At 37.9% G+C, this 141,803-nt stretch overlaps 15 protein-coding genes and 1 long non-coding RNA gene across 22 annotated transcripts in view; 7 read left to right on the top strand and 9 right to left on the bottom strand.

Annotated features, from left to right (window-relative positions):
• The window catches only part of LOC116194780 (O-acyltransferase WSD1-like), a 1,823-nt gene extending 1,251 nt beyond the window's left edge, over nt 1-572 (bottom strand). Inside the window, exon 1 of the mRNA XM_031523665.1 lies at nt 1-572. This exon is cut by the window's left edge and continues 1,251 nt beyond it. Within this exon, the coding sequence (XP_031379525.1) occupies nt 1-542 (542 nt within the window). The 5' untranslated portion in view covers nt 543-572.
• A 2,275-nt stretch (nt 573-2,847) lies between these two features.
• On the bottom strand, nt 2,848-5,243 carry LOC116197643. Its single transcript, XR_004155073.1, has 3 exons — nt 5,153-5,243; nt 4,831-4,982; nt 2,848-3,615 (listed from the first exon to the last, which is right to left on the bottom strand). It is a non-coding gene; the product is annotated as an uncharacterized LOC116197643 (long non-coding RNA).
• A 9,275-nt stretch (nt 5,244-14,518) lies between these two features.
• Nucleotides 14,519-16,443, bottom strand: LOC116194652 (myb-related protein 306-like). Its single transcript, XM_031523512.1, has 3 exons — nt 16,058-16,443; nt 15,740-15,869; nt 14,519-15,519 (listed from the first exon to the last, which is right to left on the bottom strand). The coding sequence occupies exons 1-3, from the start codon at nt 16,188-16,190 to the stop codon at nt 14,763-14,765; spliced, it is 1,020 nt and encodes a 339-aa protein (XP_031379372.1). The 5' UTR covers nt 16,191-16,443; the 3' UTR covers nt 14,519-14,762.
• A 14,308-nt stretch (nt 16,444-30,751) lies between these two features.
• On the top strand, nt 30,752-34,267 carry LOC116196671. Its single transcript, XM_031526528.1, has 5 exons — nt 30,752-31,379; nt 31,467-32,629; nt 32,931-33,350; nt 33,436-33,671; nt 33,845-34,267. Exons 1-5 carry the CDS (start codon nt 31,219-31,221, stop codon nt 34,112-34,114), a joined length of 2,250 nt encoding a protein of 749 aa, XP_031382388.1. The 5' UTR covers nt 30,752-31,218; the 3' UTR covers nt 34,115-34,267.
• Nucleotides 34,268-35,681: 1,414 nt separating this feature from the next.
• On the top strand, nt 35,682-37,335 carry LOC116198049 (60S ribosomal protein L34). The gene is made up of 4 exons (XM_031528360.1): nt 35,682-35,842; nt 35,920-35,999; nt 36,791-36,900; nt 36,997-37,335. Exons 1-4 carry the CDS (start codon nt 35,764-35,766, stop codon nt 37,088-37,090), a joined length of 363 nt encoding a protein of 120 aa, XP_031384220.1. The 5' UTR covers nt 35,682-35,763; the 3' UTR covers nt 37,091-37,335.
• Nucleotides 37,336-37,643: 308 nt separating this feature from the next.
• LOC116198048 (protein FEZ) lies at nt 37,644-39,668 on the bottom strand. The gene is made up of 3 exons (XM_031528359.1): nt 39,133-39,668; nt 38,714-39,021; nt 37,644-38,625 (listed from the first exon to the last, which is right to left on the bottom strand). The coding sequence occupies exons 1-3, from the start codon at nt 39,314-39,316 to the stop codon at nt 37,918-37,920; spliced, it is 1,200 nt and encodes a 399-aa protein (XP_031384219.1). The 5' UTR covers nt 39,317-39,668; the 3' UTR covers nt 37,644-37,917.
• Nucleotides 39,669-44,476: 4,808 nt separating this feature from the next.
• Nucleotides 44,477-48,759, bottom strand: LOC116194210 (protease Do-like 8, chloroplastic). 2 transcript variants are annotated; one of them, XM_031522967.1, is made up of 13 exons: nt 48,491-48,759; nt 48,238-48,374; nt 47,770-47,870; nt 47,524-47,622; nt 47,274-47,340; nt 46,722-46,797; nt 46,535-46,601; nt 46,184-46,401; nt 45,997-46,064; nt 45,687-45,766; nt 45,496-45,582; nt 45,273-45,380; nt 44,477-44,875 (listed from the first exon to the last, which is right to left on the bottom strand). In XM_031522967.1, the coding sequence occupies exons 1-13, from the start codon at nt 48,676-48,678 to the stop codon at nt 44,750-44,752; spliced, it is 1,422 nt and encodes a 473-aa protein (XP_031378827.1). In that variant the 5' UTR covers nt 48,679-48,759; the 3' UTR covers nt 44,477-44,749. The 2 variants fall into 2 exon arrangements, with proteins under 2 accessions (XP_031378827.1, XP_031378828.1); XM_031522968.1 differs by having other exon boundaries at nt 47,770-47,852.
• Nucleotides 48,760-48,972: 213 nt separating this feature from the next.
• Nucleotides 48,973-53,073, top strand: LOC116194209 (DExH-box ATP-dependent RNA helicase DExH18, mitochondrial). 4 transcript variants are annotated; one of them, XM_031522966.1, is made up of 5 exons: nt 48,973-50,841; nt 51,048-51,545; nt 51,771-52,018; nt 52,315-52,381; nt 52,555-53,073. In XM_031522966.1, the coding sequence occupies exons 1-4, from the start codon at nt 49,273-49,275 to the stop codon at nt 52,370-52,372; spliced, it is 2,373 nt and encodes a 790-aa protein (XP_031378826.1). In that variant the 5' UTR covers nt 48,973-49,272; the 3' UTR covers nt 52,373-52,381; nt 52,555-53,073. The 4 variants fall into 4 exon arrangements, with proteins under 4 accessions (XP_031378826.1, XP_031378824.1, XP_031378825.1 ...); XM_031522964.1 differs by having other exon boundaries at nt 52,545-53,073; XM_031522965.1 differs by having other exon boundaries at nt 52,494-53,073.
• Nucleotides 52,570-59,166, bottom strand: LOC116194208. Of its 2 annotated transcripts, none has more exons than XM_031522961.1 (14): nt 58,860-59,166; nt 57,948-58,453; nt 57,686-57,752; nt 56,785-57,186; nt 56,282-56,412; nt 56,098-56,206; nt 55,858-56,003; nt 55,664-55,737; nt 55,426-55,540; nt 55,137-55,264; nt 53,937-55,000; nt 53,605-53,841; nt 53,363-53,471; nt 52,570-52,704 (listed from the first exon to the last, which is right to left on the bottom strand). In XM_031522961.1, exons 1-13 carry the CDS (start codon nt 58,866-58,868, stop codon nt 53,463-53,465), a joined length of 2,997 nt encoding a protein of 998 aa, XP_031378821.1. In that variant the 5' UTR covers nt 58,869-59,166; the 3' UTR covers nt 52,570-52,704; nt 53,363-53,462. The 2 variants fall into 2 exon arrangements, with proteins under 2 accessions (XP_031378821.1, XP_031378820.1); XM_031522960.1 differs by having other exon boundaries at nt 53,561-53,841; nt 58,860-59,165.
• A 3,220-nt stretch (nt 59,167-62,386) lies between these two features.
• LOC116197943 (40S ribosomal protein S9-2-like) lies at nt 62,387-64,105 on the top strand. The gene is made up of 3 exons (XM_031528225.1): nt 62,387-62,536; nt 63,212-63,593; nt 63,690-64,105. Exons 1-3 carry the CDS (start codon nt 62,509-62,511, stop codon nt 63,871-63,873), a joined length of 594 nt encoding a protein of 197 aa, XP_031384085.1. The 5' UTR covers nt 62,387-62,508; the 3' UTR covers nt 63,874-64,105.
• A 2,881-nt stretch (nt 64,106-66,986) lies between these two features.
• Nucleotides 66,987-68,284, top strand: LOC116194205. Of its 2 annotated transcripts, none has more exons than XM_031522958.1 (2): nt 66,987-67,601; nt 68,006-68,284. In XM_031522958.1, exon 1 carries the CDS (start codon nt 67,116-67,118, stop codon nt 67,578-67,580), a length of 465 nt encoding a protein of 154 aa, XP_031378818.1. In that variant the 5' UTR covers nt 66,987-67,115; the 3' UTR covers nt 67,581-67,601; nt 68,006-68,284. The 2 variants fall into 2 exon arrangements, with proteins under 2 accessions (XP_031378818.1, XP_031378817.1); XM_031522957.1 differs by having other exon boundaries at nt 66,993-67,601; nt 68,009-68,284.
• Nucleotides 68,285-86,002: 17,718 nt separating this feature from the next.
• Nucleotides 86,003-87,300, top strand: LOC116194993 (transcription factor PRE5-like). The gene is made up of 2 exons (XM_031523937.1): nt 86,003-86,479; nt 86,895-87,300. The coding sequence occupies exons 1-2, from the start codon at nt 86,348-86,350 to the stop codon at nt 87,048-87,050; spliced, it is 288 nt and encodes a 95-aa protein (XP_031379797.1). The 5' UTR covers nt 86,003-86,347; the 3' UTR covers nt 87,051-87,300.
• Nucleotides 87,301-91,486: 4,186 nt separating this feature from the next.
• Nucleotides 91,487-93,369, bottom strand: LOC116197799 (uncharacterized protein At3g28850-like). The gene has a single exon (XM_031528048.1). The coding sequence runs from the start codon at nt 92,771-92,773 to the stop codon at nt 91,625-91,627; it is 1,149 nt and encodes a 382-aa protein (XP_031383908.1). The 5' UTR covers nt 92,774-93,369; the 3' UTR covers nt 91,487-91,624.
• Nucleotides 93,370-104,889: 11,520 nt separating this feature from the next.
• LOC116198193 (homeobox-leucine zipper protein ATHB-20) lies at nt 104,890-107,258 on the top strand. Its single transcript, XM_031528547.1, has 3 exons — nt 104,890-105,383; nt 105,970-106,370; nt 106,711-107,258. Exons 1-3 carry the CDS (start codon nt 105,242-105,244, stop codon nt 107,068-107,070), a joined length of 903 nt encoding a protein of 300 aa, XP_031384407.1. The 5' UTR covers nt 104,890-105,241; the 3' UTR covers nt 107,071-107,258.
• Nucleotides 107,259-115,660: 8,402 nt separating this feature from the next.
• On the bottom strand, nt 115,661-117,937 carry LOC116194147 (probable WRKY transcription factor 72). The gene is made up of 4 exons (XM_031522882.1): nt 117,746-117,937; nt 116,948-117,475; nt 116,705-116,818; nt 115,661-116,593 (listed from the first exon to the last, which is right to left on the bottom strand). The coding sequence occupies exons 1-4, from the start codon at nt 117,830-117,832 to the stop codon at nt 115,919-115,921; spliced, it is 1,404 nt and encodes a 467-aa protein (XP_031378742.1). The 5' UTR covers nt 117,833-117,937; the 3' UTR covers nt 115,661-115,918.
• Nucleotides 117,938-121,638: 3,701 nt separating this feature from the next.
• Nucleotides 121,639-125,638, bottom strand: LOC116196906 (plant cysteine oxidase 2-like). The gene is made up of 5 exons (XM_031526846.1): nt 125,003-125,638; nt 123,822-123,940; nt 123,514-123,673; nt 122,656-122,874; nt 121,639-122,257 (listed from the first exon to the last, which is right to left on the bottom strand). The coding sequence occupies exons 1-5, from the start codon at nt 125,229-125,231 to the stop codon at nt 122,133-122,135; spliced, it is 852 nt and encodes a 283-aa protein (XP_031382706.1). The 5' UTR covers nt 125,232-125,638; the 3' UTR covers nt 121,639-122,132.
• Between the last annotated feature and the right edge of the window lie 16,165 nt (nt 125,639-141,803).

Here is a 141,803-nt window from a genome sequence, read left to right as displayed (position 1 = left end):
TTGTCTGCCTTCCGGCACAATGCCAAGAGCATCGACAGAAGCGAGGTCCCATCTCCCAGTGAATGATGAATCCTCAAGATCATAGAATTGTGGGCCCTGAGGACATGGATTTCCCACAAGGGCTTATCGAGGATCAGCCCCGAGGAAGTCGCAAAATCCGCAAGGTACTCGTTGACTGCGGCCTCATCATCTTCCGAACCGGCAACCCGTTCATTGACTATGACAAAGTGACGATTGATATCAATCTCAGTCCTCCTCCAGCGCTCGACTCCATGGCGGTCACGAACCAATAGGCTGCAAAACCTCGGGTGCTTCACCATGATGGAGTCCTTTATCGAGGCCTTCACGGCTTCTACGTCAATAGGGTGTTTCATTCCCAGGGCACAGTGGACCACGTGGGCGAACTCCTCCTGGAAGAGCAGCCGACCAATTGGCGTCAGCGGCTCATCGTCGGAGCGAACTTCCGAGGAGCCCGTCATCAGTTCCTTCGTCTGTGAAAACTCTATAGAAGGTTTATTTCTTCGACCATCGTTCATAATCATAAGTCTCTTATATAATGGTTTGTACTGTTCGAATATGGGCTCTTGAAACTGGCACATTTTACTTCAAGATTTCCGTGGGCCCTGTAACTCTTTGTCCTCCAATCACCGTTTCGTCCACACCGTTAACTCGTTAAACATTTTGTACTATGGAACCGAAATATGGTGTTTGATCATTGCAATGGAGAAAATTTCTCGTGGCTTAAAAGAAGCCAATTTTCTAATTCGGGGACCATTTTGGATATTTACGTAAAATATAAATTCACTCCTAAATTTCACATGGCTCGTTCTTGTCCTGTCCATTGGTTACAGTACCCCGAAACAATTCATTTTCATTGTACCCGTGAAAGACCAAGTGGAACTTAACTACATGGCATGGCGTTCACGAGGAAACTATAAAGTTAACTGATATGACCGTACCATTACTTCACAAATCTCAATTAAATTATTCATAGCTCCGTCCATAACTGACATGATGAGCCATGAATCAAATGATTTATGAATATCATGGTATATATATAAAAAAATTAATGACATGATACAAAGAATTTTTTTTATCAAAGAAATTAAGGGTTCGTTTGTTTTTAGAGTTAAAATATTTTCTCGTTCACCCCACTTTATTTTTTATCCAATTCAATGACATAATCTTTGATTTTTTTTAATCTTAACTATCATTCAATTTAAATTTTAATACTAAATTTTTTAAATTATTTATTACTTTTTTACAATTCAACTGCATAATTATTACTTTTTTATCTTCTTCCTCGATTTCATTATTACAACTTCACTTAAATATATATATATATATATATATACATATAAATACTTTTTTACAAATATATTTATTTGTCTTTTACCTATTTTAATGAGAATTGAGTTAAATTTTAAAATTTAACTCTATTGTAAAACCAACCTTAATATTCACTTTTCTTCGACCCTGACATGATGAATACAGTATTTCCTTCTGTTTTTGGCTTGGAATGGGAGTGCACAGTTTTAAAGAGAGGGTACTTTATGCTATGAAAGATATCTGACTGAGAAGAGGAGAGGACATGAGCTATAGGGTAGTAGTACATTTAACAGGGGATAGGGGCACATGAACATCGAACGCAAAGGCCGTACTTAGGTCCGATTGACTTAACACTGCTATTACGTATTAAAATTGATCAATGCATATGCTCTCTAAATAAATTGAATACCACTGCCAAAGCTAACTCACACACCCACATACAGAAATTGTTGCTATGTGCCCACCCATGGAATCGTATTAATAGGGAAAATCTGTATATGACAAATGTTCTAAATTGCAATATTCGGAAAATTAATCAATTACGAAAATCCAATTATAATGCAATACCTAGGACAAGTTGTTTGTATTGAGAAATTGGGAGGGATAGGGAGGGGCGGGGAGGGACGAGTTATACCATCCCATATTTTGGTATTTATTTTGGAATGAGGAGAAAATGGTTAGGAGGGATCAGTTATCCCTCTGAACCTCACAAAAGTTCAGTGGATTAATGAAGGATAAGAATGTGAAAAAGACTTTTATTCACTCCTCTATGCTCATCTTGTAAAAATATAAGGGCAAAAAAGTATTTTCATTTAAATATCTCATCTCTATTTCGCCATATTAAAGTTTCTATCCAAATATCTGGCGGGATAATAAATGCCCTCCCTTCAATTCCCTTCCCTACCCCGCTACTAAAAATATCGGGATAACAAATCCCTCGGAAACTTTATCGAGGGATTTCCGATGGATTTTTTCTTTGGTAATTACCGAGAAAAAAATCCCTCCATAATCCCTTGGTAAAATAATAATAAAAAAAAGTAAATTATTGAGGGATTACAGAGGGATCCTCCCCTAGGTAATTTCGGTAATTTTAGTAGTGGTCCTCCTTATCCTTCGCTTCCCATCCCCTCCATCCGTCTATATTCAGACAAGCTTCTAGGGCTAATCCTAACTCGATTTCTTTCTTCACTTGCTATCGAATGATCGACTTGATTGTTAACATAAGATTTAATAACTTCTTACACTTCTTTTAATAGTTACAAGAACGTATCCCCATGCATCAAGTCATTATTCTATTCATAGACAAACGACTGGTGAGACCCCTTAAGATCAAACCCTAATTGGCTACCTAACGTGATTAGATTATTCGTAACCTTCTCAGTAATTAATCCAGTTTTCCAACATGAATTAACCAGAGAAATTAACTGTTGATCCGGCAATCATAGAATAAACACAATATTAATCAATCGATAAGCAAGAAAGCAAAATAACGAATTATAATAAGACCTTGAGTTTCATTGACCCCTAGGCAAAATGGAAATAGCTCATGACAATCATGTTTATCATCCAAGAAAATATAGAAGACATGATCTAATAGTGAAAGAACAACCTCTTCGGGTTTGACTTAGTGATAAGAGGGAGCTTAGTATCCCCCGTCTCAGGTTTGAAAGGCTATAATTTCAGTCGGTTTAACCTGTCCTGTGTACTTGTGGTGGGTGGACACCGGTCTATGAGAATTAGTGGGGCGAAATTCAGACAATCCATGTCATGAAAAAAAAAAATGAAAGAATAAAAGAAAATCCGGAAGAAACTCGACAGGTCTCGGGCATGAGTCGTCTTCGATCTTCTCCAAGTCTCCACCACGACTCACATGTTCTTCCTCTTGGTTCCTTGGTCTGTCGACTCCCCCCAAGAGTCACACGTTCTTCTCTCCTTTTCCCCTCCATTACATGTTTTCTCATCTAAAAAGTCCAAAGGAAATTCCTCATATCCCTTTCAGATCCCGAAAATCCGGGTTTCCTAATATTTGAAATTCAATTTCCTAAATTAAAACAAAAGTAAACCCTAAAAATATATTGTCTTCCAGGTTCAGCCTTAAAAAATATTCCGTTACAGAATATCTTCCATTAAATGCATTCACCCTCCGAAGTATATAATTGAATTCTCCAACTGTGCTACTGCATATTTTGAAATGTGCTCCACGGCACATGTTACTGAGGCTTCCTTCCATCTTGTTCAAACAATCTCGAGCCTCGATCACGATCCTAAGCTTCTCCAAACTTGCCCCTAGAAATACCAAACTTGATATCAATAGCCAATATTCAAGGAAAAATCTCAAAAACCAACTCAAAACGACCAAAAAGTAAATGACTCTACTGAAACCGAGCTTAAACTAAACAAAACAGAAACTAACCTAAAATAAAACTCACTCGACGCAACATTTGAATCTTGTCCAAAATATGATTGTTTAACTCAGTTTCCACCAAGTTATTAATATAGTACTGAGTGTCGTCAATCGCACATCCAAATATTGAAAAGAAATTTCTGATTATATAATATGATTGGACTCATCATCTTATTAGTTGAAACTTTTTGGTTCTACAGGACCCCAACTACTTATACGCTTGGACAATTTTCATATAGCTTTCTGCCACTTTATATTATTATTATTATAATAAACAATTAAGTGAGATCCATATCAATATTATGTTGCCAGAAGCCCCCAATTTTTTAGCTTTTAATTTTTTTTTTATATATTATCTTTCTATTTTCAAAATTTGCCATAATCGTTTTTATATTTTTATTTACCGTCCTTCATGAGCTTTTTTAGTTTTTTTTCTTCTTCACATTCCTCAATTACTTTTTTCCCCATCTGCCATGGTTTTTTTTTCACAACAACTTTGAGAAAAACAAATCATATTTATTCTACCCAAAAAAGCGTACTATGTTTAACTTGTAAATAAATAAGTTAAGTTAATTATTTTAATTTATTTATTCTTTGACAATATTAATGAAAAATTTTGCCGAATGAGGAGCACTAGATCATTGATTGAGATGATGAGTAAGGACCACCAGAATGAGAGACTAAACAAGAAAAAAAAAATTTATTTTACTTCTTTTATTGTATATATAATATATAGGCTTGAATACAATTTTGAGAAGTTCTAGTGTAACTATACAAGTTATGTGGATACCAAGTTCAAAAGTAAATTATCTACATAACGTATTGCTTCTATATGGATTATACTTCGAATCGAAATCCGTTATGAATAATTGCTTAAAATTCACTATATCATATTTTCTGTGTTATAGTACATAATATCTTGGAAATTGAATTAAAATTGTGATTTTTAACTCTCGGCCAAAAATATTCTTTTTGGCCCGCAGCATTGACGAAGGCAACTTACTTGGTTATTATTGAAAATGCATAGATACGTATGTGCATGTCGATGTTTCTTATGTTAATGCAATTCTGTATGATCTGGTATAACTGACACATACATATGGTTTCTTCAGATCCTTTCACGGATGGGGATCGATCCGATTGACGCCCAGTGGAGCTTGAGAAACTTTTGAGATAGTTCTGTTCTCCGGCTCGGTTGTCTCAGTTTTTGGGTTGTACACGGTCAAGACACAATAGAGATACAAGAAACCTGGGATGGACACATCATTTAGATCGGGAGGATGAGGTCCTTGGAGGGACAATGAGAACATAAACCTTTCTATTTGGAGGGGCGAATAACACTAATTTCATGAAGATTTGAAGGACGATACACAAATGTCTTTAGAACATTAAAATTTTAGAGGGAAGATGACTTCTCACCTCAATCCTCTTCGATCCATCCCCGGAACAAAGAAACTCCTTGCATCTCGGCCAAACGCAACCATGCAGTTTGATAACCACAACCTGCGGGATTGATCTTTGCACTGATGGATGAGCGACAACTTTTCACAATAAGGATGAAAAGATCAGTGGTGGAAATACTAAGATCGTGACTCTCTTTTAAAGTAATTTTTCTTTTATAAGTAATTATAATAGAAAACCATTTTTTTTCTTGGCTTTAGGGTGAGTTAGGGAGTGCAGTGCTTCTTTCAAAACGACGTTTCGTCCTTATAAGTGGTTAAGAAGTCGAAAATACCCTTTATTCTTAATTAAATATGATGCAATCTAAAATAAAATATAGTAGTTGAAGGACAATATTATCCATTTAGTATTACTCTTCCCATCTCTCTTTCTCTCACCTGGCCGCTTGCTCTTATTTTGCTCTCTTCTCAACCTCCTAATCTCACGTCCCGTATGAATATTGTTTCTTTTTCAAATTCGATCTTTAATTCTTACTTTTTTTTTATCTTAACCTTAATTTTTTTCTTTCTCAACCAAATTAATTCATCCATGAACATATTAAAAAAAATCGTTATAGTTGAAGCACGGTTTGCACGGGTTAGGCCGTGCTATTCCTAATTAGCCACTGTCAAGTCTCAACACATGGAGGCAAGTTCTAATTTTCTACCCAAATTGGCACGTGAGAACAACCCAGCAACTTCCGTTGGATGTTGCCATGTAGTGACATGTTGCTTCTTCGTGTTCTGGACTTCAGTTCTGCTCCATGGCCATTTTACTGGGCTGGGCCTCACTTTAATTTAACCGACCCCGTTATCTCTTCTTGAGCTCATTGCTAACCATTGGGCCCACCAAGGTAAAAGAATTATTGAACTAATTGGGCCGACTCAAAGTATGCAAATATATGGGCCGTCCATCTAATTGCTGGAGTTACATTGGGCGGATTATATATTTATATTTTTTTCTTGAACATTTTTGGTCATACTCAGTAAAGGCTCCGGGTTTTAACATAACTATATAGTCGAGTTGTGCAACGGTCTGGCTACCTAATTCTCGAACGAGTGTGCGGGTCATTATCAGGACCAACTCAATATAAGTCGCATGCAGTAGGAAATCTGATCTGAGTTTCTGATGATTCAGCTCCGAAGACAGGAGTTTGCAGGAACCAATCTCAACATCATAATGTAAATGTTCAGTTTCTACAAACTCATACATTTCGATCGTGTACGTGACAGGCATAGTCTCAAGGTGTGGCGAGATGAGGACTGCGGTAATTAAATCGACAGGGCCACATGGAAGCACGACCATAAACTATAAAGCTTTCCATCGTAGAAGTGGCAGGGGGAAATTGGCAAGTTGGTCTTGACAATTTGGGTTAATTTACGTACACGATATTTGGTCAGCAGGACAAATAATTTGCTTAATTAGTACTATGATTACCGCACTGGTCCCCAATTCAGAAATGACGTGATAGAATCTCATTCCCAATTGATAATATACATAATTTCCTCAGATTTCATATTGAGGTTACCCAAAATCTTCCCCAAGTTATCATGATAAAAGTCGGAAACGATGTACATTAATTGTATATATATGTTTTTGGTCGTGACAAGACAATTAAAAGTATGTGGCTTGATATCCATCAAATATCAGCTTAAACTTTTTAAATGAAATGAGTCTTAAGTCAATTTGAGTCCAATGAAAATTCAATATGAGTTCATACATGCTCGGATCTATTTCCATTTAAAACCTTGAGCTTGTAGGATGTAAACAGGTCCAACCCCTTGTAAACCGATTGGATATTTAAGATGTTATGAAAGCTAGACCTAGACCCCACGCCAACGTGCTAATTATACAACACTTCGCATCTACGCTCTCACGCGATGCATCACTCTATGCGTTACTGCGCTTACTAGCGTGCTGACTTTGAGTCTTGTCCGATCACATCCCAGCTCATCCCAGCTATGAATTCATACTGTACGTGAGGGTGAGTGTCAAAGATCCTTAGATCTCACATTGAAAATATACAAAGATAATCCTGGATTTATAAGAAGGTTAAGTTTCACGTCCTATCAGTTTGAGTTTTTAAGTGAAAATGAGTCCAGGTCACGTATAAGCTCAATGGAAATTTAATATGGTATCAAAGCTCAAGTTACGTGTATGCGCGCCTGTGCGCACCCACACCACGCCAAGTCCAATATATTTGAGTGCAGTCAAAAATGCGTCTTGTGTAAGTTCTCTTTCGTCCGACATGGAAGATGAGTACAGCTCAAGGTCCGTTGTTGATGGCGAATGTTTAAGGGCACATGACAAAGTGTAAACGGAAATATACCATAGGTTGCATGTGAGGGCGACTGTTGAGAATTATTAATCCCACATAGAAAAAATGAAAGAATATATATGGGTTTATATGAGGTTTAGGAACCACCATTTATCAGCTTGAGTTTTTCAGTGAAAATTGACCAATTTCCGTATAAGCCCCATAGAAATTCAATATGGTATAAAAGTCCAGGTTATGCATATGCGTGCTCACGCGCGTGTGCGCACCCACACCACGTCAAATTCTATTATGTCTGAGTGTTGCCAGGAGTGCGCCTCGTGTAATTCCTCCCTCGCCCGAGCATCACGTGTGGACTGGTGTTGAGAATATTAATCTCACATGAAAAATATGAACGAGTATCCATTGATTTATATGTGACTTGAGATCCACCACTCATCAACTTGATTTTTTAAGTGGAAATTGATCCAAGGCCATTTAAATCTAATGGAAACTCAATAGAAAGTGAAGTTTTTGTTTTGCAATTTTACAACGGCTGCTCTATGTTATGTTTTCGATTATCTTTTTCTATGGATATGAAAGAGGTTCATGCACTTAAAATAAGAGAGTGAAAAAAAAAATATAGTGGCGTCAGAATTCTGACTAATGAGAATCAAGTGAAATATGTATCACTATATTATATTATTTTTTCACAGATTTCTTGTATTTTTCTGGAACTTCTAATGCAAGGATAATCACTAGATATATGATTATATGTCAAAATTGCTTTGAGTTAGATTTCCGGTAATTATATGTCATATTATAAAATAAGAAATGACCCATTGGAATTTTTTACACTGATGGGTTCCGGTCTGGCAACCCGATCTCGAACCCAATGGGCTACTCGCCCTCGGCATGGGCCGCAAGGTCCATAAATCTGTCCATCTAGTGAACTTAGCTGGTAGTTCCTCATGAGGAAAAGATATATTTGCTACTATAATATATCGATATTGAGATCCCGTAAGTGTGCTGGAAATCTACATATTTTCTAATAACTCGGAGAATATCTCTCCGCATGCCTCTCCTATATAAGAAAATCATAGGTTTGTGATTTACAATTAATGTACTTTTATTCCTTGAATATGATCTTTGACTTAAGTATCGAATGGGAAAATTGAGGAACATCCTCAATGTCCCTTTACACTAGTTTGGAGCAGAGTTCGTTCATGTGGATCGTAGGCATGAAGACCATCAAGACCTGAGATCCTGATCCCAATTCCATTAGACACGAAACTAAAAGTAATCAAAAAGATGTAAAGCAATAAATGCACGTCTCGCTTGTTAATTAAAGGGTTTTAGATTCGATACTTGTTATGAGATTATCCTTATCCTTTTATTAGCTATTAGAATTTCTATTTCATTAAGCAGATAAAAAAAATCATACATCATTCTCATGTACCCTTTCGTAAAATTGAAAGAGAGATCCGAAAAAATGATATATGTACGATAACCAAATCTCCTCTTTGTAAGTGTAAAGATGTTTGCCAAATCTAAAGGACTGGTCGATATTTTTGTATATGCAAATCTATATATATATATATAAATTTAGCCTACTTCTGTACATGCAACGAGAGTTTTCCACATAAACGTATCGGATTTACGAAATTCTTTCCTTCGTGCCCTCAGCTCGTGATTAGTCATATCTTCAAGTCTCCCCATTAATATAAACTAAGACTATTTTTATTTTATTTTTCTGAATTTTCATAATATATTTACAATTTATTATTTGTTCCATAGAAAAATTTTATATTTTTTAAGAGGTACTAATTAATGTAAAATGTCTCGCAACGTGCAACTTTTACCCAATATTTTTTATTTATTTCTAATATTTTATATTATAAAATTATAATATCAGTAAATGTCACACCGCATACGGATTACATGACTAGTTAATTATTATTTTTGGCCCATAAAATATCTCAAGTAAGCAAGGCTGCATTTTGTCACAGACTCACATGGGCAAAACTTAATTCATCATCATAATAAAGCAATGCATTTATATGGGGTCAGTTGACCCCACTTTCACTTACGTAGATCCACCTCTGAAAATTGGACTTGCCAATGGAGAGGTCAAGTTGAGATGCCTTCGACCTTTTTCCACCGCGCTTGTTGTGAGAGTGGCTGCTGCTAGCACACCATGAACTGACCCCTTTCTGATTTAATTTATTTTACCCTCGTTTGGGAGGGCGAGAATTTTGGGGAAGAGTGTTATATTTCGAGATTTCTTCGTTCAAATCAGATTGTTTTTTTTTTGTTGCAATTGAAGATTAAGAAGGAAAAAATATTTTTTATCAAGCTGAAAAATCTTCCGTTCTAATGGAAAAATTACGGGACCTAAAATCTTCCCTTTTGGATCCTCTCTCTCCTTGAAAATTTCCATACAAATTGGAATGAGTATAAATAAATAAATAATTTACATCGTATCTAATAATATTAATATTTCAGAGCAACCGATTATAATCACCTCCACTTCTCACAATATGTGCATAAATTATGAAAATCTATATATATATATAAACAAAACACGAGCCGAATTCTCATACCTCCACATCATCAAAAATAAAAAACGGAGCTCACTTACGTTGCCACATCATCGATTTACATTAAGAAAATTATTATATTGTTATAAAAGAAGGAAATCACTTATACTAAGGAATTTTTAATATTTTTATTAAGGAAATTTAATTAATTAATTAATTAATTATTAAATATATAAATTGTATATATAAGGCACAACGAAATACATATAATGATTTAAAATATGACATAAGGAATATGGAATATATACAATGGAACAAAATATGCAATAGAATATATAGATTATATATATTCATCTCTCAATATTTACATTATAATAGAGTATAACTCAATAAGGGTATTATAATAATTTTCAATTATATAATATAAAAGATGTAGTTGTCGCTATAAAATATATATATATATATATATATGGCATATATGTATAGTTGCTACTTCAATTAAACATATATAGATTATAATGGATAGTATATCTAGATTAAATATATTAAATATATCATTTTCATTTTTTGATAATTCAATGTGTATATATAGTCATCTGCCTAGCCAAGTATCGGTTAAAGGATAACAATATTCTATATATAATTTCAAATCTATTTTTTACTTTCTTATCCAAATTATTAGTTTTCATGGTTGACTTTTGATTCGTAGATAAAATTTTTTAATGCAAATTTCAAGTTAATTGCTTTGATATTTTGATTGTTCTAATAATCTTCTAAAAAATTTTCTTTTTCTTGATTGAAATATGATTTGTTGAATGAACTTTATTCGAGATTGACTGTTTCGATATTAATTATTTTAATAGAATCTCTATTCGAGTTCCATTGTGGATGTTACTTCTGCAACGGTAAGACTTTTCTAATTTATATGCCTTGAATATTTCTTTTTTATTCTTATTTCATAATTTAATAGAAATATTTTCTCCATTAACTTTCAGTAGTTTTATTTATTTATTCTTATTCTTTGGTGGGATTTTAATTTGTAGAATGAATTTTTTAAACTAATTTCTTTTTCAAATTAATTTTTTCAATATTGATTGTTTTAATAAAATATTTATTCCAATTTTAATTAACAATACAAATAAGTTATAAACTTCATGTTTTCTACCGTTAAATTCCTTAGTAATCGTCCGCGCAACGTGCGGGTCTTCATCTAGTTATCATTGAAATCAATTAAATTATTTTTTATCTGGTTACATGAGTGAATCATCATTATAATAACCTTTGTTAAGGATCCAGGCAACGGGAAGAACAGAATGTGGCATTTCTATATATGATTTTACAGTTTGAAGACCAGTGTAAACAGTCAAAATCAGACGATCCCAGTCATTTCTTTTCCTTTGTGGGTAAAAAGGTATGCTAAAACGTTTCAAACCAATGATATATTATCGTTAATTAATGTTATCTTATATATATGTGTGTGTGTATGGCAGGTGGCACATCGCATGTGGATTACATAATATCCTTGTATATAATATTCATATTATATAAGTTTAAATTTGATGTCCAAATTGATGAAATTGAGATAATTGATGTTTTTACGGTGAGATCGCGGGTATTCTTAATTTATTGATTGAGATTAATTTCGTTTCGGTGCGATCCGTGTTACAATGTGCTTTCAATCAGTTTTAATACCCAACAATACATTAAAGTATATTCGGTAAGAGCTCCATTAAGTCACATTCTCGGGAATGGAGAGTAATCCATTCTGCAAGGGAAAACTATGAAAATGAGTCAAGTTCCATTTATATAAGCATCGTGAAACAATTTTTTTGTGACAATAAAAGGTATTTATTCTGATTTCTTCTTGCAATTCTATAGTTCGTTATATTTGATGGATATTGAATTATGGCCCTACCTAAGAAGATAGTTATACACACACACACACACACACACACACACACACATTGTTTTCGTTCCATAACAGCATTGAAGAAAACTGAATTGATTCCTCTTCCTTTTAGAAAGTTAATAGGTAAATAGATTATTTATTTATATATATGTATGTATATATATATATATACACACACACAAAACAAGTATTGCCCGAAAGAAAGTAGGATTTGATCTCTCCCTAATGATAGCTTCAGTGTAAGTGTATGATATTGCTAACACATGAATTCATTGTTTAAGTTTTTTGGCTAATTTATGTTTAATTAAGGATCTCCTTATCGACTTTTTATAGGTTGTGGTGGAGCAAGTTCAATGATCTAAGTGTTTGAGTAGATCTCTCGTAAAGTCAATTTTGGTCTCATTTTCACCCTCCAAATTGCTGTAACTCCCGTTTACCCTGAAAAATTGCCATAACATTTCATATCAAATTAATTATAACAACTAAATTTAGAATACATTAGTAATTATATTACATAACTATCAACCCACTTAGTACAATGTGCTTAGTACAACCCACTTAGTTCCTATTTTCTCCTAAATTAACCCACTTAGTACAATGTGCTCAGTATCAACCCACTTAGTTCCTATTTTCTCCTAAATTAACCCACTTAGTACAATGTTCTTAGTATCAACCACTTAGTTCCTATTTTCTCCTAAAGTAACCCACTTAGTACAATGTACCTAGTACAACCCACTTAATATAATTCTAAATTATATTAAGTAACTATCAACCCACTTAGTACAACCCACTTAGTTCCTATTTTCTCCTCAACTTTTCGATTGCAAAGGAAGATCATAAATTTTATATAACAAAATAAAAATTGTAATACTTAATGGTCTTATTATGAGAATCGAACGTGTAACATATTAATTGAAAGACTAATTAGCCTCTTGTACATAAATGTTTTAGTTTCCACCCTCCCTCCGTCTTTTAAAAAAAAATAATCTTTAGATTGCTTAATTTGGCAAATTTTCGGTTTAGTAAATTTTGAGTGCGTAGCATGTATGAAGTTCGAGTAGAGATGATAACCAGCGCATGTTTCTCGTATTAAGAAACGAACCGTTGCCGTCCGGACACATCGTGCAATCCTCTGGTTGTCACCAGCTTCTCCCCTCCCCGTTTCTGTACATGCAACTAGAGTTTTCCACATAAACGTATCGGATTTACGAAATTCTTTCCTTCGTGCCCTCAGCTCGTGATTAGTCATATCTTCAAGTCTCCCCATTAATATAAACTAAGACTATTTTTATTTTATTTTTCTGAATTTTCATAATATATTTACAATTTATTATTTGTTCCATAGAAAAATTTTATATTTTTTAAGAGATACTAATTAATGTAAAATGTCTCGCAACGTGCAACTTTTACCCAATATTTTTTATTTATTTCTAATATTTTATATTATAAAATTATAATATCAGTAAATGTCACACCGCATACGGATTACATGACTAGTTAATTATTATTTTTGGCCCATAAAATATCTCAAGTAAGCAAGGCTGCATTTTGTCACAGACTCACATGGGCAAAACTTAATTCATCATCATAATAAAGCAATGCATTTATATGGTGTGCGGCCATGCAAGGAGGCGGATCACATGACACTGTCTTGAGCCATCTAATGGTTGTGGTCACATTCAACATGCAAAAGGATCCCGATTTATGAAAATTAAATTTCTTACCCATAATTAATATCAGTATTCATATACAATATATAAATATCCTTTAATGGAAATATAGAATATATATTTCATTTGAAGAATCATCCATGAAATTTTCTTCTTTTTTTTTCTAAGATAAGATTTGGACACCATCTAAGATGACCAACAAATGACTATCCCGACTACCAATTTACTTAGCCTCTCCACATACAAGAAGGATTGAAATGGATGTCCTACATATATCCAAATAGAACTGATGAGTTGGACTGACCGATTAAATTACACCCCAGATAAGACTATAATTTCTCAAAACACACTGCTCGTCAGGAAATGTCTCACTGATCACTCAAACTTCCATACTTTTCCACCTTCGTACTTTCCCCTCGAGAGCTCTCTCTGACCTAGGCATCGAAGGGCTGATCTAGACTCCCAACCCCAAGGCTTGGGCTCGGGCTGGGGCTCGGTCTCGGTCTTGGGCTCAGCTTTCCTTTGTGCATTTCAAGCCATCAAAGCATCAGTAGAGCACCGGGTGACATCAGCGGGACAACCTCTTATGATTGATGTGTCTCATTTGTGATTTTGACGTTATCACGTTAATATATACTTGTACGTGGATACTTACGTTTATATATGTACGTCCACGAGAGTTTTAACCAAATAATTTGGTATACAACTTCTAATCAGTTGGTCTGCGTAGTATGGCTTCAAACATTCATTCACAAGGCTATATTTTATTTTCTCAGTTTGCTGTCGTAAGTTTTATTTTTTATTTTTTATTTTTTAATATCAAAATTATGGGAAGATAATAAGAAAAATATAAGCCCTGCTAGAGATCTTTTATAAAGAAATTAATGAATTGGTCCACTGTATATACAACATTAGTAGCATGATAATATCAGCATTGAGGAATGCAATTCACAACAAATAGGCAAACACAAGTTCAATTCAAACATGTTACATATATGCCATATATATGTTTCGTTTCATGCATATATATGTTTTAGAGCGAATCGTTCACAACCATTTATTAATTACTGAATCAGACCATTTGATATATCATTTTAGCTAATAACTAGCTTTTCAACTCATACTCATTTTCCGTTAAGTTAATTTCGTAGGACCCCGATCTAATACAAAATAACTCAAAAGATCGAGCCCCAAAAAAATTCCAGAACGCTAGCAGCTAGAAGAAATTAGCATCTTCATCCAGCAAGAGTTCACTAAGCTGGAGATCTTTCCCGTATAAGCTTTCATCGAACAGCCACTTCTCGAGCAATGACCACGGCAGCTGCTCCAGCAAACTTGGACCCGGTTTGGTCTCGTTCTGGAGATAATTCGGGCTCATTTCTCCCGATGCCGAATTAGAAAAATCGGAACTACTCGTGGGCCCAAATGGTTCTAACCCAAGAAACGGTTCCAATCCCCCACTGCAGGACAGGACTTCAGTTTCACTCTTGTAACAGTTGGCGGCAGCAGTGGTGCTCAGAGTGCCTTCGCTGAAGGACGACTCTGACCCATCTTTGCTGCCGGAAGCACGACGGGCTGCCGGGTCGGATGGAATAGGTCGGGTGGGCCTCGGGAGCGACTTCTTGGTCCATCCTTTGAGCAACCTAGCAATGTTCTCAGTGCTGGAGGCATAGGTTGGTGCCTGGGCAGGTTTCTTAGGAGCAATTACTGAAAAAGTTCTCAAGTCCGAAATAAGGTCCTGTTTCTCAGGGGATAGGGCTTCGCTTAAGGCTTGTTTGGCTGTCTGGATATCGGCCTGAAGCCTTCTTTCCCATCGGTCTCTTGTCGACATTGTCTTGGAATTGCTAGCCAAGGCATCGTCGGATCCGCTGGGTGATTGCAGCTTCCCGAGTTTCTTCTTCAAATGGGTGTTCCAGAAGTTCTTGATGTCATTGTCAGTCCTCTGCGGAAGATAAGATGCTATTGCAGCCCAGCTGTAAAGGTAATAAATATTGCAATCAATGAACATATGACCCGCCGTGCCAACTCCCAGACCCTAGCTAATAACTTCACTGCAGCTTAGTAGCCGCATAATAAGATCAACCGGGAAATCCATTTGGTTACGGCATGATCCTAATTTCTCGACATTCGACACGATATGTGGGTGCAGAAACTTCACAATGACGGGGACGAGATCGAGAGTTATATGATTACCGGTTCCCAAGAAGAGCCTGGAGGTGGATGATCATCTTCTCCTCATGGTCCGTGAAGTCTCCGCGCTTGATCCCCGGCCTGAGGTAGTTCGTCCACCGGAGCCTGCAACTCTTGCTGCACCTAAGCAACCCTGAAACATAGTGCCGACAGGAAAACACTTTCATTAACCGAAGCAACACAAATTAACGAAACGCTAGTAACTAAACCTGCTAACTAATGTGCCGCCATATGTCGTGAACACTTATTTCGAAAGAGGGCATGAACGACGATGCCGGCAACTATACACATAGTTAATTTTGATCTAACTAAAGTAATTACCGGTATGAGTAGGAACAGATTTCCAGTTGCCGGGGCCGTGTTCTTGAATGTAAGAGACGAGTAGTATGTCTTCCTCAGGGGTCCACGGACCCTTCTTGACACCCGCTTTGTCACAGCAAGGCGGCCTCCCCATCTTCCTTTCTTCTTCCTCTCTATCTTTTCTTCCTCACCTCAATATATATCTTCTTTCTTCGGACTACTGTTGGACTTTTGGTGAAGCCGAGGTCGAGAAACAAGACAGGAGTCCAAGAACAAGTCCCCAAGATGTTCACTGATCCATCTCTCTGATTGGTGCATACAATATATAGCGAAAGTTATGGGAGCGACCCATGTTTTTATTAGGGGCGCTGACTTGAGGAAAAGGACGGGGCGGCCACTCAATCGGTCAAAAAGGCGACAGCTAAGTGCATTTACTCGTAAAATTAATCACCCAGTGCTTGCTGCAAGTTATATTCTAATGGCAAGGAGCGATCAAGCCAGCTTGGAAGAACAACCGTGTGTGTGTGTGTGTGTGTTACATCATTTGATTATGTTTGCCGTTTTCGTAACGTAGTTGGCCTCGATCAATCGGAGATATCAGCATCGCCGATTTCTGTCCCGTCATTCACGGGGAAAGCGAAATGACTGTCGAACCGAACCCTCGTTGCGATCTTAATATATAATGAAATAATAGTAAGGAGCTGCGCCATGCTTCAATTATGCATCTATCTAATCTAATCTAATCTGACTAATTAAGCCTAAGATTGAGAATAATGAGGGAGAGGGGAGCACGGCAGAGCATAAAGGAAAGGAAGAGGAGAAACATTAAATGGTTGATGGGGCCGAGTGGACTGGGGAGGGGGCAAAAGTCCAAGCAGTGGGAATTTACTCAAAAAAATTTGAAATAATACTCTCTGCGGCACAAAACCGCGTGGCATTCAATGTGGTTTGCCCCCGGGAAACCCCTCCCCCCCCATTATCCCATGTGTTCCGCTTAATTGTTTTACAGCCTTTTAAATCAATTATTATTATTATTTCCTCTCCACACAATATATATAAAACCTGGAAGTAGTAAAAAGAACATTAAAAAAATGAATTTGATATCCAAATGTTGTCAGTTTATTGACAGAAACCAAATCCTGTAAAAATCATTAGTTTTGAACTATATGGACACTAGCCAAGGTCACTGGCAGATCCGACAGGTAAAGGAGCTCCTCAAAAAACACCACCTTGACTACCGACTTCATTCTTAGTTAGCCTCTTCACTTGCCGGGAGGATTGAAATGGAAAAATTACATATATACGATTAGGAGATTCGAGAGTTGGATTAATCGACTACTAGAATACACCCCCAGGTTAGTCTAAAAGCATCCGAAAGAACGCATTACTTGCAAGGGATGATCTCTGACTCATTTAAGACCTCTACACTTCCCGCCTTTGCCTTTTCCTTACCGAGACACTTTGACTAATGAGACATTCAGGAGCCGATCCAGACCCCGTTGAGCTCGACTTTTGTTTGTGTTTCAGGCTACTAGAACATCATCAGACCACCAGGCGCCGTCACCGGAACAACTAGTACCATGATCTACTCGGCTAGATTCTGTCAACTTTGATAATGAAGGATGTGCTTCTAGTGAAATTCACGTTCTTTTAGCAATATTGTTGCAAGACTTGAGATTTTATTTTATTTTAAATTTTTGGTTATGCGCTTTGAAAGGGAAAGGTCGAAGATGAGTAATGTTTGAACTTTGAAGCAGTCAAAGTGATTTAAGGAGAGGGTGAAAAGATTCCGCAAGGAATAGTAAAAAAAAAAATGTTGACAATAAGTTATTAGGTCTGCTGCATTATAGGTGACGAGGACGATGGGTTAAAAGCCTGTGTGTCATATTGAATGAAAAGCTTGACCTTGTTGCTCATGGCAACACGGCTAATATATTTGAAGTTACGAAGTTCAATTAATTGCAAATTAATACAATTGCATGCTTTGTGGTCCACTGCGCTCCTCAACGTAAAACTTGGGAAATCGATGTTCGCACGTGGTTCATGCAATAGCTCCTCAAACCGACGAGTTATAGCTAGCTATAAAATTCTGTCGTCGTAGTTCTTACTTATGAGTCTGGTCGATCCAACTGCATGGATCAAGGCAGCAGAGATGCCATATATATGAGGTTTATCATTACATAATCTACAAGATTAGCACTTGCAGCAATCACTTTTTATCAATTATGAAGCTCGAGAAATAATGTTTTGCATGCAAGTTAACCAGCAGATCTCCACAAAACTATTAAAAGAATCAAAAGGTCTTTCGTGGAGCACAACAGGAGTGGACGCAACGCGGGCCAACAAGAAGGAAGCTCACACACACCACCTCTGCAACTCACAGCATCACAGGAACCTATAGGACTGGAATGGAGCATCATTTGTACGGATGCAGCCTAGAACAGTAGTTGATCATGCCTCTCGGGACTTATATAACACCTGAATCGCCTATATCAAGGTTCCAGATCTCCCATGAAGACAAACCACTCCAAGCAGAGGCCATAGTAACTCTCATCGCCCTAACCATAGTTGTGGAAAGAGGATTGACAAAGATTTGGCTACGTTGCGATGTCTTACTATTGGTAGAAGCCATTTGTACCCACGTAGCACTTCTTGGGAGATTAGGAGCATAGTTAAGAATATAATTTCTATTCTCAATCTTTTTTCGGGATGGTTATGTTCATGGATTCCTAAGTCAGACAATACCATCGCCCATGACTTGAGCCAATTTGGCTCAATATCAAATTTTCATTCACTATGTACTTATGATGAGTATTCGGACCTAAATCCAGTCGCAGAAGTAGTTGTCACTTCTTAATATTAATGAAATATATTATTCAGCAACAAGATTAACACTTAGATTGATTTGAGAGAATAGGTAGCATTCATGACGTTCCTTGTTTAGGGGCTTGCCTTTTGACATCGCATGAAAATGTGCAAAAGTAATCAAAATTTCCTAAGGGCAACGAGGAATTCTTCTTTAGTATAGTATGCCACGGTACTGAGAGCGGCTCATTGTATTCATGAACTTCATTTCCGTTTATGGAATTTATTAACTTTATTGGGGATGGACCGAAGGGCGTTGGCAGGGAAATTAAATTTCTCTGAACTTTTGGTGTTTCGACGGACCGAACTTCATTTGTTAATTTAATTAGTAACTTTTATGAATGCTATTGAGCTTTTGCCCATAACTTCAGGAAGTCACCTCCATCATCTACGAGAATCTGCCTGGTTTTAATTCGTATTCTATAAAACAGTGAGAAAGCTGTCGAAATGCTTCCTAGCAATTCCTAAGGATAAAAAAATAAAACAAAATCGTTCCAACTGCTGCCCGACAAAAGAAACAGCACATGTTTGTGGATTTTGTTGTATTTTCCAGCTAATGCTTGGACTTAGAACAAACGGGCTAATGAATATTGTTCTTCTTGCTTGCAATTTTTTTTTCCTTCAAATGGTGTTGTTAATCTGGTTAATGCTAATTATTATTTCTTAAGAAAACGGGATTACAATCCAGGTAGGTCTATTGGGCTTTACAAGAACCCAAAACCTTATTAGAAACAGAAGCCCCGATCATGGAATCAACCATGAGGCCCATACAGTCATCGCAGCTTCCACTTCCCCAGCCCAACTTTATCACCGGACATATATATCGCCCTCCTAATTAATGGCCACTTGCAGTCCAGCAGATAATCGATGAATTCTAACTATGGAAGTTAGATCCAAATCATCAACTATAATCGAACTTCCTTACGTAGATTTCGTTCATTCATTACTTAACGGGACAAATTAACTAGAAACTAGAAAGAGGGTGTGGTTAAGTGCAGTAGCGTCAATCTCAACCTAGTATTAATAAATTTTTAAATTGACTTTCATTCTTTTACAAATTATAGGGGTGTCGTCAAAATTTTCTTATCTTGTTCCCCTTTGACTTTACGATTTAAGTTTTTCATTTTGCCTTCACTTTAATTTGCCCTCCTTGAATTAAATTTGTAGATCCATCCCTATATATATACACACACACACATATCGACTAATCTATCCTTTATCTTAGGGGTCGGCGAAATTCAATTTCATTCAAACGGTTCTTTCCTTTCTTCTTATTCTTCCTTTGGTTAATAAATTCGATCAAATTGCAAATGTCAAACCTTGCAATCCTCGCGAGTAGTAGTAGGGAAGATCCCGCATCACAATGTAATTTATAGGTCAGCCTACCATTTTTCGTTACCCATACTTCAATCTTTGAATTGTTCAAAAATGGCAAATGGAAACATGTATATAGAAGCTTCGGTTGTAATGAGTCTCCGTCGTATTAGGCACTTCAGCATTAAAAAGAAGACTCTTGAACAGTACCTAGGTGAGAATTTCATTTTCATATTCTCGGTAGATGTGAGAATTTCATTTTCAATATGTGGAAGGTGGCATTTATTATCATCCTATGGGTTAATGCTATTCCTAGTCAGAGATGAACAAAACCGAGGTTGAGGGAATTCCAAGCTAGATTTCTAGAAGGGAAAGACTATTTACTGATGGGACCAATAGGTCTGGCTTGTTTCACGAGTCATAGACACTTTGAGATAGGGATGACTTACCAATCGTTGTTCAAGCATTGTTACGTGAACATATATATTATATCATCGTGTTGTACTTTAATCGATAATAAGCTGCGTACATAGCGCATTTACATATTTGAACCGGATATATTTGAGCACAAGAAACATCCGCTATTACTTGCAAGTCGGGGAACCCTTCATTTTGGCTAAGACCAAAACTTCTATATGTTCCCATCTAGCTAGCTAGAGCGAGTCCAACCTAACTTTCTATATTGGAACTTTTGTAGATCGAGAGACATTCCACGATTCATATTTAAGTTTTCGTGAGAACACAAAAAGCCATTTGGTACGAGTATTAAATATGCAAAGTACTATATATATATATATATATATTTGATTCTATTTCTATATATACACACACGACGTACATATGCAACTGCCTATACTCTATGTATGTTTGCCTCCATCATCCAAGAATAACATTGAAAGGGGCTGCTCTGCATGCGCGTGTCCATTTGTCTGTGCCTCTCTCCATTTCGTGCCAAAGATGATGAAATATTCACAAAAAGAGAGTAACCAAAAGCTTCGTCTTCTCTTGTCCCGCAAGAAACCAACAAAAAAAAAAGTTCCTATTCACATGGTGGATTTCACGCGCATATATACAGACATATATATATATTTATATATAATATATTTCCTAATAATTGTTTAATATATGTAGGTATATATGTATATATATTTACCTTCAAAACGCGTTTTTGATGGCCCGAGCGATTTAATATACCACTGCCCACAAGAGAACCAATCCGAAACGTGATGACTGATGAGTCAAGATTATAGATACAGTTATATATACATGTTTGCCTATATGTTTGGCAAGTCTTGCAGCACTTTCTGGTGAATATTTTCTCCTAAGACAAAAAGCCATGTCGACATGATTAGAATCACGTAGGTAATTCCCCCGGAGACATTTGTCGGTGGCTTCGAAAGATAATTGATATGCTCAGATAGCTAATACAAAATTTGCATGGCTAGGCACATATGAGGATATTCATGTCCATATGACCATGAAGACGGCTGGAGACAGAACAGCATATGGATGGCCGGCCGCCGCCTCACTATATTTTATTTCTCATGATATATGCCTTGTTTGTAATTAGGCAATCCCGATAATGAGCCTTGTTTCTTTATTATTGGAATTACATAAAAGAAACAAAGATGTACAAGTAAATATTTCCAAAATTTTCCGTTTCTGTCGTATAATTAATAATAATGTCGAATATATAATAGATTACGGATTATTCGATCAAAACTCGGACCCCTCATTATTTAGAAAAAAATATGTAGCGTGCATGTGTGTGTATATATATATATATATATATATATATATTTATTTATTTATTTATTTATAATATATATACCGGTGCTGGAAAAGGTTGATTACGTGGAGCCATTTGTTTTTCACACGTGTGGACATGCATGAGACCGCCATCATCTCTATATGTAGTCAAGATTAATAACCATCATTGCAATACAACACGAAAAGATAAAAACGATTCTAGAAATCAGCAAAGCTGCTGCGAGCTGGCTAAAACAAAATTTTTAATTTGAATGAAGAAACCTGACAACAAATATACAATCTATAGGAATCTGTCACAGTTTTTAGGTTTTTTTTGGAAAACATGAGTTGTTTCTTAGTCTGTTGTCTAAAATTAATTTCGTCCGTGCACTGATTTAGCTCTTATTACGAAATACTTTTGATAAGATTTTAAATCCTTGTCCAGTAACTTGACATGTACATGGACATGAAGCATAGTTTACGAATTGCACTATATTCCCTTTTTTTGATTACAAGGGATGTCCACAAGCCTAGTACGATAAAGTATAAATTCTAATAACTAATAAAAAAGTATGGATAATCCCACTAAATATTAAATCTGAAAACTTTTAGTTATCAGGTGATAGCATGAGTAATTGCGCTATATTCTCTTACTCTTTATTTTTTACTTTTTTAATAAGACTATCTCGTGTTTTCTATTATTATTATTGTTGTTGTTAAAGAATATAGAGAATTTACTAGAATGTCACACTCACCAAATGGTGTGAATGTATTATTATTTATAGTAGATGGAATGCAACAATTGTGGAAATATATCAAAGATTACATAATATCATAAATATCAAATATTCTTTGATATCCTTAATTGATTTTCTCCATATATATCTCTCGATTCTCTCCCTAATACTCCTCCGCAAGCACAACGGGGAGGCCGCACGTTGAGCTTGAAACTGATTTTAGCAAATGCGATGTGAATAGACCCTCCGTAAGAGCACCATTGAGTTGATCGGTCGCTGCCTGATGAAGTGAATTAGAAATGGCTTGGAAAAGCTGGCTTTCACGTCCTTGGCAGTGTAAAAGCCTGTGACCACAAGTAGAATAGGCTGAAAGAGGAAAAAAAAATGCAATAGCCCAGTTTTAAAGGAGATTGGGCGTGAAAGGTTTAGAGGGAAAGGCCAACAAAGAGAAAAGCTGTGAGCATTGGCAAAAGAGAGACTTGAGAAGATGAGGCCGTGACCGGGTTCGGGACAACAAAAAATTTAAGGAAGGTCGAGCACGACCAGTAGTAGCAGAAAAGATAACTGTCGAGATTTGGGGCGGAAAAAACGAGAGAGATTCCACAGATAAGTCTAGAGAAAGAGAGGAAGGAAAAACTTGAAATTGTGCGACTCAAATCCAATGTTGACTATCGCTGCAGTAGGACAAAAGAATTTGAGGTATTCTTGTCAGTAAGCGGGAGACGGAGACAATTTGCAGGGATGAGAGATTTATTTCAAACAATCTAAGTAGGCGAGGAAAATGAAGCTTTCCCAGGTAGAACTGTGGAAGAAAGGTAGAGAAATTGGGTTGACAAGTGCAAAATTGAGGTTGCCGGGCGCGCCCAGTCATGGCCGGACGCGCCGGAGAACGTATTTAGCGGAAGCTTTAATCAGTAGCAGCAAGATCGTCCCGCTCTGATACCATAAAGAATATAGAGAATTTACTAGAATGTCACACTCACCAAATGGTGTGAATGTATTCTTATTTATAGTAGATGGAATTCAACAATTGTGGAAATATATCAAAGATTACATAATATCATAAATATCAAATATTCTTTGATATCCCTAATTGATTTTCTAATGTATATCGATAAATGCCTAGAATACAATAACTATAAATGGAAATCTATGATCGCATATCATCCTCTATTAGTTGTTGTTGTTGTTTTGTTTTGCTTTAATGCTTTCCATTATTTGAACTCTTTACATACAGCCCAGCAAGATCAATGGCTATTAGCTTGATGTTTTCCCTTCAATACTACTCATGTTTGGATGCTCACTCGACAGTTGAATTTCCTTCTCGAGCTCAGTTGTCATTGATATGCATTAGTCATCCCTAAATATCAAAATATAACAGAAATCCTTTGCCAAAAAAAAAAAAAAAAGATAACGCTCGACTGCCCTTCTTTGATATCCTCGGTTGTGATGACCAGGCACGTAAAAGGCCACTAGCTATTCATTAGAGAACAGCAGGTTATTATTTGATTAATTTTAATTTACCATTAAAAGAAAAAGGAAATGATCATAATAAATCAATTTACGCATGAGTGTCTAGTTTTCCAAAGTTGAAATATGTGATTAAAGTCAAAGACGAGGTGGTCGTGCAGGGGTCGAGCAGAAGCTTCCAAATTCAATTCAGTTATTCAATGGTATTATTTTGTTTTTTTTAGTGAATTTTGGTATTTGAAAGCTCAGTTGGGCCTGACTAATCCAGTCAAGTCGAGTCGGTCGATTAAGAAGTAAAACTCTCACAATATGAATTTTTTGTATTCATAAGAACTCTAACTCGAGATTTTATTTAAGCAGAATAAATGTTGAACTGTTTGAACCAATTCACGTTGGTAATGGTAATTACTTAATTTGCTTATCAATGAGCTAATTAGTTAAACGGAAAAGAAATGGTCGAAAATAAAATTATGATCCGGTCAAGCCCCTTTCGTGTCTCAGATGCTGGCTCTGTATGTTACGCATGCAACATCTATATATGGGTAGCGCGCGTGCTCGCGAAAAAGAGAAGCAGGATAATGAAATTTGCCATATTAAAATTAGAACTGATTAGGATAACAAAAATTTATGAGAAAATCATTCTTCGTGTTAAAAACGGCCTTGAAGGTGAGCTCGTTGTTGTAGAATGGATTTACTTTACGTAGTGTTTCCAGCACGAAATTAGTTTTCCAGCCCATGCCACATGGCATGAATCTAATGGGTTAGCACTGGATCAATACATTTGGGGTCGCTGGCGTAAATAGATAAAGGTCAGAAACTTGTCTACAATAACCAATAAGTTTATGACTCGAATTTTCCATGTCGTCTAACATAGAAAGATGATATGCTGCATTTTGGATTATGGACCGAATGATATGCTCGGTCGAATCACCAACAAGTGAAAAATGACCTAATGGCTCATTCCGCCGAACCATTCTAAGTTGGAGAAGAACAGTTTGACGATAATTCCACGTGGATAAAAGTGAAGACATGACCCTCAAGGATAAGATCACATGAAAAATGTGCATGGAAGACATGACCCAGATGATTACTAACAGATTTACTTGGGGTGAGGAGCACCCAAATACTGTCCTTAATCAACAAGGAAGTTCACTTCAGTCACTTTGCCCACGATCTCCACCTTAGAGCAACCAACATAACAACCAGGGGAGCTTGGAGGTCTATAAATACCAGCTGATCTCATGGGATAACAACAACAACTCAACACGCAACTATCGACATATTGCAGCTTGGCTTAGCTAGGGAGCATCATCCCTCTTATCTTATGAGTAGGGTAATTTAGATAACCGAACTTGTAGCGGCAGGGCTTATTCCTCAACAATTCGGGTTCAAAGTCTGTGGCGGTATGAGTATTCCTCAACGACACGATCACGACTCTATCAGTTCTTGTCCTGGAAGGTTGTCACCATCCCACGACATTTGCTTCCAAGCATCTCAATGTGGTTACAATCGTTCCAAATTTTTGAACTTGGGCGAGCTTGAGTCAGGGTTTTTCATAACCTAAACTACATATGTCGATGGAAAGCAGAATATGTCATTCTCTGTAACTTTATTTCGAGTCTGTTATCTTTTAATATTCGAATTGTAATTATCATATTGTTATTCAATATCGTAATTCATTTTCATTCAATTGCTTTGCAATTAAGTGTTTCTCTCTATTGTCACTGAATCCTTGTACACAAAGCATTATCTAAAAAAATCCATAGGATTTTGACTGAATTTTTTTTTCAAAAAATTAAAAATTGGAAATTGTCTTCTCTAGTCTATCAAAATCCGTAAGCATGTAGTTATGATTAATTATTTATTGATATAAAGTGGTTGGATTGCATAATCAAAATGCAGAAAACGAAGCATATCCAATAAACCGTTAAATATCATCGTAAAAATTAGTACCGTGTGGCACCATTCAATTTCTTGTTGTTTTGTCATCAACATCGAAAAATATCAAAGACACGGTCGTTTGGTTCTTTTAAAAATTGTAACATGCTGTGGATATCGATCGCCACGATCGAACACAGCTGTTTCTGGCCCCATTTAATCAATGATTGCATGTAGTATAGTTGCAAGTTAGATGCCTGACATCAAACTAACGTTAATTGTTAAATATCCTTTGTGCTTCTTATGAAACAGGACATAATCATAAGAAACTCGAATAAATATAATAATAATTATAATAATCTGGGACATACTCTCTGCAGGATTATAAAGAACAACGAAGTTTAATTTGACTGAAAAATACGGTCGTCCAATATCATCAGCATCGGAGTCCATCGAATTAAGCCGAAGAACATTGACCAGTTTTGCTTTGTTATTTGGATTTTAATTTATGATTTTAATACAACATATATATATATATGTGTGTGTGTGTGTCTGTGTGTGCGCGCGCGCGCTGGGAATATACAACTGATGATCTGACATAACTTCCCTATCCCTATCCTTTGTCGTTTCCGTCAAAACCAACAACCTTAAACCACAATAATTCTTAGATATTCCCGTGAATATTGCATATACATAGTTCGGAAAATTCATCTGTCTTCCGGGAGGACAGCCTGTTCTTTTATGTCTTGTATGTAAGATTGCTTCTTTTTTTATTAATATATAGTACTGCTGCTTCCCTGCTATATTTTGATGAAATGTTTTTTTTATGACTCTATATGGATAATTTTTTTCTATCTCAATTTGGATAACTTTTGACATGTAATATAATATATATCATATATATCGGAGAATTAATTATGCATCATTGTGGAGGGTTTTCGCATCCATGCACAAATTAAAAAGAGGAGACATACAGGTGTCCGGGAGGCGGAAATTTTGGAATATTTAGTTTCTAGACTTTTTTCTTATATTTCCTTTGATGTCTCATCAATAATAAATTAAATTGCGTATAAATCCATGCGTGGCGCTGATAATTTTAAAAATTGATAAGAATATAATTGTTTGATATTTATCAAGAAATTATATAATTTCTCCATAAAATTTTATAGTTTTTGAAAAAAAAACTAATTTTATTTTTAATAGAACTTTATTGATTCATGATTTTCAATTTAATAACTAATTTTTATAATATCACTAAGACTTCTATATTTCAAAAATTTAGAGAATTTAGAGATGTGAGGATTATCAAAATGGAACACTCACATTTCACGCTCAACTTTTATATATTATATTTAAATAAAAAATTTAAGATACATTTGTTTAAAAATGGGAGTTCCATCAATATGATTCAACTAATACGCGAAAACAAAGAGAGGTCGGTGTCTCGTGAAAAATCGATACAAGTTAAACAGAAAATAATTTATTATATTAAAGCTAGATCGTATGTAATAATCTTCCCCACCAGTCATATTAATCCACAACCAGATCAGAGCACTTAACGAAAGAAGATTCATCATTTGTCACTTGAAGGGCCAAGCAAGCTCCAAAAATTCAAGTGTTACTAGAGTCCATGTGATACAGAACTTTATGATCAAATATATATTTGGCTACAACAAACGCCCTTATTAGAGACAAATAATGAAAAGTAATTATAACATTAGTCTCTAAAATTCTCATTTGAAACAAATACAATATATGTCTCTTATGTAAATTTTATTTGCCTCTAAAAGCACCTAAAGTTAATACTTTACTAAATTACAAATCTATATCACAATTATTATCAACAAATAAGTGTTTTGCCTCAAAAGAATAACTTTTAGAAACATATTAGTAGAGGCATATAGAAAATTTGTTCCTAAATATTTTTTTAGAAAGTAAAAGTATTAACTGCTTCTAAATCCAATCTTTTTTGCCCCTAATATAATCTCTAAAATATAATTGCCTCTAAATCTAATTCTCATTTACCTTCAACTTACGAAATTTTACCTACAGAGTAAGTAGATAAAATGTTGAAAGTTTGATGAATTATTTTTACCTAAACATAAATAATTTATTCGACATGAATTAAATGATATTCAAATTACTCTCAACATAAGTAGAAAATATATATTATGTTATGTAGATTTTGAATAAAATAGTAAACTAATATTTTTTTTGTATTTTACTTCATCTATTATGCTTATATATGATTTATTACATAAATTTTTGGATAATTTAACGATATTCGACTTACCACCGGAGAAGTTAACGACATATATATATATATATATATATATATGCACAATGTTTGATTTAATATTAAGTGCATATTAATTATTTTCTTAATTTTAAATAATTATATAAATAAAAAAATTTCATATTTATTGAGGCTTGATAAAAATATTAAATATAAATTAAATGTATTCAATTCAAAGATGCATTGGTGGTGAAATGGTAAAGAACGCAAGACTAAAAATACTATACTAGAGGTCAAGGGTTCGAGTCGGGTTCAAAGCATAATATAAAGATATGAGAGAGATAATAGTCAAATGTAATTACCATCATTTATTTTGAAAGAACATTATAGAAGTAATTGCAATTATCCTAAATAATAAATTTAGTAACAAAATTTATTGTTATATCTCCGTATTGGAGACAAATTTAATTAAAACTAATAGTACTAATTAAAGACTTATTAATTGTTGCTAATTTGTCTCTATAGATCTAAAACGATACTAGTAACTGAGGCAATTTACTTTTTTGCCTCTAATACCTTTAGAGGCAAATAAATGGCTTTTGAAAGCAATTATCATTGTTTCTAAAAGGAATTTTTCTTGTAGGGCTTTCAAATTTCATTTTATCAATTCAAGCTGTGTGAATTTTACCTTTTAATGAGTCGACTCGGTTCGATTGGATTAGTAGGGGTTCAATTGGGCGTCCGAATATTATAGTTCACACCGAAAAGAAAAAATCATTTTATCAAGAAGTGAATTTTAAAGTGTATTTTATATCCATTTTGCATGCTTGCTCGATTGATTCTGAACTCATAAAATCTCGACCGATACGATATTCCTATTAACTCCCGAAAAAACGGGTGAGATCATAAATCCACAGCACGCACGGTGCTCGACCGTACGTGGCTCCTCATAGTATGTGAAGAGGGGTTAGCTTAGAGTGCATGAATGCATGAGCAGTGCATGAGAAATTCACTTCTGAAAGGGGTTGGACAACAGAACAAGAGACATATTCTGGTCCAGAATACGTAGGTTGATGTGACCGTGCTGGGGATCATTAAGGAACACATTAATTCCATGCAATGGGAACTTTTCCCGCTCGTACATGTCAAATTTTGACTATTTTTGGATTAAGATTTCTTTCGCCCTCATTTTCCATGAAACCAAAGTCACTCCACGCGTTAATACGATTGGTAACATGTTCTTTCGGATTAACTAATTTAAGCCCGTCGTACCAAACGAACCTGTGATCACGACCAAATTTCGTGGCTGCGATGTTGCGCGCACATGCAAGTTTCATAATCTGAACACGAATCTAGTGACATTCTTCGCTAAAATCTAACTCGGGCTATATCTGTTTTCGATCAAAAGAATTAAATGCACTTTGTATTTATATCCCAATATATTAACTATTAATAACAGTATCTGGTACAATTATTTCAAGGTAATTTTACTTTTGACTTTCGGTTACCCCTATTCAAATTTTTTTCCCCCATTCAGTCGTTTCCGGTTTAGAGTGCGTTTGATTTCAGGGTTAAAATAATTTTAATTTTTATTATAGAAAAGGACAAATGAGATGATATTATAAATTTGACTTGGGAAACGTGTGCTTTTATTGTATAGTGGGTATAATTAAAATTAAAATTATGATTTTAAAATCATTTCATCAAACCAAACAGGCCTTAATGTTTACCCAACAATTGAATTAATGGAGTTTAATATCTTACCGACCGGTAATAGCAAATTTGGAAATGGAAACGCGGCAAAACAACCCCTGTTTGGTTACAGGGACAATGTTATGAGTTATCCCTATTCCCCAACTTCCAACTCTTGAATTATTCTCCCAAGGTAATAATATTCCACGATACTTCCACTGCATTACATGGGAAACTTCTCCTTTACAGTTAAAGACAATTTCTAACAAATGAGGATTTCTTTTTGAAGAAAATCTCCATATATATTGAGATTAATAAACTACGCTGCGAGTTGATAGATCGCGTTAGATATTCATTAGGAACACATCATTAACGAGTTAAATCCGCACAAAAAGTTTTACGTGAAAAAAATGGTATCATGTTTTACAAAATTCAATGAAAATTTTATAATTTTTAAATAGTATTATGGATTTTAAATAGTAATACGTAATAAATATATATATATATATATATATATATTTATAAGTAATCGAGGTATAGAAAGAAATCAGCGTGGCAACTCCCATAAACCATAATCACTGAACTCTGATGAAAAAGGGACCGATTCGAGTCATAATGCTGCATCAGGACTCATTACCGTGATCTCATATACTTATGAAACATGACACGTGATATATATGTTTACACGTGTAAAACTTTAAAAAAAAAAAATCAAAGGCGTAAACTTTCCATTTAACCAAATCCCTCTCCCTCCATCTCTCTCTTCACACCGCCTCTCTCTCTCTCTCTCTCTCTCTCTCTCTACGCGTATATTGAAACGCAGAGGGACCTTCCAACTAATGAGATCTTGGCGACGTCAATACAACAACGGTAATCGGAGAAATCGCTGGTTCTAAGTAACCACCATAACACCCTCCCGATTAAAACCTCCAAAATACACAGTCAGTAGCTAACATGTTATTTTCTTCCTCTCTCCTCTCCTCTCCTCTCCTGCCCCGCTCTCCAATTAGGTCGGCTCTCAACCTCTCGTGACTCGGATATCACACTGGGGGAAAGGAGTTGAACCTTTTCCCCTGCATGAGTAGGGTTTAGATGGGGTCCCTGTTCTCTTACTGGTGGGGGGTCAATTTGATCGTGTGCAAAAATTTCAGCGGGGTTATGAAGGCGCTCGAGGACTCTGCTCTGTTTCTTTGCTCTGTTTTTGCTTCGAGCTCAATAAAGATGGCGACGGATTAAAACTGATGGGGGCACCGAAGAGGGCTCCTTTCAACAACCACCGATTCAGTTTAATAGGGATGGGTTATCGGAACGGTGCTGTTCTCCGGAGCTTTGTTCTTTTGGCTGCGTATCTCTCCGCCCTGTTTGTTCCCCTGTTTCGTGCTGTCAACAAGCTCTTCTTCAGGTATTCTTGGTTGTCGGTCTGTCCTGTTGCCTCTTCCTTCGGTCCGTCTATGTTATTGTTCCTGATTTGATTCGTTTCCGTTTGTAGATGTGAAGAGGTTGAAAACCCTCTGAGGAATTTGGATGGAAATCGGGAATCTGTGAGTTCCAGTGGGGTTGCTGTTGAGGAGGAAAAAGATAAGACCTCTATGTGTGCTGCTCCAGTGGAAGCAGAGGAACCGCAGCCTCATACTGTTGATTGCTCGGTTTCGGATTCGGTGCTTGATAAATTGGACGAAACCGAGTCGCCCAAGTTGTTTTTTTCTTTCAAGTTTCCGACTTTCGAAGAATTCGCGAGAAACAATCAGGTCGAGGACAATTCTGATGTTGTGTCAAGGGATACTTCTGCTGAGGAAAAAGAATTCTTGAGTTGCAGTACTAAAGAATTGTCTTCTGAACCGAATGATCGCTCTTCTGATGAAAGTATTGTTCTGGAAACTGAAATTTCAGCCGAAGAGGTGCCAGCAAAACCGCGCAATTATCACAGGTCCGAAAAGAAAGAGGCCGACCCTTTGGGAGAGTACAAAGCTTTTGAGGAGGGGCTGTTGAAGGAGTTGAAAGGCCATTTATTTTTTGATAAAATTGCTCCAAGACAATTCCGGGTTCTGTCTGAAAAGGACCTGCTTATGTCGGATTCTGATACGGATTCTATGAGTTCGAGTCACGATTTCTCGATCATGAGCCGCTTGCTCGACTCAAACAGTGATGGGTTCTTGTCTGATGGAGACTTCGAGGGAGATTTTGGACTGAACAACACGAGAGACTCTGACGAGGATGAGGACTTGCGGAAAGAACTCGGAAAGCTCGAAGAGTCCGAGAAAGAAGTTCGACGCGAAGAGAGCAATCATAAAAGGGAAGGGGAACGGGAGGAGGAAGAGGACGCAGAAGCACCCAACAGTGACAATCACGGCTCGGAAAATTCAACCAGTAACAGTTCAGAAAACGAGGACTCGAAGTTGGAGGCCGAGTGGGAGCACCAGGACTTGATAGAACAACTGAGGATGGAGATCCGGAAGGTTAAGGCCACGGGGCTTCCCACCATAGCAGAAGACTCCGAGTCTCCGAGGATAACGGATGACCTGAAGCCATGGAAGATCGACGAGAGGCCCCACAGGGGAGACCGGATGTCCGAGCTCCACAAGGTGTACAAGAGCTACCGGGAAAGGATGCGGAAGTTCGACATCTTGAATTACCAGAAGATGTATGCTTTAGGTCAGTTCCTTAATCCTTCATAACTATCTTCAAACATTTGTTCTTCTGCTTCCTCAATTCTCAGTACCAAAATTCATTCCACCTGCTCCTAGAAGTCCAGTGCAAGTTAGAGACAAGGGACCCACAAGATTTGTTTTGTTGGATCCATGATAACTTGGAAAGCATGTGACTTTGAATTTCAGTTCCCACGTCACAGGTCTCATGGACGTAATAATTACCTTAGCAATGGTTAGAAAGATAGATTGCTTTCATCATGTTATGTTTCTGGATTATGCTTCTTATGTTTTTGATGATCCCGCAGGTTTCCTACAGACAAAGGATCCGTTCAAGTCGATTTCAAGCCAGAAATCTTCCGCGCAGTCACTCGCAACCCTTCTATCCCAAACCCTTCGACCGTGCCGGGAGAAGAGCAAGAAGTCTGAGGATGACCCGATGATGAAGTTTGCTCGAGAACTCCATGGCGACTTGGAGACGGTCTACGTAGGCCAAATGTGCCTTTCGTGGGAGTTTCTGCAGTGGCAATACGAGAAGGCCCTCGAGCTGTGGGAAGCAGACCCATATAATCTACGCCAGTACAACGAGGTCGCCAACGAATTCCAGCAGCTGCAAGTGCTGATGCAGAGATTCCTAGAGCATGAACAGTTCGAGGGGCCCAGGGTGCAGTACTATGTCAAGAGCCGGTGCTTAATGCGCAATCTGCTTCAGGTCCCGGTGATTCGAGGTGAGCTTAAGCATTTGCCCTTTGAAATCGTACATATTTTCCTTCGAATTGGGTTTCGGCTTATGAGGGATTTCTTGTGGTGCAGAGGACAATCTGAAGGCTAGAAAGAAGAGTAGGTTAGAAGGGAAAAGTGAGTTTGGTGTTTCCAGTGATGTGCTGGTAGAGATCTTAGAGGAGTCCATTAGGATCTTCTGGCGGTTCATTCGAGCGGATAAAGATGCAAACAGTTTGCTTCACAAGGATCGAAAGGCAGACCAGCCCGAGCTCCAGGATCCCGCTGATTCAGAATTGTTTTCAGTGGTTCAGACAACACTTCAAAAGGTCAGGCCGAGAAAATACTTGCAGCACTTCTTATGAATCCTTATCTCTTTGCAGATAACCTGGAAACCGTTACATTATGCAATTACCAACCACATTATGCAATTACCAACCGCATAATTGTCGGCATATTGTACATTGTTGTAACCAACCATGATTGTCGTCCCGACTTGCAGAAGGAGAAGAAGCTGAAAGAGGTTTTGAAAGGAGGAAACTGCATATTGAGGAAGTTAAAGAGGCACCATCGTGATGAGGAAGATGGCTCTTCTTCTGATCAAGTTCTAGCCTTCTTCTCCCAAGTGGACATGAAGCTGGTCAGGAGAGTGCTGAGCATGTCGAGATTATCGGCTGATCAACTAGCCTGGTGCAATGGCAAATTGAGCAGCATTAATTTTGTGCACCGGAGAATACATGTCGAACCATCGTTTCTGCTTTTCCCGTGTTAGTCAGCTTTATATACGCGTAGGAATTCATAGGACCAGCATTGTATAGTAAAATTTTGTACATAGATCCAAATAGCAACATGAGATCAAGGTGGAAAAATAAAATTTTGATTTTGGGTTCGGTATTATTTATGAATCATGGGACTCTTTGATTAATAGGATTGAAGTACTCTTTTTAATTGACCACTTGACAATTGATAAGGGAATGCATCAACCTTACAAATAAAATAAGAATCCAAACACATCAAAAGCAATTGAAAATTGGAACTCAAATCTCTAATTAATGGAATTTATACTTTGTTTGGTTTTATAATATGATTTTAAAATTACAATTTTAATATAATTCTACCCACAACAAAACAAAATAACTCATACAAAATCAAAGAGTGGACCCCATTTATACCATTTTTTTCACAACAAAATAAAAGAACTCATACAAAGTCAAAAGATGGGTTCCATTTATATCACTCTTTTTTAAAATCAAAATTTAATTTTAAAATCACACTTTAAAACCACACGCAACATAAAATGTCTTGATAAGGTTGTACAAAATAGGATTATCTGAGCTATGAAGTATGTATGAAAGATAGATATTGTCTGTGAGATATCAAATATCGGATTTGAAATTTTTATATGAAGTTTAAATAAAAAACTTTCAGTCGTAAATTCGAGTAATCTCAAATATTATGCAGGGAAATATTTTTTATTCAGCCCACTGTAAGTCCTATGATCAAACAGACTTGTCTCATGGCTTGGAAGGCGTCCACGTGGATCGTGGGAATTAGCTGGGCAAATTGCGAATACCCCTGTTATATTATATTATTTTAGGGGAAAAAAACTCTCCAAAAATTAACTTCTTTCTAAGTCTGTACAAGAAACGGAAAATTGAATTGCGCATTGCTATTTGTGCCGATTGAGCCTACTTGCATATGCTGAAAACAAGAGTGAATGACATTAGACTGTCATAATTTCAAAAGTCAATGACAATTTTCTAAGCACTCTCAGTCGGTAAATATAGGCACATGCAATTCGGCATAATTATTAATTTCCAATTGAATTTGCATATTTTCTAGTAGGACATATTTTGTGCTAAACGCAAATATTGGTCCACCACGTGGGCCCGTTTGGTTTTTAAAATTTTTTTAACTTCACTCCACTTAACTCAATTTATTTTTAATTCAACAATACAATTATTACTTTTTCATTTTTTTTTCAAATTTTTAACAATTCAATTCAATTTTTAATACTAAATTCTCTCAACTATTCATTACTTTTTCACATTTTTTCTCATAATTTAACAATATAATCATTACAGATAATTAAAACTAAAACTCAACTCAACTCTAAAACCAAACACAACTCATTTTCCTAATTGTGATTGCAATATTACAAATCTACAGCAATATATATATATATATAGTTTTTGGGTGAGCAAATTAGAGAATTTCCGTGGCCCGGCCCAAGCAGCTGCCCATAAAAGGCCCAGCTAATCACGACCATCCACTTAAAACGGACGGCGGCCGTCAGATCTAGGGTTTCAGACACACAGCTCCTTTATAAGTTTTGCAGTCGCCGCCCGCTGACCCTTCTCTTCTGATCCACTTCTTGAGCTCAGAAGCAGGGAGGGAAGGGGAAAGTTCAGAAGTACGAAAATGGTGCAGAGGCTGACGTACCGCAAGCGGCACAGCTACGCCACCAGGTCCAACCAGCACCGTGTTGTCAAAACTCCCGGTACGTCTCATGAATTCGGCGCTGTTATTCCGCCGCTCTTTCCTGTGATTCTGATGTTGTGGTTTATCGCTGTGAAGGAGGGAGATTGGTGTACCAGAGCACCAAGAAGAGAGCCAGCGGTCCCAAATGCCCAGTCACCGGGAAGAGGATCCAAGGGGTATGTGTTAACCCTGATATACTTCTGTTGACGTGCTTGCTATTGGTCTGTCTTGAGCTTATGATTTGTAAATCAAGTCTAGATTTTGATGTATCAATCGGTTAGCTTCGCCGCATTTTGCTGTATTCAGTCAAGATCATATGTTGTCGGTGTCCTTGATAATGCATTCTCGCTGGGTTAGCTTTTAGCTGATAGGACTCAATGGAAAGGTGAAATTTTCACCAAGGCCATTTGAGTAGCTTGATCGGTATTGCCTGATGGGTAAATTGCTTGCCATCATTCAGTCCCTGAAATTACCGACTTGTTTTTCTGGACTGTGTAGAATTGTGATAACAATCATTATTTCTACTGTGTGCCCTCTGCTGTTGAGAATCTGCTGTCGAGACTCAAGAGTTTGCTTTAATGCTGTCTGACTTAATCCTATATCTATCATGTCTTATAATTCATTTCACTCGATATGCTTATGTTCCAAAATAATTGTTTTTTTTAAATTTTTTTTTAACTTTGCACGATGTGGGACATGTGAGATAGATTTTGCATGAGATGGGACGTGCTAATGGTCGCAGACTTTCAACCTGGAATTGTTATTGCTTGCCCGTGATGTCATTTGGATTGTCTTGGTTCTGGCCTTATGCTGTTCTATGTTTCCCTTACTTGGTTGTGATTGCAACTTCAGTATTGCTTATTGAGTTCTGTGTGGACTTTTCTTATTGATTATACGTATAATGCACCGTAAGTTGAATTATTGAAGTGCTGCACATCATTGATTCGTGGAACTCACTTCATTGCAGATTCCGCATCTTAGACCCGCTGAGTACAAGAGGTCTAGGTTGCCTAGGAACCGCAGGACAGTGAACCGTGCTTATGGTGGTGTATTGTCTGGAGGAGCTGTCAGGGAGAGGTAAGTTATTGATTGGACATCTCTTTTAATAGCGAAAGAAAGGATTCTGTTGTTGCAGTATCTGAAATTTGAAATTGGCGTGCTTAAATTGCGTAGGATTATCCGTGCCTTCTTGGTGGAGGAGCAAAAGATTGTGAAGAAGGTTCTGAAGATTCAGAAGGCAAAGGAGAAGTTGGCCTCAAAGAGCTAATTCTAATACTATTTCTCGAGAAATGTTCTTCGAGTTAGAAGATGTGTGGTAGAAGAAATTTTGGTGTAGGTGACAATTGTGGCTATGAGAGATTCTGGAACTAAAGTTGATGAATGTCTCCACTTGTTTTGATATTCTAATTTATTTGCGTAGTTCGTTTACACCTCGGTGATACATACAATGTTGGTTTTAGTCATTAGACCTTCCTGAGATTGCCTGATTATGCCTTGTTGGTGGATTGAGTTCTCTTATGGCTTCATAGCTGTATTCCGTTACCTTTAATTATGTCCTACATTTAGCCTTGAACTTGGGGGAGATTATACTTACAACCTTAGAAAACTGTCTGCTGTCGTAGTTTATATGCTACGAGAAGGTTATCAAATGCAAAAAATGAAGATACTTGTTGATATGGCAATCTTAGAAGGAAGTCTTATGAACCTAAACTTTATCTGGATATAACGAGAGGCCAGAAGATTGCATTAGGTTCCTATGTTAGTTTGCCGTTTATCTATGATCAGGTAGAGTTTGTCTACATGGAGCATGAGTCTGTTTATGATCAGGTAGACTTGGTTTGCGATTGAGTAGAGAAGTACATCAGAGGCAGAGTACACTGCTGGCTGCTTTGAGAGACGGAGGGTGACCGGGACACAGGAAGAACATCGAAGAGAACTTAAGTTCTAACAATTATAAATTGAAGAGCACTTAATATAACTGTACAATAACAGCTTTGAATGGGACATCAACCTTTCTGCTGTAATATCATCTTCCAAGCAATCACCCAATGGGCAGGAAAAGCGGCTACGCCTAAAAGTTTGTGATTTGATCCATTAAGTATAGCATTTGTTGGTTGAAAAGCCGGTGGACATGTCGCTCGGGCATGGAGGTGAGTCCCACAGCATATTCGTAGGCAGACTGAAGGGAAATGTCACCGACCGTGGCGGTATCGCCCACTGGCCGTTGGCATGGCCCCCGCCTGTATCCTTTCTCGTACCGGTTTCCTCTCCCACCCCTCCTGTGCCCATGCTTGCTTGCATATCACTGGCCAAACCGATCGAGAACCCTCCCATAAATTGCTGTGGCCCTTCGAAATCTGTACTTTCAGAGGATTTGCTCCCATCTGCTATGAGGGAGGGACCGAGGATCATGGAGGTCTCGACTGAAGACTTTGCTGGTCCCGTGACTCCAAGCGGAGAGAACATGAAATTGTTCAGGACTTCTCCATTAGAGACCGGGAGACCTGATGACTTACAAACGTTTGGAATATTCAGTCTGTATGATTGAATGTCCGCCGTGGAGAAAAAGGTGTTAAAATGTTGCAGGTCATTGTTGCTGCCGGTGGCTAACTGAATGACCGAACCTATGTCGGTCATGCAAGACACGTTCTCGGGGCTGAACTGAGAAGTGCCGTGAGAACTTTGGCCGAGCGGGTTGGCTCCTTCTGGTTCTGGGAATTGCGAGCCCCAGTGATGCGAGAGAGCCCTCTGTTGAGCCATAGAGTTTGTTTTCTTGAATATCCTACAAATAGCCCATGAATCCTACAGGAAACAAGTTTCTGTTAGCATATTGCAAGCAAAAAAGAAAGTATAATAAAAGGATGATATGTGCAAGTTATAGAAGCAATACATTTGGGGGAATGGTTCTGTCCAAGAACTTCTTATTAGGCGGGTTCGAGTCGGCTGGGATAGAAGGAAGCCGAAACTCGTGCATCATCCAGTCAGTCTTGATGCCCTTGGCAGCCCTGCCACGGTAGAACACGAGTGACTTCTTCAACCCGATGCACTTTGTCCCCTCTGAGGAGTAGATGGGCCTGTCCGTCCCGGTGGCTTTCCAGAAACCAGCTCCTGTAACCCTGTTCGGGCGGGCGCTGTTCCGGTACTTGCGGTCCCTCGGACAGTAGAAGTACCACTCCTTCTCTCCCGTCGTCGCAAATTCTAACGAGCCGAAAGCCCCGACAAGACAAACGACGATTAGACATCATGAACTTCATAAAACCATAATCGAAATAGGAAAAAGGGGGAGAAAAAAGAGTAATTTGTTCTTACTAGGAAGGTCCCAAGGATCATATTTGTAAATATCGACTTGCTTGATGAGCTCGATAGGGAGAGCTCTCCCCTGAATCTTCCTCCTGAGGTAGAACGCGACGAGCTCCTCGTCCGTCGGGTGGAACCTAAACCCGGGAAGCATTACATCGTCAACCTTGTTATCTCCTTCACACTTCTCCTCCATCTCTCTCCCCGTGTTTGTCTTCTCCACGTAATCTTCGCCGCGCAGAAACTAATAACAAGTAGAAGAAGAACAGAGAGGACTGAGCTGCTTAAAAACAGAGCAAGTGAAGGGTGTCGGGGTTGGCTCTGTTGTGAGACCAAGCAGGTTTCTGGGAAAACTAAAACAAAACACGAATCCAATCTTTGACGCTGCTTTGACTGTACACTGTACACTCTCCCGAGCTTAAGCCGACCTCCCGGGGCCGTTTTGTTAATCACGATGAGCTCTTTTTTTTTTTTCCCTTAAATATCTTCTTCTTTGTTTTGGTGCTTAAGGCAAATTAAGCCATGAGTGAGTGGTCTCTCTCCCTCCGTTTCTCCTTTTAAAGGGTATCTCAAAAACCTATCCAACACCAAAGGAACAGAGCACAGGTCAAGAAGGGACATGGGGCCAGTGTCTGTGTGTGGTTTTGGTGTTTAAAAATCCAAAATAAGGATCTGCATGGCACTAAAATACCAATCAGCTGAGGACAAAACAAATTTCTTAAGTAAAACTTGATCTGAGCATACCATTCTTGAACAGTTCTTTGTAAAACTTCGGCACAAATAGGGTAGGAGACTACGAGGTTGTGTTTCGATAGCAAACTGAGCTCTCTTAGACGGACGGAATTTACGTACATGCTTAAGGGGCTTGAAACTCACTTGAGATCGTATATTAGTTAGGTAGTACGCTTAGAATACTCGCGATCTCATCGAAAAATAATATATTCTCTATTTTCTTTAAAAAAAAATTGGGCTAATTAATATTAAATTCTTCAGTGCGAATTCCTCAATCTAATAAAATAATCTGTCAAATATTTCAGGGAAACTCAAGATCCAAAATTTCTATTCCATTCTTCAGAAGACTTCCATTCCTCGTTCCCTGAGCTAGAGATATGTGAAAACGCGACCACCCCTCAGCTTTGATTATTTAATTAATATTTTGATCTTTTAATTTTATACATCATTTAAACATGGGATTAACCCTTAATATCAGATAATATGAGGTGTTATTTAATAATAAACTCTCATCTTGAATCATTTTAAAGAGAAACTTCTGAATCCAAACGAAGGATATATTCAAGTAGTGACGAGCATAACTGAGACATTAAATTAAGATGGTTTAAATTGTGCACACTCGAGCATGCTTCGTGTATACGGTGACCATCGGTTCTTTATATATATGCAATAAACCATAAAAAGGTGAGCACGGAAGTTTTGACCCGTGCTTGGGTTAAAATGGTACGTTCCGAATCGGAAAAACAACATATATACTAGAGAAGGGAAACTGAAGAAGCTCCCGCTAGGAGCTAGTTCTTTCACTAACCCCTTGAGATGGAAAGGTTAGGCTAGCAGTAAATGAGAATAGAACTTGGTCTTGGCTTTTTGGACCGTTTACCAAATTGCAGGAGAAGGCAGTTCAACTACTTGCCCTAAACCTCATATAATTTTATACATGCACCATACTTACCATCATTTCAATTTCAATAATGCAACGACCTCTTATCTAATTATTCAAGCCGAAAAAATACGTAGTCGCGCGCAGTCCGCGATTTAATTCTGCGCATGGCTTTTGCTGGACCTATCTATGCATAATATGGTTTGATTAATGATTAGGGTCTATTGTATTATGAGCATTAGTATGGCGGGTTACCAGTACACATATAATAAGTTCAAACACTGATATTCGGACAAAATCCATGCATACATTTCTTAAAGTTTGCTAATTGTGTCCCCTGTGTCCACGGCAAAGGAAATAAATAAAATAGTCCCACGTACACTGAATACACTAACCAATGATTTTTGAGTTAATAGATAACTGTGAAACTCCAAATTCAGTGAAACTTCCCGAACATATATATACATACATGTATATAATTACTTATTGTGAGAGATCTTGTGGAAACTACATATATGGGGCTTCCAACCCATGCGTGCGGACAGAGTTGCAAAATGGGTCAAAACCTTCTAATCAAAGCTACCCCTATCAGTTCAAAAAAATAAAAATAAAAATAAAGGAGATGTGATGAAAAAGATATACAAATTCTCATCTGAAATAAAAAGAGTCCAAACTTGATTTCTCGCCAATAAAACTTTATGTATTTTTTTCATTTCAGAGTGCCTCTTTCCATTAAGCTCGTTACATCCTTCGAATAATCAACCTGCAAATCCTTCTAATTCAAAATCATACTCGTAAATAGTATGAGTTATAGTTTACAAAATATCGAAGAGCTATTTAATATGCGTGAGTGAAATTTTGAATCGGTAGAAGTTTAGACACACTGCTCAAAAGGAATTAGTATTTTTGAAAAGAAATAATCCTTTTGCTATCTTTTTGAGTGAAACATTAATTGATTTCTTTCAGCATAATCATGTCCCCGTTTTAACAAATCCACTTTTGAATTTTTTTGGCAGGATCTATGCAACCACTAATTTCATAACCCCATAATATTATGAGTTTTGCCGCATCCCAAACAAGTGCCACTTTTCTCTCTTAACAATAGTTTTATGTAGCAGGAATTTCTGTGTCCATTCCATGCCCTAGAATTCAGCAAACGAAGCTGAAATTTCAGCAGCCAATTGTTTATATATATCTCTACCCTCCTTTCGATACAACAGCGCCTGCAAGCTGCAATCCGCTGAAGATTAATTAACCCCTTGCTTGGGGGGAAAAATAATTATAATATAATTTTCAAAAAATAAAAGCATGTATTTGATTATTTATTTCGAAATGTATAAGTTTCATCTTATATAAGGTTTTTAATATGTGTAACCGAACTGTAGTTAATTATTGTCGCTTCTGCTCTCAAGCTAGGACTCAAGAAGACCGACATTTCAATTTTTTTTTTAAAAGTCCCTAAATCAACTTTGACGTAGATATTTAACGATAATGTACGAAGGGGAAAATTTTTTTTTTTTTTAAAAAAAAATGAGCTCGTATGGATTTCTACATCATGCTTTCAATTTACTCAATCAATTTCATAGGAATTCTAATTAATGTAAAATTCCATTAATATATGTTGACGGCAACTTTTGTTTGGACCTTCTTTTATGGTTTTCTTTTTCTTTTTTATTTTTCCATACCAGAAAGGCAAGAGATATGTTGCTTACCACACAAGTTACTGTTTGAAAACCTTATCTTTCCATCAATCGGAAGGCTACAAGAAAGTTCGCTATGTATATACAGTTATGCATAATATAGCAATACAAGAGAGCAAACCATAAACTTTGCTGGCTTATCGTCCTCGATTGCAATCTAACACTGGACCTCCTAGCTCTTGTTCGTGTTTAATTTTATGATAGGGGATCGAACTCTTTTAGGCTTATCATGAATTATATACAAAACCAATATAATTATAATACCCTACCCATTAAAGCACGTATAAGTCACCTTATCATCTCTGGATTTTTAAAAAATGCACTTTCACTGAACCTCCTCAGAGTAGTAACTATGCCCAAATGTTTGGAAAATCAACATGTAATCAAATATTTCTTACTTCTTCCACGCATCATGCATGACCCAGTCGATCGACTTTGTCTATAAATCTTCAAGTCTTAACGTATATTTCAATGAGAAGTGATGCTTTGCACGACAAGGTCTTTATACAGTTCTTCTTTTGGCATGCATGCATTGACATGCAAAGACAGGCTAGGGTTTTAAAAATTTAATAATGGGTAGACATCAGCTCTATTAATGTGAATTCTAAATATTCCCACTCACGCAATGTTCAAACTGCAAACCAAAAGAGCCAAAAACCATGAATAAATCTGGAAATTCATCGATTTGATACAAGAAAATAGAAATATAAATAAAAGAACAGAAATAATCTTAACTGACGAGAATAAATCTGAAATTTTTTTATTTCCTAGATTGAAACAGCGTTTTTTTTTTTTGATAAGCAAGATGAAAACAGTGTTGTTATGCTATGCCGTTTTCCCAGACGATTAGATTTTAATTTCACCGTAATATATTATCACTGATTGTTGTTGGTGGTCTAGACTGTGCGAGGACCCACACAGAGGAGGGCCTCATCATGACCTGGACTTCAACGAGCAGTTGATTGGGCGTAATGACGAAGAAGCTTTGGGCCCGAATCAACTGGTTGATGAGGATTGATGGGATCTTGGGGACAATGAGAAGCATCAGCTTAATGATAAAAAACGAATCTTTATCTGGTTTTACATATTATAGCAATTTAATATATGCAATAATAAGTTTCATGTCTTGTCGTGTGGACTCTAGAAAACTGCTTGGATAGACATTACAACTCATAAATTAGAAGTAAGAAAATTATTCTCAATCGGGTAATTAATATAATGGACCTTTGAGCTTTCTAGCATGGTATATACACGCATACAAATATTTTCCGACAGAAAGCGTCGTACAGCATACGTAACATGTGAGAGAAGGTCGGTGTTATGATAATATACGTGGGTTCATTTTTATCATATTAATTGCATACGAATAGATGGTCACTCGATTATTTGTATATTAACTCCATATGTTTCGTAAGACATTTCATGATCTTACCTTATTGAGTCACATGAAAAAAACCATTAAAAATTGTAACAAAAAGGGCGAATCGGCTTTTAAATATACAGATGATGGACGTCCCATTAGTTTATATAATTAAAACATTCCTATTTGTTCTTCATAAATCGGTTTATACGATTAATTTTCCATTCACATGATTAACTTGAAGACAAAAGGATGCCAAATTGACCACAGGGAAGTCGAATATGGGGCCAATGGGTCACCACCCTGCCCTCTTTCGTCATCTTATGTAAGATTTTTAAATGGAAATTTGATGTATAATGCAATTAGATGCCTAAACGACCATCTTTCTTACGTAAGTACGGACAAAAGACATGCTGAATGAATATACGGGAACCAAGTCAAGACACAAACTGTCCCACAACCCTTGATCTTATGTTCCCACTCGTTCATACTCACAAAGCACAAAATAAACCCCCTCTTTAGCCGTAAAGAATAAAGATAATTAAATCACTACCACGTTATTGTCTCTTGCACTAGCGAATGTCCCTAGAAGAACAGCTCCTTGGGTTATCCTGCTCTTCCGTTTCATGACTCCCTTTTGGCACTCGGTCGTAATTAACATCTCATCATATAAGTTTTCTCCTGTATTCAATAGGTTTCATTTCATGTATGCTCTCTATCAGATTGGGTACTATACTGTGCCCGATATCATTGATAGAGAGAATCGATCAGTCAACACGTCTTGCTGACACGGGACAACCGAACAGATTACAGTTTGAACAAACTAACTATCGTTGGCTTTATATGCCTTTTTGTCTGTTCACAATTCTACATCATATATATTAACTAAAAATATATTCCTTTCTTTAATAAGGACTTGAAAACAACATCAATTGATAGAAGAGAGAGAATCTGTCATCAGCTCTTCTCCTCCAACATTATGGGCAGCTCCAAATTCTCACTGCCTCTCTGAAGCTTCAACAGCACGGTGTCTCCTGCACTATATTCATCCAGAAGTCTGTCCAATTCTGCTTTGCTCTTCACCTGATAAAAGCAGTTCCCTCGGATTCACAATCAATTCCAGCAACATTTAATTGCAAATCATTACAAAGATTTTCAAAGCAAATAGTTAACAGAAAGCAGTCATTCCCATAATTGTCTCTTTTTCAGCAATCGCTATTCTGTGCGTCATAAGAACAGATGACGGGTAAAGGATGGATTTTGTTGTAGGTATAGGCTGTCCAGTATTCTGCTTACATGAATGGGGGAGTGGAAAATGTCAAGAGTTTATTTACAGTAAGGTCCTTATTATGCAGGAGAAACTTTCGGTTTTATTAAACCAAAGAAAAAGCCATTAATTTGATCAGCTTACAATGCCTCCAGATCCTTATTATATATAAATCAAGAGCCAGGTCCCAGCAAGAGGGTGAGGAGCACTTACTTTCTTCCCATCAACCGCAACAATTATGTCGCCCAGAATGATATTACCCGCAAAGCCCCGGGTAATGGGAATTATCCCAGCTTTGGCGGCGAGACTATTTGCAGGAACCTAAGAAAGGACATCAAATATATGCGCACAAATCATGAGCGCAAAAATTGATGAAAAGGTGCAGTTTGAAGTATTCTTTGGTTTTTCATGGACAAATTCTGAAGTGGAGCTATACCTGCAGCACAAGAGCTCCATTTCGGACATTTAATTGAGTAGCTACTGCATCTGGAGCAATGTCAAGATTCAATCCAGCTCTAACAACCTGACATTTGGAAATCACTGGAATACTCAAGCTTCAAAACAAGCTAGCTGACTTTGAGTAGGAGGCAAAGCGTAATTAATTTCTAAAAATTTGGATTAACTTACTTTACCAAATTGAATCAATTGGGGAACTATCTTGGTTATGGTATAGGATGGGATCGCAAAACCCACTCCTGCTGACGTCCCTGCAAAACCCAAAAAAGGAAAACATCGTTATCTGAAGAATCTACTCAACACCAAGAATCCATGATAATCAAATTGCTTCAATTGCAGCTTATGTTCATGCAAATTATTGAGAAATATGAGAAGAAATAATAAATAGAAAACCTTATCAATGGGTTATAACAACATTGATAAGATAATAAGACATACTGTTAAGCTCATAATCTATCATCTTCAACCTGTAGGGGAATACCTGTCTGAGTGAAAATGGCGGTGTTAATACCAATTAATCCACCTTTTGAGTCCAGCAAAGGACCGCCGCTGCCAAATGATAGAAAGAGTAATCATGAATGAGATGCAACTACATCACTCCCTAGTTCACATGGATTCAAAAATGAAGCTTTGATAAGATTTAAGAAATGTTTGTAAGCTTCACTGACCTGTTTCCAGGATTAATTGCTGCATCAGTTTGAATACCTCCACCAATAGTAACACCAGTTTGACTGAAAATGTCCCGATTTAATCCACTAATAACTCCAACGGTCAGCGTGTGATCAAAACCAAATGGGTTCCCAATTGCCAGACATTGCTGCCCAACTTTCAGAGAAGTTGACTGCCCAACTTTGATGGGTCTCAGAAGATCTTCAGAGGCTTCCACCTAGATATAAAACATAACTACTGCGTATAGAGGATGATCTTTAAATTGAATATTTACAAACAAATACTTATTCTGGCACTAGGGTTTAAAAAGACGAAGGTTTCTTGATTCCTGGAGAGAAAAGAGAACACACCTTCAATACAGCGAGATCTTTAAAACGATCTGCCCCAATGAGCCTTCCTTCAAAGTTCTTTTGAATCCTTTTAGAAGAGCAGAAGTGAGAGGGTGCCAGTTACAACTATGTAAAAGAAGAGTCTCACCATAGCAGAAATCTTTTCAGTTACTGCTAATATTTGAAAATGGGTGGTCCAAAAACTCACCCTTCCGATGCCAAAATATTCACTCGTGCAACAGTTTCGCCAATTTTTGCTTTTCTTGCAAGTGCATTACCAATTACTGGAAAAAGACATTGTTGACACACTAGTTAGCTCTATATCCAGCACTTCATATATAACAAATCTACACCAACAAACGAAAAAAGAAAATCTCTACTAAGGATTGAATAAGTTGGTCTGCTGGAAATAAATAAATGTCATTATGTTAAAGTTACAATCATAGGTTAGCGTAATGCAAATGAGCAAAAAAGATGTCACTTTTTCAGGAAATGAAAAACAACGATATCAGGGGAGACATGTCATATTTCCGTGTTACCAGTAATCAACTGAGATGTAGCAGTACGTTCATTTACTGCAAATGGACTGTCAGAATTGCAAACTTCACAAGCAAATTAGGTAGTTGTATGATTAGCAGCAGAGTGAACAAATTCCTTTACAGATACAACCGAACTGATTGTCTCTAGCCCTTACCATGATAATTCTAGGGTAAACAAATTCCTTTACAGTACAACTGAACTGATAGTCTCTAGCTCTTACCATGATAATTTGTCACAATATGTCCCTGCTCGTCCCAGACGACTCCTGAACCATTTCCTTCAGGAACCTATACGAAGTATTCTTGGACTCAGAATTACATTTGAATGCACTACAACTTTATACAATACATTGAAGATCTAATCCTGCAAAGCATGCTTTAGCTAAGGCAGTAGAATCTGAAGCACATGCAGTTCTTGCACAGTCAATGGAAAGCATTATGTATTTATGCAGATAGTCAGTCAAGTATCACCTCAACCGCACCAGTTAAGTTGAGCTGAGGACGCAATGTTACATCGAAAATGTTGACGACAGAATAAGTGTTCTTCTCGAAAAGCTCAGCAATTCTTTCCTGTCAATCCAACAATTAGGTTTAATTCTCATACACATTACTGTCCTAGTTCCCATGATTTTAAAAAAGAAGCACGTGATACTCGGAAAGAGACAGGATCAGAGGGCAAAACCAAAGGTACAGAGGTCGGTATTATTGGAAATGAACCTCCGTTGGGAAGAGTGACCCTGACTGGAAAACTTGTGGAGTAACCTCTTCAAGTGTAACAGTCGGATCCCCCAAGGCATGGGCTGCATAAGCATTTAGGACTAAATTACAGATGAGTAACATAAACAAAGGACTAGCAAAGCTACATGGGTTAGTGAAACATATGATAATGCTCTCACTAGAAGATTATTTGATTAACCTTTTCACATGCACCGGGGCAATAAATGACTACTCAGCTAATATATGAATTCAATCACAGACACGGAGAACACAGTAGTTGCGGCATATTGCTATTCCACTGATCTGAAACAGTGCATTGAGGAGTTATTTTAGCACAAGCTACCGAATTTATTCATGTACGTCCTGAATAAAGTGACTATACAGTATGTCAATGGCCCTTAAAAGTTCAATATGCAATAGGAAATCGCAGGTTGATCGGTGAAAACACGAATCAGAAACAGTGCCAACCTGATAAGTACCTTGAAGGATGAAAGACCGAGTACACGAACAAGCTAGAGAACAGAGCCCGGCGCGTCGTGAATGGAAAGTTCCTCCGTATGAACTCAGTCAAATCCTCAGCAGGGCACTCTAGTTCTGATAGTTTCCTAGCATTGTTCAAAGTACAAAAAGCTTCAACATGAGATCATTTGCTCAGAAGGGACCAGAACAATAGCCAGCTAATGGGAACCTTAAACAATAGCTAGCTATCTGAAGAAGGTACCTTTGAGCTCGAGCTGGAGGGGGCTTAGGTAGGACAACGACATCATCGCGGCTGAGCTGAGGGTTGTCGGAGCAGACTGATGAAACGCTGTCGAAGAAGAGCTGACGGCGACCCAAAAAGAAGGCTTTGAATCCTCCGTGGGATTGCAGAAGCGACCACCATGAATTGCTCGCCAGTATCTGCTGCATTCTCTACTGCAAAATGTGTTGTTCCTTGAGAAAGAGTCGAATGAGAGAGAGAGAGAGAGAGAGAGGCTTCATTGGAAGGTGGATATGGCCGGGGGAAGGAGAAGAAGAAGATGAAGATTGGTCGTGCCGGTCAACCTCATGGTGGGCCGGGCCGGGCCAGACCGTACAAACTCGTGCTTGAACAAGCCCAAACGTTCAAGCCCGTTCGTGCTTTGGGTTGGGCCTATGGGACCCATTTCAGGCCCATAATCCGCAGGGAGAAGGAACGGAACCTGTCCGTCCTCCTCCTTCTAGGAGGGATCGTGAAGAAGGCAACGGAGGGTATCCCTCCCTCTGCAACATTTTCCATCCACCGACTTTTGATGCCGACTGGTCAGTGCTCTCACGGTGTAACCTTAACCACCCTTTTCCCTCCATTCTCTCCCGCTCTCTCTTCACAGTCTCTCTCTCCCCTTTCCTCTTCACCGTTCTTCTCCCCCCATAAATTCAGGTATGGACCCTAAAGTTTTCATATTTTGAGGTGCTGTTCCCTTGTCCAAGTAGCTGCCTGGTGCGTCCAGTGGTCGGTCGAATTTCAGTCCTTTGCGTTCATCCATGGCCAGAGGTCCTGCTGCTTCTCTGCTTAGAATTTATTGTTCAAGGAAGGGTAGTTCTGGAGCTAGAGGTGTCTTGTTGAGTAGATGTTTCGGCTCGGTTGGGCAACCAGGCCTGCTTGCGCCCCGGATTCATTCTCTTGATGTGCCAAATCATCTGTCTTCGAGGAGTTCGATAACCGCAGCTCCCCTTGATTTATTCAATGGATATGGCAGGTTTTTGGGTCCTTTTTTTGTCGATGCAAGAACCTTTTGTTCATTGATTGAGAACCGGGAGGATAAAGAGGATGGATCGATTCCTGACTCGGAGTTAGCTCTAAGAGAAATTGAAGATAGCATTGAGCTCGAGGAGGGAATTGTTTCTGAAGAGAGTAAAAATGTGTGTTGTGCCCATGTAGAGTCGCGCGATCCCGTTGAATTGTTTCGTGAGCTTTGTGATGCCGAGAAGGCGGCAAAGTTTAGCCGGTCCGATTACGAGACCTTAATGGAGGTATTCTATAGCTTCTCCAATTCAGGTTGGGCTTCTGATCAGGCACTCGCTATTTACATTGGCCGGGCATTCTTTCCCACTGCAGTTATCAAGTTCCGCGCCTTCTTCTTGAAGAAATGTTCAGCAGATATTGCTGGTTACTTAGTAAGGCTCAGCCCAACCGATGATGCCATTAAGTTCTTGTTTCCCATCTTTGTTGAGTTCTGTTTAAAGGAATTTCCCAATGAGATCAGGCAATTTAAGAGCATGGTCACATCGGCGGACTTGACAAAGCCCCATATGTGGTTCCCCTTCGCACGGGCAATGAAGCGTAAAATAATTTACCACTGCGGTCCCACCAATAGCGGGAAAACCTACAATGCCCTTCAAAGGTTCATGGAGGCAAAGAAGGGAATTTACTGCAGCCCTCTGAGGTTACTGGCAATGGAAGTTTTCGATAAGGTGAATGCTTTAGGTGTTTACTGTAGTCTCCTCACTGGACAGGAGAAGAAGCAAGTGCCCTTCTCGAACCACGTCGCGTGCACAGTCGAGATGGTGTCCACTGATGATTTGTATGATGTGGCAGTGATTGATGAGATTCAGATGATGGCGGACTCGTGCAGGGGCTATGCATGGACACGGGCTCTACTCGGACTCAAGGCGGACGAGATCCACATGTGCGGGGACCCTAGCGTGTTAAATATCGTGAGGAAGATTTGCTCTGATACAGGTGATGAGCTGCACGAGTGCCACTATGGGAGGTTCAAGCCGCTTGTGGTTGAAGCAAAGACTTTGTTAGGGGATTTAAAGAACATTCGCTCTGGTGATTGTGTGGTGGCATTCTCTCGGAGAGAGATATTCGAGGTGAAGCTTGCAATTGAGAAACACACGGACCATCGGTGCTGTGTTATCTATGGTGCCCTCCCACCTGAGACCCGGAGACAGCAGGCGAATTTATTTAATGATCAAGATAATGAGTATGACGTGCTAGTTGCAAGTGACGCGGTGGGGATGGGCTTGAACCTTAATATCAGGAGAGTAGTTTTTTATGGGTTAACAAAGTATAATGGGCAAAAGAATGTTCCTGTCCCATCTTCTCAGGTAATGTTATATCCCTTATGTAATTGGTATCATGTTATTTACTAATACTTAATATTTTGGCGAAGAGGCGTTATGGTTTGTGAGTAGTGATGATGATGCAATGGTGCAATTGCTAAGAAGCACCTTCGTTAATATTTCAAGTTATCTCATCTTGGTATCTCTTAGCTAGTTTCTAACCCAACATATTTGCGTGAGGGGTGTGACAGGTTAAGCAGATAGCTGGGAGAGCAGGGAGGAGAGGAAGCATATACCCCGATGGGCTCACGACAACCCTACATCTGGATGATTTGGAATACTTGATTCAGTGCTTGAAGGAACCCTTTGAGGAGGTCAAGAAAGTGGGCCTCTTCCCATTCTATGAGCAGATCGAGCTTTTTGCTGGGCAGCTCCCAAACTTAACGTTCTCCCAGCTCCTCGAGCAGTTCCGTGAGAACTGCCGCCTCGATGGTTCTTACTTCTTTTGCCAGCATGATCACATAAAGAAGGTTGCGAACATGTTGGAAAAGGTCAAAGGTCTGTCCCTTGAGGATCGTTTCAACTTCTGTTTTGCACCTGTCAATATTCGGGATCCTAAGGCAATGTACCATCTCCTACGGTTCGCTTCCTCATACAGCCAGAATTTGCCAGTTAATATCGCAATGGGAATGCCTAAAGGATCTGCAAGGAATGACACAGAACTGTTGGACCTTGAAACAAGACATCAGGTAATGTTAAACTAAGTGATGCAAATTAGCAGAGTGACATATAAAGGGAATGTTGGGATTTTATTCTGCTCATGACGTTTGAGTAAATCTCAAGGGGGTCACATAAGCTAGTGAAAAAACAAATCTTTTGAGGAAAGCAAAAATCAATAAGACATTGATTCTTGAATATTACCTGATATTACGACTGGGATATGTCTTCATAAAATGTTTGGCTTGCATTATCAGGTTGTGTCCATGTATCTTTGGTTGTCTAACCACTTCAAGGAGGAAACATTCCCCTATGTGAAAAAGGCTGAGGAGATGGCAACAAATATAGCAGCCTTGTTGGGCCAATCTCTCATAAAGGCAAACTGGAAACCAGAGTCGAGGCAGATGAGGAAACCAAAGCCTGAAGGGAAAAAGTCTGAAGAGGGGGATGGGGATGAGAAACCCAGTTATGAGAGGCCGAGGTCAATTGCCAAGTTATTCGATAGGTAAGTTACTTTGATAAAGTTTATGGTTCACTTGCTTGATCTGCTTGGCTCCAGTTTCCTTGGTGGTGGTGCATACGGCATCAGGGTTGTTAGTTATGGGTGGTCTTTTAAATTCAAAAGCAAGCAAATGTCTCTCTTTATCTTTTGTAAATTAGCTATATAGATCATATGGCATTTTGTATCATACAAGGACAAATCAATGTCTCGAGTTATTTGAATTGCTTGCAATTAGTTTTGTAGCTCTCAACTTTTGTTACCATATTCTAAGTCCGATGGTTGTGTTTCCTGTGATGCAGTAAGAGGCAGAGTAGCTATACGCCAAACAGGGATGCAAGAAAAGTAGCTGCATTGTAAATCTAGCAGGTTATACATTATATCTCACTCTCTATGCACAAATATTGATCTTCGTTTTCAATAGGCAACTATATACCAGAAATGTAGTTTGTGAAAGTAACGCACTTGTATTCTGGGTTAGAGAATACAATGCCTCAATAGGTGAAGTTCTGAATTTCGCTCTTCCATGAAGGCGGTTTCAGCTGCAGAGGAATGCAGTTTGGGGCCTGATCATCTGACACCGTTGTGGGTTATACTATCTGTACACTGCCTGTGCAGTGGGTTCAAGCACACTAAGACAGCTCCATGTGATCAAATGGACCAGTAGAGGATGATCATTTAGTCTTCGGGAACTGCAAAATAAAATGAGCAGCTGTCAGTCTCTGAAGATGCTTATCCAAGTACACTTGTAGTCAGAAAAGGGGATTCCGATGAGCGGCGCCCATGTAGGCGTGCAGTGCATGAGTAAAGGCCGTTCATCCTGTGCTATAGCAGTGGAGTTGTTCGACTGTATTTTCTGTTAGGTTTTTTCCTTTTCTTGCAGGAATAGGGATTAGGGAATTTTCTTTACTCTTTCTTCCTTGGTGTGGGTTAACATAATCTCTCCCTGGGAATTTTGGAACGCCTAGTACAGAACGTAATCTATATATCTTGTAATTTTTGAATTAAAAACATTCTTTTTGGAAATTAATCTTCTGTGCACCGATGAGTTAAACACTGAATCATTACTGCGTAAGTGGAAGAATGCACCAAATTCCTTGTATTCAAGAGGCCAACTGTTTTGACCCAAATTCAGACTGTTGACAACAGCTTTCAGTTCGAGGGCTCCGATTTTTTATATGTAGGGAACCGATTGAAAAAAATTAAAGGAAGGAATAGGTCTATTAGCTGGAGTGCAATCGGATTGATTAGAGTTCGTTCAACATATCAGTGCAAGCGTATCAAATGCTGTCTGCATTGCCTAAAATGTCAAGACACTGCATATTTCTTGGACCAAGTTCCTATACGAACCAGATCTCTGTGCCCGTTTGTGTATGCGTATTTACTGTCTCTGTGATTGTCTCTCTTCAGTGTCCATCTGTTCGGCTATTGCCACCGGAGAGCTTTCATTTTACCATGACTGCAGAGTACGAATAGTAAGACATCAGCATCTAGCAGAGTTTAAGCTTCAGACTTTTTGAGTGTATTTGAACGGATAGGCAATCATACTTGGAGTTGGGTTATTTCAATATGCATTAGAAACTGGAAGTCACCGTGTTGAGAAGATCTCTGCATGAAGGCCGAGAGTTCTCGGCCGACGGGATCGGATCAATTCTCTGTACCTTCCTGTCGCATATTACACATTTGTGCTGAGAGTCACCAGCTGCCTTCACAGCTTCCAGTTTGCAGTCATTGCACCACAGTAAGTGCTGGCATGGGAAGTTGGCCCAGATCATCTTACGTGTTTTGCAAGCAAAGCAGCAGCCCCTCAGGACGCTGCTCTTATAATCCTGCAGAATTCATCCACGAAGCCAGTTTCATAGAAGGGAAAATTGAGAGGCAAGAATCGATAACATATATTGATGCAATTGTGTGACGTGCTCACCATATAGAAACTGATATCCCGTAGGAAAAACGAGTATGGACTGTCCCTTCTTCTTGAAAGGGCCTCCAGGACCAGGTGCTTTTGAAGGCGTAGCAGTAGCCTTCCTTCTGATGCTCCTCTTTCATCATCTGTGACCCTTGTGGTTTGTGGACAGAATAGCTCATAAGGCTTGCATTTTAGAACTTTTGAGTTTATATCATTTGATATATGCTTCTCGATTGAATTTCCAGTGACTAGGTCCTGCATGTTATTATCTTCAGCGATGCAGGTCACGGGGCTCTCTAGTTCAGAGGAGAATCCCTGGCTGCTTCGATCAATAGAATTGGCAGCAGAGGGAGTACTGGACACTTTGGGTGGCTGGAGAGGTTTATGGAGGTTAGGCACGAGAACCATGTGATTGGAAGGTCCAGGACTGCCGACAGGGACCACCTTCAGTTGGCAAAGTTCTGGAAAAGACCTCATGAACTCACTGAGCTTCAGGAAACCGAGAGAGGCATGATCCAGCTCCATGCCAAATTTAGCCCTGAAATCTCCTTTCAGAGAGGAGAGAGGATAGTGTTCTTCGCTTCCCTTCCTTGATAAATCTTGTAAAAGGCGAGGCAGCCACTTCCTGAATATCCTGAGCCATGAAGGCGTGCTCTTATCCTTGGAGCAGGTGGTGGTAGGAGGGTGGGAGTCAGAGGTATATACCTTGGGCTGGCCCCTGAGTAATCTATCAACCCAAGACATTTGCTCTGACTTAGGTTTGTCCACCTTCATCCCATCAGATGCAGGTGCTTGACGCTGAGTCTTGTCATTCAATTCTTGCTCGTCGTTCTGAATATTTTTCATTAAATCTAGCGGTGGTAAGGGACATCTTGGGTATTGGACAGCTCTCTTGATCTCAACTTGCTTTCCACAGATGGTTATGTAACGAACTTGAAGAGCAGCTGAAACAGATTTCTCATGTTTAAAGACGACCAAACCAAATCCTCGAGAATGCACTTGATTTTCTGTCAGATATCCAATAACTATGGCGTCCTCTACTGGTCCGAAATGCTCTTCAAAAATCCTGCCCAATGAGTCTGCTCCGCAAAATGAAAGGTCAAAGGAGAGTAAAAGTCAAAACTGACAGCTGACATTATGTCCATTTCCATCGAAGGAAGGCCCCTTCGATGTTTCACAAAACATAACAGCCAGAAGTCCTGGCCAGAGTCTAACCCGAGTCAAGTGTAGGAGGGAGGCCCCCGACAAATATTTTCCGTTTCTGTTCCGGTGGAGTTATGGACTGTCCTTGTTGTATCGGCTGAAGTTCCTCTTCATGGTTTGCAAAATGGCGCGTACTCCCCCTGGCACATTCCCCAGAAGAATAAAATAATTCACAAACTTCTGTTTCAATGCTAATGGAGTTAAACACCAAACACAGCAACCCCAATTGCAAACAAACAGCACTTCCCTGTTGGGGAGTGGGATATATGAATATAGCTTGTTCTTAACCTCATGGACTCACCTCTCAGTCGGTGTGTCTTCATCCATTAGATTAAATTCTCCTTTCAACTCAGGCAAACTGTCATCACCCTCTGACAAAGTGATACATCTCTGTGGAATGGGTGGAGCACGATTCACTGCACAGGGAAACTACACTCATGAGATTAGATAATGGGTTTCAAAAATTACAAGAAGGTGAAAAGTCCATCAATTTTTGCGTACTTGAGAAAGCAAACATAAATTTGACCAGTTACACTTACTGAGGATGATGTTGGATGAGTTTAGCATGAAGCGCATATCTTGTGACTTTGCCATGTCTATAGGTCTCTGTCTACTGGTGTAAGTTGTGAAAATACATAGAGGAAAAGGATGGTGTGAGCTTCTGGCTTAGTGTAGGATTGAGTCTCTTATGGACAACTTAAGTAACAATTATGAGTAAGATTAGAGAGTGAACCGCAAGTTAAGAACTTCAGTGATTGCTCCATGACGCAATAGTAGATCTGCACATTCCATCCTGTCATTCTTAACTGCAAAGAACAGCGGGGTTTCCCCTGTTTCAGTTTTAGAGTTAATGCTATCTAGATCTTCGTGTATAAGGACCTGTGAATTCAAAGGAAAATGTAGAAGCTGGTCAAAACATGTGTATGAAAAATCTTGATGAATATGAGATGAAACAAATTTAGACTTTCAATACCTCAAGTGCTTCTAAATTGCCTTGTGCAGCAGCAAGGTGAACTGCCGTTAAGCCCAACTTGTTTTTCTGACTCACCTGAGCACCACTCTTCCTTAGAAGGTGCAGAATTCTGAGAATAAGCGAGCAATGGTCAGACATAGGACAATTGTAACTGTATGGAGACTTCAAAGGAGAAGAGCAGTACTTCATCTGCTGCTGGCTTGAGATCTTGGAAGTTTTCACACACCAGTGAAGAGCAGAATTCCCCTCTGCATCAGCATCATTAATCTCAAAGTTGGTTTTCAGAAGCAGCTGGATGATTGTTTCATCTCCAGCCTATAAGAAGTTTCAGGAGCCTCCCATTACAATGCAACAAAAGTTGACACTAAGTTTCGCACTATATTATGAGAATGAGTTGGTGGCTTCCAAGTCCTTGCAGGAAAAAGGAAACGTCTGCCGTAATTGCAGCAGACGCACATAGATTTTCCTTAAGTTGCCAAAGGAAAAAAAGAGGGCTAACTTTAAAAGTTGTGAGAAACCAGAACTTTCTTTTGTTGCCAAAGTGAGAGAACTGACTATGCATGTGTCATAAAAGACAAATTGACTATGAATGCAATGGCTTGTGTGGATCCCATATGTTGATCTTCTGTCAGTTATAAGAGAAAAATGCATTTAAATGAAGCAAACAGTAAGAAGCGCCATTCTCACCTGGATTGCAAGTATCAATGGTGAAATAACCTTTCTGTCCATGCAGCCATATGGAGACACAACTCCTGATAGTTGAAGTAATTCAATCTCGCAAAGCAATAACTTTCGTTTCTCATTGCACTCGGCCTTGGTAAGGGGGCAGGTCCTTTTAGCAACCCTTACCGGACCGGTTTCTTCCCGTCCCAAGGCCAAGGCCTCCCGGATAAGGCTCTTGTATATGGTCGTTTTTTCCTTGCAGCCTGAGTCAGCATCGCGCAAGGCCATAATTGACCCTTTGATCTTCTCTGGCGCTACCATTAGCAAAGTAGCGAAGGACACTACTCGGCCCTCCATGCCTTGTGCATATGCTACATCAGCTATCTCCTTAGTTTTTTCACTGAGGAGCCTCACCACGGTCAAATCCTATAGCAATAGGAAAGTAGTTCAAAAGAAGGCAGATCAATGATTCATACAACAGAAAAGTTCACGCTTTATTCCATTAGCAAATTTGGTGGTGATAATCTCCCTATTTTCTTGTTTAGTATTTTTGTAAGAAGTGTGAACTATTTAAATGATGCTGCAGTTCATTTTAGTGATCCTACCTAGCATGGATTACGATAAATCTGGCATGGGCTACTCAAGCCCCCAAAAGTTTGCAACATACAAGTATACTTGATGCAAAAGGAAATAACAAAGTTTTTGTTCAGGCTTTTGAAGTGTTTCTTTATTGATATGAACTTCCAAAATATAAAATTGGAATAAGGGAATTCCTAATGCAAAATTCTCTCTCTGAACCAATCAAGTAAGGAAAGCGTAAAGAAATATAGTCCCATACTACTGCACCCCAGGCATATCATGTGATGAGTCTACTTCCTCTACATCCAAGTAAGAAATACCAGAAACTATAATATGGCATACCGACCTTTTGTCCAAGACAAACAACCAGGTCTTCAACAGAGTATTCTTCAGGGTTCCAAACAACGTCCATCCTAGAAGAACAGATGAAGGTCAGATTCAAAGCTGTTCCGAGCCCGAAATTGATATAAAAGCCAAAGTAAACATAATACTTCATTCATTACTTTTCTTTCCATAAAAACACAGACTTTTCAAGGAGCATCCACCTTTTACTATTTTAACCTAAAAGGAGCTGCAGACGATGCGTCCTCTCCTATGAAAAGCATTACCTTGAGCTACAGAGAGACAGGTCCAGAGCCAATAGTCTCCTTCCATCTTTGATCCTCAGGTCCGTACGCGCATGTTTCTTCAGAAGCAACTCCACGCAACGCGGCGCGTGCGCTTCAGCCGCTGTGTGGAGCGGGGTCCGCCCTCTAGAGTCCGTCCCGTTCACAAGGGGGACCACACCGACCTCGCCGTTGAGCAAAGCTGCCGCACATTCCACGGAATCAAACTCACAGCAGGAATGCAGAAGGTCTAGTACCGTCTTCCGGTCCGGTGAGGAACTCCGGCACTGCGTCTCCATCGCTCTGGCGTCGTTGTTTGGAGAGGTTTGGCATCGGAAGAGGAGTTCCAAATGCCTTATGAACTGTGTCCTATCATCTGTTATGATCGACTCGAGCACGTTATCAAGCTGACGGCGAGGTGAAGCAGTCTCTTCCTGTTCTTCTGAGAAGGAATGGTGGAATCTCGGAAGCGATTTGAGGAGCTCTGCCAGATTAAATTCCCGTTCTTCCTGCGAACGAGTTCTCAGATAGTGAGCTATGAATATGGATTCTGAACAGAGCAATTTTCACTATGATTTCACTTGAAATCGAGTTATCGAGCAAAATCAATGGAGAAACATCCTCTTTCTCGATTATCCACGGAAAGCTTGAGATTTTTTTTTTTTTTTTGCTTCCAGAGCTTCACGCAACTTCACTGGAAAAATCGGTATCTCAGCTTAGTAGCAAAAACTCTTCCTCTGACAGACAAACTATCGCATTTTCATCACGGCAAACAAGCAATGGCGAGAGAAACCGAAGGATAATCAGAGAACTTGCAGAAATTTCTTCCAAAACCGTGAAAAGACGTCGAAAGCGAACCATGTCCAAGAGAACTGAAAATCAAAAACCGACGGAATTCTACTTCATCGCTCGCACCTGATCCATGTGAGAGCGAGCACAGGATCAACCTCCGGTGCCTTCCATGCGTCTGCTGCATATCGCCATTGCCAGTGCGAAGCGTGGTCTGCACGTAAAGCTTCAGCGAAGACGAAGAACGAGGCCGATCACGCCATGATTCTAGGTTTTCAATGCTGCTATCTTCTCTGTTGAGTGAGAGGGAGAGAGAGCAGAGGAGGAGCAGCTTTTCGGATGGAATGGAACAGGAGAGGGAAAATGGGGGGAGCAAAGCTTGAACATTGGAGTCGAGACGACGTACGGTATATATATCACCCGGACCGAGTGCGGGTCACTCACTGAGTTGTATATCCCCGTCTCAAATTGGCGGGTTTAAATAATTGTACGAATGATTAAAGAAAGTTGATTTAATTAGTATTAAAAATAAAAATATCTGTATCAAATCAAGTAAGATTTTCGCACATTTTGAGTTAATTACATATATTCTGAGTAAAGTACTAGTCGTTAAAAAAAGAGAGTAAAGTACTAGTTTATTTATTTGTGCATTAGGGGCGCTTTATATTTATATATGTTTTTTCGGTGTGACCTTAGTATTTAGAAACTCAATTGAGTTCCGATTAATTCATTCAAACCGAGCGACTCACTAAAGGATAAATTTCTCCCAATATAGATTTTTTACATTTACATGAACTTGAATCTAAAATATTGCTCAAGTGAAACAAGCGTCGAACTGTTTGAACCAACTCACGTTAATATATTTAGATATACTTATTAATCAAAGGTATGTGCAAAAAATTATATATATATATATATATATATATTGCACATAAAATGAATTGATTGCTCATAGTAAATTCATTCCATTAATCGAAAAGACTTAATAATAAATTATTTTAAAAAAAGTAAATTACACAAATTTTCAAATTTTACGAACTTTGAAGAGCCTTTTGGCCCTTTTTCTTAAAAAAAATTACACAGATTTCGATGAATTTTGTAGTAATTCATTAGATTATCGTTTTTGTTTATTGCATCGTAGAATTACCATCTTATATAATCAAAAGGGAAGGCTCTATTGGCCCTTCGAGTATTATATCCCGACCCCTGGGAATAGTAAAGCTAATCGAATATTAGATTAATAGATTTAGGACTATATAGGAAATATATGAAATGAAAGTGTTATATAAGTGATGAGTTAGACACATGAAATTCTTTCTAAAAGGGACCAAGCTGAAATATAGGATTTTTTTCGACAAGGAGAAGAGAGGAGATTGCTGAAGTTGAAATGTAATAGATTGTATGGATAACATGGTAAACGATCAGGTTAATTTGAGAATCATACTAATGGTCTAGCTCGAATCATTGTTTTCATAGTTGTAATCACTCTAAATAATGATACCAAGACTTGTCACGGTGTAATATGGTCAACAATATTTTGTCCTTGAATGATTTACAAGGAAATGCAATTTTTTTTTGTATACTATATATAATACATTTAGTACTAACCGTGGGCTGTGGCTGAGGACAAGGGATAATAAAATTATGGAATGATGAGAACTTGCGGGGTGGTTCAATGGACAATTATGAAAGCTAGCTAGCTGGCTGGCCTAGTTACGCGTCAATTTTATTTGACGGAGCAGCAATATGGATGGAATCGACCATATTTTTATTTTTTTTGATTTACTTAAATATACACAAACTTTACGCATTTTTTCAAGTTTAGCAAGAATTTTTTCGTTGACCTAAAAACGCACAAACTATCCATTTGATATCAATTCTAGCACGACGTCAAATTTTTCATTAATTTAAACGAAAATTACTGACATATATTGCCAATGAGACATAGCTGAAGATAATAGGTTGAGTGACACACTCTATGATCACCAATAACCCCAATCGGGAGGGGGTGGTGATCAGGATCGAGTCCCCCACCGCAAGCCACAGCCCCTCCCCCGATTTTCTCTTTTTTTTTTTGGAAAATTTTTTATTAAGAAATGTTCGCGGGTTCCACTCGACTTATCATGTTCAGCCATGTGTCATCAATAATATATGTTAGCAACTTTCGATCAAATTAACGGAAAATTTGACTTCGTGCTCGAATTGATATCAAATAGATAATTTATGCATATTTCGGTTAATGAAAAATAGTTCGTGCTTGAATTTAAAAAAAATGTGTAAAGTTTATGCATTTTTAGGTAATTAACTTTTTTTTCTTTAATACATAGGAGGAAAATAATTTCCACGTGGGTCCAACGATGTACTTTTATCTTTTTATTTTTATTTTTATCCCTAACTAGTTAAATATTTAATTGAGTTGGTCCTCAAACATGGATGGACTCTTAAAAATGACGAGGCACCGCTTTGTTATGTCAATTGCTAAAATTGTTCTTTTCTTCGGTAGTCACTAACAATTTCATTTATCACGATGATGATATTCACTATAACCATGACTCATAACTTCATGGATGATCTAGCTAATTTTTTCTCACATGCAATATCTTATATTCGGATGACACTTTTTTGCAGGATTGCAAGACATTTATGGGCAGTTTTTCACCTTGTATGGTCTCCGATTTTTACGCTCTATTGACTCATTCTAATCTTATTTTCTTAGGCTATGTTTGGTATGGAATGGTGGACTGCAATTGACACATTATATACAAGAATCATTGTTACAGTCGGAGATTTCCTTCTCCGATATTAAATGAGAACGTGTAGAAGAAAGACAAAATTAAATGAGGTACACCCAATACAGCAAATCGAACCGGTAAATTGAGTCGATAATTTGAGCTCGCATCAATTATGAATATAAAATATGTTTTGTTTTCCCTTACCTAGATTGTACACTTGATCATTGTACATCTACAATATGCTGCTAGCTTGTCTTATATGTGAAATTTTCCGGGCATTTTTCAGAGAAGGGATTGGGCAGATTACTTGATTTTGCTTCTTGGGCTGTTTTTAGGGGTCAGAGGAAGATTCGTGGGAGGGTGTGTCTGCATCAAATTAAATTTTACAACATAAATATGCATTATTGTTCTTGCCTCTGCCCTTCCTTAATCCTTAAGCTCTTTTGGCATCCTACGAAATATAACCATCCTATAAATGGATACACCATTCATTGTTTTTGCGGGGATCGGCAACCCGTGTTCGGTTGTCAGCGCGTCGTTCCTTGATTTACATTCACAGCCATGTCAGTAGAAGCTTCGTCGAGCGTCTCAGTTGGCCTTTCCTACCGTGATAATTATAGAAACAACAATTTCTTGCGCTTCATAATTATCTCGTAACTCTGAATCAGCACCAAGTTGGGGAATCATTTTGCACACGCGTTATTTTAAGAGATGAGATCAATCGGACATGGATAGGGGACTAAGAGCAACCTAAGTTGGAAAATGCGATCCGTTAACCCGATTTGCCGGTCTTAGCCCACGACAGACAACGGGCTAATATATCTGTTTAGCCCGAGCCTGAGGGCTAACCTCACTTCCGTCCCGATCTTCTTTCTTCCAGCCCATACGAAATGGTATAGACAATAGGCCCGGCCCATTAGGGTTTTTTGAGGTTCTCATGATAAAGTCGGAATGAACCCTACTTCCCTTCCCTCTGCTGCGTCTTCCCTCGCTTTTCGGGATCATCGGCCGTTCAGCAGTGACCAGAAGAAGCCGGCGGCGCCATGGTTCACGTCAGCTTCTACCGGAACTGTAAGATCACCGCCCCGTCCCTCTCCTTGTACTTCCGTTTTCCCGTTCTTCTCTTCCACCACTTCAATGCGCTGAAAGCTGATTCAATCCGCATCTACGTCTGATGGATCGTGTTCGTGCATCGGATCTGTTTACTTGATTCCTCGCTGAGATGATCTCTTTGTAGCTCGAGCTCTGATATATGCCGAAAGTATATAATGCGTCTCGAGATGTGGTTGATTTGGTTTTGCTAATGTAGGATCGTCCAGCTCTCTGCGGCGTAAGCGAGTACTGATGCTGTTAGAAATGAATAGGGGCAAACGAGCAGCTATATTGTCTTGCATCTTCAGTTCATAGGAATCCATCTAGAACCAGGTTGGACACAAGTGTTATTCGATTTGTTGTGTCTAACCGCAATCTGTCTGATGAACTGTTGCGACCACTTATCGTAAACAAGCTTCTGAAGTTGTGAAATAGAAATTCTGAGTCCGTAAGGCATGTTTTCCGGCATGAGTTGCTGTTTCCTTAAGATGGAGAATAAGAAAACCGGACTCGGAAGTACGGTTGGAGAAGTGTCTTTCTCTGGGATTTGGTGGGATCATAGGATTGCACAATTTGGAAAGATATTATCGTGTCTTGATGATGTGTATTTATTGATGAATTTACTGATTGAGTATATATCTGATTGGTATCTAGATGGGAAGACCTTCAAAAAGCCACGACGTCCATATGAGAAGGAGCGGCTTGATGCGGAGCTGAAGCTCATCGGAGAGTACGGGCTCCGGTGTAAGAGGGAGTTGTGGAGGGTTCAGTACGTTTTGAGCCGAATTCGTAACAATGCTAGAAATCTTCTCACCCTTGATGAGAAGAATAACCGTAGGATCTTCGAGGGAGATGCCCTTCTCCGAAGGATGAACAGGTACGGGCTCCTGGACGAGAGTCAGAACAAGCTCGATTATGTCCTGGCACTCACTGTGGAGAACTTCTTGGAGCGCCGGCTTCAGACACTCGTGTTCAAGTCCGGTATGGCTAAGTCGATCCACCATGCCCGTGTTCTCATCAGGCAGAGGCACATTAGGTGATAACTGAATCTACTTATCCCAGTTTGTCCATGGTTCGATGTTGTTCTAAGCTACAAGGAGAACTCATATTGAATGGGCATCTTGATTTTCAGGGTGGGGAGGCAGGTCGTGAACATTCCGTCTTTCATGGTGAGAGTCGACTCCCAGAAGCACGTCGACTTCTCTCTCACAAGTCCATTTGGAGGTGGGCGCCCCGGCAGGGTGAAGAGAAAGAACATGAAGGTAGCTGCAAAGAAGGCTGCTGGTGGAGACGGAGATGAAGAGGACGAGGATTAAACCATAGGCTAGACCTCCTGTACCAAGTTTTTGGTTTCGGGCTTTGATTTTCAATATGTTTCGGCCATACCAGTTTTCAAGCTAGACTCGAGACGGTTGGTTCAACTTTGAAGAGGACGAGGATTAAACCTTTTCGATTTTGATTGGCTAAGTTCAACTTTGAACACGGTTGGTTCTGTGTTGAATATTCGACATGTTCACTTCGATCGCAGCAGAGGATTTTACCCTTTTACCCTCTCAGAGTATGATATTTTGGTAGCATATCTGGTCAAATGTCGAAATTTTGTATTGGCGGTCTGCATCACAACGGTCTATTTCTTGATCGTGACATCACCGTTATCGGCTCAACTGGTCCACCTGTCCCCAAATCTCAAATGGAACATAACCAAATTGCCGGTTGCCCGCTAAACGGTTTTCTAGCTTGTAATTTTGTAACTCTTAACACATGAATCACATGCGTCACTGTTCTACTAAACGGGCTATGTATTTGGAAAAATCTTAGCCGTTTGATCTAACTAATGCCCGGAAGAAATCTTATTAGAGGAAAGTTGCAATTTTTGCAATCCAAACAAGTGTACGTAATTCAATCCAACCAAACTTCATCGTCAAAGCAACTACTTGTTTCCCGATACCCGCCAAAAGTTATTATTTCCATGTTCATGGTCCCGTATATTATTGTAGTAAAAATTACATGAGCGTGGCACCTAATTGATCACCAATATGATTTTCATTTATCCTTACTTGCAATGATTTGATAAGGAAAGATAATACAGCCACATAAGTGCTAATATATCACACCACGTGATGAAATATTATTAAAGAATCGGTTGACACTCCCCTGTCGTGCAAATTTTTTTGTCCTTTAGAAAAAAAAATTATAAATAGGTATGATTTATAAATGAATATATAGATAGAAAAAAGGTAGATATATAAGTAAAATTATGATGACAACAAAAAAAATGCATGCTCAATCATATAAAAAGAAACAATATATTTTGAGAGATCATAATCCTATATTATATATAGGTGCTTATGGAAATATATGGTAACTGTGTAGAAAGAAACATCGTAGGTAAAAGGACAATGAATAAAATGAATTCTTCACATATTTATATTGAATTTAGAGTTAAATGCATTTTGCCTCCCAATCTTTAGGCCTAGTGGCAAAGTGCCCCCCGACCTTAAAAATTTTACACTATACCACATGACCTATTTAAAAATAAACAAAGTGCTCCTATGATTGCCTTTCCGATCAGTTTTCCAGCCAAATCTAAATAAATAATAAAATGAGTAGAAAAAGAAGGAGAACGTCAAAGAGAAAAAGCTGAGAGTAACAGAAGGAGCGGTCATCGCCTGCCGCCCAACCACCATCACCAAGGGAAAATCATCGGACGCCTCTCATGCCACCAGTGACCTCACACTCCCCCTTCTCTCCCAAAATTGCACTCTTTATCACCCCCTCACCCCTCGACATAGATTTACAAGCCCACTAATTTATGAACTCAGGAGTTCAAAAACCAATTGCAAACAACAATACTGCGGTGCAGATTCATAAGCCATTAACCACCACATGACTGTTCTAGGGTTCCACGATAATTAACCGGACGGATTGGTGGAGCAATGACCGAAATTTCCAAAGGAAAAGAAACATATAAAATCACACTTCTTGGAATTATTGTAATACCCATCAGACAAGATGACGACGACAGTGGAGAAGAAGGACAACCAGAAAATGGATTGAAACAAGTAATGTTGGGGGAAACAACAGGGCGAACAACAAAATTTTGCTTATTGGGAGGTTAACAGAGCTATGAATTTTCAGAGCTCTCTTTCATCCTCCTCAAGAGAGAGATCTAAGGGGAGCAGATAAGTGTCCGAGAACTTGCCCTGGGCCGTGGTGGATGGGCGGCAGCAACCACCATCCCCTTCTATCCCTCATCTCCCTCTCTCCCTCTCCGATGTCATGGTTTTATTTCTTCTAATTTTTTATTATATATATTTAATTTTTAAAAATTATTTTCTAAAATCCGAAACTAATTATTTTTTGGCTGGAAAACTGATCGGAAAGACAATCGGAGGAGCACTTTGTTTATTTTTAAAAAGGTCAGGTGGTGTAGTGCAAAATTTTTAAGGTCGGGGGGCACTTCGCCACTAGGCCTAAAGATTGGGGGGCAAAATGCATTTTACTCTTGAATTTAATACGTTGAACTCTAAAAATATTACCTATTTCGAGGAGTTCTTTTATATTACCCAATAAACTTTTGATTTTTCAAAAAAAATATTCTATAATTATATACTCTGAGTAATATCATAGACAAGTTTTTGATATTTTGTTGAATACAAATGCATAAATCTCTTCGAGTAGAGTAGTCGAGAAGACACTTTACCATGAATTGAGAGTTAATAAATTAAGCTCTCACAATTTGCTCCACAATTAATCAGAGTTGATAATTAGCAAATGAAGTTCTACAACTTGAACTCCCGTGCTCAAACTTTTATATTTTATGATATGATAGAATGATTCTTCCTATATTTTGGAGAAAAAAAATGAGGAAAATCAGATTCGCATCCCATCTAACTTTACGTAATGATTGATCTCTCCCTAGATTTGAGCCAATCCCTCCCGCCCACATATCCCGTTCAAAACATTCCGGAATTGGAGATGCACGATCCCCTAATCTCCTCTAATTAGTGGCTGATATTTAGTTTAAGTAATCACAACGAGCAAACAACCCACCAAATAAAAATAACAAAATGAAAAAAATCAGTAAGTGCTGACGTGGAGGTGGTGACAGGTGGGGTGACGTGGCGGGACACCTGAAATCGGGGCCGGTTGGACCGGTCTAGTGGGGCCCCTGGTCGCCTCACGATGTTCACCACATGTGCATTCCAGTCAACCCGTGATGGCCTGCTTTCCCTCACCGAACCGCCACGTGTCGCCCGCCCGGGCCTCCCCCCGGTGATCTTCCCTCTCCCGCCCGATTCTCCATGCTCCCCCCGCCAAACAGCTAAACTCATCAGTAGAACAGGCCCTCACGTAACCAGGAGCTCCCCCCCACTCCGCCAAACGGTACCGTTTCCCCCCGCGCCTCCCCCATCTTATATAAATACTCCCCCCAACGCGAAACTCACTTTCTACTCAACGCATAACGCGTGTTCACCGTTTCCACTCTCTCTTTCTCTACCTGTTTTTCTTTGTGCGAAACGTTTCGACGCTGCTCGGGGAACGGTCGGTCGGCGGCATGACCGTGAAGAAGGATCGGGTGTCGTTGGCTGCGGAGGCGGTCGAGAGGGTCGTCGAGTTTGATCATCAGGGGACTCACCGGGCGAAGCTGGCGGCAGTAGGGGCCAGGATGGCGGGAGGGGAGGCGGAGACTGACACGGAGAGCGGGGGGTCATCGACGGAGGAGGGGGAGTCGCCGAGGTCAGTGACCATGTGGCGGCGGAGGAAGGCCGCGGCGGCGACGGCGACGGCGACGGCGGGGGCACTGCACAGCCAGGTGTTGAAGGTGATGGAGGAGGACCTTCACCTCGGGGACGACGCCGTCGGCTTCAGTGGGAGGGAGTATGATAGCGGAAAATCGGCAAACGGGAAAAACGACTGCGTTTCGTACCCGTTTCATCAGATTCTGATCCTGTCGAGACCGGGGTTGCCGTGCTCGCCGCTCAGTGGCAAGGGCGGCTCCGCCGTCAAGACCACACACTAAGGGGAAAAAAAAATCCTTAAGGTAATTAAATCCATATTTACCTTCATATCCTTCATATACCATTTCGGAAATCAGATTTTTTTCCGCCCCTGTTCCCAAATATGAGTGAGTAATAAAAGAAAATCGAAATCCACCGCTCTTGAATAGTATTAGGAAAATCCTATGGTTCCTTTCCTTAGTCTTTCGAGGGTTGATAAATGGTTTCGTGGGATTAAAGGACGGTCCGGATAGGGGGACTGGGTGATATATAAAAGTTAATAATATTTAGATTTTTCCTAACGAGATTAGGCCAAATTATTGCCGTACCCCTGTTTTTATTTTGTTAAAATTTTCCAACTCTTATCGAGAGGGAAAAAAAAAAAAAACGAATCGTGGATTTGACTGATGGGTGTTTGTTATTGCGGTGTATATGTACAATGATGAAGCAGGGGAGGAAGTGCAGCAGCAGCAGATGGTAGGATATGGAGCCAGCAGTGCTGGAAGATCAGCTAAGCCTTAGCTAAGCTTTAGGCGGAGATGATGACTAACTCTTCTTCTTCTTCTTTAGGATCGATCTCAGCTTTTGAGGAATCTTTTCCCTTCCTTGTTCTAGATGAAGAGAGATGAATGTACAGTGAAAAAATCAATCCTTGTTGTGTTATGGAAGTCTAAAATCTTTCTTCTAATGTCGAATCGTCAACCCGGTGAAGGGCCAGTCCTATTCATGCTGTGTGATCCCGACTTGCTTCTGCACTGACCCGATTATTGCATCGGGAAAATCTTGTTTGTCCTGCAAACAGATCTATTCGCCTAGCTCTGGCATCCATCGTGCCAGGTAAACCGATTAGGCCTCGGCCCGAGTCAAAACGCCTCCGTGCTTATAATCAGAGTGATAAGCAGCTTTAATCACTGTAAGAAGGAGAATATTGTTAAATTTTTAAGGAGTTTACATGAATTTGGATTCAACTTCATCTCAAAAACTTGAACTGTCAAGTTGTGAGATTTGATCAAATATAAACCTCCCTAAGTTTCCTTTCATGACCGATGTGGGATTGCATTTCCCATTGACTTTTTATTCCCAACAAATACAAGTTCGAGTTTCGAAGAAAAATAACTTTTAATTCTCAATTTTTTAGATTATCACAATTTTACCCACGTGGGTTTGCTCAGTGGTTTAGGTTTGTTCCTCTTGCTAGTTCTTTAAGTAAGATTTCACAAATGAGTGTGATTGTATATGGGCCAGGACCAGTCTTATGGGCTTGGAATTGTATCCAATGGCTGAGCCTGAAGAAAGTGGGGGCAGATAGATTCAACTATGGGCTTCACAGAAGGTCCACGTTGTCCCATGACTGGCATTACTGTACTGGCCTTCTGGCACATTGCATTGTTTGTGATTTGCGGGTGGACAGAAAGCCCATCGGTCCTAATTACAACTCGCTTCAATTTTATCGGATGTCTTCTCGACGAAACCGAAACCAAAAGAAGAACGTGATTTAGTTAGTCATGATTTACGGATACAGAACTGATCTGAAATCTCAAGCCTGATTAAATGACAGGCCGGCTTGATAGCAGGGGCGAAGCTAGGATTTCCATTCGGGGGGATAAACTCATACTTTTGGGGTAAAATTTAAAAAATTTAAATTTCAGGGGGGCAAAATACTAATTTTACATAAAAAAACTCATAATTTTGAGGTAAACTTGAAAAAAATCAAAGTTCAGGGAGGGCAATTGCCACCCCTGCGATAACATTGGCTCCGCCCTGCTTGGTAGTAACTAGGTGGGCGTTCATATATATGTCTTATTAAGCAGTTCAGAACCATATATGGGTTTTGGCCCAATTTGGTTTCCTAGTTTAATTAAAATCACGTGTTTTACGAAGATCTAATAATTTGTGATTAATAATTAAATAACTGTTATATTCAGTTATCCCAAAAAGGCGACAACATAAAATTCGGTACTAGACCACCGCTTCAATTTAGGAAAATACCGTAATCATAACAAACGAGACTTAAACCGAACTTATGTCCCACTTATATATGTCGGAGCCTTTTTTTGAATTTCTCTCCACTTTAAAAGTTAATTTCTGACTGTGCTTTAATCATTAGGAATTATTGCTAGACTCGGCACGAAGAGCTTAATTCAAACTTGTATCCAATTTTCAGTAGAGAATTAATTTTAAATTATGATTAGTCTTGCAGCGCGTGTTACTGCATTTGGTCAACATTTTCTACCTCCTTTTCAGACGTAATTTCATCATTCGCATCCGTTTGATTCCCCCCCCCCCCCCTCACACGAGCTGATAATCGAGCATGCTCTTTTGCCACCATATGAAGCAAAACTTGCATGAGAATGCCCTTTCACGAGTCACATATTTACACACGCATATATTTTCCGATAAAATCAATCAGAAATTGTTGCTTATTTTAGGAGTATCAATAATATTTCATGTCAATATAATTAACTACTATAGACGATGCCAAAATCATAATGTTTAAGTGCAAATTAAACCAATTGGAGAGAGATGTTGCAGTTTAATTAATACTACGAAGCAACCCGCGCGACGTGAGTCGGATTTTTTTTTCAATCTTTTGATTTATCATATTAGATAATATAATAATTGATATAGCATATAATGGAAATTGGTAAAACTACTTATATGTAAAAATTACGAACTCTCAATTGATAATATAATACGATTCACATTTTCTAAACAAAATCATTCTAATAATATATCATGCGGTATAGAACCTGACATTTCCCCTCCAATTTAGAAAAAAATGATTATAATATAGTAGACCTTAAGTGGGTTCGATAATTTTAAGCGATGAATTTTACTTGTAATTCATGTGTTTGAAATTCATTATGAGCATCTCTTAAGTAGGCCAGGTAATTTTAAACGACAAACTTTACTTGCAATCCACGTGTTTGAAATTCATTAGTCATGGTCAAGTTATTGCACAAGTAAGGATTAATTTCAATAGTCATAGACTGGCGTAACCTTACGTTACACCACAGAAGATTATAACATATATATCGTCACCAAAAATAGACTAATTAAATCAATCGGAATCTATTAGATTGAATCTTATGAATGGAGAAAATTCAAAATTAAAAGTCCAGTCAAAACCTATTAGACTTTAAATATCATGCGGTGAAAATTTAAAAAAAAATATATATATATATATATATATATATATTACTTTATTCTAAGAAAATGTTACAATTAATTCTTTTTTAAAAGAGGGTGTTGGGTCCCAGCGAGTGGAAAAACCGCCCCACTCGCCATCAAAAAGCAAAATGGGACCCATAATCATTGTTGAGATAATTGGTTTTGTATAAATCAACAAATTTTAAATTTAATTTTTTTCGATTATAATGGAGATTCATGAATTTAGTGCAATAAAATACAAATTTTAATAACTAATAAATGAACATAGATAGTCTTATCACAAATATTGAATTTGAAACATCTTGATTATCATATGAGAGTTCTATTACACTACACCCTCATATTTTAAATTCGGCTTTTGATATAGGCATTTCTGTCCTTTAATTATTTTCACTTTTTTTATACTTTTACTAGAGTCACCTCAAATCCATGTAAGTAAATTCACAATCATATCGGAGTCGTGTTGATTGAGTTCGACCTCTTACACAAAGGAGCGTAGATATATATAAATTTTGTTTTTGTGTTTGTTTTTTTGTGAGTATTAGTGAATTCATAATGTCGATCGAGAAGAATATTTGGTGATATTCTTAATTTTCCCCAGAAATTTTAAAAAATAGAAAACGATGAAATAAACCTAATATTATATGAGATGGAGTTGTCGTTTTAATAGGTTTCGGAAAAAGACAGTTCAAGAAAGAGACAAAGCCCATCCTTAAGTTTAATTAATAACAATAATTAGAGGCAAAAATTAAATGATAAAATTCCACTGCATGCCTTAAGGAAAAGCATGGATGGAGTTGGGGAGCAGAGCTGATGCCTGTGCTAAGACATCATTAATTACATGTCGGCCAAACTTAATCCCTATCTTAAGCACTTACTTAAGACCTTCCAATATTTAATTAAAATTTGGAGATTCGAGCACTGGCCTAACTTCGTTTTTGTTAAGACAATGATACTGAGCAAAATCAAACAGGCGGTTGGGTTGTCGGAGACTTCTAAATGGCATTCTAACAAGACATAAGCTCAGGATCTTTATTTGGATAAAGTGTCTTCGATTAGATCTAACCCCTAACTAGGAACAAACACGATTGCCTTCCCCCCTCCCTTCTTATCGGACTACCAGACCGGCGCGTGAATTTAATATAAGGAATATGAGAAAAAAGATAAAATAAAAAATAAAAGAAAGTTTCACTTTTAAAATTAAATTCAAAATTTATTTTGATTTCAACGCTATATATACCTTTTGCTTGTTGATGATTGGACTTTTTTTTAGTTGGCATGGCGAAAATTTAATTATTTTTTCCTCAAGGTGATTTCCACGGAGAAGGGGACATTTGAAAATGATTGAGTGCATAATCTAACCTCAGAGAAAAAATATGAGTATTTTTTTTATAAGATTATAAGGCAGACACGTGAATTTAATATAAGTGATATGATATAAAAGGACTCATGAGGAAGTCTCACTTTTAGAATTAAATCCAAAATTTATTAGATCCAGCGCTAAATATACCCTTTTCTTGCCGCTAGGAGTATCTTAGTTTATTATCACGGTGGAAATATTTGTTTTGACATTTGAGAGCGATTGAGCATACGAACCCTAAAGCTAGCTCTCTAGCCTATGATTGAATCCTTTCATGTACTACTACTATAAGGACTTATGCTCCACCTACAAAGTCTATGAGTTCAGACACAAAAATTCAAGTTGGATAGATGGTAAAAATTAGAATTCATATCTACAGGTAAAAAATAATTACTTGAGTAACTTGATAGTTTGGAGTTCTTGTGCAAAATCGCAAAGTAAAAATTACTGTTCAATTGAACGTATCCGAATTACAGCTAACTATCTAAATATCATTATATATTACGTTTCAACTTCTGTGCACAGTTATGCCTACTTAAAAATATTGATGGATGATATGCTAATAGGGTTAACAGCCGGTTTTTTTGCCCTCGATAGGTCGGTTATTAAGCCCGTCGGCATCAACTGGAGATAATTGATTAGGGCTGTCTCCTAAACAAGCATGAAGAAAACTCAGTCGCGGCCAGTGTTCACGGAGTAAATGGGGATATGATGAGTGAAGCAAAGACAATGAAAGATGAGAGAAAGTCAAGAAAGGAGAGATTGCTTTCCGAAAAGATTTTGTGTCTCTCAACTGAAAGTGAAACGGAAAACAAAACGGAAATTTAAGTTCCTTTTTATTTTCGAATTAAGTAGAGTTGAGTCTTAATTTTAATTATATTATAATAATTTTATTGTTGAATTATAAGAAAAAATATGAAAAAGTAATGAATAGTTAAGAGAAAGTAATGAGTGTATTGTTGAATTGAAAATAAATAGAATTAAATAAAATAGAATTCAAATTCAAATTCAAATTCAAATCGATTTGTGAAATCAATTAAGCAGGTTTCCAAATATTTCTCGATTGTTGTTTCGCTCTCAATAGCATTATCTCATTATTGTCAATTATCATAATCTATAGGAATTTATTAATGATAACTCCCATTTTCCTAAGGGGGAGCTTGTCAAAATCAAATTAATCGACTCGCAGGCTCTGTCCGGGGCTGTTCTCGTTCCAAATTCAATTTCAATTGTGTTAAATATGCCCTTATTTCAAACCACACCAACCACCCCACACAAAAAAAAAAAAAACCCACCCAGGTAAGAAGATATGCCATTAATCGGTTAAATTAATATTCTTAATTAACAAAGACTACATGCACAAAATGTAATATGTTCCTTTGCTTAAATTAATTTTGCCACGCTTTATTCTCGGATGGGTCACGATCGAGAAGGACTAACACAATATTAACCACCAATAAATGGAAATAATTGCTTTCTTATATATACATAGACATGCATTAGTAAGACCAATAGCCGTGCTATGCGGGTTATGATCGGACAAAAATATAAATTACAAACACTATGAAAGATTGAAAAAAGAATGTTATTCATTTAAAAACTAAGTAAAAATTAATAATTAAAAAAAGAGAAAGTTGTGAGAGGGAGAGAAAAGAGAGGTCATGTCAGTTTTTTTTTTTGGGGGTAGGGAGAGAGGTCATGGGAGTTGGAGAGAAAAAGAAGAGAAAGGGAGAGAGAATTGCGAAAGAATGAGTAATGAGAGATTATAGGAAATGTTGAAATTTCTAATATATTCCTTAATTTAATGACACATAATATTCAAGTTATTTTTCAATTAATAATAGCGGCAAGAGAATGTTATATTATTCTCCAGTACAAATAATATAGATATCTAATGTTTTTAGGATTTCCGCCCATCATATAAAAAAATCCACATTTTCCACTAAATGGTTCATAATATGCAAACATATTGAGAATATATTTGAAGAAAATTTTCTAATTAGAGAAGTTACCGAGAAAAAAAGTAGCGATCTTAAAATGCACATAATTTGAGGTGGCATTGCTAGAAGTTATGTGATCCTAAAGCGTTAGTTCGAACTTTTGTTATTTAACTTGAAAATTTTTGGTTATGAGGGAGGTTTATAGTCTAATACAAAAATAGAAATAGTAACTTAAAAATAAAACGAGATGAATTGACTAGTGGTACTTATGAGAGCATGGAGTGATGATCCGACGGTATATAACATATTCACGGTGGATATTTGCACTTAATTTCCATTGACGTGTACACGTATTGATCAATAATATTGCGAACAGAACTAAAAGTGGGCGACCTATGCTCTTAGAGGTTTCTATATTAGAGGGGGGATTTTGAAATTTTTTAATGATAGAAAAGGAACATTAGACATCGAAGGGTACCCCAAGCATAAATCTTGAGGTGATAGCTTGTTGGTGGTTGCAGAAACTAAAACGGGCCTCAGTAAAAGCTACTAGCGGATGAAGGAAGAGTTGGGGGGGCCTCCCATGGAAAGTCCACCAATTTTCTAGAATCCACGTGCCTCTGCCCTTACAAAATTTCGTATACATAATCATATAATATATATAATAGTATATGTACATATATACATATGGCTCATCAGATATATATATATATATATATATTATCATCTAGTACTCATGCCATAGCGCTTCATCTTATATAAAGAGTCTCATTTACGTGAATATGATATCAATCTACCAAAATATAATACGTTCCAAGTTAATTAGGGAAGTTTTTATATATAGTAGTTAATTAATGTACAATATTCTTCTATGTATGATTGTCAGTAGTTATCAGATCAAGCGGAATGGTCCACACCAATTTTTTAAAGCTAACTCGAAAACCATTTTAAATGACTAAGAGAAGCTAGCTTAAAAGCATATAATTATTTTAATTTTTCTTTTTTATAATAAGGGATGTCTATGTACATAGTAAATAGATAAAGAAAGGGAAATTAGTGGGACATAAATGTCATTATAGCTAGTACCAAGCCTCTAATAGTTTGATTTTAGGTGAGAGTGTATATTATTATATTACACAATATTTTCTCATTATCCTGAATTTTGAGATTCTCAATTGATATATTATGGCTAATGGTAGCCATGAAATTTCACCTAAAATTTTTAGTAAGAGATTAAACTACAAAAAAGTGAATACAGTGTAATGTCACACATTTTTATCTAGTAATTAAAATATTTAATTAGATTTGATTCTTGTTATTAGACTGCTTGTACGTTTATTGGTTATTAAAATTTCTATATTATTGTATTATTTCCGTTCACCTTATATAATCGAAACAAGAGCAAATTGTGCCATGCAATAATAATAAGACATGACACGTGGCATGTCGTGTTTATCAAGGAAATGGCATGTGACCGTGGGCTTTGACAATTAAGGATGCTAGTAAAACTCACGTCCATGTCCATGAGATGGAGATAGTATTACATGAACTCAGTGCACCACCTCGTCTGTGGAGTAACCATTCAATGGATGCCACTTGTCAAGCTTTTTCCAAATTAGTCCCTAGACTTTTGACTTTTTCAATTAAATGTTCGAATAAAGAAAGAACTCTCTATCAGACTCTAATATCAAATTGGAAAATGCGAAATAACAAGAGCAAGAAACTTGATGAAATTATGTTCAGATGCTCTTATACTAATTTCACAGAAATATTGGATGTACCGTTCATAAATAAAGGTATTGATCATTGTAGAGAATAACTCGTAAAATCGTATTTTATTTTCAAACTCTTTTGTACCCACCAAATCTTGTATGTTTGCTTGTCCTAACTCAAGTTGCATGTTATTTTGAGTAAACTGTTTTAACTCAAGTGTGAGATAGTTTTTGAAGGACAAGACTTCATTTTTTAGTTCAATTATGGTTCTTAAGTTGCTAAAATGAAACTCATTCAATGAATCAATCACATTTTCAATACTTGAATTCACAGACCCAAAATTTATATAGCGAGCCAAGGACCTCGTAGAGATTGTGCTCTTTCTTTTCTTTCTTGCCTTACCTTTCTTACTTTTTCGAACTCGTTTGAGTAGAAGGATGGAACCACGGATCCGAGACTGGATTTGCCTTTGAGGAAGAACTCCTCAAATTCACTATGTATTAGAGTTAATTCCTCTAAATTTAAAGGAAGACGATCTATCTTTTCAGATAATATCTACCTTATCGCTTAAGGAAATTAATTGATTCGATATAAAATTAAGTAATCCTACAACGGGATCTCTGACTTCTCTACACTCAGGACTAGGACAACATTCTGACATAGCCTGCCAGAATTTCTACTTCGGAATTTGCGAAGTACCGTGCCCAAGCACCAGATGATTGAAGCCGGAATAATACTTGATTATTCAAATGCTTTGCTCTTATGATAAAATTTTTAGTTTCAATTGCTACTTGGAAATATTTTATATTCTTTTGATCACATTGTGCTAGTGTAGCACTCAGATGTTCCCTTAGACTAGACTCGAGAGAAATTCCCTTCAACCAGTCACAGGTATAAGGCATAAACGATGGAATCATTTATAATCTATACTTTAGTTTGAAGCTTCAGGGTCCACTAATCTTCCGCTTCTTCCTCATGTCTGTCACCGGCATTGGAGGTTCTTCTATGCCATAATTGCCTCACTCACTCAAGAGGGCTTACTAGTATTCCTCACAATATCAGAACATTTTGAGATCATAAAGGTATATGGGAGATGAGAGGATTTTTGAAACACACTGATGTTATTAGCACGCTTACTTTTCGCCATGCCTCCCCGAACTAGAAAGAAAGAGCATGTATTTATACACCGCCGGTGTCCTTTGCACTATTAGCCAGCTCATGCTTAACTATCACAACACAACACACCATACGTCTTATGATTACAATATGACGTAAGAAAAAGTGCACACCGATACAATAATGAAGAGCAATAGAGCATCGAATGCTCTTCTGCTTATTATTCAATACATGCTTAGCTATTATTGCCAGACAAGGTTCCATTATTGTTGTCTTCCACTATTGGGAAATATATTCGCTTTTGGTAATGTCATGGCTGACGTTTCATTGAGGCATCAAGGCTTAGGCTTTATGGTCTTTTGGGCCTGGATCCTATTGAAATGCTTGTCTCGAGCCTATGCAATTTTCTTCCGGAGCTTGAAAGTCTTGTGATCTTCAATTCCAAACTTCAATGCCAGAATTTTAGGAGCAAGTCCTCTACGTCATTTCAATGGGTTCTGGCCACTCTGTCATTTGAGTATGCCACTAATTTGGCTGCGATTGAGGTTGTAATACTTTCGTCACACAAAACTAAGTACTCTCTTTGTTTGGAGAGTAGGTTTTCTAAAACAGCCTTTAAACACTTTATTTGCACAATCTTCTGCTTGAGCTTGTGGGCTTGATAGGAATTTCAGTAGGTTTCTTCCGTGACTTCTGAATATAGATGGAGTTGTTGCGGGGACAATTTTATAGCTTGCACAAGATTGATATCCTAGTACTGATAAGGATTATAGATTTGCTATCTCGCTTATTCTTTGTTGGTACTGCTAATCAAAGCCGTCACATAACTTAGGGAGCACCCAGGCAACACAATGCACTCCTGACTGGAGTAGACAACTGTGTATACAATTCATAGTCAGATCTATAGATCTAAATTAGCCTGCCAGGCCTTCCTCTATGAAAGGGAGACCTTGATTAATCAAGAGGCAACCAAACCTTACTTTTAGCCATTCCCCTACCTCTTCACAAGCAATCACCGGTTCCAGGAAATGAGTTTCTTGAATTTTTAAATCCTCGTGATCTACTTATTTTTCGTGAAACAACCCATTGAATTTACAGGGGAATAAGACGTTTAACTTCTTGCAGGACGCGTTGCCTCTGAGAGTACTTCTTGAGCAACCCTTCCTCTTCCACCTCGCGAATATAAAGCCACCATTCCAACAGTTTGATACTACAAAAGGGTTCATTCATAAAATATTCAATTTGGTTGAAGTCCTTTTTAATTATTCCTCCTTTTAATCCAAAAGACATTAGTGTTGAATCTTTAGAAACTCCGAAGTTTCTAAGGTCAGGATTAAAGTCTAAATAGTATCCTTGATAGTCTCCTGGAATTTCTTCTTCTTCATGGCCTTGGCCATGAACCCTCTCGGGTTTTTCATGGCTTTCACCATCAGTCATTTCTAGTTTTTCAAGGCTTCCGCACTTAGATCCCCATCTTGTAGGAATTATGGGTTCGTTCATATGGAAACTAGGAGAAGCGAAATGTTTGACCTTGTAGCCAAACTTTTTGGATGTTCCCCTAATAGATCCAAATTTTCATTGGTCTTGGGCATCATAGCATGGGCCATTAGCTCATCAAGGAGATTACACTCCTTTTTCGGGAATTTCTTTCTCAATCTCCTCTTTCGAGGATTATCCTCATAACTAGTAGTCTGGTGATCATTGTTCCTGATGACACTGGCACATGTCTCTGGCTCGTGTCCTTGAGGACAACAAGGATTTACTCATTTTGAAGGTTTAGGAATTGTAATTTCCTCGCCTATGTCGTTCCTAGCCTTTTTGGCTTCCTTGTTTCGGATGACCTTCATGTTCCTTCCGTCATGGTTCTTGCTCCTCGGGCAAGCATAATGTCCTAGCTTGAGACATTTCCAACACATCACTCCAGGCGCTCCCTTTTGAGGACCAAGGCCCTGAGAGCCCTCGATTCTTCTCTTCTTCTTAGGACATTATAGGTAGGAGAGTCCCACTTCTTGCATTCCCAAGATGCCCTTTTTCTCAGGTTGGTCATGGGATCCATTTGCAAGACAATATAATTCATGCGAGAGAGAGTTAGCTATTCCATTTTTCTCGGAAAGAATATGTTCAAAATAAAATTTGTAATAGCTAAACCATTCTTGTAATCTTAGAAGCCTGGTTTGTCTGGCTTCCTTTAGATTCTGGTTTATGAATTTTTGACATACAATGAGTTGGTTCTTACCTTGAACTTTTTAGGGGCAAGGAAAATAATGAAAGCTTTTATTTCATTTTTCAAAGCAAAGTACTTCCTTTTCATGAATTGGGCAGTTTAACTCATACTCACCAGACCAATATTGACAAACATGTTCAAGTTTTCTTTGTTTTATTTTCAAAACTGCTCTTCAAAACTCGTTGAAACATCGACCTCCAGGACTAACTCATCAGTATTTGAGGGTAAAGCTAAAGGTGGTAAGTTTTTCACATTTTCTTTTACCTTCTTTATTGCTTGAGTATCATCATCTTCTCAAAACCAGCTTACCTTGCTAGAAGTATTTTTAGACAGTCTAGTAAGATGTTTGGAAAGATCTTTCACGAACTTTCTAGCATAGTTAGTAGTTCCACAAAATCTCTGAACTTGTTTTCTATCTTGAAGTTCATTAGAAAAGTTTATAATACTTTCGGCGATATGACTTTGTAGACGAATTTTTCCTTTCTCTACTTCCATACCAAAAAGGTTTGCCTTTTTCTTGAACCATTCTATCTTTCTTTCAGATAGAATTATGCCTTCATTTTTGAATGTCACTTGTTCTAAGTGATTCATGTGTTTTTCTTCATCGTAACTGAAGACTAACACATCGTATATGTAAACTGTGCAGAATTTCTTGAAATGTTTGAATGTATTATCCATCTTGCGCTGGAAAATACCCAGAGCATTCTTCTATTCGAACGATATGACTTTCCATTCATACATTCCTCGTGGGTGCATTGAATGCTGTCAATGAGATAGACTTCTTCCATTTTAACCTTCCAATATCCACTCTTTAAATCAAATTTAGAGAAAATGGAAGGTTTGTTTAAGACTTATCCTGTCAATGAGATCTCCTGCAGTAAGAATCTTGTAGCCATTGTCCTTAGTTACTTTGTTGAGCTGACGATAATATATAACCATCCGAGCTTTTCCCCTGACCTGTTCTTCATGGTTTATCGCCATAAAGGCTGGACTAGAATGAGGACCGAAGTTGTCCCTTATCAAGCCTTTTGAGACCAATTCAGGAATTTGTTTTCCAAAATCATCGACCATCTCTTCTGTACAGGTAATGCTTCTTGATCTGATAATAGTACTTGGATCTTTCAACTCGAGTCTGGCTTTGAGGTTGTTTAGAATCCTTAACTTCAGTGGATCCTCACTAAAGTTATCTGCCAGCTTCACGAAAAACTTATCACATCTAGTTCCTTGTAAGTTGCACTCTTTGTGATAGAAACATGTCTTTCTATCACCTCTTGCTTAATCATATCTTCATACCATAAGGTATCATTTGGAGATTTTTCAAGGACCCCATGTCAACTAACACATCTAGAGCATATGGATAATACTCGAGAAATTTATATTCCATGAGCACATAGGTTCTTACTCCAGTCACCCAAGTACTAAACGTAGTTGGTTTAGATGCCATCTTAGGTGGTTCCACTAATTCCTAGATTTCGTATAGGTATCGACCTCTTCTTTACAATTTCTTCAATTACCTTTACTGCATTAGAAATATGTCTGAGTATGAGGATTTGCTTAGCTCTTGCTTTTTTGTCTTCTTCTGCATACACAGGTAAACTTATCGGTTTGTAGCCAATGGTTGTTCTGTTCGTGGATCTTAAGTCCACAAAGTGTCTTGCTGACTCTTCTCCTGGATCATTACTAGGTACTAATAAAGTGAGCTCTGAATTATACCCTTCGTGTAGGATTGCACTTTAATGCAGACTGACAGGCAATTGATTAGAATTTCTCAAATTTATTAAAGAAGAAATTGGATCTAACATGGGGGTTCTAGCCTAGGTTGAGCGTGATCCTTCTTCCACTTTGGTGAATTTGAGATGCAGTGATTGCACGAGAGGAACTGCTAGGTTATGTCATTACCCCGTTTCTTGGCCATGTCAATTCTAGGGGATTTACCTCATTTCCAGTGGAATTGTATGTAATTGTTGGAACCTTCCTCAAATAATTCTGTTATCTTTGTGATATGCTTCACACCTGGGTTAGTTGTATTTACCAATCTATAGATAATCCTAGTATGATAAGCCATGAACTTGGCTTCGGAGTTCATCATGTCCATCTTTAAAAATTTAATCCTTAAGGTAATAGAATTTCCCAAACACTTGTTGCTCAAAGCCATCAAATAATTTGGATGAGCTTGAAACCATACAGGGCCATGAGCAACATTGGCCTGTATCGCTAATATTAGCCAGTTCTTGAAATCGTTTTGTCTTTTATCTAAAACAGCTACTATCATAGGACTGTCTGCCGGTAGGTGAAACAATAGCACTAGTCCTACTTGGATTAACCCAATATGAATGTAGCTAAACACACATTTTTCTTTCTCATAGTTTCTTTTATTTTAGCTATATCAATCAAGGGTACATCCCGCATTTCTACCTCAGTACTAGAAACCTGCGAAGTTACTTCTGACTGTGAGACATCCAGTACAGACTTAAATTCAAACCTTAAAATCTTATAAATAGATTTGATGTCTATATCTCGGCAACTTCCATTCAAATACAGATTCATATGGATCTTCGTATTGGAATGATTCATCCATTACTGGAGCAAAATTGATTGGAAACAACTCTTCATCCATGTGCATCATAAACATTGATGCAGTCCACAAATCTGAATCTTCCAAGGAATCAGTTTCGTATTCAAAGACTACTTCATAAATAGATTCAACTTCAGGATCTAGGTCATAGATCTCGTTTTCTTCGACGGGTTCATAGACTAGCTCCTTATCTTGAAGAAAGATTCTTCGAAGATTTTTTCGGCGCTGATTCCTTTGAGGACATGTATAAGCTTTGTGGACTTTCGACCCACAAATCAAGCAACAAGAATTGCTGCTCAAGTGTTTTCCATTGGGACATTTTGGTTCTCTACCATGCTTCTTCTTGAATGCTTCGATACACTCTTTGTCCCTTAGGTTGGTTTTTTTCCTTATAAACATTGAAGGTCTATCAGGCTTAAACGACCTTTTCCTTTTGGGTTGAAACACCTTCGTCCTCTTGTATCCTACGATCCTTCTTTTGGGCTTACGAGGACGATGTTTAGATTTCCTAGACATGTTATGCGTGTTGAAACCATACCTTCCTGGAACGTATTCGATCTGGAAACAACAACCCTTGTTCAAGTAAGGAAGCTTCTTAGTGGCTTCTTTCACTTGCAATTCTATGCATCCTTTGCCCATAGTGTATTTGACCGCTTGAATTCTTCCACCAAGGCCATTAACTATCATGTCTTCGTTGAGGAGTAGATCAAAGGCTTTCTTAGCTACGTTTGGCCATGGTTCTGGTAGCTTAGCAAAAAATATTATGAGATGAACATTTACAATGCTACATCCAGATTGTAGTAGAATGACTGAAATTCACATGCATAGTTATCAAACCAACACATATCACATATTTGTAACTTCATCAGAGCATTCAAGGATTGCTCTGCTTATAGCATTCTACTATTACAGTAGAAAGAGAGAATTCACAGAATTCACTTTTCAAGGCATTAGCCACAATAGCCAGAACTCCATCTGAAGTGAGTTCTCGGTCTAGGTGCTCCTTTATTTCTGTACGCTCTAACAAGCTTTTTCAGAATTTTTGAACATTATCGACTAACGTAGCGGCTGCTTGATAGCCAGTTGCCTTGGCTGTCATCCGAATTAGAGTGAGCCACTCATTGATCCTCTTGGATGCGTACTCTTCACAATCAAGATCTAGAAAAGCACCAGGACTTACTATCGGCCTTAGAGGATTATCCCTCGGAGCAAACTCAGTCTTCGTTCTATAGGGATAATTAGGCTGATGCATGGCCCTTTTGATGGTAAGAAGTTCATTGAATGTCTTATCATCAATGTTGATAGGGTCTTCTTCCACCAATCCCAGGGATCTCCTGAGATCTTGTGCCAGATTACTTGAAGTATTTGCTGCCCCTTCATTATTTTTCGCTGGATCAAGGATGTATGGAGTCTTGGCCTTTTGCCAAGCTTTCTCCAGTTCCCACTCTCGCTCAGAAAGTTTGATTCCTTTCTAGCTTTTCTTGTCTTTTTCCACAACATCAAGTCGATTGGTTACCAACGTGTCAATTTCTTTTTCTAAAGCCTTTCTTCCTTTTGGGTTCTCATCAAGCTTCATATTATCAATTCTATCAATAAGCAGTCTTACATCCTTATAGTATTCTTCAAACTAGCTTTCATCCATTTCTTTCTTTTTTATCAGAGTTGTCATTTTTAGAAAAACCCTTATTATTAATCAAAATCTACAAACAAGCTATTCACAAAGGCAACTTCTTCCTCACTATCTAAAAGATGACTTTGACTCTAAATCTCCGTTCATGGATTCTTCGGATGCTACTGAATCGACTTCTTCTTCAACTTGTTCACTATCATCAGTTTCAGGTTCTCCCAGTACATGCTACTACATGCGATCTTCAAGGCTACATTCTATTTCGTTTTCACAAAAATAATTATATAAAATCCTAGACACTTCGTGGTCTTTTAAACTCAACGCTGCTACTCTCATATATGCAATTTGTGCATTTTTCATGCATTCTACGTCCTCATAGTTCATTTGCACAATAGAAGCATTGTCACCATAACAACTACACACAATACCAAACTTATAATAGATATAATCTAACATATGGCTTAACATGTGATATGGAGGTATCTATCAACTCATGAAACTTTCAAAGGAATTTTATGAAATTATCTTTCTTTTGTTCTTCCAATACCTGAAATACTCTTTCTAGATCAAGATAGTGGAGTTAACTTTGTCCCAAAGTATCCAACTTGGTCCTTTCCTAAACAGTCCTGTAAAAGTACAAGTATAAGAACAAAATCCTTGATTTTTTTGGATGATTGAAATTAAATCTAACAAAGATTTAAGGTATTCTATATTATCTCTTATTAACTTAGTGAGGAATACTATGTCTATTCCAGCATTCATGAAAGGGTATACTCGCAGATGTTTAAACAGAGGATTCATAAACTAAAATGGGCTTAATTGAAACAAACTGAAAACTATCAGGGATTAAACTGAAATTTTTGACTTCCTTGGACTATTCTTGCAATTAAGTCTAGAGTGAACCCAATTCACCTAATATTTTTTTCCCTAAGATGACATGAAAAATTTTAAAAATCATGCATGAGAGAGAGAGAGAGAGAGAGAGAAACTATGGTCTATGGTAAATAGACTGGTCACTGGCTTACAATATTAAGGTCAGCACGTGAAAATATTTTTACGAGTACAAATATATATATTCACTAGAGAACAAGGGACTAGTTGCACCAAGGACGAAGAATTTCATCACTAATTGGAATTTGTTTTCCATTTTTTCCACAAGCCCATTGTCAAGATCGCTACGAGCCACTTTTTTTTTTTTTGGCTGAATAAAAATGTCAGATCGGGTTATTAGTCCGTTGTGGCTGCCTCAACTAAGGAAACCTAACAGTCACGGAATGTTCCTTTCGCCATAATTTGCTGAGACTTTAGCCAAACTTGATCACCGCAGTCCCACCAACACACTAGTGAATTAAGTCCAAGGCCCACTGAATCAAGTATTATGGGCCGGCCACTGCCATCTCATAATACACCCACATAATGACGGGCTCTACGTCCTCAGTGAGGTTCGAACTCGTGATCTTCAAGTGTAGCGCTTGATACTTAATCACTAGACCACCGTATTGATGGGATCGTTATAAGCCACTGAGTAATGTTTATGTATAGTAAAAATAATTTATTGCACTTGGAGGTCGTACACATGTGATATTTAATGAGATGTCACATGCGTACATACATATGTCTACCATTTATTGTGTAATATCAGTAATTAAGATGAGAAAATAAGAGAAAACGGATTGGATCTTGCGTTGGGTATTTCGTAACATACCAATAATCTCAGGTGTTAAAGAGCTTCCATCCTGATTTATTATTACGATCGCTATTGCACTTGGTTAGAATATTGGTTTTTCGAAAGCAATTAGGATCATAATGTATTTCAAGAAAAAAGAAAATTAGTCTTTTTTTTTGCTCAAATAAATTAGTCAAGGGATAGGTGTATGTATTAATTATGTATATATACATATATCTCTATATAGGGATATAGGCCGGCCTGAAAGACATTTCTTTTTTCCCTTGCTTTCCTACATAATTATTTCAATATTCCTCAAAGACTGCAGTCTGCTCCCGGACTTTTTGGTCAATTTGAGCCAGCAGCCAACCGGCCCATGCCACGTCATGTCCCAGCCCTGAAACATAGGGGCCCTGAAATTTGAAGATGCCCATCGAATCAATAGGACAAATGAACTCCCTGAACCCTCGCAGCTAGCCACTGAATAATTTCCTAATGAAAATTCACCTTATGAAGCCTTAAATTGCAAAATGTACTAACCTCATAAATCATATCTGTCATCGATGCGGGATACCGGACACAATACGACCGACCATGTTCTCTTTGATAATTCACGATATTGCATATAAATAATTGAATGTGTCGTTAAATCATGACTTTTATTTTATAATATACTCCGAACTACAGTTATTTTGGCTGATTCGATGACTTTTCCGTAAGGTTTGATGAATGCTTACGCATATGTCATACAATGTGACGAACCGATGCATCTGTGTAAGATCGATCTAGCGTGATAGTTTCTGATATTGTTTTATTTGTTTAAAAAAAAACAGAGAGAGAAAGAGGGATAACACATGGAGCTGAGGATTGAGAGAAATACAAGATAGGCCCCCTCTGTTAACCCAAAAGGAAACAGAGTTCTCTACTCCCCACTTGAAATCTAAACCCAATCGGGAACATTGAAGTTAAGTTTTTGGCCTCCCCCCACTCTCCCCTCTCTCTCTCTCTCTCTCTCTCTCTCTCTCTCCCCCTCAATGCATTTGTCCTCTTCATATCCAACATCACTGTTATGTTATGCACTCTCTCTCCTCACTCTTCCTCTTTCTCTCTCTAGGGTTTGGTCCACTCCTCCCCCCTCTTTATAACTCCCCATCACTTTCTGTTAAATTTATGAGTCCCTTCTGAATATATATCTCTTCTGGGAGTTGCTCTTAAGAAGCCTTCTTATTCATCATCTCCTCCTCTTCTTCTCCCGCTTCTCTCATCTTCAGCTGGTCATATATAACCTCCGTTTCCGGATTTCGCTTCGTTTTGTTTTGTCTATCATCTCGGTCCTCTTCAAAGTCATACGGAATTATATAAGCACCTCTTTGTAGGAAAATATACATAGGTATAAGAATGTCGAGCAGAAGGTCGAGGCAGTCCTCTTCTTCAGGGTCTTCGAGGATTAGTGATGATCAGATTATCGAGCTCATCTCGAAGTTACGCCAGTTTCTTCCTGAGATTCGGGATAATCGACGCTCCAATAAGGTATGATGGGCTAGATCTGTCCTTATCTTCTCTCCCATTCAATCTCGTTCACCGGGTCTCCATGTGTATACATCTAAGAAATACTGACTAACCTGGACTATACAAACAAACTGAGCCAGTGTACATTCTAAGCAAATTGATTTTCCGAAAGCAATGTGGTGCCGGTTATATATTGTCTAATTCACGAAATGAACACGATATCTTCATAGACGTGGAAGTTTGCTAAGTTAGTGCCGTAGCCAATGTAGAAAATCATGTCCGTGCATTTCTTTAGATTAGGTAGAACGGAGATCAACTGGAGCATACACACCTTCGTAAGCTTGAATGTACAGCCGAGAGCAAGACATAATATAATAGCTGATGATAACGAGTTATTTACTAATAATTTTTTTCTTTATTTTGTTTAATTCTGAAGGTATCGGCCTCGAAGGTACTGCAAGAGACGTGCAGCTACATTCGGAACCTGCACAGAGAAGTAGATGACCTCAGTGAGCGGCTGTCCCAGCTACTATCTACCATTGATGCTGATAGTCCAGAAGCTGCCATAATTAGGAGCTTAATTCAGCAATAATTTTACCCTTTTCCCTTATTCCTAAATATATATATGTGTTTGTAGTTTTCTCCGGATCCTTAATTAATGATCACTAGGGTTTTGTCGATCTCTAGATCAAACAAAACTTCAGGCTTTTGTATTATATATAAATACATACATATTTATATATAATTCCCTGTACGGACGTAATGTATGGAGTACTGTAAGTATAGTAATATTTTATGTGCAATAAAAAGGACCTTGCACCAGCAGGTTAGGTTGTCTCAAAGTCATGGATGCTCGTAGAAAAGATCAATTAATCTTTAATTTTTTTTCTTATTTCCTGAGGAAAGGAGATAAAAGGATATGGGAAGTCCCATATAGGAGAATTGAACCTTAAACCTCCTGAGTTCAGGCCGAACACGAGTGTAGCAGTTGCAATACTAAACCGCAATTCATTTTTATAAATTACGTAAGCAAATAGAATTTGCAACAACTACCTTGATCATTAAGATGAATAAATTTGTAGTTTCACGAGAAGAAAAGGAAATTTTTGCCATGGGTTGGCGGTGTAGAAATTATAAACACGTGCATGATATTAGACTTTGGTCTACTTCTCACATGCATACGATCTACTTCTCTCTCACACACATACACTTATATATGCGTCTATATAAGTACATATGCATACTATATTAATTAGTTCACCCTAATCGAAATATATGAATCTTTTAGAACATGCATCTACTTAGTCTACTTCATTAAGGTGACATAGATATATATAGTTCTAAAAATTGCACAAATATACTCTAGGTAAAGTGGTTAAATATTTAAAGAGCATATAACTGTGAGCATCCATCTTCCATAGAATCATATATATGTTTATGTTTAATTTAAGGCCTTGCTTTGCATACATTATACACATATGTGCGCGAATGTTGGACATTTGAAATTACGAGAGAAAATCTTAAAGTGTTCCTAAACTCACAATGATGTAATTAGGAAAAATCAAAGGAATTGCTACACAACCACCAACAGTTTGGCAAATTGCCTACTTGATTTAACACCTCTTTAGAGTTCGTTTAGAACTACAGTAAGAGGTTTAATAAGCGCTTTCCCACCATTTCTTTAGTAAAAGCAGTATTTAGTAAATATTTTAAAAATCATGATTTGACTAATTTTATCAGTTGCAAGCATAATTCTTTTTTAGCAGGTTGATATGTGCTTATGAAAATTAATTCTATTTATTTTCTATTTTAAGCACAATGTTAATTTCAACAGTTTTAAATTAGTGTCTCGTAGAGAAAGGGGGTGTAGTGCAGTGACTAACACCCTCATCTGGTAACCTAGAGGTTCCGAGTTCGATTTTCATCAGTGGGACTAAATGTGCCCCTTTATTTAGATTTCCTTTTCATTTCCTTGTACTAGGCCATGAGCCTTCTATTGTAACAAAAAAAAAAGTGTCTCATAAACACTTTAGTTTATTTTGAAATCAACGTTTATATTATTTTTTTGGGTAAAATCAACATTTATTTTTCAGCAATATGATATTCAGTTTGGATTCTCCTCGAGCGACATTGGATAATAGGATCAACGAAGAAGTCTTCCGAGCAGAGAATGTATTATTGCATGGACTACTGAATATTGATTTCGGAGAAAATCGAGGGGGGGGAGAGAGAGAGAGAGAGAGAGAGAGTGAGAGGGGGGAGGGCGCCGAGCGAAGGCAGATGTGAAATAATGTTTAAAGGTCGTAATTAATCTTGACAATTTTGTCGGTAAGAAGGGTTCAAAGTATGCTTAGGCGTCAGCATTAGAAAAAGTCCCCATCGCTGAAAATCAGTACTGAAATTTTGGAGACAGAGTTGATAGCTAAAAATTTGAAATTTTATGATCTTTTGTTCTACGCAAATCAGGGGAAACATGGCCAAATGACTATAAAATGATGATCCCAATAAATGTTTTTTGATCGCATCAGCGACCAAATCGAAAAGACCGCATCAACTTTTACGTGTCCCGAATAAACGTTTCGTTTAAGTATAAGTGGAAATTAGTGGGAAGATGAAAGCCTTCTGATTTTGTTGAAGTCAATTGAATCTCTCTGTGTCTCTAAACCCATAAATCTATAGTGAGCTTCCAATCCTTCCTTGGTGATAAATTTTCATGTACGAAAAATGTCAAACATGACATGTTACATCCAATTTATTATTATTTTTTCAGTCGCAAAGGAGACTCGTGAATTTAGTATAATGAATGTTTTATATCCAATTTATCAGTCATGCACCATCTGTGTCCGCGTCCCGAAGGCATACGGCTATTTATTCTCGAGATAAATGCGATGGAGGAAACAAATTATATACTAAAATGGTCCATTAGTTTCGGGCAAGAAAACGACGAACAGATGATAACCCATTAATTTCGTCGTATGATTCCTTCCAGCTCGACCTAAATTTGGGCCAGGCCCAAGATCCTACTTCTGGCTCATTATCCATCTAAATGGGCTTACTACAATAGACCCTTAACGCGGCCCAATGAACAAAAAGTCGACGGATAAGAATCGTTGCAGTTCGAATGGTTGGAAGAAAATCTGTGCTTTCATGTTCCAATTTAAGGGCAGACTCCAACTCCAAGTGTCTCTCACTGCTTATAAATCTTACTTGCCAACGAACTCTTCCTTTCCCTTAAATGCTTCTGCGTGTTACGTGGTAAATTAAGCATCGCGCTCTTATACACCATTTGAAGGACCATCTCCGTGTCCTAATCTAACACTCAAGTACTCGGAAAACCAAACTGGCAATCGCCAATCAGTCCTTGATTCGCAAGGCACCATTCAACATAGAGAACAACACAGTAGAAGTGCCCATGCATTTTTCTATGTATTGCAGCATGCCAGAAATAGGATAACAACTCAGTTGTGACAGATCATGTGGATTTTATGGATATCCTGATAACAGTTGTTGGTTCGATGGGGAAAGAGAATATGTTGCATACAAGGAAAATCCTAATTGTACAGGAATGAACGATGTGACAACCTACCGACGTGCTGAAGTTTTCATTAGGAGGAGAACAAAGAATCATCGCCGACGAATGAATGAGATAATCTGAATAACCATCCAATGTGTAATAGCTAGGAGCTTGATGAGACATTAAGCAGCTTATCTTGGGCCTCAGAATTAGCAACCCCCAGCTGAATATGATTGTCAGATTTCCTAAAATGTCACTTAGTGGCTTGTTATTTTCCAATGTTGTTAATAGTTCCAAAAGAATAGATGCGGAAATAATGTATGGATGGGATGTGAAGTGAGGTTTTTCCCATTTTGGCACAGATTAGTTGTATCATATTGCTTTAGCCAAGCCACCTGCCTCCTCTTTTGGGAGATTTGATCTTTACTAATTGGCATCACATAGAAATTACACCAGTCTTAATCTATTTTGCACAATTAAGAAGTTGATCAGTCAACATCAGCGCGATCAATCATTCACATCTGCTCAATCAATCACTGACTAGTAGAAGGTCGATCGGAGCCCACCATTGCATTGGTAGTAGAATAGAGCCACCATAAGTTCGTCTCGTTGTACTTTCTTGAACAAGGTCGATCGGAGCCAACCATTGCATTGGTGGCTTGCTCTAGTTACAACACTGTAGGATATTTTGACAATGGGCATAGCGATCTGTTTCATGTTGAGAAATTTTTTTTTAAAAAGAGTTAAATTCCATGTCTGAAAAACTGAAAATAAAATATCTGAATATATAAAAAGATTTAATCCATCATTCTATTAGCTCGAACTTTTGGATAGACGTAAGTCCAACTGTGTGCTAGCTTGTATTTACAATGAAAATCATCATCTACATGCTAAAAGAAGTCTCCGCGTCATTCGACTACAATTGGATCATATTTGTAACTCATAAGGGAGTGGAATCGAATCAAATATGTCTATTACTTCTTATAACACTCTGAAATTGCGTTTCATTACGACAAGGTCCGGTGTCAAGAGCTTGAGGTGGTTGCTTAGACATCCTAGATAAGAATTTCCCTTTCGTAGTTCTTCTTAGACAGGAGTCGTTCGCGGATTCGATTGTACTATGTGGAGTTCTTTGTATATCTAGTTGGTGCTGTGGTGATGTATAATTTGTCCACCGACCCAAAACTCCATCTGGTGAAAGAGGAAATAAAATTGCGTTCACTTTCCCTTGACATATCTGAGTATATACAAATAAACTGATAGATTGCGTTCTTTCAGATTAAATATTCATATATTTTAGCTCATATTTGGACCCGATTGAGTATCGAAACGCAGGCAAAAATGAATTTCCGGGACAAACATGGAGCCTATGCTGAGCCTTGGCCAACAAAAAGCATAGATATGGAATTCCAAATGCGCTGCTATCTGGCAGCAAAGTCCCTCAAAACCTGAATTGCCAATTTGTACTCTAAATCATTAAGGTGATGAACATTGGGAATCTTGAATTTGTAAAAGAAGAGCAAGAAAACAAGACACATTGATTGAATCTTCCCTTCAATTCAAACGTATTGCAATTGCAGACTCTTTGCCTGTACAACAACATAAGAAAACTCAAAGACAACATTGTCTTTGTAATATTTGCCTTCGACAAATCAAAAACAACACAAAGGGCACCTCACAAGCCCATTCTCATTGCAGTCAGGGCATCTCTGGAACCCAAACTGATCACTCTCCCCATGCCCTCCTTTACTATTCTCACACTCATCACCAACTCCTCCTCCTTTGATCAGTTCGTCGTGGTAAATCTTGCAACTCCCCGAACATGTCTCACAAGGCACGAACCTGACATCCCCGCAGGCCTCGCAGTCCCCGTTGCTGTCTTGATCCCCCACCATCTCGCAGCCTTCGAGCTCCTTCTCGAGCCGCCCTTCCTCGTGCAGCCTCCGGATCTCCTCCACCCCCCCAATGTACTTCTCCCCGAGGAACACCCTCGGGAGGAGGGCAGTACCACTGCAGGGGAACCGCTCTCCCAGCAGCACCTTCAGCTCCTCCTTGAACCCTGAGTGCATCGACGCGTCCCTCTCGTCAACCCGGACTCCAGCCCCCTTCAGGATGAGCCTCACACTGCAGCAGTCCTCGTAGGTCTTCCTCACCCCTCGAAGGCTTGTAAAATAAAGCACCACTCGCTCTTTTCGGATTGGTTTGGGCGATTTATGACCATTCAGGGGAGACAGGCGATACGGTGAGAGCGTTTCAAGTGACTTCCTAAAGGAAGATATCTCTGTGGGATCGAAGTCAGAGCCGTCCAACTTGAAATTCTCGTGAATAGGACTCATGACGGCATCGGAGGAAACGCTACGGAAATGGTTAGGGGACCAGAAGGGGCTGATATCCTCAAGGCCCTTCATCAGCTCCCGGACATCAATCCTCTCCGGCTCTCCCTCGGGCGTCCTGGTGGGTGTTTTTGGGATCTTCTGCTCGATCATATTCGACCACGTCTTGGCCTCGACTATTCCCTCTAGGAACTGCTCCTTCCCGCTCTTCCCATTACAGTTCTTCAGATCAACACCACCTTTATTTTTAACAAAATCAAAATCCAAGTGGCTGGCATCACTTAGACTCGTCGATAGGTCGAGCTTGAGAGAGCCCAACGTAGAGGAGGTGAGAGCCACCAAGTGGAAGCTCTCGCTCTTGGCCTGTTCCAATTGGTGCTCCAGCTGCACCGAGTAGCTCCGGCGGACCGGCGTGTATTGTGCCTTGCAGCGCTCGCACCGCTTCTGCTTTGACCCTGCACAGCCCATCGCACAGAACTGAAAGCCCGAAACAAAGTCCCAGAACAATGAGTTCCTGGAAAACAGTTTCCCCAAAGCTTTCAGAAAATTGCTTCCCCGTGTTTTAGAGAAGGATCATAGTATGGATAAAAAAGGCAGCTTTATCATATAAAAGGGCATTTCTTGAACGAGCTGAGAGGGAAGAAGAAGAAGAAGCAGAAAGCTCTGCTCAGAAACTGATGGGAGCTTTGTGCAGAAACTGAAGGCGGCTTTAATGAAGGCTCAGTTGAGGGGAATTACAATAATGATTTACAGACAAGACAGAGACAGATGTCCTCCCAAACGCGTAAAAATTAACATCTGAAACAATCAACGATCTGAAAAAGAGCACGGAGGGTCGAAGGATTGCAGTCTTTAGAGAAAATGGGATAGACCCAGTTGAAATGTTGAGGGGGGAATTAGGGAGCTAAGGATGAAAGGAGATGACTTTGGATGGTCATTGAGAATTTGGAGATTCGCCCTGAATATTGATATGATTGCGCGGCGCCACCCCTTTGCAATCTATAGAGAATTGTGAGAGGTGCAAATGGGATGGGAGGACGTGGGAGAGAGGATCGAGATCATAATTGAAATTGAAAGGGGGAAATTGTCGAATATTTATGGAAGAGTTAAAGAGGTTTTTTTTTATTATAAATGAGGTTTATAAGTAAAATATAATGAAATAAAAATCATAATAATTAATAAGAGGGTGCAAATAATCTCACAATAAATATTTAATATATAATTCTCGATTAGCAATCGAAAGTGTGTGTTATTATGCGGTACCTTCTTTTGATGAGTTACGGAAGTTTGGTTCAGTCAAGAAATTGAAATTGACATGGGTCTATTTTTTCTTTCATCATGTGTATCATGATAGTCATAATGTGGGGAGAAGAAAAAAAGAATAATTAGAGTCATAATCCATAGAAAACGTTTTGCCGATTACAAGAAAGAAATAACATAAAAGAAGGGGGTCAAATAAATTGAGTCCGTCATTGTGGATGACATCACCCATGCCACCTGTCAATAAAAGTAGCAAACTTTCTGCTTGTGGACAAAATAGAGGCCAAAAAAGGTGAAGCCCCGAGGGCATGAATCTCACACAAAATAATTGATTTCTAATTATGAAAATAAATTTTCGTTTTGGGTTCTTATATTTTATTGAGCTAACATAATATTACCTAGAATAATTTAAATGGAACTGTCTATTATATAGTATTTCAAATCTTCTCAAGGTTTTTGCCATCTAGACTAGGTCTTATTGGATTTGAAAATTTTAATTTCAATAACCATAAATTCTCACGCACCTAAAGTTAATTGGGTATCATCGGCTTTTATGGATGATTATGCAGGGTCAATTTTCTCTAAAATTTGCAAAATATCTTTCTGGGTAAGAGAGAGGATAATAAGTAAGCAAGCAATTTCTTGATGATAGTCTTGGATTTAATTTATTTAAGGAACATCTCATCAAGCTTTTCAGCAGAAAGTAGCTCAAATAGAAAAAGCTATCTCAAGTTTTGACAAGGATTGGACTAGCTCCATTTTTACAGATAATAGTGCATGCGTCCATAATTCACGTGTGATAAGTTGTTATTGTTAGCCAAAAGCGAATCGAGATGATAACTGATAATTATTTCTCTTCTTTACTATAGTCATAGCCTTGCAAGAGTTGAAAATCAGCATATAGATTTAATGTGAAAATGAAAATGGATGTCTAAGTTATTCAATCTGACATGCAAGTCTACAATACATGCCATGCCACCATGACCATTGAAATTAGTGGGACAGATAAAAAAGAAGCACACAGCTCCCGAAACTATGAAAACAGCGCACTTTAATTTTAGTGTGGTTTATTAAATCAAAAATCAAATTTTCTTTTGTGGTAAGTGAAAAATCAAAATTTTATTTACAGCTAAGGACAGAACAGAACTCATAATAGCCATCTATTTTCTACTATCGTTGCATGCATGGGGATTTGCTGAGCTACTGGTTCCCTTGCAACTTCTTCCACCTGAGTCCACGTGGACTTTCTCTTTATGTGCATAGGAGAAGACATATCTCTTCTTCAACTTCACCATATCCATGCTCCTCAGTATGGATTGGGCCCAAGATATATGCAACTGAAGATATATGTATCGTACATCGAACAATCTCAACCATTAAACTAATGTATGACATAATTTACTGGATTTATTTTCTGCTTTGTCTCGGAAGAAAAATTTAGGATTAAAGAAAGGGTAAATTACACATCCAAAAAAAAATTCACTTTTATTTCAATTTTGATACGAGTTTTCACTTTTAATATAAAAAATCTCAACGTTTATGCTCAGTCTCAAATCTAGTACGCCGTCTATTGGCTGTAACGGATTCCCTTTAATTGCTTACATCGAGCACAATGGCATTACTTGGACCCTATCCAGTCAATGAAAATGAGACACATGTACAATTATCCTTTTGAAAAATAAACCCTATATTTTTTGTTTTTATAAAATTGCCTCACCCCTCCCCTCCTCCTTTGCCCACTGCTACTGTCTATCCCTCTCTCTTGCCTCTCCCTTCTCCCTCGTCAACCTCCCTCCACCGTGACAACTCCATCACCGCCGTCTCTCCATCGGCATCAATGAAAATTATGTGAAGAACTCTTTCAGTACGTGAAAACATATATACCAATTGAAACCATACAAAGGCAGGCCTGCTCTATAATATGTGAGCATAAAGCAATTATAACCTACCAAAAGATGATTCAATACTTTCATGTTGAAAATTTGCTAGAAATGAACGACAAAAGAATCATATCATAGCCAATCCTTCCATTTGAGAAATGAGATGGTAAGCGGTTTCTCTGCCTCTACGGCTGGACTGTGTCCCCTTCTCCATTGTTTCCCCATGCTCAACTCAAATATTATACATTAGTTCAGCAAAAAGAAGGCCTAAATTGCACTCATTTTCATAGGGAACATATCAATCTCACACTAAAAACTGTCTCCAAGGGATTGAATTGACCTGATCTGATCGCATAATTGAATTGCCAATTAGACTCACCGAGAATACCAAAACTGAACATAATCACATTTGAGTTCACCATTTCAGTTCAGTCGTGGATACACCGACGTTGATGGTGGCGTCATGGCGACGGGGGGAGGTTGACGAGGGAGAAGGGAGAGGGAGGGGAGAGAGAGAGAGAGAGAGAGAGAGAGAGAGAGAGAGAGAGAGAGAGAGATAGTTGCAGTGTGGGATGAGGAGGAGGGGAGGGGTGAGGCAATTTTGTGAAAACAAAAAAAGTTAATAGGCAATTTGGTCCCTGACTAATGGTGGTTATGTCAATTTGGTCCATCACTTGTTTTTTTTGCATAAATTTGGTCATTGAGTTTGTGCAGTTGTATCAATTTGGTCCTTGTTACGTCATTTATGTCCCTGACTTAAGAAAATTGCATCAAGTTGGTTCGCAAGTTAAAAAGACACATTAGTTTGGTACCCTATTACGTTTTTCAGTCTCGAGGATTTCAAGAATGCCATCAAAAAGTACAACATTGCCATGGGGAGAGAGATTGAACTTTAGAAGAATGACAATGTGAGAGTAAGAGCCTACTGTGTTAACAGAAAGAAGGAAAATGAAGATGGGTGTCCTTGAAAGATTTATTGTGGTCTGAACAAGAAGAAAAACATATTTCTAGTTATTACATATGTGAGTGAGTATACTTGTGCAGGAAGGATAGAGAACATGTTAGCTAGTAGAGAATGAGTTGCAGAGAAGTTGATCCCAAGGCTAAGGACCCAACCAGATATGAGTACAAACAAGTCTTTGATTACTTCATTTATGTCTATCAAGTTAAGCTGTATAATTCAACGATTTTTAGGGCCATCAAGTTGGCTAGAAAGAATTTGAAAGTGAAGAGAAGCAGCAATATGCCCAGTTTTGAGATTATACAAATGAGCTGCTGAAATCCAACCCAGGTTCCATATTATGTTACAAGTCCAACTTGAGAGTCATGAGTTTGAGAGGTTCTATATTTGCTTAGATGCATGTAAAAGAAGCTTCTTGGAAGGCTGCAGGCCTTGATTGGCTTAGATGGTTATTTCCTCAAGGATTACTATAGGGGGTAATTATCAACTGCAGTTAGCCAAGATGGCCATAATTCATTCTTTGTCATTGCATATACAATTGTGGAAGTGGAATGTAAAGATAACCGAAAATGATCTTTGGAGAATCTGATTGCAGATGTGGGTGATTCTGTGGAAAAAAAAGTACACTTTCATAAGACATGCAGAATGTCAGTTAATGTTACCATGCCATTGCTTTGCTTCTTTTGGTTCGTTTTGTTCTTCATGCAAATGCAGGTGTACTGATAGATAGTTGCTGTGTAAGGGTTGAATTTTGTCATGCATGACGTGTGTTAAGGTGCACCACACATATTATGTTGCGGGCACATATGGACAAACTTGACCAAGAACTGGAGAGTTCCAGGCTTGAAGAAAGCCTTCTAGAATTGTGCCAAGGCAACAACCCTTCAAAGGTTCATATAAAGCATGGATCAAGTGACGATAATGAGTAAAGCTACTACAGACTACCTTCAGAACATAGAAGCTCATAGATGGAGCAAGCATGCTTTTGACACCAGTTATAAAAATGATGCATTCACCAGTAACATTTGTGAACAATTCAACAAATAACTGTTGAAAGTGAGGAGAAAACCTATCATAATACTGCCTAAAAGTGAGAGAATACATCACAAAGAAGATGGTGAAAGGGCAGAGGCTATATGCCAAACACAGAGGACCCTTATGCTCCAAGGCTCAAGCTAGATTGGAAGAATATAAGAGCAGATGTGGAGGTTGAGCTCCATTATGGTATGGGATCCTCATATGGCACTATTTGAGGTAACATGCCCTCCATTCTCTAAATGTGTAGTTGACTTGAGAAACGCACATGTTTTTGTCGACTGTCAGACTTAACAGGGGTACCTTGCAATCATGTCATTGCTGCCTTGCAATACAATAGTTAGAGACCTGAGGAATATGTGCATTATCGCTTGAGGAAGAGATCACTGACAGAATTGATGCACCTTGCATAAATCCTATAACTAGGCAAGACTACTAGGAGAAGACTCAATATGATCCTATCAATCTCCGAAGATTAGGAAACAATTAGGTAGGCCTAATAAGATGAGGAAGAAAGGCCTAGATGAGCAGACTCATCCCCACAAGGTAGAGAGGAGGTTGAACTTCCTAAATGTTCAAGGTATGGACAAACTGACCACACTAAAAGAAGATGCATTTGACAACCAACATTAGTTGAAGGTACTTCTGGAGCAAATGTTAGAAGTATGGAAGCAGAAGAAATGGACATCTCTAATGACAGTACTCCACCTCAACCATCACAACCATCTAAAGTACAACAATTAGAGGTATTTTTGCTTTCTTTTTCTATACTGCATGATATGTATACCTAACTGCAAACTAATGGATTATCTCTTTTGGATTTGTTCTATCTATAAGTTCTTGAGATGCCTCCTCCAATCATGCCCCCTTCTTGCACTCTTCACAACAGAGACCATGTGAGCTGCAACTACTGCGAGATTTGTAGCTTATTTCAATCCAAGGGGACCTCTTCCTCCTCATATTCCTCAGTAAATTGAACCTCAAAGAAGTTGATGCATCACTTTTTGTGCGCTTAATCAGTGGTATGCGAAGTTACTTCAGTTATATTTGGTTTAATGTGATAGTTTTTGGGTTACTTTTAGGTTTCAGCTATCTATGTAAGTAGAGGATAGCAATATATCATTTGCATATGTGATTGTCGACAACTCTCTAGTAGCATACATGTTATTTGCCAAAGTAAAGTGTAGTCTCTTTTGTGAAGGTACTTTGGTAAAGTAGCGTGTACTCTCTTTTGTGAACCTTTGGAAAGTTGTTAATGTATATATTTTTGTAATTCCTTGTAATTTGCTGAGTTTGAGGTAATACAGTAGCCACACACAGCTCGTTAAGTGAGAAGAGAATAAACGACTTAATTGATGTAACGTCTGGCCAATATAATGGCAAGTATTACCCGCCAAAAAATGAGATATTAAGTCACCTTTCATTTAAAACTTCAAATCTAAGCAACATACACTGAATGATCAATTTGATATTGCATTTGACCAAAGTAATGTAACAATGACTCATCATTTGACGGCGTCAATACCTACAGTCAAGGGAATGTCTTCGAGGACCTAAGTGATGTAACAGAGGACTAGTTTGATGTAACTAGAGGACCAGTTTGATGTAACTAGAGGACCTACATGATGCAATTTTTTTTCAGTAAGGGATCTTATTGATGTAACAAGGACTAACTTGATGCAATTTTCTTAAGTCAGGGACTTAAATAATGTAACAAGGACCAAATCGATGCAAAAAATAAGTCAGGAAATAAATTGACGTAACTGCCGTTAGTCAGGGACTAAATTACCTATTAATTCAAACAAAAAATATAGGGTCGATTTTTCATTTTTGAAAAGATAATTGTACACGCATTGCGTTTTCAATGGTTGGATGGGGTCCACTTAAAGCCGTTATGCTCCACGTAAGCAATAAAACAGAATCCGTCACAGCCGATAGACGGCGAGCCAGATTTGATGTTGAACATAAACATTTGGATTTTTTACGTTAAAAGTGAAAACTCGTGTCAATAATTGAAACAAAAGTAAAAAACTTGTATTTTTTTTTTGTAATTTACCCTTAAAAAATTAACAAATAAATCTTATTTCTACTTATATATATGTGTAATCATTGCTGCATGCCCTAAAGTAGGGAAGCCAATTGAATCTCTCTCTCTCTCTCGCACACACACAAATTGAATATTGCATCGATCCGCTCTCCCCCCAAGTCCTGCCCTCCCGCAAAATATATGTATGTTGACACACACACACATATTTATATGTATATGTATATGTATATGTATATGTATGTATGTGTATAGATAACTAAAGGAATATGCATGTATGATTAAATATATACTCTAGTTGAGCGTATACTGAATACAAGAGAAAAAAGAAGACGTGGCTGACTATATATATGTATGGATGATAATTTCCCCTTGCATCGATATGGAGAACGAAAATTTTCAAGCGATTAATTCTTTCATATTTGTATAGAAATTTTTCCGCGACCATGATAGATTGGATCGCATTAATGAAAGCAAGAATTATAGAGATCGAGGGTCAGCATGAGAACACCACAAACAAAAACTAGAGAGAGATAATAATTAATTAAGTCTCAGTATTTGTAGGGTTTATTAGTTGTTGACCATGAATTAATCGAGACCGTATAGCCTTTAGACGACTACAGCTCAAATAAGAAATTAAAGGGAAGCCGCGTCTCTCCAGAATATATATAATAGATTGTAAATTATTGATTTATAAGAGAAAATGAAAAAGAAGTACGTACATGAAATATTATAATTAATCAATATTGACTAAACTAAATTAACTATATATATTAGTATATTACTTTCATAAGTAAACAAACAAAAGATTGGGGGGGGGGGGGGAGACGGCTGATATTATAGAGAATTAGCGGCTATTTGGGTGGGATGTCTGTCTCTGGTCTGCTCCCAACCTCTTCTTCATTCTTTCTCTCCTGTTTTTGGGCTGCCACTAACTTCGCTTTTTTCTACATGCCCTTAAAATAGGGATTGCACAACGTTCCCTTTGTAAATATATATATATACAGATATATGTGTATTTGTATATATAAACATATGCATATCGTACCTTTGTTTCTCTAATTCTGGGGCACATTTTTGTTCCTTAAACCCCACTTGATAAAACCAGACACTATGCTGATTGGGCGGCGTCCCCTTCTCTCTCTTTCTCTCTCTATGTGCGCGTAAATATATACACATATATACATATCTAGTGTAAATATATACGCATGTACATATATATATGTATATATATATATATTGGCTGTAACAACATTTGGGACAGAACAATGATTTTTGCAGGAAGAAGCAAAATCTGCACAAACTTTTCGGCAATAAAAAGATTAAAAGTGGGGAGATATGCACAAACTTGTATGTGTTGGGATTCTACCGAATTTGGCTTGTGCTTTGAGCTGCTCTTCTTCCCCTTAATTATAAGATCAGATCCATCATCTCTTTAATGAGCTTTGAGCTGTATTTTTATTTTCTCAGCACTGCAATAATAATTATACACAAATCAGCATCGAGTTTGGATGATTTGGGCCCTGTCGGATCGATCGGTTATGGGCTTTAGATAGACAAGTGAATCTGGGGGCCCAGAACAACCTTTTGAGCCCATTTTGGGTCAGCAGAGGACCAATTTTGGGACATCTTATAAGCAGCAGGGTTTTACGTGATTGCAATACAAAACAAGCCAACAAGGTCATGTTAGGCTTAGGCTCATCATTCGTCAATGCAAAAGAATTTCCCAACAATCAATAAGAAACTTTGTTTCGTGCTTGGTTGGTCAATGGCACTATATGCATCGGAAGGTTTGATCGATCTAGGCATCGATTGGTTAGCTGCACCGGTGCTTATTTTTTGCTGTAGTTTGCCTTGGAAGATCCCTCGTATGTCTTATTTCTGTAATCTTCGTTGAGCATCTCGTACCTGTTTTTCAATAATGACAAAAATCCTCATTATTATCCCCCCCCCAAAAAAAAAAAAAGAATCAATAAGAAACTGTCATATACTCTGAGCATCCGTCCATTTTTTTTTCTAACTTTGGTCCGTTAGTTTTTGTCCTTGGTAGATTTAAGGTTATCATAAGAGAGTAATAAAATTACATGGGGAGATAGAGAGAGAGAGAGAGAGAGAGAGAATCATTATTGTGTTTCTTTGTGGATACGGACGACAAATCAGTCATTTTTCAACGGTCTCCAATTATTTTAACCTCAATATAGTAAATTGTGTTTAGAGATATGTATCTTGCTTATCAAACAAAAACGGGGACATATTAATTTATGTGCAAATGTTTATATCTAAACCTACAGTTTGACTTTGGCTCTCTATCCATCAAATGATCCCCTAGAGAGTGTGGCCTCCATATATATTTCAAATAGGATTTCATTTCATTTACTTTAATGGACATGTATATAAATCATAAACCTAGCTAGCTCGACAAGGACGATTCATAACTAAAAAAAACCAAAATTCCTAGAAAAGGAGGGCGAGACCCTTATTAAATCCGAACGTACAAGCAATGTGTCTGCCCCTACTATGCATATATCATTAAATGCCATGAAAGCTTAACTTCATCCCGCGGGTACCGCAAAAGTTTGCATACGCAAACAATTTTGTGCTTCTCCTTTTTGGCTTTTCTCCTCTTCTTTCGGCTTTAATTTCAGGCCACAAAGTTTCACTCTGACGATCAACTTTTTACCTCTTTAAAATTCAAGGAATAGCAATGATGTTGTCTTTGGTGGTAAAAAGACCGTGACTTTTTTTTTTAAAATGAAAATTTAAGTTCGAATCCCCTTGGACATACAGGTAAATACTCCTTATTACTGAACTGTTGGTATGACGAGTGTGATCGGATTGACCTTTTTCATGAACATATCGAGTGTTCATATAAAATGTGGAAATTAATCGGCGAGCTCGGACACGCCTCTCTATAAAAGGAAAAATCGAGTATTATATAATTTCTAATATATTGTCTTCGATTCTGTGTACATATATATATATATATATATATATGCATCTAGCTCTTATAGTTCATATGTATATATATATGTATGGGAATAAGGAATAAGAAATAAGAAGCACCACAATAGCACAAAAGAAGAGGAAGAGAGAGAGAGGGAAGCAAGGGCACATGGGAGCAGGAGGGCATGTGGAAGAAGATTCAGAGCACTTTCATTTTTTTCTAATAAATTTGGAGGGATATGCAGGCAAAGGAGAATAACATGCATTATATTATATGGATCAACCCCATTTCCATATATATATATATATATATATATATATATATATTTCAGTTGCTAAGCTTATCTCAAATCATCTCTCTTCTTAAATCTTTTTTACTCGCGACAACTCTATACTATGGATTTTCATATGGTTAATTGTTTTTATAATTTCTACACAACAATTTGATACTTATGATCGATTCGATCTGAAACTGTTTTGATCTGTTATATATGACCTTTGATAGCTCCGTATGTGAAAGGGGCATGTGAGGAAGCTAACTCGTCGAAGGGCACGCCAGAAGAACTAGTACATATTGTAGGGCCCGTCCCCTACAAACCCCCCAACCTCATGCCTCCACCACAAGATATAAGACAATAGGGTGGTGGGTCTCTCAATTCCCTTAACTATACTTGCATGATAAAAGTGAAATTGACAATTGATTTCCCCTTGTAGGGATATGGAATATGTGACACCTTACTTTCCATGCATTTTTACCTCTAGTTTGGCCCTCTATGGAAGACCGTGAAAAAAAAAATCCAACTTCACATCAAGTTATGATGACATATTTGATATATCAAATACTATTTGGTTGATTTATACTAAATACTAGACACTTGAACTAAAATACTAAACATTTGAGCAGAAAGTAAAAGTAATAAATACTTGTACTAATCACGAGTATTAAAAGTACTAGACACTCGAACTAAAATATTAAACACTTGAGCTGAAAGTACTAATACGTGTTACAGTGACTTTATATCGTGATGAAATAAACCATATCGAGTAAAATTTGTAGAAATCGGATTCGAAATAAGTGAAATACACCATGTCATGTAATGTCTCTTAAATTATATTATATATGCAATCATAAATATGAATCGGAGATGATTTTCGAGGACTAAAGTCCAATTTTGGATGTTTTTGAGGGATGGATCTGAATAATATATTTCTCTAAAAAAACGTCGTGATCAAATCTATATAACATGTTTGTATCCATACAATGAGTTGGCAAACATGAAGCGAGTCGAGAGAGATATAAGACCATGCAAGACAGTGGATTGGGTTAAGCCACGAGAATTGTTATACGATGTCTATCTCATTGCCATATATATATATATATATATATATATATATATATACTTTTTTTTATAGTCATTCATATATGGTGTCTCAGCTAATTTGCGCGTACCCCGCTATTAAATGACGAACATTAAGTATATGAATCTTTGGAAAAGCAGTACACTATGCAGTACATTTTCGGAAATGTATAGTTTTAGATTTTGATTCCATCTATCTTATTTGAATGAAAATTGCATCTTGTACTCGAAAACGAAATGACTTTTTCCATCATATATTTCTTAGGGGGCTAAATTGGTAAAAATATAACAAGGGGGTATATATGTGAAGTTGGTGATAGTTAAGAGCGAGGGAGGTTTCTGCAAATTCCAACATGAATAGAGGAGAAAATCTTATAAATGGCATATCACTTGATAATACCACGTGCTTCATTATTTTCTTTTTAGAAATATCTCAGAAAAATCTATTATATTAATATAAGTTAGTTCAAGCGGTTCGATACTTATTTCAATTAAATAAGGATTCGGGTTCGAGTCTTGTGAACGGAAAAAATCTATACTGAAAGAGTTTTACCCTTTAATAAATTGACTGGCTCGAACTAGATTAGTTGGAATCCGTTGAACTTTCAAATATCAGAATACAAACGGAAAAATTTATTATTGATAAAAATATATTTTTTTATGTGTTTGATAATATAATGCCACATAATATATCTATTACATGCAATACCTTCTACAATCAGACAATAAGAAACCGCTAGCTGCAGCGTAACAACAAGAAACGGCAAAAACGTTTTCGTTTTGGCCAAAAGATACCGTTCACTGCAGTATACATCTCAGACAGGAACCAAAATAAATATTGAATTGAATTAAACGAAGTAATAAAAGAAAATGGGTCCCCTAATTAAGATGACTTGATTTAAGTAATTTGACGCTTATATCTCTTAATTAGGGTTCTTGAGTTTTTTGAATGGAGGAGATCGCGACCAAGAGGGAACATAAATTAGTTAAGACCAGTTAAACTTTCGGATTTCAAGTGGGTGTAGATAAAAAAAAAATCAATATAACACAGAAATATATATATGTCATTGCTCGCTTCATTTCTCTGTGTGCGTGAGGAGCAATGCAGGGTTCAATTTCTCTATAGAAAAGAAAAACCTAAAACAACATCGCTGTCTGTCAGTTCCCCTCCCAGTTGTGTTCTGCTCTCTTTCTCTCTCTCTCTCTCTCTCTCTCTCCATTCTGAAACCTGTCATCGTGAATGTGAGAGAAATCAGAAGAGACTCCCACCCAACACAACCCCCGCTCTCTCTCTCTCTTCCTCTTCAGAGTTCATTTGTTTCATAAACCGGCCAACGTTTGTAATCACACACAATATATACATATATATATATATACACTGTTGGTTCTTCTTGCTTGTACACACACATACATATGCACCCATAATTAAGATTGATCCTCGAACGTCGTCATCCAATGGCGTTCCCACCACCAGCAGGGAATTTCATGTTTCACCACCACTATGAAGATCATCATCATCACCACCAAGACCAGCAGCTCCCTTGCACCTCCCTCAACTCCTCTCTCAACAACAACATCCCTTCTCCACCTTTCCCCGGTATGTGCTCTCTCTTCCCCCAAGATTCCGCTTTGTTTCCGTTTTTCTCTGCGTTTCAATGAGGTGGACGGTACAATTTGTTGTTCGGAAGAGTCGCGTGGGTCAGAGGAATCGAAGGTCCAACACGAGCTAAACAGAATATGTTGGGAGTCTTTTGATATATCGGAGTCACCACTTAATATATCGGAGTCGGACATATCAGTTAAGTTACGTGCCGCTTGGTCATGTTATTAGTTTATACGCTGATGAGTGGGGGTGGGACTGAAGATTTATTAATAAGTGATAGCACAGTGGTAATGAACAGTGAAGAAAGATGGACTGCTATAGCACAATCTGATACCCGTTACATATAAGATGTTCTTTGCTTTTAGGGGTTCATCGAAGGTAAATAGTTTCAAAATTAGTAAAGACCATTCACGTAACGAATAAAGGGTTGTAGATTCAATGGTAACTGCCACCAATATTTTGCATAGAAGGCACAATCTTCGAATTGATATAGCGGTCCCTTGTCAGTCCAACATTAGATTACTCATTGCTTCAAATATGTCCTTTTTCCTCGTATTAATGTATTAAAGCTGTACCGCAGGTAATAATCATGTGCCGTACATGATGAGGAGGTCTGTGTCGTTCTCTGGGATCGACCACCACCACCAGAAGTGCGAGGACGGCAGTGGGCCTGGGGACGATGACCTATCAGACGATGCGTCCCAGCTTGGGGAGAAGAAGAAGAGGCTGAATCTGGAGCAGGTGAAGGCGCTCGAGAAGAGCTTCGAGCTGGGGAACAAGCTTGAGCCTGAGAGGAAGCTGCAGCTAGCGAGGGCATTGGGCCTCCAGCCTAGGCAAATCGCGATATGGTTCCAGAACAGGCGGGCCCGATGGAAGACCAAGCAGCTGGAGAGGGACTACGAGGTGCTGAAGAAACAGTGTGATGCTCTCAAGGCTGATAATGAGAACCTCCAAGCTCAAAATGAGAAACTCCATAACGAGGTATGCATTAATCTCTCAGAATTTTCAGTTGCTGTCAGAATATCCGTAAATTCGAGGCTCCGCTATAAGGAATGAAACATTCTAAGTAATTGTTGTCAAGATCTTCGGTAGATATTCATGAAAGTGTGTGTGATTGGTTCAGATCGATAAAATACGTAACAAGCAAGGACATCTACTTGACATACCTCCAATTTCACTTTGTTTTTCCTTACTAACACAACAAGGATTGATGGTTGCAAGTGCCCATAGTGCATTATAATCCCAGGATCTACGATTAAATCCATCGTAAAAGAATCTTTAGGAAAAGTTTGCTCATCCACAAACTTCAATTTTGGTGTAGTTGTTGGCTCTAAAGAGAAGGAACACAACGGAAGCGCCAAGCATGAAGAGGGAAATTGACCAGGGATCTTGGGGCAACAATGAAAGCTGCGAAAACAGTTCGGAGATCAACTTAGATTTATCTAGGACATCGGTGATGAGCAGCCCTATCTCCTCCTCCCACTTAAGTAATTCGAAGCACGCATTACCTCCATCATCAAGGCCTCTGAACCTGCCTAGACCTGACCTCCAACACTGCTTGAAGATGGATCACCCGATTGTCCAAGAGGAGAACCTGATCTGCAACATGTTCAATGGCATCGACGACCACCAGAACTTCTGGTCATGGGGTGCTGCGACGGAGCAACACCAATTCAACTGATACTCGAGGCATTATGTCTGTATTCTTTTGCCTTTTTGTCGCTTTGATTATTATGTCATGTCGTATCATTTCGGGAGGGTGGGATAGAAGTTAAATTATTGAGGAGGGGGGGTACGAGTGTATAGCAGTGAATATTGTCTTTGCTTCAATCAATTTCAGTTGGGCAGAGAAAATATCAGCCTTAGATATTGGATCTGAATAAAAAATATATGAACGTTACATGAATTGCGTGATGTCACAATCTTTTTTCTGATTAGATCATAGTAAAGCTCGCAACAATGGGTAATATAAAAGAAAAAAAGAAAATAGAGAAAATCTTTGGGAAGAATAAGGTACATGTGACAGTAGTGGGTTCCTGCTCTGGCAGGTAGCATGGGCATTGAAATAAAAAAACGATTATTCTGATTAAATTATAGGATTTTAAAGATTAGAAAATTATGCTGCTCGATGCTTTGGAATCATGGAAGTTTTAATATTAGTTAATGCATTAAAGAAACGAACGATAAAAGTTCTCAGAAGAAGCTTCCTGCCATGAAGAAAGAAGATTGAAGGATGAATCTGATGATGACTTAGTTAAATAAAATCTTGTTGGGAGTTAATTAACAAAATTGGGGTCAAGAAAAGGTAGATTCTAATTCTTAGGACACGTACTCCAAGGAGAAACATGCCAAGCAACAAACAAAAGCAATCACCGTATGATCAGCATTTTCAATTTATTGTTTCCAGCGAGATTACGAAGTCTATTCAATCTATTCATTAAACTTAGTTAATCTCACTCCAATATTAACTTAATCCTCGATCATGATGCGCTAGAGTTCGAGTCCTAACTGCAGGTAATTAAAGTTTCCCGATTTGAGCACAAATTGTCAACTAACCATACCATACCCAAAAAATATCAGATTTCTGTTTTCCCTGTAATGATATTATCAGTATTGTTACTTTACAATCTTGGAAAAAATTGAATACTAGGATGAATTACCATGGATTACTTGATTATATTAAGTTTTTTTCCTTGTATTTTCAAAATTTTGATGATTCTGACTCATCAATTGTCGATCAGGTTAACTCTCTCGCATCATAAGAAGGAAAAGAAATTAGAAAAATAGCTAATTCGGAGAAGCCCACAGGATCTGAGAAATCAATAGAATTAGAAAGATCGATCCGATCAGCTTCTTCAATATACAATGAACATTAGAGAAAAGTTATCTTTTAAAAAAAAAAGTAATCATAAAAGGAAGAAAATAAACTTTAAAGGGGGTCAACTACCAAACATTGTTAAAGCAATTATTTTTGTTTTTTAAGAGCCCCAGTGTGGGTTCTTTTTTATTTTTATTTTTATTTTTATATATTTATTTCAATTAAAGCAAAAGCTGGATTTGGGTTTCTCCATTAATTTGTTTTTCCTCCTTCCATATGATGACCACCTTTATGAGCTTGTCGGGTTACAGATATTCCTAGGCAATGTCCTGCATTTCCCAGCAAACTTACACATGCAGATGCCGCCATTAATAATGATACCCATCGAAGAAACTGGAATAATCACAACTCCCTTAGCTAGATTCGCAATTCTCGGTTACCAATAATAATAATAATAATTTCCATTCGGGCGTGTACATATCCCCATCTCGACATAACTAACGTTCATGTATGAGACGGAACTTGGTTAAATAAGAAATCATAATAACTATAGCAAAATTGAATGTGTGTATATATATATGCTCATAAAAGTGGTGATCGGTCTCTCTTCCTCCCATCTTTTGTAAACATAGAGATAGCAATTAGCAATTCACGGAAGGCCGGGAGCAGCCGATCGCCACTTGTTGTTGTCCTAATGCAGAGATTACACTAATGATTTGATAAACAATTTGTTAAAACTGACTGCACATGGAACGTGGAAGGATAAGTCAACCAATAGAGAATAAATTAATTCATATGTTCTATATTTTTATCAATTAATTGTTGGGGTTAGGGATGTACTCAACCAAACAATAACGCAACAATTAATCTTCCTCCCCTACTGGTGTAATCGAGATAGGAACTAATCAAATCAACCAACAAGCAGTAAAGTAAAACAACACCAAGAATTTTACGTGGAAAACCCCAATGTGGGGAAAAACCACGGGACCAACTCCGAATCAACGATCCACTATGAAGATTATACAATGTCTTTCATCAAGGGTAAACCCTTGGATCACCAAACTCAAGAGAAACACTCTCTTGGATCACCCAAATACTAAATTCGTCACCCACACCGGGTGGTTCACAAAATCAGCTGAAACAGCACCTACAGAGCTCGAATAGAAATTCTGACCGTTCAGAAGTTAGCCCCACGTGTTGTGAAGCTGCTGTCAAAATTTCGTCCCAATCGGAGTTCGTTTGATGTCCCGATCGAGGTTTGATCTCCAGCTGCGCGCTGCCCCTGTTGAGCAGAATTCGGCTCTGCTCTTCCTTTGTTCTTTGTGCTGTTTTGCTGCTTGCAGCTCCTCTGCCGCTGCTGTCTACTTTGTGCTGCTACTGCAGTCTGCTGCTGCTTTTATACCTCAGCTGATTTGCTGAAACAAAAACCCTAATAAAATGGGTTCTTGGGCTTATTAAGGCCCGATAAAAACCCAATACAATTTGAGCCCAACTTCCTCCAAATTGGAGGGATACCCAACAAACTCCCCCTCCCGACTATTTGGAGGCTTCAAGCATACCGGCTATACTTCGGCAAACATGAAGTTTCTCCCTAGCGAGAGGTTTTGTCATCATATCAGCTCCATTCTCATCAGTGTGTACTTTGTCTAGCTTCACCAGCTTAGACTCCAACACATCTCTAATCCAATGAAACTTGATATCGATATGCTTCGACCTCGAATGGAAAGTGGGATTCTTGCAAAGATGAATTGCGCTTTGACTATCACAGTGTAGAACATACCTTTCTTGCTTCAAGCTCAACTCCTGCAAAAACTTTTGCAACCACAACATCTCCTTGCAACTTTCGGTCACCGCAATGTATTCGGCTTCCGTTGTAGACAAAGCGATACACTTTTGAAGCCTTGACTGCCATGAGATAGCTCCCCCTGCAAAAGTTATCAAGTATCCCGAAGTGGATTTCCGGGAATCAATATCTCCTGCCATATCCGCATCCGTATAGCCCACTAACTCCGGCTTACCAGTGCCAAAGTGTAAACACACCTTGGATGTTCCTCTGAGATACCTCAGAATCCACTTAACTGCATTCCAATGCTCTTTCCCCGGATTGGAGAGAAAACGACTAACCACACCAACAGAATGAGCGATATCTGGTCTTGTACAGACCATGGCATACATCAAACTTCCTACAGCTGATGAGTAAGGAACTTTCTTCATCTCTTCTTTCTCCTTCTCACTTGTAGGACATTGCTTCGAGCTAAGTTTGAAATGAGAAGCAAGTGGTGATGAAACTGGTTTAGCATTACCCATGTTGAACCGATCCAAAATCTTCTCGATGTACTTCTCTTGAGAAAGCCAAAGTTTTCCACTTGATCTGTCACGAGAAATATGCATCCCAAGGATCTGCTTTGCCGGTCCCAAATCCTTCATGGCAAAGGACTTGCTGAGCTTTTTCTTCAACTCTGCAATCTTGCTCATATCATGACCGACAAGCAACATATCATCCACATATAACAGTAAAATGATAAAATCACCATCCGAGAATTGTTTCACGAACACACAATGATCTGAAGTTGTCCGTGTGTAGCCATGGCTCAACATGAAAGAGTCAAACTTTTTGTACCACTGCCGAGGTGCTTGCTTAAGCCCATACAAGCTCTTTCTCAGCCTGCACACCAAATGCTCCTTACCTTTAACTCGGAATCCTTCAGGCTGCTCCATATATATTTCTTCCTCCAAGTCACCATGCAGGAAAGCTGTTTTTACATCGAGCTGCTCGATCTCCAAGTTCAGACTAGCTGCCAGTGCGAGAACAACTCGGATCGATGACATCTTGACAACGGGCGAGAAGATCTCCTCGAAGTCAACTCCTTTCTTCTGGTTGAAACCTTTCACTACCAGTCGAGCTTTGTATCGAGGTCGCGAGTTCTCTGTCTTCAACCTGTAGACCCATTTGTTCTTCAATGCTCTCTTACCTTGCGGTAGCTTCACTAGGTCATACGTGTGATTTTCAGACAAGGAGTTCATCTCCTCATTCATCGCCTTCAACCAGTGCTCCTTGTACTCATGTGCCACAGCTTCATCATAGCACTCAGGTTCTCCCCCGTCAGTCAGTAGCACATATTCATGAGGCGGATATCTTGTAGATGATCGTCTTATTCTATCAGATTGTCTAGGTAGATCTGCAGGCCCTAACTGTAACTGCGAGCCTGTATCATCCGTAGTCACATCATCATCTACCTGAGGAATCTCACCCCCAGTCGTGGTTTCTTCATACTCACCAGGTACCTCTTCCATTGGATGCTCTACATCAACCGGTACAGGAATAGAGATCTCGTGAGGATTGCCTACACTGGCCTTCTCTAACTTTTGCAAATCCTCGATTGTCTGGTCCTCAAAGAAGACAACATCCCTGCTCCTGATGATCTTCTTGCTATCAGGGTCCCAAAGCCTGTACCCGAACTCTTCATGTGCATAACCCAAGAAGATGCACTGTTTTGCCTTGGCATCAAGTTTTGATCTTTCATCTCGAGGAATGTGAACAGATGCCCTGCACCCGAATACTCTGAGATGCTTATATGATACTTTCTTGCCGGTCCACACCTGCTGGGGTACATCTCCATCAAGTGCAACTGACGGTGTAAGATTAATAAGATCAACCGCTGACCTCATTGCCTCGCCCCAGAAAGGCTTAGACAGTTTCGCTTGAGAAAGCATACAACGAACTCTCTCAACAATTGTGCGGTTCATTCTCTCTGCAAGCCCGTTCTGTTGTGGTGTCTTCGGTACCGTCTTCTCAAGTTTGATACCGTGAGTCCTGCAATAGTTCTCGAAAGGACCTCTATACTCACCACCATTATCAGCTCTGACACATTTCAGCTTCATGCCTGTTTCTCTTTCCACTGCTACATGGAAGTTCTTGAAAATCTCAGTCACCTGATCTTTAGTTCTCATAGGGTAAGCCCAAACTTTCCTGGTGTGATCATCTATAAATGTCACAAAATAGAGAGCACCACCAAGAGATCTATCCGACATAAAACAAACATCTGTATGCACAAGATCAAGTATATGATGGCATCTAGAGGGACGACTTCTAACAAAAGAAACTCTCCTCTGCTTACCAGCTAAACAGTGATCACAAGTGCTCAAGTGCATACCTTTAACGGGCAAAGACTGCTTTCTAGCAAGAATTTGAATACCTTTCTCGCTGATATGCCCAAGTCTCCTATGCCATAGCTCGATAGGATAATCCTCAACAACATTAACCTGACCGGAGTTGTGTCTGGCACGCAGCCTGTAGAGAGTGTCGGTCTTCTGACCCCGTGCCACAATCAACGAACCCTTGGAGAGCTTCCATCTCCCATTGCTGAATTCATTACTGTAGCCTTCATCATCAAGTTGACCCGTCGAGATTAGGTTAAGGCGAATTTCTGGAACATGCCTCACCTTCTTCAAAAGCAACTTGCAGCCAAGCTCGGTCTCTAGACAGACATCACCAATACCGACAATCTTGCATGATTGTCCATTCCCCATTCTCACATAACCATAGTCCCCGGTAGTGTAAGATGAAAAGAAATCCCGATGAGGAGTGACATGAAACGAGGCACCTGTATCTGCAACCCAGGTAGAGTCCTGACATGTGAAATTCACATAAGCTTCATCACAAATGATGTAGGTCTCTCCATCACATGCCACTGCTGTAGTGCCTTCTTCCTTCTTGCTCTCACCGTTGCCATTCTGATTTTTCTTCAGAGCTCTACACTCCCTTTTGTAGTGTCCCTCTTTTCCACAGTGATAGCAAGTGACCACTTTCCTCGTCTTCGACTTTGATCTGCCCCTCGATTTGCCACGTGAGTTACTATGCTTGGAAGAGAAATTTCTGCTTTGACTTCTCCCCCGTTGTTCAGTAACCAAAGCTTCAGACTGAATGGAAATTCCCGTGCCTTTCCTTCTAGTCTCCTCATTAAATAAACTGTCTGTCACCGTAGCCAACGATAGCTTCCCGTTTGGCGCAGAATTGCTTAATGCAACCACGAGTGTGTCCCAATTATCCGGTAGAGTCCCTAAAAGTAGACAAGCCTGCAACTCATCGGGTAATATTATCTCCAGGTTCGTCAACTGGTTAATAATATCCTGGAAATTATTCATGTGCGCAGCCATATCACCTCCATCCTGAAAACGAAGATGAACCAGCTTCTTCACGAGGAATGCTTTATTTTGCGGTGTCTTCCTCGCATAGAGATTTGTCAATTTATCCCACAAAGCTTTTGCATTTGTCTCCTGAGCAACATGATGATAAATACTATTGTCTATCCACTGCCGAATCAAACCAATAGTCTTCCGATTTGTGCGTTCCCAAGCCTTGTCATCCTTATCTTTGGGTTTCGCGGAATCCCCTTCAATAGGATCGTACAAATCCCTGCAAAATAGAAGATCCTCCATCCGAGACTTCCATATAGAGTAGTTGGTTGCATTCAACTTGAACATGGATCCTGTAGACTCCTCCATCTCGAAAACACCGAAAAAAACTCAAACTTCTCTAACCCGAAGCTCTGATACCACTTGTTGGGGGTTAGGGATGTACTCAACCAAACAATAACGCAACAATTAATCTTCCTCCCCTACTGGTGTAATCGAGATAGGAACTAATCAAATCAACCAATAAGCAGTAAAGTAAAACAACACCAAGAATTTTACGTGGAAAACCCCAATGTGGGGAAAAACCACGGGACCAACTCCGAATCAACGATCCACTATGAAGATTATACAATGTCTTTCATCAAGGGTAAACCCTTGGATCACCAAACTCAAGAGAAACACTCTCTTGGATCACCCAAATACTAAATTCGTCACCCACACCGGGTGGTTCACAAAATCAGCTGAAACAGCACCTACAGAGCTCGAATAGAAATTCTGACCGTTCAGAAGTTAGCCCCACGTGTTGTGAAGCTGCTGTCAAAATTTCGTCCCAATCGGAGTTCGTTTGATGTCCCGATCGAGGTTTGATCTCCAGCTGCGCGCTGCCCCTGTTGAGCAGAATTCGGCTCTGCTCTTCCTTTGTTCTTTGTGCTGTTTTGCTGCTTGCAGCTCCTCTGCCGCTGCTGTCTACTTTGTGCTGCTACTGCAGTCTGCTGCTGCTTTTATACCTCAGCTGATTTGCTGAAACAAAAACCCTAATAAAATGGGTTCTTGGGCTTATTAAGGCCCGATAAAAGCCCAATACAATTTGAGCCCAACTTCCTCCAAATTGGAGGGATACCCAACATTAATTAATTTCAAGCACTACCGTATGTATACAATGGAGGGATCTTTACTGGCTTCTCTCATTACCTAACAAGAATATTTTCCCCGAGGGAGTGGCAAAGTTAAAAAAACATGAATATATACAGATCTCCTAATTCACCGGTAGTTAAAACAGGTCCATGCCCTTTAACAACACAATGTTTAGCCCCATATATATATATATATGTATGTATGTATATCTGAATCCAATCCAAACAGGTCGGTCTACAGATAAGAAGTTAGTATGTCCTCATGAGAGCCCATAGGCAAAAGATATGGATCCATTGTGGTGAGGATATCCGCACTCTTTGGATTTCGCATGCATGGAGATAATATTTAGTACATGCTAACTGATAAGTTATATATCTCGGGCCTCATGAGCCTACTTAAATCCTATCTATATTATTTAGAAAAATAGGTATTGCCGATCACGTTAAATGGCGAGTAACATCCACAGAATATTTTCCCATTCTCGTGGGCCGTAGCTGTTTTCAAGCTCTGGAGCGAAATGCCGTTTACAAGCCCGTGCAATTCATCAGTTTAACATGCATGCGGGTGGCTTGTCAATTTGGGCCTAGTCTGAGCTCAGCCCATACATGCATGAGGGTGTAGAGAAAAAGGGCAATAAGAATGAAATGGCAATCTGGAGTAGGAGCTAGCCTGCATGAATCATCAACTAATTGTGCAATTAATAATAATCAAGGTCACTATTCGATCCAAGGCCAGGCTTTTGTTTATCGGATCAATGTTAAACAGCATGGATCTATTCAGGCATTCAGTTGCGATTTGGGAGTACACCAGGATTGGGATTGCAAGTACGAGCAGTACTTAAAATAACCACTACATTCTTTTCTTTTGTCATTGAGCTGTACATTTTCCCGATGTGTGCAAGTGTCTAGGATGTGCTATATTGCATTCATGTATTATGTTGCGAATCACGAAACATTCCGATAGTAAATAAGCTCGCGCCCTTGGCTCATTGGTCGGTGAAAAAAAGCAGAGGAAGATGCAAGAGGGAAGTTCTAATCCTAGATCATGCTTTGGTCACAAGTGCGTGGTCGCTTGATTGATGTGTTTGGACTAGAAACCGGTAGAGAGTGAAAAAATCAGCACATGAAACGACGGTGTGCAGGATCCAAGAGGAAAACTCGGGGACGAGTGAAGTTTCAGAAGCGAGACTAATGAGAGTACCATAATTTTCTGGTATGTACATCGTTTGGGCTTATTTAGGAATTTCAGAAGTAAAAAACTAGACCACCTGCAACAGAAGCAGACGTCGAGTTCCAGAAATATATAGACTGTACAGGCAGTAAGGGACAGGACAAGGGATACAAACATGATGAATACTACAAAATCTTGCTCCTTGTGCTAATGGAACTCGTAACAACATTGAGATCACAGTGACAAGAATATCTACCCTTCTGTTGGACTTCTATAATCCGTTGCTATCTATGTCAAGCATCGGTTTAGGTGCAGTCTCATCGACCGGAAATGGCAGCGGGTTTTGCAAAAGTGGGAAGCTTGATTGCCCGGCAAATTGGGTCTTATTTTTTACCATTGATTGTACTGCAGCTGCTATCGCTGACTGGAAGGCTGGGTCTGTGGTGAGGACTTTGGTGAGGGTATCCGTCAGGGACTGAGACGGTTCCCGGGTTTGCTTCTCAAGCCCGTTAACCGGATCACTCGGGGTGCAAACACTTGGGAGGTTGTTCGAGAAGCCCAAACTCGATCCCAGGAATCTTGGTCTCGCATCCAACCTATTCAGGCTGCTCAAATGAGTCATTGCTGGAGTGGGAGGAGGGGTAGTAAGGTCTAATGTGATTGTTGGGTGGATTTGTGAGGGAGAGTTTGGATTATAGAATGGATGTCTGCAGTTGCTCCTAATTGAATTGTCGTAGAGGCTGAAGTTTAGACCATCAGGGCCTGCAAGGATAGTGGCTGTGGGCCCAAGGCCGGTTTGAGATGACGAAGATGAGCCCGATAAAAGCATGGAGGCAGCCGCTGATGTGGTTGAAGCCATGGCCTTGGCAGAAAGTTGGAGCGGGTGGTTGTGGGTGCCCTCGTAGGTGGTAATAAGTACTGACATGTCCTCTGCACATCTCTGTACCTGAAACCGATGGTTTGTTCATCAATGGCGATTCCAGAAGCCAAGAAAGCTAGCATGAGCAATTGTACCAGAGAGTTATACATGTTCTAGTAAATTCGAATCAGAAATTACCTGTTTTCTTACGGGACAAGCAGGTGCTACCGTGCAACGGTAGTAAGCACGTGGGCACGGATTTCCTTTTGAAATTTTTTGCCCATATTTTCGCCATTGACACCCATCATTCATCTAAAAATACAGTAATAAGAACATATAAATATCAACTCATATATATGCTGTTGGCTTGCCAATTCAGGTCACTCGGTCTTCATCATTGATCTTGAATTCCTATCCAGAAAATGTGTAAGAGACTATTACCGTGGTGGAGTCACACCAAGCTCGAATGCTGACCCTTGCTCGCTTCATCTGCGCTTGCTGAGAAATATCATTGCTATCTCCATCTCCTTCCATCTTCTGGACTTTGCTTGGGGGCCAAATCTCTCCTGCATCCTCGTCCTTTGGTCCCTCCAATGATGTCCTGTCTTCCGGGTCAGGGGATGATATAACCTCCGGGGAGAGCTGAAGCTTTGTATTCAGCCTGAGACCTAATCCAGACTTGAGCTCTCCATCAGCTCGTTTCCATGTTTCTTTCCTCTTGTCCTGTTTGGATTCAACAGGGCACATTCCTAGACTTAAGCAGACGGGCTCTTGTCCTAATTTGGTGTCTTCAAGACTAGTGGAAAAGTCCATTAGGGATCTCCCCGAAGCCTCTCGCTGGAGGATGCCGAAGAACTGAACTTCGAGTGACCGATAATCCTCTTTCAACTGGTCTAGCATTCTCTTGAGCCGCTCGTTTTCTTCTCTCACTTCCCCTATCTCAGCTGTGGCACTTTTGATTTCATCTTCCTAGTTAAGCAAAACATATAATTCTCAATAAGCAAAATACCTATCTACAAATCTTTTCCCTTTAAGGGAGAAGAAGTCATTTTCATTAATTATAAAAAAAATAAATAAATAAAAGTATTGCCCATATATCGAATCAATCACAACTCATGTATTCTCTGATCCTAGCAGGAATATTGAGTGCTCTAAGTAGTGAACCACATCATCGGGATTTGAAATCTCAATATAGTCCAATACGAAGTGAACACATATTTCATGGTTTGGACCGATCACCTGTTTCATAGATAGTCGATCTTCTCCATGATCCGATGATTCGGTGCTCTTCTCTTCCGTCAATGATCTGCTGAGGGAGCTTTGCATTGCTGGTCAGTAGATTATGCACTTATTGCTCACGAACGCTTCTTTTAACTGATATAGCCTTATCGCAGAAATGTCGCCTCCTATTGGCCTATTTTGTGCTTTACATTATTTCTTTATATTAGAACGTCTCAAGCTACTCACCAGCTGACTTTTAGATATATTTCTATATTAAAATTTACTTTCTTTTTTTCGGTTGAAGCACAGATATCACCGCCGTAAATCCTAATGTCTTAGACCAATACCCTACTGATCCTAGGCATTAGCTTGGCTCTAATTACGAGATACTTTCAATAGATTTCGAGCTAGGTAAGTTCGTCCATAGAGCATGATTTACCATTGCATCACATTCTCGTGTATACTTATATATTTAATTGTTTGTTGATTTATTTATTTATGAGAGTTTGTTATATTATCTCTGTGTTTGGCTATCGAACATTACGAAGACAGGCACCAAAATGTCAACGCCCCTACCACATGATCTTCAACTATCGAATACTACTGACATAATGAGAAATCGACTCCAGACCGCGCAAGGTATTGTAATAAACTCAACATGATGAACTGCATATCATGAATTCTCTGTTCACTTGATCTGCATTGTCGATTTTCCGTGGTCCAAGATCTCTTTTTCATGGCCGAGTGCATTTCAAGATCCATTCACAATAACTCTAGGCTAAACCGAACATACACATATATGCATGAGAGGTTTTTACCGGAAATTCTGAATTCAGTCTCTATAGCACGTTTCAAGATTCATTAAAAATAACTCTAAGATAAACCTGACATACATCACTGCATGAGAGGTTTTTACTGGAACTTTCGAATTCGGCCTTCGGAAGGGGCGACTCTAGAAAATAGCATATAGTAATTAATTATCTCACTATACATAAATGTACGAATAATGGTGGAAGGATGGCACGGGGAGGACGTCACTTGGATGGAGTAATGATCAATGGTTTGAGAGGGCGACCGTCCTTCATCCTTTGGAACAGGTGGCCGGTAGGACTTTCTTAGGGTTTATTTGGGAGACTTCAATTTTTAATTTTTCTCCTTTTAATAAATAAAAACTTTTCTTGCATTTATTTAAGTCGATCATGAAATTGCACGGTCCATACGCAGAATAGACGCGGGGTCCAAAACACTGACGTCTAAGTCACCCACTGAAGTTAATTTGCCCCGTCTAGTACCCCACTTTGCATGTCGCGATGTAGCAAGGGAAATTTGATCATTGACCATTAAAGTTTACGAACCAGTAGGTCGGGAAAATCTCATTAATTCCCACCATTTCACTTCTGTGTCTCTGAACTCGAATTGTGACAGGGCAAACTTCTCATAGGAGTAATGTTTGTACTATGTAGCATCATCAGACCAGCTAGATAGAGCCTAGAGATACATATGTTTGTCCTTAAAGCCCATGCTCACGTATGATATGTTTTAAATTCATCATATTACGATGTATTCTGATCATGGTACATAGGGATTTAATGTTATGTTGAAGACATAATTATCATTAAATACATAGTAGGATCTAATAAAAGAAGCATAAGTCCATCTACATAAAGGGGTTGATATATTCACCGTCTCTCTCTCTTTTTTTTTTTGGATATATAGTATATAGCTGGGGAACCAAGTTCAAGTACAAAACTTAATTATAATCAATCCTGTCCACTTGGAAGACTTATATTATAGAAAAGACTTTAGGAAAGCTCTTGCCAACTTCATTGATTTGACTATTAGTATGGATTACATAATCTATCTCGAAGATATTGTTAGCATTTATATCATAAGCCACGACAATATATACATATATGTGCATGTATATACTTATATATATATATATATATATATATATGCCAGCCTCAGGAAGTTGTTTTCTTCTACCGACAGCTGTAATAACTATCTTTTAATTAACACTGAGATATTTGTAACACTGCTCTCCGTTAATTTGTTTTTTAGGCTTTTTATTCCATGTTGATGATAAACATTTTCCATTACTCGAGGTGTTCAACTTTTTCAAAAGAAGGAAAAAAAGAGGGGGTTCTAATTTCGTTAAGCTTTTTCTTTGTCCTATATGTGATTGGGGAGCAGCCTCAATTTTGTCTGTATTTGTATATGCAATGAAAATTAATTTTGAGATACATACGGCAGCCCAATATTACTAAGATGAGAAGCCAATGAGAGGCTGTCAAAATGTTGACATTATTAAAAATTTAATTCATTATTTTATTTCTCACATGTTCTCCGAGTTGTATATAGTAAAATATATTAATAGTAGCGTATATAAAATGGTTTTATTACTTTAAGAAATAATTAAAATAGCTGCTAGGGTTTTGGACTTTTAAGGAGATTCAGTGATGAGTTTAAGCTGAAATACATATCTTTTTTTTTTTGGGTGAATGAAATACATATCTTTGAAAGGTCTGCGCACTGACCATGACAACATCCGACTTTGTTTATTGTAATTGCTGATACTCGCTAAAGTCACCCAAAAGATATGCTTGAATTGTAAGCTTCGGACCGGAAAATGAAAAGAGAGACAAATGTCAGTTTCAGGTACGTATCCACGTCAACCCGCAAATGACGCTTCCGCAATTGATAAATATTTTTCATCTTAGGTGTTCTTGTAATAATTTAACATTGTTTGTGAGCTTAGGGTACCGTGATGTTTAAATTTGAGCAGAAATCTTTTGACAATTAATAACTTGACCATGAAACCAATCGGAAAATGTTTCTCTTGTATGGTTCCATCGAAATATCGCGCCGCTTTAGACAATAAAGCATAAAGATATTGAGATGACAATGTTGTTGTAAGGCACAAGTTTTCCCAGATTAGATCAACCGTGCCATATGCAGGGATGTCCATTCCTATATAGTTAGAAACAATTTTCTGCTCTCTGCGGTAAAAATGCAATCTGTTGACATAGACCCTTCTATTCTCTTTTCGGGGGCATTCGAGATCGATATGGAGATCACCATGCAGTAAAAATTGAAATTACGTTTGACTGTATAATTTTACTTGGAAGAAAAGTAGAATTTTAAGATGGCACACGATACGTATATTTCTTAAAATTATTTGTTCTGATCTTACAAGTAAAGAAAAGAACAAACATATAGTAATGAGAATTGATAGCCAAGAAACGAAAATATCAAGTGGATATCCTCTAGATAGATAGATCCCGTCAAGAATGACTGCACCGGAACCAAGGGGACCAACGACCAACGACCAACGACCAACGGGTAGGGACCGCACACAGCAAAGATTTTCTGCAAAAACGTCCCCTCTTTCATTTGCCCTTTTCCCATTTGTTCTTTGTCTGAAGGTATAAAATTCTTTTGGCCAAAAAAATAATAATAATAAAATTCTGCTCAGACATGCGATGATTTTTTCCTTGTTCTATTGCATCAATTTACAACATATCAATAAACTTTGTTCAAAATTATTAAAATTTTTATTTTATTATATTAAGAGATTTTTTATTCAATGATTAAACGTAATCATTATCTTTTATCTTCCTCTCTCTCCTATTCATTTTTTCGTATTGCTAACTTACAATTAACTTTTTAAATACTTATTTAATTACATTATCTTTCATCTTTATTTTTCTTCTATTCATTTTTAGATGTAATCAATTAGTAATTTTTAAACACTTATTTAATTAAATTGTAATCAAACACAACCACGTAAATATCAATAGTCCGGTCCACAAGAATGATCAATCCGACTCCGATGGGCGACCCGAAGAGGTGAAATCAATGGGAGTACAAGAAAAAACCACCACAGCCCTGATTTTATCCATAATCCATAATCTTGAGGAGACAGAAGGTCAACGCTTTACTTCGATTCGTGGCTTTTTTTTTCTTTTTTTTTTAAATCCTTAAACTATCGGAGAAGACAGAGCTATCTATCTAAAACTTAAGATGACATGATGGTTTGTTTTGCAGTGAAAAAGTGAAAGTAACAATCCGGAAATTCCTCATTGAAAATAAGAAAAAAACTGACATGGCTTTTTCCTGTTCTGTCCCTTTCCTTTTTTCTGGGGGGTTTATGTACAGACGCTGTAAATGAGATTTTTCTTTCTTTTTCTTTTTCTTTTTCTTTTTTTTGAAAAACACCAGGTGCTCCTCATGTCCCAGCAAAGAGGAAGAATAAAAAACCCAAAAATTAGAAATTCCGAAAAAAAAAAAAAAAAAAGGGTGGAAGAGGAGGAGTCACACTGCTACACTGACACAGCAGCAGCCATCGATTTCATACTGATGGATGGTACAGAGATGGCTGTGTTCCTTCTAAGAAGGGATATCATCAATTCTCCACAAACATTGGACCCCTGTATGGAGCACCGACTACGGATATCCCCTCGGGTCTCTCTCTTTCTTCGAGCCATGCATATCCTTCTCTCTCCTCTTCGGGTATTGATACTCCCTCCACTGCAATATTTTGGTGAGCACAGATGGAGACGGTCAGGATTTTCCGGGAAAAGAAAGTTCTCAGAGTTAAACATACAAAGGATGCCTAGCTTCAGGAGATTGTTAGATAGTATAGTTAGTCTAAACCGAGGGGTGGACCCTGTTCAACCCCGAGCATCCGCGAAAGAATGCTTTTAATTTTGACTTTCCCATCTTAAAAAGCAAAGAAAACAGGGGCAAAACATGTTGCATCTTAAAAAGGTCAATGGAAAATGCAATCCTTAGTAAATTCAGTTTATTTTCTTTGAACTTACTCAAGAAATGGAGCTGGAATGCTGAAATTTTCTAATCAATCTAAAAAAAAAATAAAAAATAGCGTTCCATATTTTTGTTGGAGGAAGAATGTATCAAGCTAGCACCTGATATCCTAGAGAATGGGTGGTCGTCGTAGTAGGTGCAATGCCGCCCTTCAGGATCCGAGTACGGTGGACCCAAGACATCAAGAACTGCACAGGCCGTCACTGCTGTGAAGCGATGCATGTTCCCTCCATCTGCAGGATAGAGTATGGAGGTGGCGCACGGGGCAGTGAAGTTCGAGTCCACCTTCAACTTTGCAAGGCGTGGGCCATGAGGCTCAGCTGAAATCATACAAAAGACGATGTCCGATATTTAGACCTTTTCCCTTCCTCATGGCATGCTTTGTAAAATTTAAAAATCCTAAGCGAAGGTAACTTCATGGCTTCATCAAAATAAATTGCAAAAAGTAGGCTAAATATCCCTATTTAGAACCAAAACCAGCGTCATCGATACTGCATTAAGAAGTGAGACTTCTAAGTCACCAGTAGATGGCAGAAAAACATTCTTCTTAAAAAATGTATTTTAGAAAAGGGATTTTCCCCAGTTTTCCAGCTTTCACCTTTTCATTTCTTAACTATGAGGAAAAATAACGAGAAAAAGAACTTACGGATCTCAAGTGGCTGTGTTTTCCATATGGTACTTTCTAACATTGCCTTTTAGCTTGAATGACTATTGCTATCTCCTATTTAATGTGCATTCTACTTCAGGTTGGCAGAAGACAAGGAGAGATCTAAAAATATAAAGATTGAAATAAATACTCTTGAGTCCTAGGAATATTCGGAAAGCATAATAAACATACATTTCCGGGTAATAACTGGTGACTGATGCGATTGACATGCATGATTAAAAGAAGAAACTTGTCCACAAAACTTTTGTAATTTATTTAGTAGATAATTTCCAAGGGGAAGTAAAAACCATACCTTGAGGAGGATTCACAACAGAATTGCTATTAGGGGCACCAACAACCCAGTCGTAAGATTTAATATGCATGGTCCCAAAAAGGATCTTGCTAAAAACCGTCATCCCGGGATGGTTATGAAGAGGGATAACCCCTGAAGGCGGCAAACAAAAGATTCCCATCTGTAGTTTGTAGGCCAAAAAAAAAAAAGTTATGATACAGGGGCCCCACACCAACAAGAGAGGTTTATATGTTCAATTAGTTGATTCCAAACTACAGCCTTTCTTTGGCAATAAAAAAAATACAATCCTGGAGGAGGCTTTTACATACCGAAAATTTTTCGCTTTCATAGAGATGCAGGTATGTTATCATTGGAGACCCTTCAGCCTGATTAACCCTGAAACATGGCATCTCAGGGCTAAGCTCGAGGTGCTCCGGTCTTATTCCATCTGCACGAAACAGTTTGGACAAGGAAATGAGCAGTGGCTCAGACATTCTAAAAGAAAAGCCTCAGTCCAGTAAAAATCAATCATCAGCAATCAGTGTCGCTTAAATATTTAGATCATGTCTTCTCTTATGAATGCACGCTGCTCAGAAGAAATGGGAGAAATGGGAAGAGCCAAGAAGAACTTAAACAAACAAACATTTTCTACTAGTTTACGGACACAGTTTTGAACAGGCGGAACTGTTAACTCTGATAGCGCTGAGGTACTTGCACGATAAATAAAATATATACATATAGTACCGCAGAGTCTATCGTACAACCAAGAAAGGGCCTTTAAACAAACTCAAACTTCAAATCTCGTAGTCGTGATCTTGACAGCAAAATCATGGAACGGTACGGAGTAAAAGGCCAGTTGTAGCCTTTCTTCCTAAAACATTCAGTAGACAAAAGGTGCATGAACCAACCAAAAAAAAAAAAGAACATGAAAATATAAAGCATGTCCTACGACTGAAAAAATCACATGTAGTAATTATAGAGATGGGGAGAAAAGGAGCGGCATTGAGGAATTTCAATTAAGAGCCACGACAGTTCGAGGCGACACAAACAAATGGACCACAATATGATATATTACATATATAAAATTAAAACGTGAGCATGGACCTTTAAGGACTCGATCACCAGTCTGAAAACCGAATCATCCCGACAAGCTTATCTTATCAGAATGTTAACCAGAGCAAACATAACAAGAAATTCTACCTCTAAAAATAGCCCAACGCATTCCTCATCATGACAAGCAGTTTCGATACCACCAATTTTGAATTCCCAGGAGAGAACAAATACTTCTAAACAGAAACGGGATCAACAGCGAACCAAAAGCCGAATTCTCTACACTACCCCAGTCGATTTCATATTTCTTGGGCCTCAATCGACTTATCATTCTGAAACGGGAGTACTAGACGACAGGAATTGTAATCGACAATCGCCAAAATCCACAAGCAAATGGAAAAGCAAGGGAATTTGATGCCAAAACACAAAATATTCGCTATAAACCGACGAGCAGCCTTACCCAAAACCGTCTTCAGATTCTCGATCTCCTGAGGAGAGGGGACGACATTGGTGCCGCTGCCGGCGAACACTTCCCTGCAGGTGTCGAAAAGTCTCTGTATCGGCAGCATCATCTTCCTCTGCCTCCGGCGGTTCTTCTTGGACTTGCTGTTGGTAGTTGCGGTCGTCTCCCTGGACAATTCACGGAATTCCTTCCCTTTCCTGCCAGCCACCGTCGTCGTAATCCCCATACACAGCCCGACGTCCCCCACAAAGGAATACCACTTTCTGCTCAGAAGCAAAGATGGAATCCCTTCGACAGGGGAATCAGCTCAAGAACCGAAATTTGCAAAAAACCACGATCAATTCCGCCCCCTTTGAACCTCGGGTAAATGGTTCCCTCGAAAGGGTCCAATCAAACCGAAGAAACAGGGGAATCTGGTTACTGCTATGTCGGAGGAGGAACAAAGCAGGAAATGGAGGGAAACGAGGACAGAGGTGCGGGGGATTGCATCTCCGTTGATAGCAGGGACCTGGGAGGGATTAAAGGGGGAGGATTTAAAGATATGGTTAGGGTTTGGAGGGGATGAGAGATCCATAATCCAGTTGGTTTTGTGTGGGGGTGGAGAGTGAAAACCAGGGGCCATGGCTTCCGCTTTCCAGTGGGCTGTTCCAACAAGCGGGTTTTTATCCGGTCTATAGTCTTCTTTCCTCCTCTTTCCCTCCTTTCCATCCTTTTCTTCCTTTAATTTTTTATTGTTAATTTTTTCATCATTCGTTTTCGTTTATTTGTTTGTTTATTTATTATTATGTCATAAAACTTTTTGATTTTTCCACGTTGCCCCCTTCTTTTTTTCTTATAATGTTTTTCTTTTTCTTTTATTTTCTTTTCTTTGTCCTCCTTTTCGACACCCTCTAGAGACATACAACACTACACATAGCCAGAACTGCATCCAACTGCAGATGATCCTGACCCCATAAGATCCATTTCTATCGCAAGGTGTCAGAGAATATTTCGCATGTAGGTTGAAGCAAGTTCTTCTCCCTCGTAGTCCAAATGGATATAATATCAATACGTTAAATAACTCGTACATTTCGGAATTGTTACGTGCTTATACGTTAAGGAACAATTTCGAATATTGTAACAGATGTCGAAATATAGAAGTTCACGATTTTTGGAACGATATGATATTAGCTTTAAAGGTTTTTCTTGTTCCTCTTGAACTGAAATTGGCTGGTTCACAGTTGTTTTCCTTTATAACGGATATTTAATGTAATGCATTAGCAATTTAGGATCCCGCGATCTTATCATATATTTATTTTTGCATTGTTGGTTCCTTTTTAAACTTTTCTATTCTTTCATTACACGGCGTATAGCGAGAACAACATTGATTGCATATTATTTGGGAGTAAGGAACAAAGGTTTGTCCATCATTAGAAACAAGAGAGAAAATCCATAAGTTTATAAGAGGTATGAGCCTAGCAATCTATCGTCATAAGCTTTTAGATTGCGGATGGGTCCGTGTTCAGTAGGCCCGTAGATTTTTCCAACAAATGGTATCAGAACTCAAAGTAACGATCATGGGGAACTCACACCATGCCAAGCCCAGGTTCGAGGGTGGCAGTATGCTCATGGTAAGACGAGCGCCCATAATCCAGTGCGGAGCACCAAACGGGCTCATTACCCGAGTGTGGCAATTGGTGGTAAGGGCATGTCCTACATTAGAAACAAGAGAGGAAATTCATGGGTTTATAAGAGGTATAGGCCTAACAACCTATTGGTTTGAGCTCACATATGATCCTGACTCCATAAGATCTTCATTTTTCTTTATATAGTCTAGTCGATGGATAAAGATGTCATTGTAAATCTGTGAAATGATCCTCATATATGGGAATTGTTATGGGCTTACTGCACATTGAAAAAAACATTGATAACTATTGTAACGGATGCATGAATATGAAATTTCACGATTTTTGGATCAATGTGATATTTTCTTTAGAAAAAGAAAGTCTTATATGTGACTGTTTTAAAGGATTCTTTTTATTTCCTTGTTTGCTGCAATTGATTTTTTTTTTGGTTGGGGGTGAATGGTTTTCTATTCTTAATTTTTTTTTCTAAACGTAAAGGAATTTTAGTGTATCATAAAAGATAATAGTAATATCTCGGGTTCTGAATAATGTAGGGAAGTAATTTTCATTTACTCTTTTAATTTTCTAACCACGTGATGTTTGAGGCCCCTGTAAATTCATAACTCGATACCCATCCAAAAAAATTACATACATCCATTAAAAAAAAAGTTGCTTCATTTAAATAGATTAATTTGAATATAGGTGGCAAGGGTCAAGGTGATGCCACTTAATCTAGGAAAACTGATACAATTATTGAGGGGCTGTGTCTTGGAGTAAGTGATGCTCATCCAGTCAATGCAGGAATAAATTCGGAATTACGAGCCATGATCCATGATTTTTTTTTGTTTTGAGGATAAAGAAAAGAAGGAAAAATAAAGGAATATAAAAAATCTAGCTTATGAGAATCAAATTTAAAATTACTTTTTGGTTTAGAATCGAGAGTAATGCACTGCATCATATCTATTTTTCAGTCCATGAACATGTTTTCATGTATGTGACTAAAGAATTTTTAGAAAATCTCTCTTTGTCATGGGATAAAAGAAAAATTACGAATGAGATTATAATATATAAGACTACATCTCGCGAAATATATGTAGATGAAATTAGAAAATCATGTTAAGATTTTCTTGTGATTCCCAGTCTCAGGAGTGAACTTATGGCCTTAAACTCATCATTTCCCTTACGTGTTGAAACCAATTGTCAAGAGAATGTGCTAAGCAAAATGTGTAAGCACATTTTTCAATTTTTTTCGATGTTCACCCTAGTATTGGGAAACTTAATAGGTTCCGACTAATCCAGTCGAGTCGATCGGCCCATTAAGAGGTGAAGTTCTCACATAGTGAATTTTTTCCATTTTTCAATTTTCAGATAAAATACAAACATTTTTCCATGGTAGTGAAGGTGATTGATCATCATCTCTTCTCATATTTTCCTCGGATAAGTTGCTAGCATGGTTTTCTATTCTTAATTTTTTTTTTCTTACGTAACGGAATTTTAGTGTATCATAAAGGATAGTAGTAATATCTCGAATTTTGAAAAATGTAGGGAAGTAATTTTCATTTACTCTTTTAATTTTCTAACCACGTGATGTTTGAGGCCCCTGTAAATTCATAACTCCATACCCATCCAAAAGAATTACATACATCCATTAAAAAAAAAGTTGCTCCATTTAAATAGATTAATTTGAATATTGGTAGCAAGGGTCAAGGTGATGCCACTTAATCTAGGAAAACTGATACAATTATTGAGGAGCTGTGTCTTGGAATAAGTGATGCTCATCCAGTCAATGCAGGAATAAATTCGGAATTACGAGCCATGATCCATGATTTTTTTTTGTTTTGAGGATAAAGAAAAGAAGGGAAAATAAAGGAATATAAAAAATCTAGCTTATGAGAATCAAATTTAAAATTACTTTTTGGTTTAGAATCGAGAGTAATGCACTGCATCATATTTATTTTTCAGTCCATGATCATGTTTTCATGTATGTGACTAAAGATTTTTTAGAAAATCTCTCTTTGTCATGGGATAAAAGAAAAATTACAAATGACATTATAATATATAAGACTACATCTCGCGAAATATATGTAGATGAAATTAGAAAATCATGTTAAGATTTTCTTGTGATTCCCAGTCTCAGGAGTGAACTTATGGCCTTAAACTCATCATTTCACTTACGTGTTGAAACCAATTGTCAAGAGAATGTGCTAAGCAAATTGTGTAAGCACATTTTTCAATTTTTGTTTCGATGTTCACCCTAGTATTGGGAAACTTAATAGATTCCGACTAGTCCAATCGAGCCGATCAGTTCATTAAGAGGTGAAGTTTTCACATAGTGAATTTTCTCCATTTTTCAATTTTCAGATAAAATACAAACATTTTTCCATGGTAGTTAAGGTGATTGATCATCATCTCTTCTCATATTTTCCTCGGATAAGTTACTAGCATGGCAATCTGCCATATTGTCTCTCTGTATACTAATAGAGCAGGTATAGAAACTTCAGCTATGAGGAAAATGTAGTTTAATGAAGAGAACTTTTTAGATGCATACATGTGATGTACGTAATATATATCGTTATTTTTTTTGTTGATATATATATACACATATATATAGAGGTGGCGACCCGTACGTGGGTCCGTCTTATCACCTTAATTAAAATTAGGAAGAATCGCCTTAATTAAAATTAGGAAGAACAAGGGAATTACATTCGTACACGTATTTTCGGACGCGTAGACGACCCTTCTTATCTGTTGATAAAAGTCATAGCAGCCCTATCCAAGCAATCAATGGGGTGTTAAGATGTTATTAATAGCATATGAAGTGTGAACTCCATATTTTTTTGGCACTTCTTTCATATCACGATTGACAACTTATTTCTCATCAACTGATTAAAGACCATAATACATGCATCTTCATAATAATTAAGATAAGGAGAAGAGGAGGAGGATATATGTTGTCTTCAACGAAGAAATTCAAATGTCCTCTAAAAAGTATTATGTTTGAAAACGGAATTAAATTTAACTCAACTTAACCTCATATTATTTTTCCGCTATTGTTGGTAATTTCTATTCGGTGGAATTTGCTGGTAAATTTTTGGGGACAAGCGTACGTACTCTTACATCATCAGAAAAGAAGATAAATAGATAAATAAATACAAGCCGGCTAATTTGTGAAGCTGATAATATATGGATTTCTTTTCGTGGAATTTTTGGGGGTGGGGGGAGGGAATATATGGTATTATTAAAAAAGAAAAACCGGAAAAAGCTGCATTAAATAAACATATTTATATAACTAATTCTGCTTACGTTGGATGATGTTGCCCGATAGACTTCCAACTCCATGAAAGGTGGCAAAAGGCGGACACTAAATATAAATTGTTAAATCTTTTGAATTTTGTTGTTATATATATATATATATATATGTATGTGTGTATATATATATGTATGGATTCAGGAACAGACAGTCAATAGATACAAATCAGAATCTTTTCCAGTCTGACAGAAATACTATATCTAAATAAGCTATAATTCATAATAAGTTAATATATATATTATTATTACAAAAGGCAACAAAAAATAAGAAATAAATATTTTTACAACTTTTGTTATTATCGTTTTGTACATATCATTTTTTTGAAATCATTGTATAATCAAATCATTATTAATAATTTTTTTATTACAATTGAAGATTATGAGTCTAGTATCAAAATAAAAATTATAATATTTAATAAAAGGAACAGGATAGTCCCATTTATATATATATATATATATATATATATATATAATTGTATCTTATACAATAAATATAATTGAAGAGGTAAATGTTTACTGATATAGGGTTAGAAAGATTAATATCTATGTAATAAATAGGGTTAAAAATATAATGCTTTGTTTGGTTTCGCAGTTAAAATCACAAAAATTTTAACTTTAACTTTAACTCAACACACTACACAACAAAAATACACATTTCCCAAGTAAAAATTTTTAACTTTAACTTTAATTCAACATACTACATAATCATTTGTTCTTTTCCACAATCAAAATCAAAATTATTTTAACTCTGAAACCAAACGCACCATAAATGTTTATTGGAATAGGGTTATAACAATCTATATCTAAATAGTATTTACTTCTACATCTAATTTAGATTAAATTTAATTTAAGAATAAGAAAATTAGAAAAGAAACTTTACTTGAATTAATTTATGTACCAATTTTTACTCTCATTCTGGAAAATTTTATTTGTAAAAAATTAATTTTCAATTGATAGATTAATTGTACAATGTATAAACGAATTAAACTTATAAGTACAAAGTTCAATATTTATTAGACTATTGCATTGCAAATCTCCTATTATTTTAAATTTATGTTTCAAATTTATTATAATAGATAAAATTTATATTACATATAACAAATTAGTTATTTTATGTGTGTAAAACTACAATTATCTATACTTTGGATATGCATAAACTTTACTTGAATTAATTTACGCAAGTATTTTAGCCTAAATTTGAAAAAATTAATTTGTAAAAAATTAATTTCCAAGTAATAAGTTAACTATACAATCTATAAACGAACTAAAACTCATAAGTACAAAGTTCAATATATTATCAGAATATTGCAACACAAATCTCCTATCATTTAAATTTATGTTGAAAATTTTATTATTGCAAATTAAATTTATATTATATATAACAAATTAATTATTTATGTGCATAAAACTACAATATAATTATATGTATATACTTTGGATTCAGCATAGTTTGTGGAAACTACTTTACTCAAAATGAAACTATAATTAAATTTGAAAAATATAAAAATTCTCCATAGGAAAAAAATAATTATAATCATATCTAATGCAAAAAGTTCAACAAATATATGTACAAAATTTATCCATGCAACGCACGAGTTAAGAAGATTAGTTCAATATAAGGCCTGGAACCTCTAGGTTATCAGGTGAGAACGTGCGCCACTATAATACACCATATTTGATAATTTTATTTCTAGTTCTTAATTTTTTTCGATAAGCTAGGCCCGCGGGTGTAATATAATTCTTATTGAAAGAATCGAATTATGAAAAAAAATTGATCTGTAATTGATCTATTAAGTAATTAGAGGAGAGATCTACAAAATTATGAAACTAAAATCACATGTTCGCTTCAAATAAGGCAATATTAATAATTATAAGGGTTAATTACCTACAAAAATACAAACTTTTTATATTTTATCAATTTTAGCATGAACCTTTTTTTAATCTAAAAATACAAAAACTATCAATTTAATATTAATGTTAGCATGACATCAATTTTTCAATCGAATGAGCCTCAACAGCGAAACACCACTCTCCCAATCAGGATTGCCCATGACGATAGAGGTCACTAGTGAGCCTCATTGTGGGAATGGTGGTCACCGATGAGGCTCCACTGTCTACCCCTTCATTCCTTTCTCAATTTTACTTTTTAAAAAAAAAAATTGAGCAGCGAGGGTCTCACCAGGACCCACTGCCGCCCCCGTAAGGTCACCGGTGACCTCGACTACCAAATCGGGGGGGTGTGGGCAGCAATTCTTGTTTAAATCAATGAAAAAGTCATGGCGTGTTGAAATTGATATCAAATTAATAGTTCATGTATTTTTAGGTCAAGAAAAAAAGTTTGTGCTAGAATTGATAAAAGTTGAAAAGTTTTTATTTTTTTAGGCAATTAACCCTTATTATAATTGCATGATAGAAAATGTTATATTGTGAATTACAGAGTAGGGGAGTAACATCACTTAATTAAAATTGACATAATTACATGTGAAAAGACATATAAGAAAGCAGTGGTGCAAGAGATAAGAAATGTTTTTCTTTTTAATTTGAAGTTTGTGAAAGATGACGAATTACAATTTTATCATGTCTATGTTTCTTTTTATTTTTTTAATTCATAGATGGGACTTAAATTTTTTAAAAAAAAACAGTGAAAAAGTTTCAGGGACTTCAAAATCAAATGAAATATATGATAAGATTACTATAGAAAACGGTTTGTGGAGAGTATTATTATGAGAAATAGTTTTAAAAATAAAATTATTTTGGGAAAGGACTCAAAAATTCTTGCCAGACTAGTTTTTACTTGCTTAGTCTCACAAAAAAAAAATTAATTGGTTAGTGATGTCTGAAACCATCACATTGTCTGCACACAAACGATCTTAGGCCCAAAAACATAAGAAAACCAAAATTTAATAAGTTTACAGATTAGATTATTTGCAGATTACTGGTAATTGGGACAAGATTTTATATGTTTATATGGAACTAATGACTTAGATGCACCTTTTAAAAAAAAAAAGAGATGCGATGCCATGGTAAAATGTATTTACATATGTCTACAAGTGATGGCTAGTATACACAGCTTTGCTGCTTTTTTCACCAAAAATGAAAAAAAAAAAAACCCAAAAAAAGGCCGGGTTTTTATGTTTTTCTTTTGTATAATGACAGGGTCGATTAAACTCAAAAGTTGACGATTTCCAAACTTCAGCGAAATGGTAGAAATGACGACAAAAATGCAGATGTGAATTTAATTCAAACTAGTAATTGAAGTTACACAAACTCTGATTCTAATTAATTAATTAACTCGTGATTTTTATTATGGATAATTTATAAGGACAGTTTCTTTCTTTCTTTCTTTCTTTTTCCCCATTCTGTACGCTTTGCTTGCAATTTCTTTTTCCTGGATAAAGATTCTTTGTCATCGTTTTATGTGTTTATTCATTATAGCAAAATGGAGGGGTGAAATCCAATTGCATTAAAAGAAAAATATTAAGTAATATAGTAACGAGATATGATTATCCTTAAAACGTTCATAAATAGCAAAATATCGCAGAACAATTGGTTAACCTATTTAAACCAATAGGAAGCCTAAGCGTTCGTTAGCCAAGCCACATACACATTCCCTTCCAGATACACATGCTACACTACCCCTGTTATATTGAAACTTGGTATGTCCCTTTCACCCAAAAAGCAAAAGCAAAAGAAAAAGAAAAAGAAAGCCTTGTATGTCCCTTAAAATAGCATGATTGCAGGCCACAGAATCCCGGATAGAGCGAAGTACACGAGCTACTATCTCAGAATCGACCTTCAGTATTAACGTCCTCATGCTCAATGGCCAAGCCATTTCAAGGCCCGACTTGACCGCCCAAAGCTCTGCTGCTATGGAAGTGACAATGCCAATGTTTTGCCATCCGTGTTCAGGTAGGACCAATCCTGTCCAGAGACTTGCTCCATCCAATATACCTCCATTTCCTTGGCATTTCAGGACCAGCCTCATCATCAATCGAGCTAGCTAGCGAGCTGCTACTGGTCACTAATTTGAAGATCTCCCCAGCACACTGAGCTGGCCTTACGAACTTGTCATCGTTTTATATAGAATTTTGTTTGACCATACGTACATCATTCATGAAAATATACAAACACACACACGTGTGTGTGTGTGTTGTATTTGTGCCTATAGACATGCATATATATATATATGTGTGTGTGTTGTGTGTGTTGGCGCAAATTGTTGCTAGAAAAATGGAAAAGGAAAATAGAAACGGTTGGGACGAAAAGCGCTAAGCCTTGAGGATATATTAATTTATATTATCGAACTGATAAACTATTGATACATATATTTCCATTTGCAAATATAAAATTGATCATACAAATTAAAGGTAAAACGATCTTAAAAATTATAAACAAAGTTACACAAAGGGAGAAAAAAAGAACTCAAAAGAAAAGGACAAAAAAATATAATACACACAGTTTTGGTTTAAAATCCACCCGATTTTCTTTTCTTTTTTTTAAAAATCAGTTTATTACTTTTATTTCTTCATTATTATCTATTCTGAATTAATGAAAATAATCGAAAAGAATGTCTGGCGCAGTGATACATGCTCTCACTTAATAACTAAAAAATTTCAGTTTCGATACTCATGATGGGATTCTTGTGTCCCTTTATTTTATTTTATTTTCAGTAAGACTCGTGTCTCTTTATTAATTATTAGGATTTTTATATTTTATTGCACTATACTCATATGCCTTCCTTGTTACCAAGAAATTATGAAAATGATAGACCTGAATGCGGCTCCTGATGTTTGCCCAGTGGAAGGAATCGCTGATCCTCTGTAACGTATTTTCTGATTTCTGATCCAAATCCTAAACAAACGTAAATAAAATTTTATTTTATTTTCAAGTGGTTATATTTATAATGGAAAAGACAATATATAATATAGTTCTACATATATTAGGCACTTGAACACATGTCTTGGGTCAATCAGATTGTGCCATGCTGTACTAAGTTTTCTCTTGTGTGTGTCAGCACATTCTTTGCCACATTGTAGAGAGAAGAGGCATGCTCAACTTGATTCTACTAAATAAATAATATATACTAGCTAGTCGACGTCAATTGATGCTGATACAGATATTTAAGTTATCTCTCAGTTCGCGCTCGGATTTCACGAGGATGGTATCGGGTCACTAGAGATTATAAGCTTAGCCGGTTGTTAAACCCTAGCTAGTTAAACCCTATAGTCATATTAAGTGGCTCGGATGTATATGTTGATGACTTTCTCATTAGGACTCTCTTAGTCATCCTTAGAGTTCATAAATAAAATTAATGTTACTCCACTAATATCCATTGGTTTTGTTAACGTATCCATCGACAAACTAACTCACTGGAAAGAAGACTACTGAGAGAGGGCCGATAGCGAGTCTTTTTCCGTGCTCTAAAAAAATACATATAATTTTTATTTTTATTTTATCAAATTACTATCATTCACCCCTTAATTCAGAGATTTTTAATTCAGAGATTTTAGCAAGGACCCCGTCTCCACTTGATCCAAGTCTTGCTCTATCCCTGAGCAGAAAGAAACGAGATACTATATATATCGCGACTTCTTGTGCACGTACATATGTGTGCATGCAGTAGAAAATATATATTTATATATAATGAATAAAATTTTCTTCATTAGTTATAATATCTCTTTGCTAATTTGCTGCGAGGTAAGCTTAGCCAAAGCTTACATAAAATTAAATTATAAAAAAGAAAAGAAAAATTTTACCCAAATTTTTTTTAAAAAATGCTGGCTTGAGTAATGTATAATAGGCTAAATAGAGAATCGAAATGTGGTGCCGTAACATACGCTCGCTTAGGAAGTAGAAATCAAAAGTTTCTAAGTTCACCTCTCGTCAGTAAGATTAGTTATGCCATTTTATCTTTTTTTTTTATTTTGTGGTACTAAATTTACTGACGTCCCATATAATCGAAAAAATTAAAATATTAATTAGACAAAAAAAGAAAAAGAAGGTACACCGTTTATTTGTTAACCGTCAAACGTCATCCAGGGAAAAAAAGATAACGGGAGGTGTCCAAAGACACAGAACAAGGCTGTGGTTTCCTTCGCTTGGCCCTTGGCGGAACGGAAATTGCGAGTAACGTTCCTGCCCGGAAATGGACCAAATGGTCATGACTCGCGTGAAAGAGCACGACAAGATTTTTGCATATATTATAGACCCGTTTGGTTTCATGATCAGATTTTAGAATCATGATTTTGATTTTAAGTCTACCCACTACACAACAAAAACACACGTTTCCCAAGTTAAATTTATAATACCATCTCATTTGTCTTTTTCCACAATCAAAATCAAAATTACTTTAACTCTGAAACCAAACGCCCACTTAGGATCCCGCGATCTTATCATATATTTATTTTTGCATAGTTGGTTCCTTTTAAAACTTTTATATTCTTTCATTACACAGTGTATAGCGAGAACAACATTGATTGCATATTATTTGGGAGTAAGGAACAAAGGTTTGTCCGTCATTAGAAACAAGAGAGAAAATTCATAAGTTTATAAGAGGCATGAGCCTGGCTATCTATCGTCATAAGCTTTTGGATTGTGGATGTATCCATGTTTAGTAGGCCCGTAGATTTTCCAACAAATAGTATCAGAGCTCAAGGTAACTATCATGGGGAACTCACACCACGCCAAGCTCAGGTTCGAGTGTGGAAGTATGCTCGTGGTAAGACGAGCGCCTATAGTCCAGTGCAGAGCACTGAATCGGCTCGTTACCCGAGTGTGGCAATTGGTGGTAAGGGCATGTCCTACATTGGAAAACAATAGAGGAAATTCATGGGTTTATAAGAGGTATAAACCTAGCAATTTATTGATTTGAGCTCACATATGATCCTGACTCCATAAGATCTCCATTTTTCTTTATATAGTCTAGTCGATGGATAAAGATGTCATTGTAAATCTGTGAAATGATCCTCATATATGGGAATTGTTATGGGCTTACTCGCACATTGAAAAAAACATCAATAACTATTGTAACGGATGCATGAATATGAAATTTCACGATTTTTGGATCAATGTGATATTTTCTTTAGAAAAAGAAAGTCTTATATGTGACTGTTTTAGGGGATTCTTTTTATTTCCTTATTTGCTGCAATTGATTTTTTTTTTTGGGGGAGGAGGGGGTGAATGGTTTTCTATTCTTAATTTTTTTTTTTCTAACATAACGGAATTTTAGTGTATCATAAAGGATAGTAGTAACATCTCAGGTTCTAAAAAATGTAGGGAAGTAATTTTCATTTACTCTTTTAATTTTCTAACCACGTGATGTTTGAGGCCCCTGTACATTCATAACTCGATACCCATCCAAAAAAATTACATACATCCATTAAAAAAAAAGTTGCTTCATATAAATAGATTAATTTGAATATTGGTGGCAAGGGTCAAGGTGATGATGCCTAACATAAATTAATTAACCTAGGAAAACTGATACAATTATTGAGGGGCCGTGTCTTGGAATAAGTGATGCTCATCCAGTCAATGCAAGAATAAATTCGGAATTACGAGCCATGATCCATGATTTTTTTGTTTTGAGGATAAAGAAAAGAAGGGATATAAAAAATCTCGCTTATAAAAATCAAATTTAGAATTACTTTTTGGTTTAGAATCGAGAGTAATGCACTGCATCATATCTATTTTTCAGTCCATGAACATGTTTTCATGTATGTGACTAAAGAATTTTTAGAAAATCTCTCTTTGTCATGGGATAAAAGAAAAATTACAAATGAGATTATAATATATAAGACTACATCTCGCGAAATATATGTAGATGAAATTAGAAAATCATGTTAAGATTTTCTTGTGATTCCCAGTCTCAGGAGTGAACTTATGGCCTTAAACTCATCATTTCACTTATGTGTTGAAATCAATTGTCAAGAGAATGTGCTAAGCAAAATGTGTAAGCACATTTTTCAATTATTTTTCGATGTTCACCCTAGTATTCGGAAACTTAATGGGTTTCGACTAGTCCAGTCGAGCCGATCGGCCAACTAAGAGATAAAGTTCTCACATATTGAATTTTGTCCATTTTTCAATTTTCAGATAAAATACAAACATTTTTCCATGGTAGTTAAGGTGATTGATCATCATCTCTTCTCATATTTTCCTCGGATAAGTTGCTAGCATGGCAATCTGCCATATTGTCTCTGTATACTAATAGAGCAGGTATAGAAACTTTAGCTATGAGGAAAATGTAGTTTAATGAAGAGAACTTTTTAGATACATACATGTGATGTACGTAATATATATCGTTATTTTTTTTGTTGATATATATATACACATATATATAGAGGTGGAGACCCGTACGTGGGTCCGTCTTATCACCTTAATTAAAATTAGGAAGAATCACCTTAATTAAAACTAGGAAGAACAAGGGAATTACATTCGTACACGTATTTTCGGACGCATAGACGACCCTTCTTATCTGTTGATAACAGTCATTACAGCCCTATCCAAGCAATCAATGGGGTGTTAAGATGTTATTAATAGCATGTGAAGTGTGAACTCCATATTTTTTTGGCACTTCTTTCATATCACGATTGACAACTTATTTCTCATCAACTGATTAAAGACCATAATACATGCATCTTCATAATAATTAAGATAAGGAGAAGAGGAGGAGGATATATGTTGTCTTCAACGAAGAAAGAAGACTACCGAGAGAGGGCTGATAGGGAGTCTTTTTCCGTGCTCTAAAAAAATGCATATCATTTTTATTTTTATTTTATCAAATTACTATCATTCACCCTTTAATTCAGAGATTTTTAATTCAGAGATTTTAGCAAGGACCCCGTCTCCACTTGATCCAAGTCTTGCTCTATCCCTGAGCAGAAAGAAACGAGATACTATATATATCGCGACTTCTTGTGCACGTACATATGTGTGCATGCAGTAGAAAATATATATTTATATATAATGAATAAAATTTTCTTCATTAGTTATAATATCTCTTTGCTAATTTGCTGCGAGGTAAGCTTAGCCAAAGCTTACAAAAATTAAATTATAAAAAAGAAAAGAAAATTTTTGCCCAAAAATAAAGAAAAAAATGCTGGCTTGAGTAAAATATAATAGGCTAAATAGAGAATCAAAACGTGGTGCCGTGATATACGCTCGTTTAAGAAGTAAAAATCAAAAGTTTCTAAGTTCACTTCTCGTCAGTAAGACTAATTGTGCCATTTCATCTTGTTTTTTATTTTGTGGTACTAAATTTACTGACGTCCCATATAATCGAAAAAATTAAAATATTAATTAGACAAAAAAAAAAGAAAAAGAAGGTAAACCGTTTATTTGTTAACCGTCAAACGTCAACCAGGGAAAAAAGATAACGGGAGGTGTCCAAAGACACAGAACATGGCTGTGGTTTCCTTCGCTTGGCCCTTGGGGGAACGGAAATTGCGAGTAACCCGTTGTGGTCCTGGCCATGACCAAATAAGACGCCAAACAGGATCTCTTTCAGCAATTGTGTGTTCTACCAGCAATCGATACGCGGATATCGCAGAGAACATGCCCGAGGATTCCCGCGACAAGTATAGCCAATCAGGAGCAGCTCCAATTGAAGGTGGTCGAATAGAAGCCACTCTCAGCAGCGCCTCATTGTCGAGAAAATGACTGAAAGCGTTCCAGTTCCATGAGCCATGCCCTTGAGCAAACTCACATACCATTCTGTTACAGAGCTGTGGTGGTATTGGAATAGCAGCCTGTGTCAATAGAGGAGAACCTCCCGGAGTCCAAACATCCTCCCAAAAACGGACCCCATTTCCGCGACCAACCGCCCATATAGCACCATCGGCAACCTGATTCCATGCACGAGTTATGGCTTTCCATAACCAAGAGTCAGTTTGAACTTCCTGAAGTCCCATACCCTCGATGCGGTTACGGTATTTCCCCATAAGGACCCGAACCCATAACTGACCAGGCCTAGTCAGGAATCCACATCCGAGTTTGGCAAGGAGAGCATCATTATACTCCTCCAAACGTCCAAGTCCCAGACCACCGCACTCTTTTGGTTGTGTGATGACCTCCCAGCGCACTAGATGAACCATCCTCCGCTCCTCCGAGTGTCCCCATATTAAATTTCTGCACGCTCAGTCCACAGTTGAACAAATCGAAACAGGCAGCTTCATAATATGCATAGAATATGTCGGTATTGCCTGGACAACCGACTGGGCCAATGTCACTATTCCCGCCATGGATAAGGTGGTCATAGACCATCCCGAGAGTCTGGACTGAACTCGACTCACCACTTGGTGAAAATGATCCTTAGTAAGTCTTCCGTGAACAATGGGTACACCTAAATAACGACCCTTGGATGTTGCCGCAGTAAAGGAACTCACCTGCCAAATCCTTCCCTTTTCGTCCCGAGGAACAGTTTTTGAAAAGAAGACCAATGACTTAGCAGCACTCACCTTTCGTCCGGAAGCTGTACAGAAAAAATCCTGAATCCGTTGAATAACTCGCATTTGTTGAACCGACGCCTTTGAGCAAAGAAGCAGATCATCTGCGAACATCAGGTGCGATATCAGTGGTCCGGTCCGACCCACCCTCATAGGGACCCAGTGCTTTGCATTCACCGCTTCATTGATAAGGTGAGCAAGTCGTTTGAGACATAACACAAAGATATAGGGTGACAAAGGGTAGCCTTGTCGAATACCACGACCCATAGAAAAGGAATCAGTGTGTTTACCATTCCACAAGACCTGCAATTTCGGGGTTGTAATACACTGCATTATCACTCTTATTAAATCGGTGGGAAGCCCAGCTTTTTCAATTGTATCCGCAATAAATGACCAACTCAAACGATCATGTGCCTTTTCCAGATCAATCTTGACATACATAAGCCGCTTGTCACCCGCAGCCCACTCATAGTGTGGACAAGCTCTTGAGCCACGACTATATTGTCCTGGATATGTCTTCCAGGGACGAAACTGACCTGGTTAGGTGAAACCAACTCCGCCATATGACTCTGGAGTCTATTGGCCACCAATTTAGTCACCAATTTATACAACACATTGCACAAACTTATCGGTCCGAAGTTGTGCACAGATTCCGGAAGCTCAACCTTCGGGATGAAAATACTTTTTTAAAATAAGTATTTCTGAATTTGCACAAAAATACGCCGAAATGCGTGTGGAAAATATATGATATGTATATGTATTGCACAAATCTTGTACTTCTTATTAATTTTCAAAAATGCATAATTTGGATTTATTAGCAAACTAAAGCTAAATCGAGCTGGCCCTTGATAGATAATAATACAACATGGCTATAAATATAATCGGTGGAAAGCCGAGGGAATCCTGGGAATCTCCAAACATTCTTCAAACCAAACAACCCCGAGAGTCTTTTGGGTCCACGTCTGTATGGGATGATCTCTTACATGTTGTGTAGGTTCAGTGCAAGAAAAGGAAAGAAAGTCTTTATGTATAATGAGTATATCACGTGGCAATATTACTGGCTAATAAACTTTCTTAATTTATCTTGTTTTTTATTAATATCGCAAAAAAATTACTGTTGACGAAAATAGATTTTTTATGTGTCTAATAGTACAATACCACCACGCATTATACCCATTACGCAATATCTTCTCATGAAAAGGACACTTTAGTTAGCATTTGAAAATGGCAAGGGAAAAAACTGGATAATGGTCCGCAATTACACTTGCCCATGCTGTGCTTGAAGTGGGCGCTTGCTTCACATTTCAAACTATAAATACAAGTTCGAAAATAAATGAAAGCCCAAGTATTAGCTCTTGGACTGTTCCTTCAGATTACTGAGATCATGCATAATTCATGTTTTGAGTGACTCTCTTTTCTAATTTTGATCGGGTTCCGTGATCG

The sequence above is a fragment of the Punica granatum genome, chromosome 2 (genome assembly GCF_007655135.1).
Source record: "Punica granatum isolate Tunisia-2019 chromosome 2, ASM765513v2, whole genome shotgun sequence".
Classification (NCBI taxonomy): domain Eukaryota; kingdom Viridiplantae; phylum Streptophyta; class Magnoliopsida; order Myrtales; family Lythraceae; genus Punica; species Punica granatum.
This window is presented reverse-complemented; position numbering and strand designations above follow the sequence as displayed.

Coding starts and splice junctions, on each gene's coding strand:
- LOC116194209 (XM_031522966.1), top strand. CDS start 49,273: ATGGCCAGAGGTCCTGCTGCTTCTCTGCTTAGAATTTATTGTTCAAGG. Junction 51,546..51,770: donor ACCTTGAAACAAGACATCAG/GTAATGTTAAAC, acceptor TTGCATTATCAG/GTTGTGTCCATGTATCTTTG. Junction 52,019..52,314: donor ATTGCCAAGTTATTCGATAG/GTAAGTTACTTT, acceptor CCTGTGATGCAG/TAAGAGGCAGAGTAGCTATA.
- LOC116196906 (XM_031526846.1), bottom strand. CDS start 125,231: ATGGGGATTACGACGACGGTGGCTGGCAGGAAAGGGAAGGAATTCCGT. Junction 123,941..125,002: donor GAATCTGAAGACGGTTTTGG/GTAAGGCTGCTC, acceptor TGTTTCGTGCAG/ATGGAATAAGACCGGAGCAC. Junction 122,258..122,655: donor CCCATTCTCTAGGATATCAG/GTGCTAGCTTGA, acceptor AAAATATTGCAG/TGGAGGGAGTATCAATACCC.
- LOC116197799 (XM_031528048.1), bottom strand. CDS start 92,773: ATGGGCTGTGCAGGGTCAAAGCAGAAGCGGTGCGAGCGCTGCAAGGCA.
- LOC116194993 (XM_031523937.1), top strand. CDS start 86,348: ATGTCGAGCAGAAGGTCGAGGCAGTCCTCTTCTTCAGGGTCTTCGAGG. Junction 86,480..86,894: donor ATAATCGACGCTCCAATAAG/GTATGATGGGCT, acceptor TTAATTCTGAAG/GTATCGGCCTCGAAGGTACT.
- LOC116194208 (XM_031522960.1), bottom strand. Junction 55,738..55,857: donor ACTGAAGTTCTTAACTTGCG/GTTCACTCTCTA, acceptor AACTTACACCAG/TAGACAGAGACCTATAGACA. Junction 53,842..53,936: donor GGGATATCAGTTTCTATATG/GTGAGCACGTCA, acceptor TGAATTCTGCAG/GATTATAAGAGCAGCGTCCT.
- LOC116194205 (XM_031522958.1), top strand. CDS start 67,116: ATGACCGTGAAGAAGGATCGGGTGTCGTTGGCTGCGGAGGCGGTCGAG.
- LOC116196671 (XM_031526528.1), top strand. CDS start 31,219: ATGGGGGCACCGAAGAGGGCTCCTTTCAACAACCACCGATTCAGTTTA. Junction 32,630..32,930: donor CCAGAAGATGTATGCTTTAG/GTCAGTTCCTTA, acceptor ATGATCCCGCAG/GTTTCCTACAGACAAAGGAT. Junction 33,351..33,435: donor TCAGGTCCCGGTGATTCGAG/GTGAGCTTAAGC, acceptor CTTGTGGTGCAG/AGGACAATCTGAAGGCTAGA.
- LOC116198193 (XM_031528547.1), top strand. CDS start 105,242: ATGGCGTTCCCACCACCAGCAGGGAATTTCATGTTTCACCACCACTAT. Junction 105,384..105,969: donor CCCTTCTCCACCTTTCCCCG/GTATGTGCTCTC, acceptor GCTGTACCGCAG/GTAATAATCATGTGCCGTAC. Junction 106,371..106,710: donor ATGAGAAACTCCATAACGAG/GTATGCATTAAT, acceptor ATTTTGGTGTAG/TTGTTGGCTCTAAAGAGAAG.
- LOC116194652 (XM_031523512.1), bottom strand. CDS start 16,190: ATGGGGAGGCCGCCTTGCTGTGACAAAGCGGGTGTCAAGAAGGGTCCG. Junction 15,870..16,057: donor ATCTGTTCCTACTCATACCG/GTAATTACTTTA, acceptor ACTATGTTTCAG/GGTTGCTTAGGTGCAGCAAG. Junction 15,520..15,739: donor CAGGCTCTTCTTGGGAACCG/GTAATCATATAA, acceptor TTACCTTTACAG/CTGGGCTGCAATAGCATCTT.
- LOC116198049 (XM_031528360.1), top strand. CDS start 35,764: ATGGTGCAGAGGCTGACGTACCGCAAGCGGCACAGCTACGCCACCAGG. Junction 35,843..35,919: donor CCGTGTTGTCAAAACTCCCG/GTACGTCTCATG, acceptor ATCGCTGTGAAG/GAGGGAGATTGGTGTACCAG. Junction 36,000..36,790: donor CCGGGAAGAGGATCCAAGGG/GTATGTGTTAAC, acceptor ACTTCATTGCAG/ATTCCGCATCTTAGACCCGC.
- LOC116197943 (XM_031528225.1), top strand. CDS start 62,509: ATGGTTCACGTCAGCTTCTACCGGAACT. Junction 62,537..63,211: donor CGTCAGCTTCTACCGGAACT/GTAAGATCACCG, acceptor ATTGGTATCTAG/ATGGGAAGACCTTCAAAAAG. Junction 63,594..63,689: donor ATCAGGCAGAGGCACATTAG/GTGATAACTGAA, acceptor CTTGATTTTCAG/GGTGGGGAGGCAGGTCGTGA.
- LOC116194147 (XM_031522882.1), bottom strand. CDS start 117,832: ATGCAAAGCTCCCTCAGCAGATCATTGACGGAAGAGAAGAGCACCGAA. Junction 116,819..116,947: donor CTTGGTGTGACTCCACCACG/GTAATAGTCTCT, acceptor CTGTATTTTTAG/ATGAATGATGGGTGTCAATG. Junction 116,594..116,704: donor CTTGTCCCGTAAGAAAACAG/GTAATTTCTGAT, acceptor CATCGGTTTCAG/GTACAGAGATGTGCAGAGGA.
- LOC116198048 (XM_031528359.1), bottom strand. CDS start 39,316: ATGGAGGAGAAGTGTGAAGGAGATAACAAGGTTGACGATGTAATGCTT. Junction 39,022..39,132: donor TGATCCTTGGGACCTTCCTA/GTAAGAACAAAT, acceptor TCGGCTCGTTAG/AATTTGCGACGACGGGAGAG. Junction 38,626..38,713: donor ACAGAACCATTCCCCCAAAT/GTATTGCTTCTA, acceptor TGTTTCCTGTAG/GATTCATGGGCTATTTGTAG.
- LOC116194210 (XM_031522967.1), bottom strand. CDS start 48,678: ATGCAGCAGATACTGGCGAGCAATTCATGGTGGTCGCTTCTGCAATCC. Junction 48,375..48,490: donor CCTCCAGCTCGAGCTCAAAG/GTACCTTCTTCA, acceptor GAACAATGCTAG/GAAACTATCAGAACTAGAGT. Junction 47,623..47,769: donor GGTCACTCTTCCCAACGGAG/GTTCATTTCCAA, acceptor TTGGATTGACAG/GAAAGAATTGCTGAGCTTTT.